The 144179-nt window shown below is 41.8% G+C and overlaps 1 protein-coding gene and 1 long non-coding RNA gene across 4 annotated transcripts; one reads left to right on the top strand and one right to left on the bottom strand.

Moving 5' to 3' along the window:
- Nucleotides 1-27762: 27762 nt before the first annotated feature.
- On the bottom strand, nt 27763-72185 carry LOC133652285 (uncharacterized). Its single transcript, XR_009826559.1, has 4 exons — nt 71728-72185; nt 70249-70304; nt 29011-29252; nt 27763-28913 (listed from the first exon to the last, which is right to left on the bottom strand). It is a non-coding gene; the product is annotated as an uncharacterized LOC133652285 (long non-coding RNA).
- On the top strand, nt 39014-41917 carry LOC133664869 (uncharacterized). 3 transcript variants are annotated; one of them, XM_062069890.1, is made up of 7 exons: nt 39014-39063; nt 39615-39711; nt 40171-40638; nt 40737-40840; nt 40911-41055; nt 41158-41284; nt 41550-41917. In XM_062069890.1, exons 3-7 carry the CDS (start codon nt 40537-40539, stop codon nt 41891-41893), a joined length of 822 nt encoding a protein of 273 aa, XP_061925874.1. In that variant the 5' UTR covers nt 39014-39063; nt 39615-39711; nt 40171-40536; the 3' UTR covers nt 41894-41917. The 3 variants fall into 3 exon arrangements, with proteins under 3 accessions (XP_061925874.1, XP_061926038.1, XP_061925954.1); XM_062070054.1 differs by lacking the exon at nt 39615-39711 and having other exon boundaries at nt 39042-39063; nt 40475-40638; XM_062069970.1 differs by lacking the exons at nt 39014-39063; nt 39615-39711 and having other exon boundaries at nt 40006-40638.
- Nucleotides 72186-144179: the final 71994 nt, after the last annotated feature.

Genomic DNA, 144179 nt, shown 5'->3' with positions numbered 1-144179 from the left:
TGACTAAAATGTTGTGGACTTTAGTCAACTAAAGCTAGACTAAAACTAAATTAATTTAGATGACTAAAATTTAACTAAAACTAAAAGCTATTTTCATCAAAAGACTATGACTAAAACTAAAAACTGCTGTCAAAATGAACACTGCTACTATTGAATAAGCACGTCAAGGTTGTAAGAGCGATGCAGAGAGTAAGCCCGTACGCAGCCTGTTTGAGCGCAAGACACGAAGAAAACAAACCCACACAATCGTGGCAATTTTTTGATGACGGCAAAATTATTGAGTTCATGTTCATTTATCCTTCGATTAACTGATTTATTGACTCGGTTAGGCCTCTCTGACAAATACTTTTTACCTTCAGTTGCATTTAGTCTTAACACTTTTCAAGTTTACTGCCAAGGTCTGAAACCTTTAGCTGCCATTGCTGCCAATATCAAACTTTAAAAGTGGGACTCTCTTTGTGTGTGTGTGTGTGTGTGTGTGTGTGTGTGTGTGTGTGTGTGTGTGTGTGTGTGTGTGTGTGTGTGTGTGTGTGTGTGTGTGTGTGTGTGTGTGTGTGTGTGTGTGTGTGTGTGCGTGTGTGTGTGTGTCAAGAGACTCAAGGGGGATTTAATGCTAGATAGTGAAGTTTCACACACACACACACACACTCACACACACGGTATCAGCCATCCCCTGCAGAGTGATATCTTCTTCTGCATCAGATTCCATGGCTGGATGGGCAGGAAGTCAGACACACACACACACACACACACACACACAAACACACGCGCGCACTAGTCTCATCTTCGATGTGAAATCCTGCAATACTCTGGGCCCCCTCAAAGATCCATTTCAGGAAATAAATGGCAGAGCTAAGTAGGAAGGACGACAATCGGGCAGGGAATCAGAACCTGAGTTAGTAGTTCAGTCACAGAACCTTTTCAAAACTGGACCTCCTTCTCTCGTCCCCTCTCTGCAATAGTTTGGAATACCCATTCTTGATTGGGTGTCATTCAGAGAGCTTTTTAGTGGCTTCAGTATGGATCAATCAAGCAATCAAAGTTTATTTATATAGCCCTTAATCACAGACGTCTCAAAGGGCTGCACAAGTCACAACGACATCTTCAGCTCAGATCCCACGTCAGGGCAAGAAAAAACTCAACCCAATGGGATACAATGAGAAACCTTGGAGGGGACCGCAGATGTGGGGACCCCCCTGGGCAACCGGTGCAATGGACGTTTAGTGGATCTAGTTAATAATGTGCAAGTCCAGTCCATAGTGGGGCCAGCAGGGGATCATCTTGAGTGGAGACAAGTCAGCAGCGCAGAGACATCGTCAACTGATGCACAGATGAGTGGTCCACCCCGGGTCCCGACTTTGAACAGCTAGCGCTGGTTTTAGGCCCTGTTTACATTAAGCCGGATAAGGTTATCCAGGGTAAATCACACCTAACCTTATCCGTGTCCACACACAACAATGCCACCGTTTAAGACCCCCTCCCCACTCTGTTTGCCGGTGCAACGCGACCTAGTACGGAAAATGCGCACGTCATAGTCACCTCCAGTGTTGCTTTGTGTGCAAGTTCTTAAATGTAACTTATCTGAACAATATCCAGTGTTGTGGTATTTCAATTAACTGGAATCCAGTGTGCTGTGGGGCCCTATTGTAGTGAATCACACCAGAGCTATCATAAATTAATCAAATCTTTATTAGACACGTAAACAATGTGATAAAGAACATTTTACATCAATCAAACTAGGGATCTAGATATCTGGTCAGGACACTCCTCACTCGTTTGCCTTCACCTTCATTGGCCATTCGTTTTTGGTGACTTCATATACTCTGGACCTAGACGTTGAGTCTGCGACATACATGGCGGACAATAACTGATGCCGTCTGCTTTGCCAGTCCAAAAGCATTCGCTGTTTTCCATAGTTAGTCTTCACTCGATGTCCAGGTAATACAAAGCACATGCTACCTTTTTTTATCACATCCGCGGGAGCCCGCATTCTCGTTGTCTCTCTTTCGACAAATGGACAAAGTTTTTCGCTAAGTAGAATCACAGCTGACCTGGACATTCGAAAGTTCTCTTGCCGTCTGAGAAGTGTTGTATCTGAAATAGCTTCAATTGCTTTCTCTTAAGGTATTCATGTGTGATTTCCACAAGCGTCTGTACATGTAGAGGAAGGAGAAACACGGGCATGTCTGGATGACTCGCCTTCATATTTTCAGTGGTTAGATGCGAGTTACGAAACTGCTTTATTATGAAGCTGGCTGTGGCATGTTCTTTCTGACGTCACTTCCTGTGTGAGGCGCGGTCTTTCTGGCGTCACTTCCTCTGCAAACTCACTTTGTAAACGATCAATGAGTCCATACAAAGTTAAGTGCCGGAGATTCAAGAAATACACGGCGCACTTACCCGTGTAAAAATGTGTCCGAGGAGAGAAACCTTAAACGCTGGTTTAGTGTGGCTGAAACGGGCCTTAGACTAAATAATTATTCGTTTAAAAGGTTAAACGACTTAGTGTAAACATAGCCTTAGATTTTGTCATCAAAGTGAGCAATGATGATTTGATCAGCATTGATTGCTTCATGACTTCTCTGAGCGCACTCAGTTTCTTAAAAAAGAAAAAAAAAAAGTCAGTCTCATATTCTTCATCCAGAAAAGCTCTCAGCCAAATGCTTTCCTTCCATTGACAGATTTGCAGAATTTGTTGTCTATTAAAGCTGATATCTATCCAGCCTCGTTAAGGCAAGCAAGATGAAGAAGTCAAACCATTCACCTCCAATTACTGTCATCCTGACAAAGAGCTCAACGCCATCTAATGAAGCTGACTGTGTGCCCTTCTAACAAGCTTAAATCAATTAAGACAAAACGATCAATTTACTGCAGTAATTAGTCCACACATTAGTCTCTATTACTTCCAAACACATTTATGCCGTGCTCGTCTCACTTTTTTTCTACTCCTCCAAGACGCCACCCTTCATCCTAGATGGGAAGTGTGCAATCAGCTAAATTGAATCTAATTAATAAAAATAATTAGACCGATTTAAAACAGTTAATTAGTGAGTTAATTAGAGAGGATGGCAGCAAGGTGAAGCGGTGCCCTATGAGTTGGGGGCTTTTATTAATGATAACAGGGATATAAATGTCTCCACACCGGGGATGCTTCACGCCTGACTGACGCCATAACCCAGAAAGTCTTCACCCGGGAGAGACTCAGGCAGCCACGACGCCCCACAAAGAAAGTAAAAGCACAACGTCCGTGTTTCCTGGAGAGGAAAAGCACGTTGCAAACGTGTCATTGAGACAAACGGAAAAACACGCAGACTCATTCACAATTGATGAGCTTGTTTCATTTGCATAACGACTTTATGGCAAGGAAGAAGAGCAGCAGGCACAATCTGACTTTGGCAATAAAATGTCTTCTCCTTTCAAAGTCATGTTTATTTCTCAGGAGAAGGACACATTTGTGTTTAGACGCTCACATGCGCGGCACAAAATATTGATAAAGCCAACTATTGCGATATTTAACATTAAGATGAATGTTTAATGCATTCTTTGTGTATTGTTTTTCAGAATGATTATTAAACCATAGCTAATATGAAATTATGGTAACACTTTAGTATGAGGAACATATTCACCATTAATTAGTTGCTTATTAACATGCAAATTAGTAACATGTTGGCTCTTAATTAGTCATTATTAGGTACTTATTAATGCCTTATTCTGCATGGCCTTACTATACAACCTGTAGGCCATTAACTAAGAGTCTTCCCTCAATAACCTCAGAATTATTACTTATTAGTAACCCTAACCCTTATATGTTCCCCTAGTGTCCAAATAACTTTAAATTAAGTCTTTGTTACCGAAATTATTTAACTGTTCTTCCTCTGTGCGTCGAGTTGCCGTTTTACAGCTATGTGGTGGGTGAAAAATGATGCTTGAGTCACAGAATTTTTAAATAACAAACAACATGACTACAGTAATAAGGCATGGCATGAGCAGTGACGTGAAACTGAAAATGTGCACAAGCATTGTTTAAAGGCCTACTGAAATGAAATGTTCTTATTTAAACGGGGATAGCAGGTCCATTCTGTGTCATACTTGATCATTTCGCGATATTGCCATATTTTTGCTGAAAGGATTTAGTAGAGAACATCGACGATAAAGTTCGCAACTTTTGGTCGCTGATAAAAAGCCTTGCCTGTACCGGAAGTAGCGTGACGTCACAAATTGTGGAGCGCCACACATCTGCACATTGTTTAAAATCATGGCCACCAGCAGCGAGAGCGATTTGGACCGAGAAAGCGACGATCACCCCATTAATTTGAGCGAGGATGAAAGATTTGTGGATAAGGAAAGTGAGAGTGAAGGATTAGAGGGCAGTAGAAGCGATTCAGATAGGGAAGATGCTGTGAGAGGCGGGTGGGACCGGATATTCAGCTGGGAATGACTAAAACAGTAAATAAACACAAGACATATATATACTCTGTTAGCCACAACACAACCAGGCTTATATTTAATATGCTACAAATTAATCAGCATAACAAACACCTCCCCCCTCCCGTCCATATAACCCGCCAATACAAATCAAACACCAACACAACACACTCAATCCCACAGCCCAAAGTACCGTTCACCGCCGTAAAGTTCATACAGCACATATATTTCCCCAAAGTTACGTACGTGACATGCACATAGCGGCACGCACGTACGGGCAAGCGATCAAATGTTTGGAAGCCAAAGCTGCGTGCTCACGGTAGCGCGTCTGCTATCCAACTCAAAGTCCTCCTGGTTGTGTTGCAGCCGGCCGCTAATACACCGCTTTCCACCTACTGCTTTCTTCTTTGCTGTCTTCATTGTTCATTAAACAAATTGCAAAGGATTCACCAACACAAATGTCCAGAATACTGTGGAATTTTGCGATGAAAACAGACGACTTAATAGCTGGCCACAATGGTGTCCCAATATGTCCGCTACAATCCGTGACGTCACGCGCAAACGTCATCATACCGAGATGTTTTCAGCAGAATATTTTGCGGGAAATTTAAAATTGCACTTTACTAATATAACCCGGCCGTATTGGCATGTGTTGCCATGTTAAGATTTCATCATTGATATATAAACTATCAGACTGCGTGGTCGGTAGTAGTGGGTTTCAGTAGACCTTTAAATCACAAGTCTCTTTGGCTTTTGCTGTGTGAATGGAACAAAGCTGGATAAGGATTTTGCAGTAAAGTTAAAGTTAAAGTCCCAACGATAGTCACACACACACTATGCTAGATCCACTCAACGTCCATTGCACCGGTTGCCCAGGGGGGGTCCCCACATCTGCAGTCCCCTTCAAGGTTTTTCATTGTCATCCCATTGGGTTGAGTTTTTTCTTGCCCTGATGTGGGATCTGTCGTTGTGGCTTGTGCAGCCCTTTGAGACACTCGTGATTTAGGGCTATATAAGTAAACTTTGATTGATTGATTGATAGGTGTGGTGAAATAGTCACTGCCGCTGTGTCCTTGGGCAAGATACTTTACCCACCTGCTCCCAGTGCCACCCACACTAGTTTAAATGTAGCTTAAATATGTACATAATGGGTTTCACTATGTAAAGCGCTTTCAGTCTCTTGAGAAAAGCGCTATATAAATATAATTAACTTGACTTTACTTTTTTATGCTTTGCAGCAACACCTGAATAATTACGACGGTCAGCTGGATTGAAAAAGTACCGATAGCAGTATCAATAGTCCAGAATTTTAACAGTCCGCTTGGACCAACTCAATTGGGAACTGGTACCTAAAAATACCGGTACTTGTTATGCATCCGTAGTCCTTGGTGTGATAAATATTAAGTTTGAAAATGGCACAGTATACTGTATATGTTTATGTTATCGTATCGCATTGTGAGGTACCCTGAACAATTCCAAGTGTCCTGTACACACAATGTGACAATAAAATAAGCATTAAACTTGAAATTAATTTTTAAGTTTAAACAAGACAAAAATGACGCAAAATTTTCCCATGTCTGCTAAACTTACACAATACTCTTAAGCTCAGAGTGCCTCACGAAAGCTCAGTTCAGCGAATATAAATGTATTAACTATGTGTTCTTTGCTTTGTATTTTGCTTTGCTAACTTACACTATGTTAGGAAAAGGACATGTCTTAATTCTTGTTGAGAGAACAGGAATGCCAGCATTGTGCGTATATTTGTCTGCAGATATTTCTACATTTTGAATGCAATGTCTTTTTTGTTTTCTTAATTTGGTTTTTGGAAAGTTCGGCTTCCTATTCAAGTTCCACCGGAGAAACGCCGAAGCGTTACCAGGCCAGCTGCGAGACATAATCCCCCCAGTGTGTCCTCGGTCTACCCTGGGCCGTCCTTCCGTCTGGGCATGCCCAGTAAACATGGTGTCATCAAGTTGTCCATCTTTTGTTAGAGCCCTACACTGTGTTTATACTATAAGCATTGTACTTATTACACACCAGCTGTTTGATTGTAAGGTGCATCTTAGTTGTAGTTTTTATTACCAAATTTGGAGGTAATAAAATCGTAATGTAAAATCGCTAAAGCTAATTGGTAGCATATATATGGAAATTCCATCTAAATTAGCATCAAGTTAGCACGTTTTGAGCTGAGTTGAGCCTAACTGTACTTTTGAGCGCCTTCTTCTTGTTTTGTTGACATTTCAACATTGTAACATTACCTAGAGCAGTATTTTTCAACCTTTTTTGAGCCAAGGCACATTTTTTGCGTAGAAAAAATCTGGAGGCACACCACCAGCAGAAATCATTAAAACACGAAACTCAGTTGACAGTAAAAAGTTGTTGTCGCAAATGTTGGATATGACTTTAAACCATAACCAACCAATATAGCTCTTGTCTCAAAGTAGGTGTATTGTCACGACCTGTCACATCATGCCGTGACTTATTTTGAGTTTTTGGCTGTTTTCCTGTGTGTAGTGTTTTAGTACTTGTCTTGCGCACCTATTTTGGTGGCTTTTTGTCTTTTTTTGGTATTTTCCTGTAGCAGTTTCATGTCTTCCTTTGAGCAATATTTCCCGCATCTACTTTGTTTTAGCAATCAAGAATATTTCAGTTGTTTTTTGTTCTTCTTTGTGGGGGAAATTGTTGATTGCCATGTCATGTTCGGATGTACATTGTGGACACCGTCTTTGCTCCACAGTAAGTCTTTGCTGTTGTCCAGCATTCTGTTTTTGTTTACTTTTTAGCCAGGTCAGTTTTAGTTTCGTTCTGCACAACCTTCTCTAAGCTTCAATGCCTTTCCTTACGGGCACTCACCTGTTGTTTATTTTTGGTTTAAGCATTAGACACCTTTTTACCTGCACACTGCCTCCCGCTGTTTCTGACATCTACAAAGCAATTAGCTACCAGCTGCCACCTACTGATATGGAAGAGTATTACACGGTTACTCTGCCGAGCTCTAGACAGCACCGACACCCAACAACAACACATCATTTGCAGACTATAATTACTGGTTTGCAAAAAATATTTTTAACCGAAATAGGTGAAATTAGATAATCTCCCACGGCACACCAGACTGTATCTCATGGCACACTAGTAGTCGAAAAACACTAACCTAGAGGCAGTCCGGTTAAATCCGCTCTGAGTGCCTGATTGCTTGTTTCCCCGCCATGTGCTTGAGCCACTGCAACTGGACGTTACGTGCAACAAAAGGTATTGAAATATGACACTGTCTGATTTTACGTGAATCGGTACCCGGTAGTACCGACAGACTTTGGTCATATTGTGTCACATTTTGTGTCAACATTGAGCCCAGTTTTGATGAAATAAACTTGTCAGGACCAGTTCCAGCTCACGAGGCTAGACAGAGTTTAATGCCTGCTGGCAGATTCTGGTGAATTATGACACGATACCTGCGAGACTTTGTGTCAGATGTTGTGTTGTGATGCCTTCAGGGACATCTTGAGGTCACATGTGAAACTACTGGTAGGGAAATAGAAATAGGAAAAAAATATGCCAAAGACCATCAGACGTCTTAGGAGTGACTGGAAAACAACGTGATGCTGACAGCCGTGTGATATCAGAGAAGCAGGACTCGCATTCATTTAAAATGATTTGTTTGACTTGTTTGTGCCGAGTTAAGTGGAGACAATTCATCATTTCATTTCGGCAGCCGACAAAGCACTTAGTGCAGCCCTGCAGATGACTTAGGGCATGCTCGCATTGGGCCGATCGTACCGTGCACAATGCCCACTTCACACCTAAAGTCCAACATGGTTCACTAATCTAAACGCACTGATCCACACTTAAGCATTTCTTTCGGCACGAGTGATAGAAGAAGACCACGCACAACGCATGCACTGTGGAGGGACATTAGCTGCTTTGTGTGCATCGTCGGACACATTTATATTATCTATATCAGGGGTGTCAAACATACGGCCCGCTAACAGGTTTTATCCGGCCCGCGGGATGAGTTTAAGTATAAAAATAAGCAGAACATTTTTGAATGAAACAAACAGCTGTTCTAAATGTGTCCACTGGGTGTCACAATAGCAATTCTTTGTATCTTTGTAGATGATGCTACATATGTAAAAAGAATAAACCACATGATGTCAGTGCACCAGTCAAGGAAAATTTGAAAACTACATAAATAACATCCTGTAATTTGATTTTGATATTTTTTTATCTTGATAGTTTGAAAATGAACACCAATGAGTTGACTAATGAACATTATCACATCATTTATTTAGAAAGTATAAATAACGACAAATAAAGATAGAATACTATTGAATACTATGGGACGGCGTGGCGAAGTTGGTAGAGTGGCCGTGCCAGCAATCGGAGGGTTGCTGGTTACTGGGGTTCAATCCCCACTTTCTACCATTCTAGTCACGTCCGTTGTGTCTTTGGGCAGGACACTTCACCCTTGCTCCTGATGGCTGCTGGTTAGCGCCTTGCATGGCAGCTCCCGCCATCAGTGTGTGAATGGGTGAATGTGGAAATACTGTCAAAGCGCTTTGAGTACCTTGAAGGTAGAAAAGCGCTATACAAGTATAACCCGTTTATCATTATTTATTATTAACCGCAACATGTAAGTGTAAAAAAACCCCAACAACATTATGATATGTACATTTTCAGGATGTGCTTGTTCTATTTTTACACAAAGAAAACAATCTGAAGTTGTCTTTATTTCTAAGATATTGTGCCGTGATTTTACCAGTCCGGCCCACTTGGGGATCTAAAATGGGTTTGACAACCCTGATCTACAAACCCCGCTTCCATATGAGTTGGGAAATTGTGTTAGATGTAAATATAAACGGAATACAATGATTTGCAAATCATTTTCAACCCATATTCAGTTGAATATGCTACAAAGACAACATATTTGATGTTCAAACTGATAAACATTTTTTTTTTTTTTAAATAATCATTAACTTTAGAATTTGATGCCAGCAACACGAGACAAAGAAGTTGGGAAAGGTGGCAATAAATACTGATAAAGTTGAGGAATGCTCATCAAACACTTATTTGGAACATCCCACAGGTGTGCAGGCTAATTGGGAACAGGTGGGTGCCATGATTGGGTATAAAAACAGCTTCCTAAAAATTGCTCAGTCTTTCACAAGAAAGGAAGGGGCGAGGTACACCCCTTTGTCCACAACTGCGTGAGCAAATAGTCAAACAGTTTAAGAACAACGTTTCTCAAAGTGCAATTGCAAGAAATTTAGGGATTTCAACATCTACGGTCCATAATATCATCAAAAGGTTCAGAGAATCTGGAGAAATCACTGCACGTAAGCGGCATGGCCGAAAACCAACATTGAACGACCGTGACCTTCGATCCCTCAGACGGCACTGTATCAAAAACCAACATCAATCTCTAAAGGATATCACCACATGGACTCAGGAACACTTCAGAAACCCACTGTCACTAAATACAGTTTGTCGCTACACCTGTAATTGCAAATTAAAGATCTACTATGCAAAGCGAAAGTCATTTATCAACAACATCCAGAAACGCCGCCGGCTTCTCTGGGCCCGAGATCATCTAAGATGGACTGATGCAAAGTGGAAAAGTGTTCTGTGGTCTGACGAGTCCACAATTCAAAATGTTTTTGGAAATATTCGACATTGTGTCATCTGGACCAATGGGGAAGCGAACCAACCAGACTGTTATCGACGCAAAGTTCAAAAGCCAGCATCTGTGATGATATGGGGGTGTATTAGTGCCCAATACATGGGTAACTTACACATCTGTGAAGGCACCATTAATGCTGAAAGGTACATACAGGTTTTGGAACAACATATACTGCCATCTAAGCGCCAATTTTTTTTTGTTAAAAGAAAAAGCCATGTAACACAGTGGTGAACATGCCCTTTCTCAACTACTTTGGCACTTGTTGCAGCCATGAAATTCTAAGTTAATCATTATTTGCAAAAAAAAAATAAAGTTTATGACTGAGTTTGAACATCAAATATCTTCTCTTTGTAGTGCATTCAATTGAATATGGGTTGAAAAGGATTTGCAAATCATTGTATTCCGTTTATATTTACATCTAACACAATTTCCCAACTCATATGGAAACGGTGTTTGTATATTGTATATTATCTATATTAGACAACCATCTCTCATCAAAGGTTATTTGTTATGATCTGTTGCCCGGATCATAGTTTGTTTACATTTTATGTCTCTGTGTCTCCTTGGTTGCCATGGTTATTTATTATTTTCACCTGCCTCTGATTAGTGTTCGGGACGCTCACGTGTTCCCGAGCACTAATCAGAGAGCTATTTAGTCCTGCCTTTTCCCGTCACTCAGTCTGGTGTTTTTGTTTGCTTTACACAACTGCTAACATAGGCAGCACGGTGGCAGAGGGGTTAGTACGTCTGCCTCACAATACGAAGGTCCTGAGTAGTCTTGGGTTCAATCCCGGGCTCGGGATCTTTCTGTGTGGAGTTTGCATGTTCTCCCCGTGACTGCGTGGGTTCCCTCCGGGTACTCCGGCTTCCTCCCACTTCCAAAGACATGCACCTGGGGATAGGTTGATTGGCAACACTAAATTGGCCCTAGTGTGTGAATGTGAGTGTGAATGTTGTCTATCTATCTGTGTTGGCCCTGCGATGAGGTGGCGACTTGTCCAGGATCCTTCCGCCCGATTGTAGCTGAGAAAGGCTCCAGTGCCCCCCGCGACCCCAAAAGGGAATAAGCGGTAGAAAAATGGATGGATGGAACTGCTAACATTGTTCCTTGTGTGTCCCGAGCTGAGCCTTTCCTTATGCGTTCCCTGTGTATAGCTATCCTGTTAGCTTCCCGTGTGCAGTCGGTACGCTCTCGCTCTCCTTGTGTTTTGCTTGTTTTGTTCATTCTGTATTTTGTATGATTTCTGCAAATAAATAATTGTCCTACCTGCGTGCTGTCTTCGGAGTTCCTGCATTATCGTCAGAAGAACAATCCGCGTATCACCATGCCTCCTCGACCCCGACATTGTTACATTATTATGGATAACTATACACAATTGTTTTTAAAGTCCTAATAGAAATAAAATACAAAGACTTAAAATAATCCAAAAGTCAATTTGGCTTGCTCACCTTTGACCAGTTAATTTTTGTCATTTAATTCATACGAAATTACCAGAATGACCTAAAATAAGAATGAAATTAATTTAGAGAATTTGCAGTGAAACCGTTCAAATTAAGTGATGGGAGAAACCAGTGAGTGACCAGCAGGGGACAGAATAGAGAGAGGGAATTATATCCCAAAGCATCATATGAATGTCCTAGTGTGAGTACGCCTTTTTTTCTATGCTAGCTTGGTCTCCCTGACACAAACAGGATGGATTAGTTAATTAAAATCATGCAGGTTGAGTCTGTCAAAGGCGAGTTGATTGAAATGATGGTTAGAGTATAAATGAATCTGACTGCGTCACCTCCTGCCTCCTGAGGATGATTGGATTGCGGTGCTTCAGCAATTAAAATTGTTTGGCTTTTTAGTGCCAGTGATTGTAACAGGGCCTAATAATGTCACAATCTTTCATTTGTGAAAGATAATGATACGTATTTCCCATCATCAATGTGTGTGTGTGTGTCTGTGTGCGTTTGTGTGTGTAGCCTGAGGTGTTGCTGCATGTGTAATCGCCCTGAGAAGGGAGATGTTTGAGTATACAGACACGAGGACACAACTCGGTTCTGCTCACGTCTGTAATGACTGCCAGGAATACATTAAATACCAAACATGTACAAGTACACAGTATTGCAACAAATATTCATAAAATGCACTCCGGTATTATTATACGAATATACATTCAAATAACAATCGAGTAGGTTTTCCTGTTCTTTGGACTAATAGACTTTCCCTTAGTGTAACAGTATTGGAAGATGTCTCGACAAGTAAATACAGAAGTTCACCCAATGCAGTAGGCATATACTGCTTTAGTAACTAAAGTCACTTATCCTTCCTTAATATTAAACACTGAACTAGTCCCAGAAACTGTAGTATATACACATTTCAGCAGAAATATATGCAGATTAATCGTTAACTACGCACCTTTCTATATACAGTTAGGTCCATAAATATTTTGACATTGACACCATTTTCGGTATTCCAGCTATGTACAACACCACAATGGATTTGAAATGACAAGGGAAATAATTGGTCTGCCATCCACCACACTTGTTTTCTGTGGTATTCCAGGTATTTTGGTGTTGCTGAGCTCACCAGTACATTCTCTCTTTTTAAGAATGTACCAAACAGTTGATTTGGCCACAACTAATGTTTCTGCTATCTATCTGATGGCTTTGTTTTGATTTTTCAGCCTAATGATGGCTTGCTTCACTGATAGTGACAGCTCTTTGGACTCTATATTGAGAGATGACCTCCCCAGATTCCAAATGAATATACCACACTTGAAATGAACTCTAGGCCTTTTATTTGCTCCTTGTAAATGAAATATTGAGGGAATAACACACACCTGGCCATGGAACAGCTGAGTAGCCAATTGTCCAATTACTTTTGGTCCCTTAAAAGGTGGAAGGCACATATAACATGTGTTGTAATTCCTACACAATTCACCTGATTTGGCTGTAAATACCCTCAAATTAAAGCTCAAAGTCTGCACTTAAAGAACGTCTTTATTGTTTCATTTCAAATCCATTATGGTGTTCTACAGAGCTGGAATACTGAAAATTGTGTCAATGTCAAAATATTTATGGACCTAACTGTATTTAACACAATTGATGCAGTTAGCATCAGCTTTGACATCGGCAGTGCAATTAGCTTTAGCATTAGCTTGATTATGTATAAAGCCTCGTCGACTGAAAAGACACACATCATAAAATGTCTTTGGAGTTGGGAGGAAGCCGGAGTACCCGGAGGGAACCCACACAGTCACGGGGAGAACCTGCAAACTCCACACAGAAAGATCCCGAGCCCGGGATTGAACCCAAGACTATTTAGGACCTTCGTATTGTGAGGCAGATTTTAAGATTGCAAATATAAAATTACATAGTAATACAACTCAAGAGCTTACTCTGCTACCTAGGCCCCGTTTATACTAAATCGGCTAAGGTTATCTAGGATAAATCCCACCTAACCTTATTCTTATCCACACACACACAATGGTCGTTTAAGACCCCCTCCCTCCCTCCGTCAGCCGGCGCAACGCGACCTAATACGCATGCGCGGAAAATGCGCACGTCATGTGCAAGGTCTTAAATTTAATAATAACAATATCCAGTGTTGTGGTATTTCCATTTACTGGAATCCAGTGTGCAGTGGGGCCCTATTGTAGTGAATCACACCTGAGCCATCATAAATTAATCAAACCTTTATTGGACACGAAAGTACACAATGTGACAAAGAACATTTTACATAAATCAATCTAGGGATCTAGATATCTGGTCAGGACACTCCTCACTCTTTTGCTTTCACCTTCATTGTCCATTAGATTTGGTGACTTTATATACTCTGGACCTAGACGTTGAGTCCGCGACATACATGGCGGACAATAATTGATACAGTCTGCTTTGCCAGTCCAAAAGCATTCACCGTTTTCCGTAGTCTTCACTCGACGGCCAGGTAATACCAAGTACACGCTACCTTTTTTATCACATCCACGGGAGCCCGCATTCTCGTTGACTCTCCTTCGACAAGTTTTACGGTAAGTAGAATCACAGCTGACCTGGACATTCGAAAGTTCTCTTGCCGTCTGATAAGTGTTGTATCCCAAATAGCTACGATCGCTTTTTGTGAGAAACACAGGCATGTCTGGATGACTCGCCTCCATATTTCCAGTGGTTAGCTCTGAGTTGCGAAACCGCTTTATTATGAAGCTGGCTGTGGCGCAGTCTTTCTGGCGTCACTTCCTCTCCGAACTCAGTTTGTAAACGATCAATGAGTCCATACAAAGCTAAGAGCCAGAGTTTCAAGAAATACACGGCGCACTTACCCATGTAAAAATGTGTCCGAGGAGGGGCACCTTAAACGCTGGTTTAGTGTGGCTGAAACGGGGCTTAGGCTAAATAGTTATTCAATTAAGGGGTTTTCCGGCTTAGTGTAGACATAGCCTTACAAACACTGTATTCTACTAGTGACTACATTTACATTCTGTCACACATGTGTGTAATGTGTTCTTATTGAGGAATTAAGCCAGGTAGAAAACCATGCACATGTAATCATCCCCTGCATAAACGTTTAAAACCTACAGACAAACATCCATTGTTCTCCTAACAAAGCACCAAATAAAATTGTTGCATATCGTTATGCTGAACCACCTGCCAGCATGTCGCAGACGAGTGAAAAATCCACTTTTTCACTCCCTGAAGGATGAGGCAAGGTGCTTCTAAAGTGTTTGTGTGTCCTTGTGTACGTAACCATGCTTCACAATGCAAGGACACACACACACACCTTCTCCGGTTGCCTTTCTCTCCACCAGAAGCAATACATTTACAAGTACTTGTTACGCTTTGTTGCTGAATATACGACAGAAGAATACTTGGAGGATACAAAAACTTTACCTTGTACTGACAAGTAATACATCATGGTCTAGTGTTTGATGATTGTACAGAACTGGACTGATCTGTGAAGTACAAACAGGTTAATGTCAATTTCTTTTTTATTGGTATAAAAGCGGGATGATGGAAAAAAAATACATATCCCTAAAGTTTCTTGAATCCTTGAACAAAGAAAAAAGTATGTGTAGAAGTTGCCCTCCAGTGGGTTCCTCGGACCACCACACACTGCCACGAGAGCCCGGATTTCTGGGTACAACACTGTTTTATTTGCACAAAGATTGCTCGGCTTTTGCTTTCCAGCAAAATGTCCTTATTTTCAGAGTCTGTGTCTCTCTCTCTATGGCTCCCACTCCAACTCCAACAACGTGTCTCGTTCCGGCTACTGCTAATAAAGGCCACAGGTGATTAGATAACAAGGACCACCTGGGCCATCTACTCACCTGTCTCTGTCTTCGAGGCCGGTCCTTGCACACCCCGTTCCGCGGCAGGCCAGCAGACCACGCCCCCCTCCACATACCTCCACCGCCAGACTCAAGCCGGGAATCCCCCCACCGTGTGGGAGCGGGAGAGGAAGTCAGCCACAGCTATGTGTGCCCCCAGTCTGTGGATCACTCTGAAATTGTAGGGTTGTAAAGCTAGATACCAACGGGTGATCCGCGCGTTGGCATTCTTCATGCGGTGGAGCCACTGGAGGGTTTTGTGGTCCGAGCAGAGGCTGAATGAGCTTCCCAGGAGGTAGTACCGGAGGCCACCGACCGCCCACCGGATGGCGAGGCACTCCCTCTCCACAGGGCTGTTCCTCGCCTCCTGATCACAGAGCGTCCTGCTGATGTACAAAATGGGGCGGTCGACGCCCCCCACCTGCTGGGACAAAACAGCTCCCAGCCCTCTGCCACAGGAGAGATAAATCAGGCATGTGCAGGACCGGCTCCTCGCAGAGGGCTTTCTTAACCCTCTCAAACGCCTGCTGGCACTGCTCCGTCCACTGGACCAGATCTGGAGCACCCTTTCGGGTGAGGTCAGTTAGTGGGCTGGTCAGGTCCGCGATCCGGGGGATAAACCTCCGGTAGTAACCTGCCAGTCCCAAAAACTGCCTCACCTCTTTTTTCGTCTTGGGGGTTGGGCAGGCCGCAATTGCCGCTGTTTTATCTACTTGCAGGCGCACCTGCCCTCCTCCCAAGTGGTACCCCAAATACTGTACTTCCCTCCGGCCAACCGCACACTGACGTCATCCAGATAGGCGGCCGCGTATGCAGCATGCGGGCGCAGCACCCGGCCCATGAGGCGCTAGAACGTGGAGGGCGCACCGAACAAGCCGAACGGAAGTGTCACGAATTGGTACAATCCTTCCGGAGTGGAAAATGCCGTTTTTTCTTTGGACTCGGGCGACAAAGGATTCTGCCAGTAGCCCTTGGTCGAATCCAGTGTCGTGAAAAAACGACCAGTGCCCAGCCGATCCAGGAGCTCGTCAATACGGGGCATTGGGTAGGCGTCAAAATGTGACACCTCATTTACCTTGCGGTAATCCACACAGAACCGCACAGACCCATCCTTCTTCCCTACTAGAATAATGGGGCTGCACCACGCACTATGTGACTCTTCTATTACCCCTAACTCCAGCATAGACTTTAATTCTTCCCGAACCACTTTGCGTTTGAGTTCGGGCAGCCTATAGGGCCGAGACCGCACCGTCACACCCAGTTTGGTCTCAATATGATGTTGGATGAGGTTCGTGCGGCCGGGTCGGGGGGAGAACACATCAGAAAAGCGGTGCTGCAGCCTGGCAACATCCGCTCTCTGTGCTAACGTGAGCTGATTGTCACAGAGGAGAAGGGAGGGCTGGGCGGAGCATGGGATCTCCGGCCCGAGCTCCTCCTTCTCCTCGACCGCCGTCACCATGGAAAGAGGCGGAGCCTGTTTCCATGCCTTCAGGAGGTTGAAGTGGTAAATTATGGTGTCTCTGCCCCGATCCCAACGCCGGACCTCATAGTCCACATAACTCACTCGCCGTGTGACCACAAAGGGTCCTTGCCACTTGGCGAGTAATTTGGAGCTGGGTGTCGGGAGTAAGCACTTTCTCTCCCAGTGAAAATTTCCTAAGCTGCGTCCCCCTGTTATACAAGCGCTGCTGACGTTCCTGGGCCCGGAGTAAATTATTGCGTGACAAGTACCCCACCATGTGGAGTTTTGCTCTCAGGTCCATAACGTATTGTATTTCATTTTTGCTGGGGCTCCCAGCTTTCCTTAATGAGGTCCAAAACCCTGTGCGGCTTCCTGCCGTATAATAATTCAAAGGGGGAAAAACCCCGTGGGGGGCCGGGGAACCTCCCGCATTGCAAACAGCAGGGGATCCAACCATTCATGCCAATTTGGTTTGTCCTCGTGCACAAATTTACAGATCATGGATTTCAAAGTCCTATTCAGCCGCTCCACCAACCCGTCGGTCTGAGGGTGGTAGACGCTGGTCCGAATGGATTTGATCCCCAATAATCCGTATAGCTCCCTTATCGTGCGTGACATAAAGGACGTGCCCTTGTCAGTCAGAATCTCTTTCGGGATTCCGACTCGGGAGATGACCTAAAACAGCGCTTGCGCTACACTCTTTGCAGAGATAACGAGTTGCGTAGACCACCAGGACTAGCGCAAAGGGATATCCCCGTGTACTTGGGTGAAATGGTCCGACGAGGTCCATGCTAATCCGCTCAAACGGGACCTCCATGAGTGGTAATGGGCGCAAAGGCGCCCTGGGGGTGGCAGCTGGATTGACCAGCTGGCATCCGGGCAGGCCGCGCACCAGTGGCGCACGTCTGCCCGGATGCCTGGCCAATAGAAACGGACCATTACCCGGTGGAGTGTCTTATCATACCCCATGTGTCCGGCCATGGAGTGAAAGTGTTTCTTCACCAACAACTGGGTGATCTCCTCTCCTGATTGAGTGTCACGACTCACTCTGTATAATCTATCTCTAATGACTGAAAAGTGAGGGAATACCTGCGCTGTTCCCGGGCGCACCAGCTGACCATCGATGGAAATCACCTGGTACCAGGCCGCGCGCAGTGTCATCCCGAGACTGCTCGAGGGGGGAATCCTCCGTGGGGTGTGAGTGGGTGGCTTCCCGTGAAGCCCCCGCCGGTTCCCCCTCGGCAGTGTCAGATGAATCCACGTTGCCCCTGAGAACTGCGCAGATATTCCCCTTTTCCACTGGTCGTGAACGCACCCCTACACACTTCGTCACTAAATTGTTAAACCCCGCCCAATTGGTACCCAGGATTAAGGGGTGCGTAAGGTGCGCACTTACAGCAACCTTGACACTATGCTTTTGTCCGCCGTATTGAATTTCCACCGGCACCACAGGGTATTCGTGCACATCCCCATGAACATATCTAATATTCACCCGTGCTGCCTGCCTCAAAGCCCCGGGTCGTACCAGGTTCTGGTGGATCATGGACTGCTCGCAGCCCGAATCCACCATCGCCCGGTGTGTACTCCCTTGTATCCTTACCGGCATACAGTATGTCTCACCCGGGCCGGGGGAGGGTGCCGGAGGGCCGGTAACCCAGATCACCTGCCTCACCTCCACGCATGGAGGTCCCTGATGCACGTGACCGGGCTGCCCATGCCTCCAGCACGCCTCCCCAGGCGTTTGAGGGGCCGTCTGCGCTGGAAGCACTGTATACTGTATCCGCAGCATCCGGGACCTGCAAGGCAGCACAAGAAACAGCGTCAGTTGCGCGGTCTGCGCGGTGCTGGTGCTGGGCGCTCAGCTGCCTCCATGGTCATCTCCCTTCGCGCCTCGCGGTGCACCGCCAGGTGGTCCTCGGTGAGCGTCACTGCTGCGGCCAGGTCTCGGTGCCGGTGGTAGTGGACTCAGGCCGCCATCCGCGCTGGGATCGCCTCCAGGAACTGCTCCATGACCAGCTGCTCCATCACCTGGACATCACCCTTGGCCGGCTGCAGCCAGCGCGTCGCCACATCCCAGAGCTGCTGTCCCAACATGAACGGGCGGTCCTCCGGCCCCAGGCGCATCATGCGGAACCGGCGTCGGTGGTCCTCTGCGGTGCAGCCGGTCCGGTCCAGCACCGCCCGCCTCAGGTCCGGGAAGCACACGCGGGAGGCCGCTGGCAGGCCAAGCACCGCTCGCTGTGCCTCCCCCGCCAGCAGCGGCAAGAGTTGCACTCCCCACTCCTCTTTCGGCCACGCGCATGCCTCTGCTGTGGCCACAAGAGTGTCTATGAAGGCATGGGGGTCCTCCTTTTCCCCCATGCGCTGCATGGAGACGGCCGCTGATGTTGGCGGTGCCGCTCCTCCCCGGTCTGCCATCGCCTGCAGGATTAGGCCTTGCTGGGCCACCTGCCTTTGGACCGCCTCCAGCTGTCGCTGACTGGCCGCCGTCACCTCCGCAAGAATGTCCACCAATGCTGCCAGGGGGTCGGCTTCCGTCTTCTCTAGTGGTCCGGTTTGTTGGGCGCCAAATTGTAGAGTTTGCCCTCTCGTGGGTTCCTCGGACCACCACACACTGCCACGAGAGCCCGGATATCTGGGTACAACACTGTTTTATTTGCACAAAGATTGCTCGGCTTTTGCTTTCCAGCAAAATGTCCTTATTTTCAGAGTCCGTGTCTCTCTCTCTCTCTGGCTCCCACTCCAACTCCAACAACGTGTCTCGTTCCGGCTGCTGCTAATAAAGGCGACAGGTGATTAGATAACAAGCACCACTTGGGCCATCTACTCACCTGTCGCTGTCTTCGAGGCCGGTCCTTGCACACCCCGTTCCGCGGCAGGCCCGCAGGCAACGCCCCTCTCCACATTATGTATTTCGTTTTCCTCTTTATCCTTGTTGGCAAACAATGAAAAGCAGAGCATTTTCCTTACTTTCTAAGCATTTTGGTTACCCTACCCATTAGCAGATTTCTGAAGAGTTTAGTAAATATTGAGATGGAACGAAGTTCTCTTACATACCAACGTTAGTATCCATATTAGTAGCTGTGATGGTATTATAAGCAAACTGAGATATTGAGGTAAGAACGAGGCCGTCGAGGCTTATTTATGGCAGCATAACTAAAAAGATGCCACTTATTTGGTGACAATGATATTTGCGCTTTTTATGACCGCCTTCAGAGAAGTTGTCTACGAAGCTGTAAATTTCACAAAATGACTTTGCAGTGAAGAGATAAGGCCTGCCCTGTGTGTGTCCGCTGTTTCAAGGGAATTAGATGACAAGCCCCAGACACAAGTGAGTGTGTGTGTGAGTGTGTGCGTGTGTGTGTGTGTGTGTGTGTGTGTGTGTGTGTGTGGGTGTGTTTGTGTGTGTGTGTGTGTGCGTGTGTGTGTGTCCTTGTATTTCTACCCTTCTTGAGACATCAACAAAGAAAAGTACCTTCCATATGAGGACCGGTGAACAAGTTAGGACATAAATCATGGTCCCAATACGGAAAACCATTGCATCTAATAGAGAATGTCTCATTTGCACCCCTGGTGGTGAAATCTATCAAAATTAGGGTGGTCCCAAAAAGGAGGGACTTTTCAAATTGACTGTCTGTCGGTTTTAAAAGTGCTCCCCCTTTGGCCAACATATGTAATAAAAAGTGTGTGGAAGAAATGAAATGCGCCCCTTTTGGCCAAAATTAATTTAAAAAAATAAATAAATATGTATATAGAGACATACTGTAATAACTTGAAGTAAATAATGAAGATTAAAAACCAATTACAAACAAAAAAATTCAAAAAAACTGCTTTTACTAAAAGCAGTCTTTTTCTCACAATGTGTCGACTTTTTTCTTATAAAATTAGGAACAATTTCTCATATTTTTCTGTTTCTGTAATATTGCAATATTTTCTCGTAAAATGGTTACTTTTTAATGTAAAATGATTACTTTTTAATGCAAAATGATTACTTTTTAATGCAAAATTATAACTTTTTAAGGCAAAATTGTGACATTTGTCATATAAAATTCAGACTTTTATCACAATATCGCCAATTTTGTTGGTTGTTCTTGTAAAATGGTGACCTTTTTTGAGTAAAATTATGATTTTGGTCATAATTCTGCCAAGTAAAATTCCGATGGTTATTATATAATTTGCCAAAATGTTAAAGTTTTCTTATAAAATTGTAACTTTTGTCGCGTAAATTACGACTCTTTTCAAAAAATTGCCAACATTTTTTCAGGCAGACAGTTTGGTTATGTTTTAGTTTTCCCTCTGTTTGTGTTTTATTTCCTGTCAGTGCTCTTATTTTTGTTCAGTTTCCTGCTTGCGCTGTTTCCCCTCAGCTGCGGCTGATTGGCACCTGGCCACATTTGGTGTCAATCAGTCGGCTGCTATTTATACCTGCCTTGCCCTCCAGTCAGTGCTGGAGTATTGTTTGCTAAATGCTGTGGACTGCTTGCTGTCTCCAGTTCTCCCTGTTTCTTGTATGCTGTGAGCTATTCCCTGGTTCCTGATTCCTGTTCCTGTTTGCTGTTTCCTGCCTCCTGGATCGTGTTTTACCAGCAGTTTTTAGACATTAAAACCATGTTTTCCTGCACCAAGCCTGCCATCTCTGCATCTTGGGTTTGTCATCCCCACTTCCTGACACATTTTAAGCTTTTCCTGTAAAATTGCGACTGTTCTTGAGTAAAATTCCAACATTTATCATAATATTGCACAAATGTTCAGGTTTTCTTGTATTTTAAAGTTGAGTAAAATTACGACTGTTATTATAATACTGACAAAATTCTAAGTTTTTCTTGTGAAATTGTGACCTTTTTCTTGTGAAATTATTTTTCACAACAACACTTTTTTATATTTGCATAGTATGTATATATTATCAACGATGTAAATACAAATATTTATATATCTAGAAAGTGTGGTCCTAAAGAGGTAGACATTTTTCTCAGGTCTCAAGAAGGTCACAAATACAAGAATGTGTGTGTGTGTGCGTGTGCGTGTTTGTGTGTGTCGGGAAAAGAAAGAGGACGCTCTCGGGCAGATTTTCCCCAATTCGTCACAGTGATTGTTCACATCTGTCTGCATCTAATCGGCGGAACACACAAAACAAGCGCATCGTTCCCTCTTTCTCCCTCCTCTTGTCACCGCCGCTGAATTAAACTCATTTCCGATTCTTTAAAATATACAGCAGCATTTTACGTCAGCAGAAAAACATTTAATGGTCATTGTTGTACTATATGGACTATAAGCGGCTTCTTTTCTTTCCTACGCTTTGAACCCTGCGGCTTATAAAACGGTGTGGCTAATTTATGGACTTTTCTTTGCTGAAAGCCTTAATGCAAGTAGTTTATAAAACAAAAAAAACAGCATATACATTGAAAAGGTGTTTTGTTTGTTCTATGGCGCCATCTTTTGGACGAGTTTGTTCACTACAAGTACTGCAGTGCTCTTCTGTTAGTAGCTTTGAACGGGAAGTACAATTGTCATTCAGTCTTCTCAGTCCTCCATAGCGGTTCTACACGAAAGGATCCTTCATTCATCATTCCAAGCAACGTTTGCAAGTTTTACAATATAACTAAAACAATTCTTACCTACCAAATCGTCCCATGTGTGATTTTTGTTTTCATGCAAATCTCCCAAATTTGAAGGTCTCAAGGTTTCCTTCTAAAATTTAGTGGATACTCGTGCACTCCATGGTCCGGAAAATAGGTCTGGTGAACTTATGAAAACTTTATTCAGTTTTCTTTTCTATCTTGGTTGAAAAACAAAAAAATATTAGTTTGCTTCCCTTCAAAAATTCCAGCTGATTCTGCAAGCTTGTTTACCGCTGAAATGTACCAAAGTGATATTAAAGTCCTTGTTAATCGACACGCCTGGTGAACATGGCTGCAAATGTCTTAATGGGGCTGAAATTAAGCTGTCAGTAAACAAGGCGAAGAGGAGGTGCATTGTCATGCCTGATGTGCAGCTCATGGAGCATTAAGAAAACATTACGCTGACATTTAAAATAAAAGTTAATAGATGCTATGAAGACGCTTTCCAATCATAATACTTCTCACTGTTTTTGTTGTTTAATCACCGTGGTCCAAAAAATGTCTCCGATTGTGGATTACTGTAATGGACTTGGATCATGTGATTAGCCGTCAAGGGGCCAGCTTCCTTTCAGCCTCATGTCAGCATTCAACCCCCCCCCCCCCCCCAAAGGAGGCCATGGAGAAAGTTAATCCGGAAAAGCACTAATCTCCTGCTGCCGCCTATTGTTCGCGTCTCTGATGGCTCCCGGGCTAAAAGCTGCTAATTGATGATGCCGGCTGGTCGTCAGCGGCCGATGCAGAAGTGACTGCGAAACAAATAAAGAGCAACTTGATCTTCCTTCCTAAAGTCTCCCATTTGAGCTATGATTGGAGCAGTTACCGTGTGGTAAATTCATGGCTGGTGAGGCACTGAAAAGTAGGCCCAGAGTATCTCAGGGCGTTTCGCCGCTCATCCAAGTAGGAGATAGAACGCCCTGAGATGACAACGACCTGGAGGAATGAGAACCTACATAAAGTATATGCCCAGAGTATTTTCTGCATCACCTTATGGATTTTTCATTTATTTATCATTATTTCTGCAATTACAAATAATAATAATTAGGGTTCCGACCTCGGATAAGCGGAAGAAAATGGATGGATGGAATAATTAGGGTTGCAGCGATTAATCAATTCGATTAGAAAGCTTTAATTTATATTCTGTTGCTTTGAATAATCGTTTAATGAGTGTCGCCAATAAAAATCTATAAAATCCAGAACCGCATGGTGTGCCTTAAATATATATAAAACATTTTTTAAAAATGCAGGTTTTGACAAGCAGCACAATCACTGTTTCGTTCAACTATTTTACCATAAATGCACTTTGAGGCTACAAAGTCTGTTTTGTCCAAATACTCGATTAATCAAACTGATCGATAGGTTGCTCGATTACCAAAATAATAAATAACTGCAGCTTCAATAATACTGTTACATAGATACAAGATTGTGCCAAACTACCCCCGTTTGTGACGGACTGCACATTCAGAGGTGTACAATTGAGGAGGCAGGAGTCAAAGATAAAGTGCATCAATCCTTTACTTTCCACTTAAACAGTTTACAATAGGAACATCTTAACAGCTCAACTAGTGACTTCCTTGTCCCCTTTAACCCGGAACCATAAATACCCTCCATCTTGGTGAATCTCTCTCTCTCTCTCTCTCTCTCTCTCTCTCTCTCTCTCTCTCTCTCTCTCTCTCTCTCTCTCTCTCTCTCTCTCTCTCTCTCTCTCTCTCTCTCTCTCTATATATATATATATATATATATATATATATATATATATATATATATATATATATATATATATATATATATATATATATATATATATATATATATATATATATATATATACCTATTGTGATCATTGCACAGGCCGCTCCAGAATTCACCAAGATTAACAGACATTTATACAAGGGCTGTGAATCTTTGGTTGTCCCACGATTCGATTCAATATCGATTCTTGGGGTCACAATTCGATTCAAAATCGTTTTGTTTGTTTTCAATTCAACACGATTCTCGATTCAAAAACGATATTTTCCCGATTCAAAACGATCCTCTATTCATTCAATACATAGGATTTCAGCAGGATCTACCCCAGTCTGCTGACATGCAAGCAGAGTAGTAGATTTTTGTAAGAAGCTTTTATAATTGTAAAGGACAATGTTTTATCAACTGATTGCAATAATGTAAATTTGTTTTAACTATTAAATGAACCAAAACTATGACTTATTTTATCTTTGTGAAAATATTGGACACAGTGTGTTGTCAAGCTTATGAGATGTGATGCAAGTGTAAGCCACTGTTACACTATTGTTAATGTTTTATTTTTTTTTTATAAATGTCTAATGATAATGTCAATGAGGGATTTTTAATCACTGCTATGTTGAAATTGTAACTAATATTGATACTGTTGTTGATAATATTCATTTTTGTTTCACTACTTTTGGTTTGTTCTGTGTCGTGTTTGTGTCTCTTCTCAATTGCTCTGTTTATTGCAGTTCTGAGTGTTTGGTTTTGGAATTGGATTGCATTGTATGGTATTGCTGTGTGTTGTTTTGTTGGATTGATTAATTAAAAAAATAAAATTAAATAAAAAAATAAAAAATAAAAATAAATAAATAATAAAATCGATTTTTTTTTAAATGAGAATCGATTCCGAATCGCACAACGTGAGAATCGCGATTCAAATTTGAATCGATTTTTTTCTCACACCCCTAATTTATACAACAATCTACACATACTGTATAACAGTCCCTGCTGTACTGGCTGGATTAAGCAGATTAAGAAAAAAAAAATATATATATATAATATTGGCTAGCATGTGAAATCTCAGATACAAGCAGTCCTGCAGTGTGTTTACTTATGCAAAGCTGGACAGCCTTTTAATATCTAAATGTCCTCCAAGAAGCACACGAGGTTGGTCTTTTCTTCTGTTTTAGTCAAGTCATTTACAAAAGGTAAACATGGTAGGCTATAGGCTACTAGGAGCTAGCAGATACACAACAGCTTAGCACACAAGCTGTACATTATTATTAGGTGTCCTTGATTGAACAATATTGCATTCTAAAACCTACATGTGTCAATATAAATGAGTTTCAACAGTTATATTTGCATATTACTTACAGAAAGGGCTGCAGCTGTTGATTATTTTAGTAATCAAGTAATGTATCGATTAGTTTGTTCAATTAATTGAATAGTTTTAGGGAAAGTAGTTGAAAAAACAATGTATTTTTTTGTCTTATAAATGCACATCATTGACAATTAAATTGCACTTTCAACAAGTGTGCTTTAATATAAATAAATAAAAGTAAAAATCTCCGCCAAACACCACCACACACATCAACACTCTCATGTGCGCTTTATTGCAGCGGCTGTGAAGAAACTGTGTTTGCATATATGAAGTTGTGGGCACTCCATGCAATCCGTTTGTTTTTATTATTATTATTATTTGTTTTATATTAGATGTTCTGATTAAACAATTAATCAAAGCAACATATTTTAAATTAAAACTTTTTTCTAATTGATTTAATCAGTGCAGCCCTACTTACAGACACAAACGTTTCCAAGCCAAAAGCTTATTAGAAAGTGTCCAGTAACAAATGTGTCTCCATTATTTAAAGGCCTACTGAAATGAAATGTTCTTATTCAAACGGGGATAGCAGATCCATTCTATGTGTCATACTTGATCATTTTGCGATATTGCCATATTTTTGCTGAAAGGATTTAGTAGAGAACATCGACGATAAAGTTCGCAACTTTTGGTCGCTGATAAAAAAAAAGCCTTGCCTGTACCGGAAGTAGCGTGACGTCACAGGTTGTAGAGCTCCTCACATCTGCACATTGTTTTCAATCATGGACGCCAGCAGCGAGAGCGATTCGGACAGAGAAAGCGACGTTTACCCCATTAATTTGAGCGAGGATGAAAGATTTGTGGATGAGGAAAGTGAGAGTGAAGGATTAGAGGGCAGTAGAAGCGATTCAGATAGGGAAGATGCTGTGAGAGGCGGGTGGGACCTGATATTCAGCTGGGAATGACTAAAACAGTAAATAAACACAAGACATATATATACTCTATTAGCCACAACACAACCAGGCTTATATTTAATATGCCACAAATTAATCCGCTTAACAAACACCTCCCCCCTCCTGTCCATATAACCCACCAATACAACTCAAACACCCGCACAACACACTCAATCCCACAGCTCAAAGTAACGTTCACCTCCACAAAGTTCATACAGCACATATATTTCCCCAAAGTTACGTACATGACATGCACATAGCGGCACGCACGTACGGGCAAGCGATCAAATGTTTGGAAGCCAAAGCTGTACTCACGGTAGCGCGTCTGCTATCCAACTCAAAGTCCTCCTGGTTGTGTTGCTGTAGCCAGCCGCTAATACACCGATCCCACCTACAGCTTTCTTCTTTGCTGTCTTCATTGTTGCACCAACACAGATGTCCAGAATACTGTGGAATTTTGCAATGAAAACAGACGACTTAATAGCTGGCCACAATGGTGTCCCAATATGTCCGAACAATCCGTGACATCACGCGCAAACGTCATCATACCGAGACGTTTTCAGCAGAATATTTCGCGGGAAATTTAAAATTGCACTTTACTAATCTAACCCGGCTGTATTGGCATGTGTTGCCATGTTTCATCATTGATAAATAAACTATCAGACTGCGTGGTCGGTAGTAGTGGGTTTCAGTAGGCCTTTAACTTAATGCATCATTAGTTTACCTTCATGAATTATTGTGACCACCAGGTGTCGCTAGACAAATTACCAATTTACTTCAAGACAGCATAAATCCATAATTAATAGTAAATAGGTGTTTTTCATACCTACCATTGTTCTCTAACGAATGTCACTTAATCAGACCTTTTCCAACATTACACATCACAAAATAATAAAATGTTGTATGATTCCTGATGATATTGTTTTGGATTGGTATCGGCGTGGGCCATTACTTCAATATCGGTGTGTATTAGAAATGAAAAAGTTGTACCAGGACACCCGTAGAGTGATAAGTACGTGTCCATGCACTAAAATAGTCTGATTTCTCGACTAGTCCGGCTCTAAGTGAGCTTCCTACAGCCCTTGGAAACATCCTAATCCGATAGTGATCGGTTTCTGAAAAGTGGGACTAATACACCTGGATTATGCGATTGGAAACCAGATCTCTCGAGGGGGTGTGTGTGCACCACATGTGCCAATCTCAAAGTGCAGGATTTAACCCTGATACAGATACCATTCAATCAAAACAGCAACAATTGTAATAAAGAGGAGACTGTTTATTTGCTTCACAAGTTAAAAGAACAGAACATTTTCAAATGCATTGATGGTAGAAAAAAATAAACACAGATTTAGTTAATAAGGCAACTAAGGACATGCTGAATGCCGGTTTAACTCTGACTCCCGAGCGAAATATGAAAGAGAATGAAGCACGTATTATAAATTACAAGGAGAATAGTAAAGCCTACACAAACCTCTTTACGCAGCATTTATAAACTGATTAACAATAACTCTGTATTCCGCACAACTGGCAAGATATAAGTATCAGTCGGGGCACGAAATGTATTTTTATTCGGATTTAAAACTTGTTCAATGAATCCACAGAGCGTTTGCCGCCTTATGAATGAACTCCAAGACATTCAAAAGCTTTGTTTTCATGATTCTCGGTCCAAAAATTCCTTTGAAAAAACTCTCTGCCAGCAGTCTTTCTTTACTTCGGACCTGCATCCGCTACTATACTTTCTTGGTAAAATCGTCATGTTCATAGTGCAATCCAAGATCATTTCTTGATGCTGTTTGCTATTTAACATCAGCATAGCCATTAGCAACGTAAAATTTCTGATCTGTGTCAATATTACAGCAAACATCACAACAGAGGCCACAGGCGCCTAGTGCAACATCATATGGGTCACCCGAAAAAAAAAAGAAAAAACTGCGCTAAAAGGAAATAAGCACCCCCCAGTGTACGGGAGGAACACTGCGTATGACCAAAAGTTGCATTAGAGAGTGTGCATGGACACTTGAACTAACACTTTGTAAAAATACAAAAAAAAAACCTCTTTGTTACGTACGGCGGGGGAAGAGGACGGCACGGCACAGGAAGTATTGCTCGACAGGAATTTATTGAGCTTGATGAGGTGTTGGAGTATGTATGCTACTATGTGTGTGCATGCAAGACTATGTAAAGGAATTAACAAGGTAATGTTACCAGGAGGTTGTTGTGAGTGTTGGTTGAAAAGGCAAACGAGTCCAAAGGGGCTGGGCAGAAGAAGGTCCGTGATCCAAGCGGGAGGTCCGTGAGGTTGAAGAGAGGCGTCCTAAGGTCCGTGTCCAAAGTGGGGGTCGAGGATCGAAGGATGCAGTCAGAGTCCAGAGGGGGATCCAGGGAAGTGAGGCGCACAGTTCACTTCCAAGGCAACGGAGGATAAACTGCGGGAACAAGGCAAACGACAAGGACAAGTGAGCACAAGGGGAAGAGGTACACGGAGAGCAAACACAGGAGAGGAGCCAGAGACGCGAAGCTTACTGTCAGACAGAGAACTACGTTCCAGCACTGGATCGTCGGCTGCGTTGGTCTTTATGCTGTCGAGCCTCATTAGATCCAGGTGCGCTGATGGTAGATTGCCAGATTGTCCTGTCTGAGCGGAACGAGCGTGTCCGGAGGCGCTCTCGGCGGAGCTTCTAGCTGTGCTTCTAGCTGTGCTTCTAGCTGTGCTTCTAGCTGTGCTTGCTGCGGAGGAAATGATGGTACGTGCATGCGCCGTAACACTATTTAAGAAATCAGACTGATTTAGTGCATGGAAATGCAGGGAGTGTTGTTTGTACCATTCTGACAACACATCATTAGTTTGGACAAACTTCAAATTGAAGTTGTTTCTTGATTGTTTTTTTAATCGTTAATCTCTTTGCAGCTTACTAACGAGACAAACAAATGTGATGCACATAGTCAAGAGGCCCGCAGCAACAAAGGTGCAACTCCCTCTAAGCAGCGAGTCATGGCTCCAAGCGTGGCCGTGTTTGGGATGTTGCCATGGCAGCAAAACACCTGCAAAGCAGCCCGGTCGGCCATGTGTGTGCAAGGCTGAGCGCTCGCTTATCTGTCAGCCTGCAGGACTGCCACAGCAACTGATAACACACGTTGCTCTGACATGCGGTCGTTTCCTAGAGGCTCTGCCTGAACACATGGCCTCGCCAGCTAACCTCCTCGCAATGGAATGTTCTAGGCATTGAAATTGAAAAGGGAGGCCTGTGTTAGAAGGCTTAACATATTTGGCACAAAATATATTGCAGCCTCTTGCGGTAACGATATATATCACCATATTTTATTTGGTATATAAATGATAATAGAAACATATGAAAATGGGTTATAAAAGCTCCTAAATTGGTCTCTGACATATTCAGTTACTTATTACATCATTTCCAGTTGCATTACATTCTCAAAACTAATATTAATCTACTTGCTAATATACTGTTAATATCTGTTTAATTTCTGTTGTAACATGGTTCTATCTACACTTCTGTTTAAATTCATAAGCACTTACTCTTCGGTTGTTTGGACACTTTACATGAGTTTTGGGCGATATTACAAAATTTGGGTATCTGTCCAATCATAGGCACCGATCTATATTTCTGCCAGTGGGTGCTCAGTGTGTGTGTATTAGTGTTGTCCCGATACCAATATTTTGGTACCGGTACTGGTACCAAAAGTATTTCGGTACTATTTGGTACTTTTCTAAATAAATGGGACCACAAAAAATTGCATTATTGGCTTTATTTTAACAAAAAAATCTTACGGTACATTAAATGTTTATTATTGCAATTTTGTCCTAAATAAAATAGTAAACATACATGACAACTTGTCTTTTAGTAGTAAATAAACAAAAACAAGCTTCTAATTTAGCTGCTGACGTATGCAGTAACATATTGTGTCATTTATCATTCTATTATTTTGTCAAAATTATTAAGGACAATTTGTGGAAAATGAATTATTAAAGGCCTACTGAAACCCACTGCGACCGACCACGCAGTCTGATAGTTTATATATCAATGATGAAATCTTAACATTGCAACACATGCCAATATGGCATGTGTTGCAACTTTATAAGAGTTAACTTATAAAGTGCAATTTTAAATTTCCCGGAAAATATCCGGCTGAAAACGTCTCGGTATGATGACGTTTGCGCATGACGTCACGGATTGTGCGGAAGTATTGGGACACCATTGTGTCCCAATACAAACAGTGTCTGTTTTCATCGCAAAATTCCACAGTATTCTGGACATCTGTGTTGGTGAATCTTTTGCAATTTGTTTAATGAACAATGGAGACAGCAAAGAAGAAAGCTGTAGGTGGGATCGGTGTATTAGCAGCTGGCTACAGCAACACAAACAGGAGGACTTTGAGTCGGATAGCAGATGCGCTATTCGACGCTAGCCGCCGACCGCACCGATGATCGTGGTGAAGTCCTTCGGCGCGCCGTCGATCGCTGGAACGCAGGTGAGCACGGGTGGTGATGAGCAGATGAGGGCTGGCGTAGGTGGATAGCTATTTTTTTTAGCATAGCTCTGTCGAGGTCCCGTAGCTAAGTTAGCTTCAATGACGTCGTTAGCAACAGCATTGCTAGGCTTCGCCAGGCGGGACAGCATTAACCGTGTTGTTACAGGTCCAGGGTTTGGTTCAAGGTCTCCTGATAATAGAAGTAATAGTAGTATTGTTGATCTTCTGTCTATCCTTCCAGTCAGGGGCTTATTTCTTCTGTTTCTATCCACAGTTAAGCTTGATGCTATCACGTTAGCTCTGTAGCTAAAGTGTTTCGCCGATGTATTGTCGTGGAGATAAAAGTCACTGTGAATGTCCATTTCGCGTTCTCGACTCTCATTTTCAAGAGGATATAGTATCTGAGGTGGTTTAAAATACAAATCCATGATCCACAATAGAAAAAGGAGAAAGTGTGGAATCCAATGAGCCCTTGTACCTAAGTTACGGTCAGAGCGAAAAAAGATACATCCTGGCGTCCTGCACTGCACTCTAATCCTTCACTCTCACTTTCCTCATCCACAAATCTTTCATCCTCGCTCAAATTAATGGGGTAATCGTCGCTTTCTCGGTCTGAATCGCTCTCGCTGCTGGTGGGAATGATTGTAAACAATGTGCAGATGTGAGGCGCTCCACAACCTGTGACGTCATGCTACTTCCGGTACAGGCAAGGCTTTTTTATCAGTGACCAAAAGTTGCAAACTTTATCGTCGATGTTCTCTACTAAATCTTTTCAGCAAAAATATGGCAATATCGCGAAATGATCAAGTATGACACATAGAATGGACCTGCTATCCCCGTTTAAATAAGAACATTTCATTTTAGTAGGCCTTTAATCTACTTGTTCATTTACTGTTAATATCTGCTTATTTTCTGTTTCAACATGTTCTATCAACACTTCTGTTAAACTGTAATAATCACTTCTTATTGTGTTGTTTGATACTTTACATTAGTTTTGGATGATACCACAAATTTGGGTATCAATCCGATACCAAGTCATTACAGGATCATACATTGGTCAAATTCAAAGTCCTCATGTGTCCAGGGACAGATTTCCTGAGTTTATAAACATGATATAAATAAATAAAAAAACTAAAGAAGATTTTGTGATGTTAAAAAACATTGATGTAATTATAGTAGTATCGACTAGATACGCTATTGTACGTGGTATCATTACAGTGGATGTTTGGTGTAGATCCACCAATGGCGTTTGTTTATATCGTAGCGTCCCGGAAGAGTTGGTCAAAATGTAATCAAACGCCATTGGTGGATCTACACCTAACATCCACTGTAATGATATCATGTGCGGGAGTGTATTGAGTCGATATTAGTATGTTTACGTCGATATTTTTTGGCATCACAACATCTTCTTTCGTTTTTAAAAAATATATATTATGTTTATAAACTCAGGAAACATGTCCCTGGACACATGAGGACTTTGAATATGACCAATGTCTGATCCTGTAACGACTTGGTATGGGATTGATACCCAAATTTCTGGTATTATCCAAAACTAATCCAAACAACATCCAAACAACAGAAGAATAAGTGATTATTACATTTTAACAGAAGTGTAAATAGAACATGTTAAAAGACAAAATAAGCAGATGTTAACAGTAAATGAACAAGTAGATTAATAATACATTTTCTACCACTTGTCCTTAATAATTTTGACAAAATAATAGAATATAAATGACACAATATGTTACTGCATATGTCAGTAGACTAATTAGGAGCTTTAGTTTGCTTACTTACTACTAAAAGACAAGTTGTCTTGTGTGTTCATTACATTATTTAAGGACAAACGTGCAATAAGAAACATATGTTTAATGTACTGTAAGATATATTTTTTGTTAAAATAAAGCCAATAATGCAATTTTTTGTGGTCCCCTTTATTTAGAAAAGTATCAAAGTATCAAAATATTTTTTGTACTGGTACCAGTACCAAAATATTGGTATCGGGACAACACTAGTAGCTTTTGAATGATACATGGGCTATGTACGGCTATTTACATAAGTTTATGAGCACTGTTTACATGCTATTGTATGGGCCGTGTTTGTATGTCTGAAAAGATGTTATGCAGCAAACATTTATGGAAGTGCAGTTAGTTAGTAGTGTTTATTTGACATATATTGTGTCTTTTTGTACAGTTTTACAAAAAAGAAAAAAACACGAAAACGAAATAAAAACAAGGAAAAGAGAAACAAAGAAAGAAATGAAAAATTAGACAAAAGGAAAGGGATTGTGCATTCTCTGTGAAAACCACTATAGCTTCTTAAAGATAAAAGGCCTGGACTCTTTCTTTACCTTCTTTTCCTTGTGATCTTCATGTTAACTATCTGTCAAATTGTTTACGTCACGGACACAGACACATAAGACGGAATAGGCAGTATTGGTCATACCAATGTTAAACCTCCAATATTTTAGGATCGTTGAATAAATAACATTTTTGATTGCTACTGTAATCTGACAAAAACACAGGATGGCAGTGTAAGAATATCAATTAATATTTAAATGTTTTCCTTATTACTAGGGGTGAAACAATTGATCGATATATTGTTTTATATTCCGCAATTTATACTCCTAAATTACAAGTGTATCGATCTCTGCTCAGCAAGTTTGTCTTCTGGAAGATAGGTATCAATTGAAGATCGTTTTAAAAGGGCATCGATCGATTTTATCGATACTAAAAAAAAAGGAAAACATTGGATTTAAGAACAGCAGACTTTATATAAAGTGTAGCACATTTAAAAATAAGGAAGTTAAACTTAGGTCTATTTTCCATCTGAGGCTTCATCAAAACAAAAATGACAGATAACTACGGTGGTCGAGAAAGGTCATAACAAACACAAACGCCACAAGACATTAGTTTAATATTTGTGATATGTGTGTGCCTTTTAGAGGTAGTGTCGTTTTGTTGAAACGTGTGTGAGAGCGGCAGAGTGAACGAGGTGGCGTGAGAGTTTGGGTTTCTGTGTGTTTTGGCAAACAGCAGCTCTTGTTATGTATTTTCACTCCCTCAGTTTGTTACCTCTTGTTAATAAAGCGTCAGATAGTGTATTTTTCAACTGTGTCTTTACTTCTCCACTGCCAGGCATTACAATATAACTACAACCAGTGTTGGGTTAGTTACTGAAAACCAGTAACTAGTTACAGTTACTAGTTACTTTATTTCAAAAGTAACTCAGTTACTAACTCAGTTACTTACACCAAAAAGTAATGCGTTACTGTGAAAAGTAACTATTTAGTTACTTCTTTTTTTAAAGCTCCCATTAATGCCCTTTTAGCCTTCATTTCAGTACTGTTATTGCACTGGAGAATAATACAATGTGTTGATCAACTTGACATGCATTTGCATCACTGAACTCTGCTAAGCAATGTGCTCTACATACAACACACAAAGACAAATATATGTTTCAAAGGGCCAACTTATTTCAGGCCAGAACAAATTGACAAAACTATTTTAAATAGCTGCAACATAACATACATAAGTAACAAACAGCATAATAACAACATAGCTGTAAACCAAATACGTACTTTAACTTTATTTTTACATACCAAAGCCTAACCAGGCATTTTTTCTCTCAAGGAATTCTGAAATAAAATCATGTCTGAAGCCCAGAACACTCTACACATTTCCCCAGTTTTAGTTTAGAGATAAGGAAAGATTGGCCTGGCCCACTAGGATCCCTCTTTATGTTTGTGAACTTTATTTTTTATACATTTAGAGTGATGTGATAATCAAACACTCTAGAATCAGTCAAAAAGTACTCTATTTATGTGGAGACTTCAATATTGATCTCTTGAACCCCAACAAGCAAAAGTCCATTAATGATTTCACAGATACAATGTATAGTATGAGTTTGTATCCTCAAATCACAAGGCCAACCAGAATTGCAAGTCACAGTGCTACACTTATTGACAATATATTCACTAATGTCTTTGATAATAATATAACAAGTGGACTGTTAACAACCGATATCAGCGACCATCTGCCAGTCTTTACTATTTATGATGGGAACTACAGGAAGAAGAACATTGACAAAAAGACATTTCAAAGACTATGTACAGAGGAAGGAATGATTTTCTTCAAGAAGGATCTGAGGAAACAAATTTGGGACAATGTATATAATGAAGATGATGTAGATGATGCATATGGGAATTTTGTCAACACCTTTCTAACACTCTATGATAAACATTGCCCATGGAAAGAACGTAGTAAGAAGCAAAAGAAAAACAACCAACCGTGGATGACAAAAGGACTGACAAATGCTTGTCACAAAAAAAACACATTGTGTCGAATATTTATAACACAAAGATCTATAGAGGCAGAAAATAAGTATAAGAAATATAAAAACAAGCTAATTGGTATACTACGAACATGTAAGAAGGAATACTACAGTCAATTATTAAACAAGAACAAAAACAACATGAGAGCAACATGGGGCATCCTAAATAGCATCATTAAAAATGGTGCTAAGAAAGATTACCCCCAGTACTTTCTAGATGGACATACAAAAAATGACAATATGAACCAAATAGCTGAACGTTTCAATGATTATTTTGTTAATATCGGAACAAATCTGGATCAAAGAATTCCAAATGCAGATGATGGGTCAGTTGAGGACTTGAGTGAGCTCATAGACAGAAATCCCAATTCCATGTTTCTTAAAAGTGTAACAAAAGAAGAAATAATCAAAATTGTAAAAAATTGTAAATACAAGACTTCAACTGACTGTCATGGAATAGATATGGTAACGATAAAAAAGGTTATAGAAGACATTTCAGAACCTCTGACATATATCACCAATGTATCATTTTTAACCGGAAAATTCCCAGACAAAATGAAAATTGCAAAAGTCGTACCAATCTATAAGAATAGAGACGTACACCAGTTTACTAACTACAGACCAGTTTCATTACTTCCACAATTCTCCAAAATCATGGAAAAATTATTCAATAGTCGATTAGATTTATTTATTAACAAAAGTGGGACGCTCGTGGAGAACCAATATGGATTTCGAGCAAATATCTCAACATCAATACCATTAATTAAAATAACAGAGGAAATTACCAATGCAATAGATGGTAAAGAATGTGCGGCAGCAGTATTCATGGACTTAACAAAAGCATTTGATACAATTAATCATGATATTTTAATACAAAAATTAGAACGATATGGCATCAGAGGTTTGGTATTGAACTGGGTAAGAAGCTATTTAACCAACAGGAAGCAATATGTGAAGATGGGTGAAAATATGTCAACACGGCTAGATATATCCTGTGGTGTGCCACCGGGATCAATACTGGGACCAAAATTGTTTAATCTTTATATAAACGACATTTGTAAAGTTACAAAGGACTTAAAGTTAGTTTTATTTGCAGATGATACAACTGCTTTCTGTTCAGGAGAGAACACACAGAAGATAATACAAATAATAACAGAAGAAATGAACAAATTTAAAAAGATGGTTTGACAAAAACAGACTATCTTTGAATCTCAGTAAAACTAAAATAATGCTATTTGGTAATAGTAGGAAAGAGCATCATACGCAAATACAAATAGACGGAGTAGACATCGAAAGGGTAAAAGAAACCAGATTTTTGGGAGTATTTATAGATGATAAAATGAACTGGAAATCTCATATACAAAACATACAATACAAGGTAGCAAAAAACATTTCAATAATGAATAAAACAAAACACGTCCTGGGCCAAAAATCACTTCATATTCTCTACTGCAGTGTTTTTCAACCTTTTTTGAGCCAAGGCACATTTTTTGCGTTGAAAAAATCTGGAGGCACACCACAAGCAGAAATCGTTAAAAAACGAAACTCAGTTGACAGTAAAAAGTTGTTGTCGCAATTGTCTGATATGAATTCAAACCATAACCAAGCATGCATCAATATAGCACTTGTCTCAAAGTAGGTGTACTGTTACGACCTGTCACATCACACCGTGACTTATATTGAGTTTTTCTGTGTTTTCCTGTGTGTGGTGTTTTAGTTCTTGTCTTGCGCTCCTATTTTGGTGTTGATTTTCAGGTCATGTACAGATGTACTTTGTGGACGCCATCTGCTCCACACGCTGTAAGTCTTTGCTGTCGTCCAGCATTCTGTTTGTGTTTACTTTGTAGCCAGTTCAGTTTTAGTTTCGTTCTGCATAGCCATCCCTAAGCTTCAATGCCTTTTCTTAGGGGCACTCACCTTTTGTTTACTTTTGGTTTAAGCATTAAATACCTTTTTACCTGCACACTGCCTCCCGCTGTTTCCGACATCTACAAAGCAATTAGCTACCGGCTGCCACCTACTGATATGGAAGAGTATTACACGGCTACTCTGCCGAGCTCTAGGCAGCACCGACACTCAACAACAACACATCATTTGCAGATTATAATTACTGGTTTGCAAAAAATATTTTTAACCTAAATAGGTGAAAATAGATAATCTCCCACGGCACACCAGACTGTATCTCACGGCACACTAGTGTGCCGCGGCACAGTGGTTGAAAAACACTGCTCTACTGCTCGCTAGTGTTACCATATCTGACTTATTGTGCAGAAATATGGGGAAATAACTACAAATGTGCGCTACATTCGTTAACCATGTTACAAAAAAGATCAGTTAGAATAATACATAATGTTGGATATAGAGAACATACAAACCCTTTATTTATTAAGTCAAAAATATTAAAGTTTGGTGATTTGGTAAAATTGCAAACAGCTAAAATGATGTACAAAGCAATCTATAACCTGCTACCAAAGAATGTACAACATTTCTTCTCAACTAAAGAGGAGAAATATAACCTTAGAGGAAAAAATAATTTAAAACATTTATATGCACGTACAACACTTAAAACTTTTAGCATAACAGTATGTGGAATTAAATTATGGAATGGATTAAGTAAAGAAGTTAAAAATTGTACTGACATGATCCAGTTTAAGAGGTTGTTTAAATTAATAGTGCTTACAAAGTACAAAGAAGAAGAATTATGAGAAAAACTTCCAACCTTATTGAAAATATTCTTCATCTCAGTATGTTAATAATGACTGAATTAATTAATTACATATTACAAACTGTTGTATATACTAATTCATAGATGTTATTTTATTATATAAAAAGGTCAGTAAATTATTTTATATAATTGTAAATGCTTTGAAGTGGGAAAGGGGTAGGATTAAATAAGCTTTGCTTCTTCCTACTCCTTTTCAGGCATGATGTAAATGAAATGATATGAAATTGTGTGATGTATTATGATGTAAATGTGTTCATGTTCAAAATAAACTAAAAGAAAGAAAGAAAGAAAGAAAGAAAGAAAGAAGTCTAGAATAAAGAGTATATAAGATAATTGACAGAGTGTGTGTACTATAATTCATAATAACATTGATTTTGATTCAATATTATGTTTTGAGCAATGACAGTTTGAAAGAAAGAAAAACAGCTTTGTTTTAGTCAACATTGCAACGTTTTCTAAATTATATTTCACCTTTAAGCTTTTTTATTTCACTTTTGTTATGTTTTTGTTTATTTTAATAGTGTTTTTAGAATGTGCTGTGGGCCTTTAAAACATTAGCTGTGGGCCGCAAATGGCCTCCGGGGCACACTTTTGACACCCCTGCTATAGATAATAAAACATTACATCTGATAAGTCTATCGATAAAAAGCTGAGCCTGGCGACGCATGCGTGTTAACAACTCTCTCGCTCTGTCTGTCTCCGCTCCTCCCTATGCCGTCAGATTAGTACCAAAAATCCGAGCGCATAAAAACTGTTATTGCGCGCCGCAGATTTTCCACTTCGTGCGCGCGCGCGACACCCTTTTGCGCGCGCGTGGTGCCTTTGTGCGCGCGCGCCGTCTCGGTCTGTGCGCTGTCATGTTTCATTTTGGTACTTTGGGGGCGGGCATGCTTAGACGGCCCCTTCTTTCTGATTGGCTCTGAGCATTTTTCATATGAGCCAATCAGAAGTATAGCAGGGCGGGTCATCGTCAATATGTATCAAGATTTACGGAGGAAGAAGTGGATCAAAAAATGTCGGCTGAAAAAGAGGTAAGTTGAGGGACACACTTATTTACATTATTGAACTGCTTTGGAGTGATTGTAAGGGTTTACTGACTTGTTAGAAGAATGGAGGCTCCACTGCTATCTTAGTTGAAAACATTAAATGCACTGCACATAAGTGTAATAAAAAAAGCACCTGGACTTGCTAGTTCACACAGCATCCCTGCTGTTAGACATTCATGTGTGTTGTTTCGCTTGTTGCATTATTACTTTTCTTCTCATCATAGTCCTAATACTTGTCAAGTATCCCGTTTTGGCCTGAAACATCCTGTATTTTACACCTCTTTCCTAGCCTGACTAGCCAGCCCATCTCTTTTGCATTCTGTTCGATTGCATTACGAAATTTGAATGTAAATGAAAAATCATGTAGGGCTGGTATGTTTTATTTATTTTATTTTATTAACACTGGTATGTTTTATTTGTTGACCTTCAAATTAAATGTGCTGTGACATGACATGTCATCGGTCTTACACATTTTGGTTATATACTGTACTTCTGTATTCTATAGTAACCAATTTGCATCTTCCTTTTCTAAACAGAAATTCTGGCAGGGATGGAGAGGAGGTTTTTTGAGAGGGGCATTGATGGCAAAGTACCAAAGTACTCAATGACCGAATTTGAAAAATACAACTTCAAGTAGGTTGTAAAAAAAAGGCAGATGAAGTGAAACTATAGCAATGCTTTTCTTTACACTCTCTCATGCACACATATACTCATGTTATGAGAAGCATATTGTTTCAAAAATATTAACATTAATTGTTGTTATTTTAAACATCTTTCAGATTACATTGCTCAAATTCAAAAACCACTTTACTACACAATTATTAGGCCCAATGTGCAGGATTATTCTATTAGTATTAGTTATTTTTATGTTTTATCATATTTTAGCTTATTTTTATGTTTCATCATATCTTAGTCATTTTTATATGGTCTTATTATATTTATATTTCAGTTTTTATTGTATTTTATTTTATAGTTTTTCATATTGTAGTTTATTTTTATGTTTGATTATATCTTATCTTATTTCATATTATTTTTGGACTTTTACCTGATGTGTATTTTAATTATTTTTAATCCATTTATTTTATCATCTAGTGTTTCCTCAAAGAGCCCTCTGGATCTCCACGTCCAGAAGATTCCTGTGATTGGCTCTTCTCGCTGGAGCCTCTGTATCCATGCATGTGCCATTGTCATTGTGTTGTTATTATTATTGTTGTTGTTGTTTGTTTATTTTTATGTATATGTTTGACTGTCTTCATGGGGTGTGGGTGTTATATCTCATTTTGTTTTTAACTATGTAAAGCACTTTGAGCTGCATTTTAAATGTATGAAAAGTGCTTTATAAATAAAAATGTATTATTATTAGTAATAGTATTTTTCTTTTGTTTTGGGATCACAGGACTATTGGAAAAATATTTGCTGTGAGTCTCGCACAAGGGTGGACCACCACCAAACTTTTTAATGCAGTGGTGTTACAGCTACATATCCACTGGTGAATTTGACCAGGGATCAATAACTGAAAAGGACGTTGTGGACCTGGAGCTCATGGAACTAATAAAAGAGGTAGCACATTTAATTGTGTGGGCACAATGTGTTTTGAATAATTTCATGTTTGGGTTTCATATGTTGTTTTGATTTCATTACTTGTGTACTTTTCAAAGATTGAGGCTGCTGACAGTGAACTCCTGATGGCATACACAGACAGGATTTTTTCATGTGGATACACAGGGCCTGTGTCCATTGAAAAAAAGGAAGACATTGTGCGGTAGGACATGTCCCTCAGTGTCACTTCAACTTTTGTTGCTAATGTAATTAATTCACTATTTTTGTTATAGCTCTTTAGTTCTACACTCTATAGTCAGGTTACTGCCCATGCTCCAACAAATCTCCTCTGGAATGAAACTGTATGACCTCCTCACCTTAGTCCAGCAGGAAAACGACATCTGCAGACAGCTTTTTGTTCCAGGATCTTTTTGCAAGGTAAACATTTCATAATGTCCATTAAAAAGTCATCTGCATTTAATAATTTACAGAATATCCACAATTAAACTGTCATGACTTTCTTCTTTTTATAAACTCAAGGTGGATGCTGATTTTCTTGTGCAGTCCCTATCCCCTGTCTTTAGTGAGATTGGCACAATGAGACATCAAAGAGAGTCCACAGTGGTCAACTTTCTCCAAGCCTTTGTACAGGCTATGGAGGATGAAGGTGAATATTTTCTTTTTAATTCAAATGTTGTTGCTTCACCTTCAAAACAATTACAAAGCACAGTTTGTTAGCAGTTAATTTGGTGGATTACATATATTTGTCCTATATAGTCCTTTACATAGCAGTCAACATCAACACTTTCATTATAATCATACTGCCTTTTAATGCTTAGACTGAAGTTTGTTTTGTATCATCAATGCCATCATAAAACTTCCTGTTTCAACATAAAAAGAACTAAACTAAAAACTTTCTATCACTTTTTCAGAAGAGGATGAACACAACTCAGAGACCAGAGAAGAAGATGAGGTCAACAAGGCTGAAAAACAAAACAATGAGACACATATTACTGTTGGAAAGTTCTGCCAGTGGCTCACAGGACAGTCTCATATTCCTTTAAGTTATGCAGAACGTAAACACTTTAAAATAGTCATGGAATTTGACCATGACTGTGAGGTTCGTCATGGTGCAAATCATACCATCTGCTATCCTGTGGTTAATGCATGTTCCTGCTCAGTTTCATTCCCAGTTGCACACCTGAGAACATATGCAGAGTTCAAAACAGTACTCTCTCAGGCCATTGTCAATGGCTTTGAATTTAGCCGGTATTAATAAATAAATAAATGATAAATGGGTTATACTTGTATAGTGCTTTTCTACTTTCAAGGTACTCAAAGCGCTTTGACAGTATTTCCCAGAGGTGGGACCAAGTCATTGCTTTGCAAGTCACAAGTAAGTCTCAAGTCTTTGCCCTCAAGTCTCGAGTCAAGTCCCGAGTCAAGACAGGCAAGTCCCGAGTCAAGTCCAAAGTCAAGACTGGAAAGTCTCAAGTCAAGTCACAAGTCCTGCATTTTGAGTTTCGAGTCCTTTCAAGTCCTTTTAACCACAGACTAATATTTTTACACAGATTGTGTATGCTTTTAAAACGTTGTATTTATTTATTAAAACAAGTGCATTTGAAATAGCAGGAAAAAAAATAGTACTGACATTGCAATTCATAATAGCACTATTAACCAGTCATTTTAATAGTGTAAACAAATTTAAACATTTAACTCATTCCTTTACAGAATAAACACATTTGCAAAAACAAGTGCAACTGTACTTATTTGTACAAAAGTGTTAACATTGTATGTCCATGGCATATTGCATTGTAACTAGTTGCACAGCAGTTTCTATTCTGTTCTTACCTTATCTCATTGATCTCATCTCATACTGTATGTGTGTTGATGTGTGCGTACACATGAAAAACATAACAAATACATGAACATAACAATGAACAGAGTTGTACTTTTTAGATGTCAGGGCCCTATGCAATATGTACACATATTCTTAATATAGTATACATTTTAACTGACCTTTATTTGACTATGTTTGTCTTTTTGTAGGTGGCTAAAATACGCGGTGCTGCTGACCGCCGTCTAACGTTACGTTATTGTGTGTGATACATTGACTAATGTAACGTTATTTGTAGGTACCTCATGCAACCCTGCTTAAAAAAAATCACTTGACAAAAGGTATGAATAAGGTAGCGAACTGCAGTGGACGCAACAGATTGCCGTGTTTGCAATGACGTTATAACCACAGACATCTTATAAGTAGACGCAGCATTAGCTGCTGTGACGCGAGCAAATTGCATCTTGAAGTGGTGATGAGGAGCCGGCGAGCAGCCTAAACTGACAGTTGACAGGTAGAAAACAAAGATGCCGGGCTGGTGTTCAGCGTTTTCCTGCTCAAATGAGCGGACTGTTGAAAATAGGAATCGGGGGATTACTTTTCACAAGTAAGATTTAACATTAATGTACTATTGGTTGTATTTTAAGAAAATAACATTACCACAGAGTTGAGAAGGAGCGATGAGAGCTGTGTGATGAAAACAGCGTAGATCTAATTTGATTGGCTGTTGTACTGAGAGCACACCAGCTGACAGGAACAACACGCTGATAGACACAGACGAAGAAAAGGAAAAATACGGAGCGGCGCGCTCCCAAATAACTTTTTAATCTTTGGGTTTTGGGGAAAGTAGCAAGTCATGTCAAGTCAAAAGGCTCAAGTCCAAGTGAAGTCACAAGTCATTGATGTTAAAGTCTAAGTCGAGTTGCAAGTCTCTTTACAATTTGTCAAGTCGAGTCCAAAGTCATCAAATTCATGACTCGAGTCTGACTCGAGTCCAAGTCATGTGACTCGAGTCCACACCTCTGGTATTTCCACATTCACCCATTCACACATACATTCACACACTGATGGCGGGAGCTGCCATGCAAAGCGCTAACCAGCAGGAGCAAGGGTGAAGTGTCTTGCCCAAGGACACAACGGACGTGACTAGGTGAGTTGTCTATTTCCTTGCAGTCAAGATGATTTCATCTTCAGTATTGGTCCAGTTCCTTTGTCTTTGATGTGAAATGTTTCTGTTTAGGAGTACTGTACAGAATGATTATAGATATGGTCAATTTTGGCCATTGTACATTTATTTTCATTATTGGTATTAGTAACATCGGCCTCTACGGCAAAGGGATCCTGGAGCTACCTCTCACTAGTCTAACTGAGGAATACAAGTGTTGTAAAGTTAGACTCCAGATGAAACTGAAGGACTCCAGAGACAAGACCATTAGCACTGTTGCACCGCCCCTAGTAAATGGGCGGAAGTGGACACCATCCGATGCGGTGCAGCAAGCTACAGCAGCCTTGAGGCACAGAGACATCGTGGGGAAGGTCCAACAGGGAAGAGGAGGCTTTGGCCTGACTGCAAGAGAACCATCCTGGAAAAATGCTACAACATCAGAGCGGAGGACGCTGGTGGTGGAGGAGGTGCGTCGCCAGGAGGAGGTCTTAAGGAGTGCGAAGGCTGTCTCTCTCGCCAAACAGGGGCAATGGATGCAGTGGGAAGGAGTGGAGAGGAGAAAGATAAGCTGGAAGGAGCTATGGCAGATGGACGCAAGTAAAATCAGCTTTATCATCAGAGCAACGTATGATGTGCTCCCATCACCAAAGAATCTCCATCAGTGGTATGGCGAGGATCCAATCTGTGCCCTCTGCCCAACTCCAGCAACCCTCAGACACATCATGACATGATGTAAGACGAGCCTCACGCAGGGGAGATACACCTGGCGACACAACCAGGTCCTCAAGAGCTTGGCATCAGCCCTGGAGAGCATGCGTGGTGCCGTCAACTCCTTGCCACCAAGAGTATCCAATCCCATGAAGACAACAATGTTTGTCCGAGAGGGCGGGAAAACACCCAAACAGCTTTCCACCAAACCAGAAGCAGGACACCTAAACAGGGCCCGCGACTGGAAGATGCTGGCAGACATCGGCAAGCAGCTGGTTTTCCCACCTGGGATTGCTTCTACCAACCTCAGGCCAGACTTGGTGCTCTGGTCCCTTTCGGTGAAGACTGCTTACGTCATAGAGCTCACAGTCCCATGGGAGAACTCTGTGGAGGAGGCCTATGAACGTAAGAAGCTGCGCTACTCAGAGCTAGCAGAAGAAGCGAGGCAGCGTGGCTGGAACACCAAAGTCTATCCAGTTGAAGTGGGATGCAGAGGATTTGTGGCGTCGTCTACCATCAGACTGCTGAGGGAACTCGGCAGCCACGGTCAGGCTCTGCGGAGGACCATCAGAGCAGTCTCAGAGACAGCCGAAAGAAGCAGCCAGTGGATTTGGTTCAAGCGGAAGGAACCCGGTTGGGCCCCAAAAACAGCAGTATAACAGGGTGAATTTCAGGAACAGTTGAGCACGGGACACAAGCTGAGGACTGATCATCCTTCGGCGGGCCACCTTTGTGGAGGGTGTATAGTGTTTGAAGGCCGAAACACCCAATGATGCAAGGGCACACTACTGAAGATGTGTCGCTTGTCCAATTGTCCTGGAATTTAACCCTGACCAAGTCTCATATCCCATACAACCCACAAGAACACCCCACCCCCCACACCCCCATGTTGTCTGTCTACCACTCTCAACAACAAAGACATCTCGAGTGAGTACTCTCCACATTTGGCACAAGGAACTGTTCAACATCTCGTCCCGTGTTTTTTGATTCTTGGTACCGTCCATCATAGAGTAAGGAGAACAAATCATTTATACACTGCTGATTTTGTAGTTTGAGGTCTGTTACTTATATTATTATTATTATTATTATTATTAATAATAATATCATTATAGGCACACTTCAATTGTAAGTGATAGAATCAAAAAAAAAAATCTGTAAAATCACTTTGTATGAATTTTTAAGTAATTAATGTGCATCTATTGCATGAAATCCATATGTTATACTTCAGAGAAGTAGAGGTAAAAAAGAGGAAAAAAAGACAAATTACCTGAAAATCATACAATGTCATTTTTTGTTTTGTTTTATATTTTACAGAATCGCCAGTCTATTAAATACTTGTTCTCCTTTGGCCGCTGGAGGTTAAAATGCGGGTCAATTCAGTAATTTTTTTGTAGTTCCGTATTTCTCATCTCTTGTGATGTATCATGTTGTATGCTTGCATGTTCGAAATAAACTCAAACTCAACTCAACTCTTTTGATATTGTATATATATATGGACAAATTGGGTTTATAGAATAGTAATCTATGGTTCAATGAAATTTCATGATTGGTTTACCAAAGAGGGAACCATCGGTCCATCACCCTACAGCGGCAATACAGCCATACCATCACCGTATGGCCTCCACATCAATTGTCAATGTCCCTATGGAGGCCATACTTCTAGCCTACCACCGTATGGCCTCAACATCAAAGGTCCATCTCCCTACAAAGGCCATGCATCCTGCCCATCACTGCATGACTTCAACACCGCGGGCCCATCACCAAATGTCTACAACACCTTTGGTCCTTCACCCGGCGTACACAAAGCTTGCCAGCTAGCTGGGTGAATCCACCTGACAATGAAAACCCAGCTTTCCTGGCACCGGACAGGAGAGATGCAGGCAACCCATCTGTCGAGGACACTATCACATATCGACCGCAGGCAGAAAAATCATGGATGCCATCTGATGGATGTAGGGAGGAGTTCAAAAAAATCCTGCGAGAAAAGCAATGATATTGAAGAAGTCCTATTGAAATTAGGCAAGTAATTCATGCTAATTTGTTCATAATTTAATTGTTTTGTTTACTTAAATTTGTGATTGGGCCTTGAACACATTCTTTTCTCATTCTGGTACTGTTTGTGCTATTTTTTCCCTTTCAGATCCGGGCCAAGTCAGAGTACGCCAAACTCTGCGACCTCGTTGGAGACGAATACAGCAACGGCCCTCCTCAACAATCGGGCCAGCAGGAGCTCTTTCCTGAGAGCGGCGTATTCATATCATCGTTCTGCCTTGCTGCCATGAGTCATGCTTCAAAGCCCAATTGTATGTGTTTATTCCACGCACTTTTTGACCACTTTTTTACAGTTGAGGAGTGTCAAAATGCTGTCCCTTTTGGTCGCCCTGGAAACAAACCTGCAGGAACAGGAAAGCGCATCCTTGACCGGAAAAAAGTTGAAGGAATCCTAAGTAAGTTTTCCCAAACTGAGGGTGTTTTCAGGCCAAAATTGTGTAACAATAGTTAAATAGAAGTTCAATATGAGAAAGTTTGATCCCTTATTGATTACAGCACACTAGAAGCATAACTGAATATTACATAATTACAGTTTGTGATTGGCCAAAAAATAGCTTTGTGATAAGCAATATAGTGTTATGTCCATCAACTTGAAGTGTGGTTGTGTGTATTAATGTACTGTATGTTCAGGGTTTTTGCAAGGCATTAAGTCATTAAATGGATTTTGCGTAAATTAAGGCCTTAAACAGCAATAAAAAGCATTAAATGCGTTGTCTAGAGGCATTTAAAAAATGTAATACAATTGTAGGACATGGCCGATAGTCAATACCGGTATGTCAAACGGTACATGAAAATTAACTTAAGAACGTTACGGTCATCGAAATTGCTACGTCTGTCTGTGTGTTTCTTTTTTTAGCTGTAGCTGTTAAACTGCATACAAGAAGTATTGTAAGGTGGGAACGCGACAAAAGCACTGCCTCAATACGGCAAAATGAAACTGCACTGGGGGCCTAAACTTTTCCATTCTTTGGTTATTGTAGGCGTGTAGTCCTTAACTGTGACACCATGTCAGGATAATGGGGAAGCTGAGCTTTTTTCATACACGACTCGTTTATTTCAATCACCTTCACTTCAACACATATGAGCTAACTTTGCTAACATTAGCAACTGTCGTGACGCAGGCGCCTCAAGTGATCTACGCTGGCCTAGGATGGACAAACAAGGCAATTTTCACAGCAGACCACAACTCTTTTATTCTCTGACATTCCCACAATAAATGAATACAAGACATGACACTCGATACATAACTTGCTATTTACTGTAAACATTTTAAACAACAGAGAGGGTGTAAAATACAATATATTCAATGACATTGCTTTTTTTTATGCATCTTATTGGCATTTTTCCAAATATCGTTCTGTATTTTTCTAAAATGTCTACGACCATGCAAAGTCAAAACACCAGATGCTACTCCAGAAAAATAAATAAATACAAATACATTCTCCAATTAAACAGCTTTGTAAGCCAATTCTAATACACTAGATAGTAACAGTTAATGTACACTTTTCAACTAATTAACTTGTCTAATGCTTACAACTGTGTGTATACAGATAATTGTAAGCTTTTGACTATATATAATAACTATATGCAGTTGCACATGGGCATTACATTTTTTTAAGTACCCAAAAAAATGGGATTAAAAAGCATTAAATTAGATTTGCATTATTATTATTATTGCATTGCATAGATTTGATACCTGTAGAAACTCGGATGTGGCAAAATTACGAATGCCTGATTATTATGTTCTTGCCTTACAGCGTATGTCCTGAGATGCGGTACCCTTCCTGATTGGGACAATATTGAGGAGGCCAAGCTCAAGAAAGCTTTGGTAAACAAATGTCGGGCCAGAGCAGGTTTTAAGTAGGCCCTTGTACCTGCCAAGTTCATTCTGGGGTAGGATGTTTCCTTTATAAACATGTTAATATTTTGGTCTGGGGTTGCACAGTATATATTGTATAAAATTGCCCTATGATGTAGCTTTTAGTACCACGTTATACTGTGACAATGCATATTGAGCTGTGCTGTGTCTCGCAAATTTGGCACCGATGCAACCTCACTAACAAGCTAGCGGCTAATATCCCTTCACAGTGCAAAGTTGTTTCCAAATAAAAAAATAATACAACTGGAAATGACGCAGTATGTTACTGCTTACATAATCAGGTATATTAGTAGCTTTTATAACCAATTTCAAAATGTTTAAATTCATTTATGTACCAAATGTTATATTGTTACCGCAGGAGGCTGTTCTATTGTTTACAACAGTGTTTCTTAATCACAGGGCTGGGGCCCACTGTTTGGCTGCGAGTACCCCTTGGGGGCCGCCAATAAATATCGGTTTCTTAGCTGTGGTCCGTCCATATGGGCCGCAATGGTACTCAGTTTTAACACACTTCAGTGTAAGATGGCTAATTCAGTGTTTGTATTTGAGTGGGCCCCACACCCCTCTGTAGTGGAAAAGTTGGTCGGGCCATGAGGTATAAAATGTTAAGTATCCCTGGTTTCCAATGTGTGATTATTTTTTTGTATGTAGACCAGTTCCAAACAGCACGGTTACTATTTTATAAATGGATTTCAGTTTTTGCTTGGAAAATTTAAAAAATGGAAAATTTTGTCATTTACTCACCCTCTTACTGAGATGAAGTCAGGTGGGTTTTTTTTAACTACGATACATGGTTTGCTCGACAAGGAGTTAAAAAAAAACTACACCTGACTTTTTCACAACAAAGTGAGTACTTAGGGTTAAATACATTTATATTTGTTTTATTTTTTGTATATTGTTTTCTATGTTGTGAATGTCAATATGTACATTATGTATAAACTACATTTAAATTGTTGTATTTAATCTATTTTTATATCTTATGTTTTGTATTTTTGTATAGCCAAATAAAGTGATACACCTTTCAATATTTGAGTATTTTTTTACAGTTATTTCTAATCAAGTCAGATAATTGCACTCTCAATTTGTTCTCATTATTCTCAAATTTGAGATTTGATGGCTTTGTTAAGACATTTAAGAGAAATAATCAAGACATTAAAGAGACATACATACAATCTCTTTTATTGCTCATACATCTCATTTATTTCTCTTTAATTCTCCTTCAAAATAAATGAGACATAATTGAGATCAGTGGCATACATATATGAGCTCTCCTCAGTGTATCCCACTTCTCAAATATTGCTCAAATGGTTGTCTCAACTCAACCTCCTTTGTCTCAGTGATGTCGTGTCTCTTTTTTGCTTATTTATTGCTCCTAAGGGTCCCTTAGGAGCAATAAAAGAGAAAAAATTGATCACAGAATTAGACAGAAATGAGAAGCTCAAAATGTTCTCAAGATACGAGATCAAGCAACAGATGAGCAAGCACATTTTTGCTATGGGTAACGGCGTTACAGTAACGCATTACTTTGTGACGCGTTAGTCCCAACACTGACTACAACACAAACATTTTCAGCTACAGCACAATTGCAAAAGCCACAACAAAGGACACAATAATACAGCCGCAGTACAACTTTAGGCCACAAATTACGCGACCAACACAACGGAAGTAACAGCAGAGCAAGTTACGGCGCGGAACCCAAAGAGAAGTAATTTCATCAGACACAAATAAATAGAAGTAATGGATCAAGAAGGCTATGGAAATTAGGAAGCGAGGGGCCAACACCATCAAAAGGGATGAGGGGGCATATATGCTTCCATGCACCTGGGGCGCTGTTCTTCATTACAAAACATCCATCCAGGTTTTACCGCTTGTCCCTCTCGGGGTCATTGGGGTGGCTGTAGCCTATCCCAGCTGCATTAGGGCGGAAGGCAGGGTACACCCGAGACAAGTCGCCACCTCATCGCAATCTTCGCCACCAAAACCATTGTAATCCATCCATCCATCCATTTTCTTTTTTTTTTTCTTTTTTTTTTTTTGGATTATTTTTGTCCTGTCCAGATTCTCAGGCAAATCATATAGTTGATGTAGATGCCCATGTCGGCTATTCAGATTTACTTTACAAAAGAGAAGTGTAGGATACTTCTCTTGTTGCCTTATTTGTATTTGACTTTATTAAATGTATTTATGTTATCATTTGGTGCAGCCGGGCCGGAGAAGGAGGGGATAGAAAGAGAAAAAAAGGAAGACAGAGGGTGAAATTGTGGGGACAAGAGGGGGATTAGCTAGAGAGACAAAAACAACAACAGCAAACACAACAATAACAATAACAACAACAATAGAGTAACATCAGCAAATACGACATGTACAAATATAATGGCTAAAAGCAAATAAGCAGTTAGCAAAAATAAAAAATAATACAGAAATGACAATGAGCATTATTACACTACAAATATAGCAATACAAATACCAATAGAAATAGCGCTATTGATAATGAACAATGCCAATCATTTACCTCTAATATCAATAATACCGTTGTTCAAATGCAACAGTACATATACGTAATGATAACTAGAGATACGAAAGAATGCAGAAAAATGGAGGGGAAGAAAGAGAAGCAACCTATATTAACTTTGTAGATTGTTATAGTAACAATACGTTAAGCTTTGTCAGTGTGCCATGTGTTACCCAGTTTACTCTAGGGCAACAACGTTAATATATGTTTGATGAAACGTGATTATGTGCATGAGTGTATGTATGTACATGTGTTTGTACAGTGAATGTATATGTACAGTATGTGTATGTTTGTACAGTGAGTGTGCGTGTGGATGTACGAACTTTGAGTATGTAGGTATGTACTGTATTTGCGTATGTATGTGGGAGCGTAGGTACCTACAGTATGTATGTATGTGAGTATATGTGTATTTGTATGTACACTATATTTGACTCCCAGTGTGTGTGGGAGCCAGAGTACGGCCCCAGCCACCCTAAGAGCCAAACCCCCAAACAGCTGGTGTGGTGCCCAGGGAACCAGGGACCACCGGCCCCACGCAGCCAGGCCGGCCAGCGACAGGAACTCCAGAGCCAGGCCCACCGTGCCGCCCGTAAGAGCCAGCAGCAGGCCGCAGACAGACGCACCCGGCAGAGGACAAGGCACGAGAGAAGCAGGGGAAAGCCAGACCTCAAGCCAGCGAGAGACCACACCCCACACGGGCAGAAAGGCGGGATGCCCCTTCTGGGGGGCCCAGATACTCCCCGTAACCGGACGGCAAGACCGACCCCGCCCCACCAGCAACCGGACCCCCACGAGCCAACCCCCACCCCCGGAGAGCGCGGCCCGCCACCAGCCACCCCACCCAAGTCGGCCGCCGCAGGACCGCCCAGCACAAGGCCTACGATACATACATATATATACATATACATACACACACATACACATATATACATATATATGCACATATATACATACACACATATATATATATATATATATATATATATATATATATATATATATATATATATATATATATATATATATATATACACATACATACATACACATACACACACTTATACATACATATACACACATATGCATATACACATCTATAAACACACACATACCTATACTCATACATGCACACACATATACACATACACATACATACCTACATTCATCCATCCACATGCACACACACACACTCATATATATACAACAACAAATCCATACACAGGCCGGCGGGACAGTGATCAAGTCCCGACACCCACAGGTCTGGCCGTGCACCACCGTCACCCAGGGACAACTCCCGACAAGCCCGCCCCATACGACGGCTTGGCGAAGGGCGGCGCGGCAGGGCGCAAGGGCACCCCAGGCCCACACCCGACAAGCCAACCAACACGACAATAAACAAGTATGAAGCATCCATCCATTTTCTACCGCTTGTCCCTTTTGAGGTCGCAGGGGGGTGCTGGGGCCTATCTCAGCTTGGCGGAAGGCAGGGTACACCCTGGACAAGTCGCCACCTCATCGCAGGGCCAACACAGATAGACAGACAACATTCACACTCACATTCACACACTAGGGCCAATTTAGTGTTGCTAATCAACTTATCCCCAGGTGCATGTCTTTGGAAGTGGGAGGAAGTCAGAGTACCTGTAGGGAACACACACATTCACAGGGAGAACATGCAAACTCCACACAGAAAAATCCCGAGCCCAGGATCGAACCCAGGACCTTCGTATTGTGAGGCACACGACCTAACCCCTGTACCACCGTGCTGCCCCAACTCTGTAATAATAAAACATTTTGATTTAATCAGAATCAGCTTTATTGGCCAAGTATGGTAAAAACACAAGGAATTAAACCAACGTTTAATTCCTTGTGTGTATGATGACGACCTCAACATGAGTTAATACATTCACAGTGACAGATTAGTTCCAGAGTTAATACACAGGGTTCACTGGATTGATAGCCAGAGGAAAGAAACTGTTCTTATGACTGGTTGTTATGGTGTTCTGTGATTTGTCACGCCTGCCGGAGGGGAGGACTTTGAACAGTTTTTGACCAGGGAGTGAGGGGTCTGCAGTGATGCTACCTGCCAGTTTCCTGACCCTGGACCGGTATGAGTCCTGGATGTGGGACAGGTCGACACCGATGATCTTATCTGCAGTATTAATTGCCCGTTGCAGTCTGTGCAGGCAGGGCAGAGACTGAGTGGCGGGGTGATGGTTGTGAAAACCTGCAATAGAAGCTGTTCATGTCCTCAGCCAGTCTATTGTTACCTGCAGGGGGGATGCTGGTTTCTTGTAGTTGGTGACCTCTCGCAGGCCATTCCAAACTGCTGAGGAGTCGTTGGCTGAGAAGTTACCCTGAACTCCATTGCCAATTTGTTTCCTGGCCTGCTTGAACAGGACCCAGTCCCTACTCCTGGTGGCGTCCTCCTAGGCCTGAGGTGTAAACAAGGGCTTGTGTTTGTTGTATGTGCAGAAGGTTCTGTTCCGCACACAAATGTCCTCACAGAAGCAGATGTATAATGTTACAGCGTCAGTGAGTTTGTCAACATGTTCTGATGCAACTTCAAAAACACGCCACGATCAAAGCAAGCCTGTAACTGCTGCCATGACTCATTTGACCATCTCTTCACAGTCCTTACTAGTTATAGCAGTTTTTAACTGCTGCCTGTAGGTTGGGATGAGGTAAATGAGACAGTGATCACAGAGTCTTAAAAGCTGCTAGGGCAACAGAGCGATAAGAGTCCTCTACTGTTGTGTAGCAGTGGTCAAGTGTGTGGGGCAACATGGGAAAGTAATCCCACGACCGTTAAATACTTCAAAACATCTGCCCCCAAAGCTTTATCCAAATTATATGCTTTATTATCAAAAATAGATAACACAATAGGTATCCCAACTTCCAAATGGCACTCAGACGTATCCACAAGCTGTGACCCAGAATTATGGAAACAAATATGCCTCAATACTTCTCGTTTGATTAACAATCCAAATTTACAACTGATTCAGCTCAAAATACTTCACAGAATACATTACACCGGTCTAAGAATATATGAAATGGGTTTAGCTGACTAACGTGCGTGTACACCGCTCACATAATAAGGTAGATAACTACTTACATTCAATGTGGTCCTGTGCTCCCGTGAATAACTTTTGGCGTGGAGTATGCGAAAACCTGTCATTCGCCTGAGAGATTCCTATACCCATCTCCCCCGCAGTCTGCCTGTTGGGTGATCTCTCCGCAACTGATCTTGATATAAACAGAACATATCTCCTTGTCAACGCATTAGGCATCGCCAAGAAAACTATTCTCATGAATTGGAAATAAAAAAATTATTTATGTATAAACCTTTACAAAAACCTTTTATTCGATTATGTAGTTATGGAAAGAATGTCTGCTGAATCAAAACAACAACTGACAGAATTCCGATCTCTTTGGGCACCGCTAATTAATTTCCTGACCTGACTCCCATGGGGGCCAGGGCTGTGGCTCTGCCCATAGGGTCTTTCTCTGTGGGTGGGAGGTCCTGGGGGCCGGGGGGGGGGGGGGCGATTGCCGCAGGGTCGGGTGGGCCTGGGGTGTGTTCCCTGGTTCCGGCCTGGCGGGCTGATCCTTGGTTGGTCTAGCGGTCGGGGGTGCATGGGGGAGCCTGGGCGGGGGTTGGGGTGCCCCGGTGTGCATCGCTGATCGCAGCACCAGGTCTGCTGAGGTGCCACGGCATTCCAGCTGTGGGCGCGGGGCTGAGCCCTTATGGCCTTTTGCTGGATGGGATGCCTGGTGGGGGGTGAGCGGGGAGGACCTGGACGTGCGGGATGGGTTGCGGGGTTTGGTGGCGCTGGGCACTGTTGGCGACTAGGCCTCTTGTTTGTTTATTTTTATTTATTTAATTTTCTTTTATATATTTTATATATATATATATATATATATATATATATATATATATATATATATATATATATATATATATATATATATATATATATATATATATATATATATATATATATATATATATATATATATATATTAGAGAGAGTGGGGTTAGCAGAGCGGATCTACGGGCATGCTTGGGGACGGTCGGATTGGTGGTGTCCCCTGCCTCTCCCGTGCTTTGTCCTCTGCCGGGCGCGTCTGTCTGCGGACTGCTGCTGGCTCTTCCGGGCGGCACGGTGGGCCGGGCTCTGGGGTTCCTGTCGCTGGCCGGCCTGGCTGTGTGGGGCCGGTGGTCCCTTGTTCCCTAGACGCCACACCTGCTGTTTGTTGGTTGGGCTCTCTGGGTGGCTGGGACCATAATCTTGCTCCCACACACTGGGAGTCAAATATATTGTACATTCAGATACACACATATATTTACATACACACCGTTATTCATACATACATACGTATCTACGCTCCCACATACATATACAAATACAGTTCAAACCTACATACTCAAAGATCGTACATCCACTCGCACATTCACTGTACAAACGTACATAAACACATACATGTACATATACATTCACTGTACAAACATACATATACACATACTGGACATATACATTTACTGTACAAACATACATATATACATACTGTACATGTACATATATACATACTGTACATATACATTCACTGTACAAACATACATATACACATACTGTACATATACAAGTACATATACATACATACACTCATGCATATAATCACGTTTCATCAAACATATATTAAGGTTGTTGCTCTAGGTGAAACTGACTAAAACATGGCACACTGACAAAGTGTAACCTAAAGTTACTATAACAATCTACAGGGGTATTACAGTTTGCATCTCTTTCTTCCCCTCCATTTATCTGCTTTCTTTTGTATTTAAAATGATCATTACATATATGTATTGTTGCATTTGAAACAATTGTATTGTTGATAATAGAGGCAATTATTGTTATTATTCTTTATCAATAGTGCTATTTCTATTGGTATTTATAATACTCCATTTGTAGTGCAATAGTGTTCGTTGTCATTTCTTTGGAATTAATATTTACTTCACAAACTGCTTCTTTGCTATCACTTTGTGTATCATATTTGTACATATCATATTTGCTGATGCTTTTCTGTTATTGTTGTGTTTGTTGTTTTTATTGTTGTTGTCTTATCCCCCTCTTGTCCCCGCAATTTCCCTCTCTGTCTTATTTTGTTTCTTTTTCTGTTTCCTCTTGCTTTGGTCCGACTGCGCCAAACATTAATATAAATCCATTCAATAAAGTCAAATACAAATAAGGCAACAAGAGAAGAGCACTTCTCTTTTGTAAAGTAAAATTGTACCGCCGATATGGGCATCTACATTAACAATATGATTTGCCTGAGAAGCTGGACAGGACAAAAAAAAAAAAAGTGTGTGGGGCGGTTAAATTAGCTCTGTTAATATCCCCTGGAATGATTAGCAGGGAGTCAGGGTTCTCTCCACATCTGCAACCTAGTTTGCCAGGTGCTGTAACGCTTCTGTTATGCAAGGCTGAGGCGAGATGCAAACACAGACCATAATACGCAGTGAATAAAAAGTTATGAAGTTTATAAGAAAAAAACTCTCCAGATGTGGGCATATTGTCTGCTTCAACAGCGGGACATCTGTGCACCAACCTTTGTTAAGAAGCATATTCCACCTCCCTATGTCTTCCCTGAAAGCTCTTTTACTTGATCCTCTCTGAAGAGCTGAAAGTCCGTAGGAATGTGTTCACTGAGCCAGGGTTTGGTAAAACACAGAGCGGCGGATCTGCAAAAATCCATGTTTCTGGTGTTTAGGAGCAGCAGTTCATCCATTTTAGTAGCTAGGGGGTGGACATTTGCCAGTTCAGTGCGTAATCCCTGCAGTCTCAGTTTACGAACGCACCTGCTTTTTTTCCCTGTCTCCGGCATCTCCAGCTGAGTCTATAGACAGTATAAATGTGAAAAGACTTCAGCAGAGGACTGCCCAATGTTTAATTGTTCTTCTCTGGTCAAAGAGACCAGAGGAGGGCAGCAGAATACTGAATAAGCCTGCTCAGTGGCCTTGTAGTTAGAGTGTCCGCCCTGAGAACGGTAGGTCATGAGTTTAAACCCCGACCGAGTCATACCAAAGACTATAAAAATGGTACCCATTACCTCCCTGCTTGGCACTCAGCATTAAGGGTTGGAATTGGGTTAAATCACCAAAATGATTCCCGAGCGTGGCCAACGCTGCTTCTCACTGCTCCCCTCATCTCCCATGGGGTGGAACAAGGGGATGGGTCAAATGCAGAGAGTACTTTCACCACACCTAGTGTGTGTGTGACTATCAGTGGTACTTTAACTTTAATTTAAATAAAGAAAAATGCAACAACTACTAGAGAGTGCAGTACTGTGGCAGCCATCCGCAGCGCCATCTTAATTAAAATAAATAAATAAAAGAATGAAAAATCATTGTAGTATTGACCATATACTGATACTATATTTGGTATCGTTACTACTAGAATGTGTCATCAACATGCCTTATCACGATCTGACGATAGTATTAAAAACTGTATCGTCATCCAAATGTACGTATATCATTTATATGGTCTATACCACCCAACACTAATTGGCACCAAGAACCCAAACCAAAGATTTAAAAAAAAGGTGGCCTTCAACATGGTGAAGACTGTGTGTGTCACTGTGAAATATTGCGGCCTGTCGTGATCTGACAGAGTTTTCAGCACAGAGCTTATCAGTGAGGCAGCATTTCTGGAGACACATGGATTTTATTACAAAGCATATATCACAGAGGCAGAGGCGTTACACTCCGTGTAGTAAATCCGCTCGCCAGCACAGAGACCAAACAAGCTGCCACACAGTGGACAAACGAGACGATGTGAGTCTTTTCCACCTTTGACTGGCCAGTTCACATGAGTTCACTTTGATGTCTTCACAACAACAACAAGATGGCCTCCTTGGTTTCTTTACACATAGAGACACAAGTGGAATGTCCAACAGTGTCAGGTAATGTCAATCATGTCTGAAGTTACGGGCTAGCAATGGAGGAACTAAAAGTTTCAATGCAGACCCAGTGGTTTTAACCTCATTATTTGTTTCCCTACATCGACATGAGGAACTGCACTTTAATTTAAGAGCATCATCACATTGGACATTTAGGCCATGCTGTGATCTTAGTCATATAATGACATCATCCTCGCTTGTCTATCAACGTTGATCTTTTTAGCCAGTACATGTCTTTGTTGTGGACAAAAGCGGATTCTTCAAGTTTTTTGGATACTGGTAAAATATCAGTGATCAGTGTCCATTGATCATCTCAGTAAAATTCCATATTTGAAGTATGTCTATCATTTTATTTGTTTTCTCCTTACCCCACAAACATTTATGACCACATTTGTGACCATGTTATGAAAATGTATTGCACTATTGCACTTTTTTGTTGCAGTTCATTTCAGTATTGTTATATTTTTGCATCCCCTGTCATCCGACCAGAATGTCATCAAAAAGCATTATTCACCGAAATTAACGGTTATAAAATACCTAAACTGCTTGTCCTGTTCCTTTTTAATCTTCTGTGCGCAATAATTTAATTCAGAAAATGTTGACTCTGATTGCACAAAATCCTTGAAATTGCCACAATTACACCAGTACTGTGACTGACTAAAGCTGAAGCCATGTTTACTTCTGTAAAAACTGCAGGGTGTGCGACGTCATGTTCGCATGCAAGTCAGATTGCATTCACATTAGAAATTGCATTATTTATTGTAATGTGAACGGCGACTGAAAAAATCGGATTTCACAAAAAATCAGGATTGGACCTTCGACACGGCAGTGTGTACGTAACCAATATTGTAGTCTAAAACAGCATATTTGTCAAAATAAACAGGTATCAAATAATTATATTTGCATATTACTTACACATACAAAGTCTCCAAGGCAGAAAATCAATCAATCAATCAATCAATCAATGTTTATTTATATAGCCCTAAATCACAAGTGTATCAAAGGGCTGCACAAGCCACAATGACATCCTCGGTACAGAGCCCACATAAGGGCAAGGAAAAACTCACCCCAGTGGGACGTCGATGTGAATGACTATGAGAAACCTTGGAGAGGACCGCATATGTGGGTAACCCCCCCCCCCCCCCCTCTAGGGGAGACCGAAAGCAATGGATGTCGAGTGGGTCTGACATAATATTGTGAAAGTCCAATCCATAATGGATCCAACATATCAGCGAAAGTCCAGTCCATAGCGGATCCAACATAATAGTGAGAGTCCAGTCCATAGTGGGGCCAGCAGGAAACCATCCCGAGCGGAGACGGGTCAGCAGCGCAGAGATGTCCCCAACCGATGCACAGGCGAGCGGTCCACCCCGGGTCCCGACTCTGTACAGCCAGCACTTCATCCATGGCCACCGGACCTGTGTAACTCCCCCTCCACAAGGGAGAAGGGGGCAGAGGAGAAAAGAAAAGAAACGGCAGATCAACTGGTCTAAAAGGGGGGTCTATTTAGGCTCATTTGTATACTCTAGCCTTTAAATAGACCCCCTTTTTGGACCAGTTGATCTGCCTGTTGTTTGTGCGTACGCACCAAACAAGAGTTCAGAGTATTCGGCCTTCTTGGATACCTTGCATGGGGTCCTGTATGGGACGCCGGCAGGGGATTCCATAGTCTTGCTGGGGGACTTCAACGCGCACAGTGATACTTGGACTGGCATGATTGGGAGGAACATTCTCCCTGATCCATACTTGCCAACCCTCCCGGATTTTCCGGGAGACTCCCGGAATCCAGCGCCTCTCCCGAAAACCTCCAGGAAGAAATTTTCTCCCGAAAATCTCCCGGAATTCAGCCGGAGCTGGAGGGGGCGTGGCCTCCAGCTCCGAACCTGAGTGGGTACAGCGGCGACAGTCTGTTTTCACGTCCGTTTTCCCACGATATAAACAGCGTGCCTGCCCAATCATGTTATAACTGTAGAATGATCGGGGCCAGTTTTTGGTTTCTTATGTGGGTTTATTGTTAGGCAGTTTCATTAACGTCCTCCTCCCAGCGCGGTAACAACACACAACAACAGCAGTCATGTTTTCGTCTACCGTAAAGCAGTTTGTCTGCCGTAAACAGCAATGTTGTGACACTCTTAAACAGGACAATACTGCCATCTACTGGATAGCATCCGGAACACTGAAATTCAAGTATTTCTTTTATTTATATGCATAATCAAATATATATATATATATATATATATATATATATATATATATATATATATATATATATATATATATATATATATATATATATATATATATATATATATATATATATATAGCTAGAATTCACTGAAAGTCAAGTATTTCATACATATATATATATATATATATATATGAAATATATATGAAATACTCAAGTTGGTGAATTCTAGCTGTAAATATACTCCTCCCCTCTTAACCACGCCCCCACCCCCAACCAAAATCCTGTCCATTTTCATGGACAGGATTTCTAGGCAGAGTCGTGGCCATGGCGTAGAGGGTATACATCTCGGGGGGCTAAAGGTTGCGTCACTGCTATTTGCAAATTATGGGGTCCTGATGGCACCTTCGGTTCGTGACCTTCAGCTCTCACTGGATCGGTTCACAGCCGAGTGTTCAGCGGCTGGAATGAGGATCGGCATCTCCAAATCTGAGGCCATGGTTCTCACTAGGAAACCGATGGTTTGTACAGTCCAGGTAGAGGACGAGACTCTGTCCCAGGTGGAGGAGTTTAAGTATCTCGGGGTCTTGTTCACGAGTGAGGGAAAGATGGAGAAGGAAATCAACCGGAGAATCGGAGCAGCTGGGGCAGTATTGCAGTCTCTCTGACGCACTGTTGTGACGAAACGAGAGCTGAGCCAAAAGGCAAAGCTCTCGGTCTATTGAGCTATCTACATTCCTACTCTCACCTATGGTCATGAAGTGTGGGTCATGACCGAAAGAATAAGATCGTGGGTACAAGCGGCCGAAATGAGTTTCCTCAGAAGGGTGGCTGGCATCTCCCTTAGAGATAGGGTGAGAAGTTCAGTCACCAGAGAGAGACTCGGAGTAGAGCCGCTGCTCCTTCGCTTGGAAAGGAGCCAGCTTAGGTGGTTCGGGCATCTCGTGCGGATGCCTCACGAGCGTCACCCAAGGGAGGTCCTCGTTGCACATCCCACTGGGAGGAGACCCAGCGGTAGGCCAAGGACCAGATGGGGGGAATTTACATCTCCTCTGGCCTGGGAATGCTTCAGGATTCCCCAGGAGGAAGTCGCTAATGTTGCTCTGTAGAGGGAAGTCTGGGGGTCTCTGCTGGAGCTGTTGTCCCCGCAACCCAATTCCGGATAAGCGGTTGAAGATGGATGGATGGATGGATGGATGAAGGATTTTTTTTTCAATGCATTCTAAATTTTAAATAAAAGTCCGCTTACAGTGGAGATTGGAGACAATTGGAGATCCACTATTCCGCCCATAAAATCCGATAAATAACCATTCAAAAAGTACCAACAATACTCCATTTACATTTTGTGACTTGAATATTGCTCCTCTCTGAGCTGCCACCTTACCGTGGTAGAGGAGTTTGTGTGTCCCAATGATCCTAGGAGCTATGTTGTCCGGGGGCTTCCATGCCCCCTGGTAAGGTCTCCCAAGACAAACAGGTCCTAGGTGAGGGATCAGACAGCTGAAGCTCGAAGACTTCTATGAAAATACAAGAACCGAGACTCAGATTTCCCTCGCCCGGACGCGGGTCACCGGGGCCCCCCTCTGGAGCCAGGCCCGGAGTTGGGGCATGATGGCGAGCACCTGGTGGCCGGGCATGTCCCCATGGGGCCCGGCCGGGCATAGCCCGAAGAGGCAACGTGGGTCCCCCCTCCAATGGGCTCACCACCCATAGCAGGGGCCATAGAGGTCGGGTGCAATGTGAGCTGGGCGGCAGCCAAAGGCAGGGCACTTGGCGGTCCGATCCTCGGCTACAGAAGCTAGCTCTTGGGACGTGGGACGTCACCTCGCTGGGGGGGAAGGAGCCTGAGCTAGTGCGCGAGGTGGAAAAGTTCCGGCTAGATATAGTCGGACTCACTTCGACGCACAGCAAGGGCTCTGGAACCAGTTCTCTTGAGAGGGGCTGGACTCTCTTCCACTCTGGCGTTGCCAGCAGTGAGAGGCGACAGGCTGGGGTGGCAATTCTTGTTTCCCCCCGGCTCAGAGCCTGAACGTTGGATTTCAACCCAGTGGACGAGAGGGTTGCTTCCCTCCGCCTTCGGGTGGGGGGGACGGGTCCTGACTGTTTGAGCTTACGCGCCAAACAGCAGCTCAGAGTACCCACCCTTTTTGGATTCGCTCGAGGGAGTACTTGAGAGTACTCCCCCGGGTGATTCCCTCGTTCTACTGGGGGACTTCAACGCTCATATTGGCAATGACAGTGAAACCTGGAGAGGCGTGATTGGGAAGAATGCCCGCCCGGATCTGAACCCGAGTGGTGTTTTGTTATTGGACTTTTGTGCCCGTCACGGATTGTCCATGACGAACACCATGTTCAAGCATAAGGGTGTCCATATGTGCACTTGGCACCAGGACACCCTAGGCCGCAGTTCCATGATCGACTTTGTAGTTGTGTCATCGGATTTGCGGCCTCATGTTTTGGACACTCGGGTGAAGAGAGGGGCGGAGCTTTCTACCGATCACCACCTGGTGGTGAGTTGGCTGCGATGGTGAGGGAGGATGCCGGACAGACCTGGCAGGCCCAAACGCATTGTGAGGGTTTGCTGAGAACGTCTGGCAGGGTCTCCTTTCAGAGAGCGTTTCAATTCCCACCTCCGGAAGAACTTTGATCATGTCACGATGGAGGTGCTGGACATTGAGTCCGAGTGGACCATGCTCCGCACCTCTATTGTCGAGGCGGCTGATTGGCGCTGTGGCCGCTAGGTAGCTGGTGCCTGTCGTGGCGGTAATCCTAGAACCCATTGATGGACACTGGCGGTGAGGGATGCTGTCAAGCTGAAGAAGGAGTCCTATCGGGTTCTATTGGCTCATAGGACTCCTGAGGCAGGTACCGACAGGCCAAGCGGTGTGCGGCTTCAGCGGTCGCAGAGTTCGGGGAAGCCATGGAAAACGACTTCCGGACGGCTTCGAAGCGATTCTGGACCAACGTCCGCCGCCTCAGGAAGGTGAAGCAGTGCACTATCAACACCGTGTATGGTGAGGATGGTGTTCTGCTGACCTCGACTGCAGATGTTTTGGATCAGTGGAGGGAATACTTCGAAGACCTCCTCAATCCCACCAACACCTCTTCGTATGAGGAAGCAGTGCCTGGGGTATCTGTGGTGGTCTCTCCTATTTCTGGGGCTGAGGTTGCTGAGGTAGTTAAAAAGCTCCTCGGTGGCAAGGCCCCGGGGTTAAATGAGACACGCCCCGAGTTCCTTAAGGCTCTGGATGCTGTAGGACTGTCTTGGTTGACAAAACTCTGCAGTATCGCATGGAGGGGGCGGTACCTCTGGATTGGCAGACTGGGGTGGTGGTTCCTCTCTTTAAAAAGGGGAACCGGAGGGTGTGTTCTAACTATCGTGGGATCACACTCCTCAGCCTTCCGGGTAAGGCCTATTCAGGTGTACTGGAGAGGAGGCTACGCCGAATAGTCGAACCTCGGATTCAGGAGGAACAATGTGGTTTTCATCCTGGTCGTAGAACTGTGGACCAGCTCTATACTCTCGGCAGGGTCCTTGAGAGTGCATGGGAGTTTTCCCAACCAGTCTACATGTGCTTTGTGGACTTAGAGAAGGCATTCGACCGTGTCCCTCGGGAAGTCCTGTGGGGAGTGCTCAGAGAGTATGGGGTATCGGACTGTCTGATTGTGGCGGTCCGCTCCCTGTACGACCAGTGTCAGAGCTTGGTCCGCATTGCCGGCAGTAAGTCGGACACGATTCCAGTGAGGGTTGGACTCCGCCAAGGCTGCCCTTTGTCACCGATTCTGTTCATAACTTTTATGGACCAAATTTCTAGGCGCAGTCAAGGCGTTGAGGGGATCTGGTTTGGTGGCTTCAGTATTAGGTCTCTGCTTTTTGCAGATGATGTGGTCCTGATGGCTTCATCTGGCCAGGATCTTCAGCTCTCACTGGATCGGTTTGCAGCTGAGTGTGAAGCGACTGGGATGAGAATCAGCACCTCAAAGTCCGAATCCATGGTTCTCACCCGGAAAAGGGTGGAGTGCCATCTCCGGGTTGCGGAGGAGACCCTACCCCAAGTGGAGGAGTTCAAGTACCTCGGAGTCTTGTTCAAGAGTGAGGGAAGAGTGGATCGTGAGATCAACAGGCGGATCGGTGCGGTGTCTTCAGTAATGCGGACGCTGTATCGATCGGTTGTGGTGAAGAAGGAGCTAAGCCAGAAGGCAAAGCTCTCAATTTACTGGTCGATCTACGTTCCCATGCTCACCTATGGTCATGAGCTTTGGGTTATGACCGAAAGGACAAGATCACGGGTACACACGGCCAAAATTAGTTTCCTCCGCCGGGTGGCGGGGCTCTCCCTTAGAGATAGGTTGAGAAGCTCTGCCATCCGGGGGGAGCTCAAAGTAAAGCCGCTGCTCCTCCACATCGAGAAGAGCCAGATGAGGTCGTTCGGGCATCTGGTCAGGATGCCACCCGAAAGCCTCCCTAGGGAGGTGTTTAGGGCACGTCCGACCGATAGGAGGCCACAGGGAAGACCCAGGACACGTTGGGAAGACTATGTGTCCCGGCTGGAACGCCTCGGGATCCCCCGGGAAGAGCTGGACGAAGTGGCTGGGGAGAGGGAAGTCTGGGCTTCCCTGCCTAGGCTGCTGCCCCCGCGACCCGACCTCGGATAAGCGGAAGAAGATGGATGGATGGATGGATGGATGGATGGATGGACTTGAATATTAATGATATTATTATTATAAGCGCTAACACAGACAAACTATTTTGAGCGGCGACGTGATCACTTTCGGTGTCCCTATGGTTACATCATCAAGTGGTCTGCTGCTTCTTCGCTTCCTTACTCCCTGTAAGTTTATTGTGGATCATAAATCTTCATGCATCATGCATCTCACCTAAAAAGTAAATGGGTGAAGATTTAATTCGACAAGTTGGGACACTTTGACAGCCATTTAAGACCTGGAACTGGCGAGAGCGACACGAAAAGTGCTTGTCCCCCACACCCCACTCCGTTTCTTCACGAGTATTATAAGACATTTTTCATCTCAATGGGAATATATGAACATCCTAGCAGTCAGCATCCTAATGACAGCAGACTTGCACAGTAAGTGACATTTTATTATATATGTTGGCTCTCATAAAGTCTGCAGTGAGCAGAAATCAGTGATGAAAAAAAAAAAGCAAACAAAATAATGTGCCGCGCATACTTAAAATGATTAAAATAGGTAAAGATTAAATGTTATTATAAATGTGCCTGTTACTAGATTACATATATACTTTCATCATGTATATAAAACTGCAATAGAGGTGTTTTTAGGGGCTCTATAGGCAGAATTGAACGGCTCCCATAGACTCCATTGTAAGCGGACTTTTGATGGAATTTATTTAATATTTAGAATGCATTAAAAATAAAATCCATCCGTCGTCATGTCTTTCATAATGATTGTGAACAAATTTCCAAAAAGAACGTGCAGTTCCCCTTTAAAAAAGAGAAGCGAATTTGATAAAGGAAAAGTTGAGAAAAAAAACAACCTGTGAAACACACCAAAACAATAACAGTGTACACAAATATGAATATTGGCAACGAAAAACATGTCATGATACAGAAAAATAGTCAGGCACCAAAAATATTAAATTTTTTCAATGTTTGTATTTATTTGTTTGTTTCGGTGCCAATGCAACTCTTTCTATAATGTCTTTTTTTTTCTCCATTAGCACAAATCTTACTGGGTGTGTTTTAGTTCCATATGTCTTGGGCTCGGGCAACATGGCGGAACAGGGGTTAGTGCATGTGCCTCACAAAACATCGATTCTGCGCTCGGGATCTTTCTGTGTGGAGTTTGCATGTTCTCCCTGTGACTACGTGGGTTCTCTCCAGCAGTGGCGTGAAAAGAAAAAAAAAAAAATTAAATTGTTATATGTATCCAGCAGTGGCGTGCGGTGAGGTTCATGTAAAGTGAGGCACTGACTTCATCACAGTCAGATTTACAAACATATGAACCCTAAAGAGTATCTTATTCACCATTTGATTGGCAGCAGTTAACAGGTTATGTTTAAAAGCTCATACCAGCATTCTTCCCTGCTTGGCACTCAGCATCAAGGGTTGGAATTGGGGTTAAATCACCAAAAATTATTCCCAGGCACGGCGCCACTGCTGCCCACTGCTCCCCTCACCTCCCAGGGGGTGAACAAGGGGATGGGTCAAATGCAGAGGACAAATTTCACCACACTTACACTGTAAAAAAAAGACATTTGAGAAAACGCAAATTTTCAAGGCAACATGATGCAACAAGATTTTTGCGTTTTCTCAACTTTTGACTACTGCTAACCAGACACTGTTTTGGTACACTGTAAAAAATAATTATAGTTTTTAAGTTAGTCAGACTCAGAAATAAGGTTTCACTATGTTTAACTACCAAAACAGTGTCTGGCCAGCAGTAGTCAAAAGTTGAGAAAACGCAAAAATCTTGTTGCATCATGTTGCCTTGAAAATTTGCGTTTTCTCAACTTTTTTTTTTTTTTACAGTGTATAGTGTGTGTGACAATCATTGGTACTTTAACTTTACACTTACAAACTGTAGCACACAAAAAAGCACATTTAAAAAAAAACAATGTTATTATGGTCTTACCTTTACTTATAAGTGCAGGAGCAGTGGTGTTCATGTTGGAAGAGTTGTGAATGAATGAAATATGAAATCCGCGCAGCAGTCTGCAGGTGTACCTAATGTTGTGTCCCTGTTCACGGCTCCTCCGGCGCGGCGCACGAGCATTGTTGTTTTTGCACTTTTTGGCTTCTTGTTAAGTGACTTTTTTTGGGTGGATTCGGTCTTGCACGTGGAGGGTTTGGGTGTGGGCTTTGGTTGGTGTGGCGCTCCCGTCGGGCGGTGCATTCTGCGGCGGAGGTGCTTGGCACCAGGAGGCGGGGTTATGAGACGAGCCTCCAGTTTTATGATCGCTCAGCACAAGAAATACGTTACACACATACAGTTGTTGACAAAATACACTGTACATTATATACCTCAGCTAACTAAACTATGGAAATGTATAATATAATTCATATAGCAATACAGTCTCACTGCACAGCAGGCCAGCAGTTAGCCAAGTCATTGCACACAATCCATGTTGAGGCACAAATCAGTGACGTGCCTCAACTGGCTGCTGATCACCGCACCGTCTCTTCTCAGTATTTGAACGGCAAATGTGAAAATAAAAATAAAAATAATCTAAAACTGGTGAAGTTAAATGGAAAATAACTTTAGTATAATCACTGGATACATATAACAATTTAATTAATTTTTTTTCTTTTTACTTTTTTTTCTTTCCATGATGGCAGGTGAGGCCGTGCCTCCCCTGCCTCTAGTGACTGCACGCCACTGGTATTCAGTGATTATACTAAAGTTATTTTCCATTTAACTTCACCAGTTTTAGATTATTTTTATTTTTATTTTCACATTTGCCGTTCAAATACTGAGAAGAGACGGTCAGCAGCCAGTTGAGGCACTTGTGCCTAACCATGGATTGCGACTCGGCTAACTGCTGGCCTGCTGTGCAGTGACACCATATTGCTATATGAATTATATTATACATTTTCATAGTTTAGTTAGCTGAGGTATGTAATGTACAGTGTATTTTGTCAACAACTGTATGTGTGTAACGTATTTTTAGTGCTGAGCGATCATAAATCTGCTGCGGAGACACACTGTGTGAGGCTCGTATCATAACCCCGCCTCCTGGTGCCAAGCCTCCGCCTCAGAATGCACCGCCCGACGGGAGCGCCGCGGCCACACCAACCAAAGCCCACACCCAAACCCTCCACGTGCAAGACCGAATCCACCCAAAAAAAGTCACTTAACAAGAAGCCAAAAAGTGCAAAAACAACAATGCTCGCGCTGCAGGAGCCGCGAACGACCGCAGGGACACAACATTAGGTACACCTGCACTGCAGGTATATGTTTTTAAATTTGACTGTGATGATGCAGTCGTGCCTCACCAGACATTAACCTCACCGCACGCCACTGCTCTCCAGGTACTCCGGCTTCCTCCCACCTCCAAAGACATGCACCTGGGGATGATTGGCAACACAAAATTTGAATGTGAGTGTGAATGTTGTCTGTCTATCTGTGTTGGCCCTGCCATGAGGTGGCGACTTGTCCAGGGTGTACACCGCCTTCCCCCCAAATGCAGCAAGAATAGGCTCCAGCACACCTCGCCACCCCAAGGGGGACAAGCGGTAGAAAATGGATGAATGGATGGACATCTTGGGCTCTACTTCGTGAACTTTGTGGCCACTAGACGTCATCAAAAAACATATTACCACTTGACTTCAAAATACTTGTAAACAGCATAAATCCATTCCATACTGTTAATAATAAAAGAGTGTGGAGAATGCATATATTTTTAAGGGTTATTTCTTTTTTCATAGTCATGTTTCAAGCAGCTAATATTTTCCCATGTGTACACTTTGTGCTTGTATCTTATGTCCGCTAGTAAACACTGTGCCTTACCTTGAAGGCGCTGGAATGTTGAGAGTATAATGTACTCCCTTTGTATCTTATCTGTCTCGAACAAAAAGACTGTTTTCCTTTGTGGGGAGGAGGGGCTGTTTTCGCTCTACATAAGCTGACTCTTTCTGTTTGACTTTAGACCGCTTCTTGATGCCGCTATTAACGCACTGTGAGACTGGTCTCCTAAAGCTTCAGTAAAACTTGATAATATTCTTATTCTGTCTTGATGGTCCTTCTTACTGAACATTTATGTCATCCGAAAGAACTTGGGATTGACCAGTGTGTTTTATTCCCTGAGAGGAAGACTGGTCTGACGCAACAAGAGTTAGAGTGTTTAATACCTACCATTGTTTTCTGTTTGACTAATTTCACCTGATCAAAACTTTTCTAACATTCCTTACAACAAAATAATATAAATATGTTTGATTCCTGCTGTTATCGCATCGGATCAATACAGTTAATGTTCAAGGCTCCAACATGGGAAGTGAAAAAGTTGTATCGGTACACCCTTAATGCCTACTTCATATTTATGTTGGGTGCATGTTCCAGTGTACATGTTCTTATCACCTGATGTGGTTGACAGAAGCATATACCAGGGGTCTAAATCTGGGTTTATTAAAACCGGAAAATGACATTTATTGGAATATGCAATACGTCTTGTCTCAAAAGTTTTTACAATATTTACTATAATTTTGACCTGCTCAGTGGCCTTGTGGTTAGAGTGTCCGCCCTGAGATCGGTAGGTCGTGAGTTTAAACCCCAGCCGAGTCATACTAAAGACTATAAAAATGGGACCCATTACCTCCCTGCTTGGCACTAAGCATCAAGGGTTGGAATTGGGGGTTAAATCACCAAAATGATTCCCGAGCCCGGCCAACGCTGCTGCTCACTGCTCCCCTCACCTCCCAGGGGGTGGAACAAGGGGATGGGTCAAATGCAGAGGATAATTTCACCACACCTAGTGTGTGTGTGTAACTATCATTGGTACTTTAACTTCATAATCTTCAAAAAGGGACAAGCGGTAGAATGGATAGAAGGATGGACTATAGTTTGCATTTAAGTCCTATCATCTTTAAGCGATGCAATGACATTGTCGCCATTGTTTAGCTTTTTGCGGGAACAAAGTAAAAAAATTGCGAGTTTGATAGCATCCTCGCCTCGTCCTCCTTTTCCTGCCTTGAGCCATGTCCACGTCCCGCCTGACAATCTGTCCTCCTCAACTCACTGCAGCATTCTGAAAACACTACAGCTGATCAGGAGGGGGCAATCATGAGTCACCTGAGCAGCTCTGTGTGTGTGTGTGTGTGTGTGTGTGTGTGTGTGTGTGTGTGTGTGTGTGTGTGTGTGTGTGTGTGTGTGTGTGTGTGTGTGTGTGTGTGTGTGTGTGTGTGTGTGTGTGTGTGTGTGTGTGTGCGTGCGTGTGTGTGCGTGTATGTACGTGCAGGATGTGTGACTAATGCGTTTGCAGTTGGGATTAACTTTTACACCCTGAGCATCATTCTCCTGAAACCTCTTGATACAATGTGCTTCTCAACACACACACACACACACACACACACACACACACACACACACACACACACACACACACACACACACACACACACACACACACGCACACACACACTTGCACACACACTTGCACACACACTTGCACACACAGAATGCAAATGGTTGACTTCAAAAATAGCAAATGTTTACTATGATGAAAGGTTTGGCTTATATTCTCCTCTAAGAGGATGTGAGCCAAGACCGGGATGTGCCAGCGATGTCTTTGTGTGCGAATGTGTGTGTGTGTGCATGTGTGTGTGTGTTTACGTGCATGAATGTAAATTTGGCGCTTTTGTACCTTGGTTCTTGGTTGGCGTGCCATCAAAGGCGGGCGTGTAATCCAGGTCTGTGTCGCTGGCACAACAAAGAAAAGTGTGCATGTGAAACATGTTGTTCTTCCTCTTTTTTTAAGATTGAGACGTCAGTTGCAGAACAATTTTTGACATTCTTTAATATTTTTGCGTTTCTCCAGTGTGAGCTTAGTTCACCTTTTAAAACCAACCAGTACAGGGGTGAGCATGCTTGCATCTATGTTGCCACGGTAACTTCTGCACAATGTTTGTAACTATATTGTTACGTACGGCGGGGGAAGGAGATGACACCATAGCAAGGACCAGTTCAATAGGTTTATTGATACTGATGAATAGTTGGGGTGTGTACATACTTGCCTTCCCTCTTGATTTTCCCGGGAGACTCCCGAATGTCAGTGCCCCTCCCAAAAATCTCCCGGGGCAACCATTTTCCCAAATTTCTCCAGATTTCCACCCGGACAACAATATTGGGGGCGTGCCTTAAAGGCACTGCCTTTGCGTCCTCTCTCACCTGAAAAGGAGACTATTACATATGTCTCCGTTATCCATAAGTTTATCTATAACCCATAAAGTAGACAGGCACTGAGCTATTTCTCAGCGTGTGTTTATTCCAGCCGGTACATTAATACACTGACACACAACATCCGGATTCCCATCATGCATTGTTTCAAAACTACGGCAAGTAGTTATGTCCAAAAACATAACAGAGACGAAGCAGAAGAACGAAGAAGAAACATGGCGACGACGAGTAAGAAGAAGAAGTATGCTTGCAAATTCCAAAATGATTGTAAAAAATAATTTCAGTTAATACAGGACAGCTCGAAGGGGAAGGGGTATGCCGCCTGCAAATTTTGTAGATCAGACTCCTCCATTGAACACGGTGGCCGAACGGATATATTCATTCATGAACGGATTATATATATATATATATATATATATATATATATATATATATATATATATATATATATATATATATATATATATATAAAATAAATACTTATATACTCTCCCGAATTCGGAGGTCTCAAGGTTGGCAAGTATGGGTGTGTATGCTACTCTACGTGAAGGGTGCAAGACGATGTGTGTCATGATCCTTGGTCCGGATCATGTTTTATTTAGTTATGTTCTGTTAGTTTTGGACTCCCATAGTTCCTGTTTTGTGCACTTCGGGGGTTTGTTTTGGTTACCATGGGTACTAATTGGTTTCCCCTGCCTCTGATTAGTGTTAGGCACGTTCATCTGCTGTTAAACACTAATCAGAGAGCTATTTATTCACGCCACACTCTGTCTGGTTTCATTGTTTGCGGTATGCAACAAGTTACGTTGGTTTATTCCTGGTCTCGATTCCAGATCCTGTGCTAAGTTGTTGCCCTAGCTTCCTGTGCGATCGGCACTCTTTTCTTTTTTTGTTTTGCCTGTATTTTGGTAGTTGGATGAATTATGAAGAATAAATCAAGTCCTACCTTCACGCTTTCGTCCGGAGTTGTCTGTTTTGCATCCTGGGAGAACAAACCTCACAGTGAGCTGTGACCCCGATCGTGACAGATTGAAGCCAGCTCCCAGTCCTTCCGCAGCTGACTTCGAGGAGATGGAGACGCGCCAGCGAAGATGGAAGCCATCCAGAAAGGCTTCGCCTTGTCGTCAGGACGCGTCGTTCCCCCAAACTCCTCCTCCGGACAGCAGGGAGGGAACTGAGGGAACTCTCTTGAAGGAATCAATAAAGTACTATCTAGAACGCCACAAGCAACACTGCATTTCTCGCCGCCGAAGTTTGGTAATCCAATCCACCACTTCGCCAAACATTTCACTGCATTGGTGGTCGAGCGAATGCACTCTAGCTCCGATGGTGTCACTGAACCGGCGCGCGGCAATGACATCACTCCGCCGGCGTCATCAAAGGAAGTCACGAAACAGGATGTTCTTTTTTTGCCTTTTGTCTCCCTTGCTCAACCAAACAAATACTTTATTTCAAGAATAAAGCATTATCAGAACATTTTTTTGAACATTAGGTCTAGTCAGTCCCAGTTACCCAAGACTCTAGCCCCGCCCACATCACAGACTTTTTCCTCTGGTCCTCCCAAACAACCTCAGATGGGGGATGGGAAAATACATTTTGGACAATTTAAAGGGGATGAGTCTACACCCCTCCTGACCTCACTCCACCCACCTCTAAAGACTGTTCCAGACCGCAATGAGCGCATCTGGTGTCCGCTTTTTGAGGGGGGGGGGCTGGTGCCGGGAGCTGTGCTAGTGGGGTGGCTCAGCTGCGCCCAGCCAGGAAGCAACCTCCAGCCCGGCCACCACCACCAGTCCTTCGGCATGCCAAGCCGCAACCCCCAGCTAGGCCACCTCCGCCAAGCTCATGGCTAACATCATCTCCAGTGGGCCAGCAGACGCCACCACCCTCTCCGGTGGGCCTGCAGACGCCACCATCATCTCCGGTGGGCCTGCAGACGCCATCCTCTCCAGCATCTGAACCTGCTGTTCCTCAGCTAGCTCCTGTTCCTGCTCCTCAGCTAGCTCCTGTTCCTGCTCCTCGGCTAGCTCCTGTTGCTGCTCCTCGGCTAGCACCTGTTCCTGCTCCTGCTCTTCGGCTACCACCTGGTCCTACTCCTGCTCCTCGGCTAGCACCTGGTCCTGTTCCTGCTCCTCGGCTAGCACCTGTCGCTGCACCAGTCGCTGCACCACGGCTAGCACCAGTCGCTGCACCACGGCTAGCACCTGTTGCTGCACCACGGCTAGCACCAGTCGCTGCTTCCACGCCCGCCTCGACGACATTCCCTGCTTCCACGCCCGCCTCGACGACATCTGCTGCTTCCACGCCCGCCTCGACGACGTCCGCTGCTTCAACGCTGCCTCGACAACGTCCGCTGCTTCAACGCCTGCCTCGACGACGACGAGCCCACCTCCCCGTGGGCTACGGATGTATCCGTTCCCTGGTCGCCCGCCTCGCCAAGTGCACCCACCTCCCCGTCGGCCACGGATGTGGCCGTTCCCGGGTCGCCCACCTGGCCTGCTGCAGCGACGTTGCACTCGCCGCCGCCACTTGACTTGTCCTCGGTGGATTTGGGGACACTTGACCGTGCGACCCACCACCAAGTCCTCCCTCCGGCCTCCCGTGACTCTTGACCCTGCTTGTTTTTTTTTGTTTTTTGGACATCTGTAATCTGTCCTTAAGGACAGTATAGTTATGTTCTGTTAGTTTTGGACTCCCTGAGTTTCTGATTTGTGCACTTCGGGGGTTTATTTTGGTTACCATGGGTACTAATTGGTTTCACCTGCCTCTGATTAGTGTTTGGCACATTCACCTGCTGTTGAGCACTAATCAGAGAGCTATTTATTCACGTTGCTCGCCACACTCGGTCTGGCTTCATTGTTTGCGGTATGCAACAAGTTACGTTGGTTTATTCCTTGTCTCGATTCCTGATTCCTGTGCTAAGTTGTTGCCCTAGCTTCCCGTGCGATCGGCACGCTTTTCTTTTGTTGTTTTGCCTGTATTTTGGTAGTTGGATGATTTATGAAGAATAAATCAAGTCTTACCTTCACGCTTTCATCCGGAGTTGTCAGTTTTGCATCCCTGGAGAACAAACCTTGCAGTGAGCTGCGACCCCGATCGTGACAGATGTGTAGAATTAACAATGTAAATGTTACTAGAGTTTGTTGTAAGTGCGTGTTGGATGAATCCTTCGTCAGACCAAAGGGTTAAGGCAAGAAGGCAGTCCGTAGGCAAGCGAGAGTTCGGGGGCTGGAGGGAGGCGATGAGGTCCGTGTCCAAGCGGGGGTTGAGGATCGAGGGAGGCAGTCCAGAATCCGGTGAGAAGTCGAGGCACACATCTTGATCACGGGAAACAGAGGGAACACTGCGGGGCACACAGAGGACATAAGACACGGGCACAGGGAAAGCACAGAGATAGCGAGTACGCAGAGGGAGGCCAGAGACGGGATGCTTACTACGGAGAGTGAACTACGTTCCGGCACTGGATCTTTGGGTCCGCTGGTCTTTATTCCTTCTGCCCTCATCTGACCCAGGTGCTTTGATTGCTGACTGCCTGTATCCGTGCAGGCACATGGCCGCGATACGGGAAGAGCGAGCAGGGGCGTGTCCCGGCGCGTTTTTAGCGGAGGTGCCGGCTGTGCTTTCAGCAGATGACATGCAGGATTGCGCATGGGCCGTGACAAATATATACATGCTATATAATCATGGGACCAGCAGCAGTGCTCAGTTCCAACACCATATTCTTAAAGGGGACTGATGATTTGATCTACATTTAAAACACTTCATTGTGGTCTGGATCAGGGGTTCTTCTTTTCCACTACAAAAGGGCCCGACCCACTCCAATATTAACACTGAATTCATCATCTTACACCAAACCTAAACAACTGGCGGCCCGCGGGACACATCTGGCCCGCCAAAGCTTTTCATCAATCAATCAATCAATCAATGTTTATTTATATAGCCCTAAATCACAAGTGTCTCAAAGGGCTGCACAAGCCTCAACGACATCCTCGGTACAGAGCCCACATACGGGCAAGGAAATACTCACCCCAGTGGGACGTCGATGTGAATGACTATGAGAAACCTTGGAGAGGACCGCATATGTGGGATGTCGAGTGGGTCTGACATAATATTGTGACAGTCCAGTCCACAGTGGATCCAACACATCAGCGAGAGTCCAGTCCATAGTGGGGCCAGCAGGAAACCGTCCCGAGTGGAGACGGGTCAGCAGCGCAGAGATGTCCCCAACCGATGCACAGGCTAGCGGTCCACCCCGGGTCCCGACTCTGGACAACCAGCACTTCATCCATGGTCACCTTTTCATATGGCTCGCTAATAATCACCCAACTAGGCTTGACGAAACCATTCAAACTAGGATTAATCATGAATGCAGTACTCCTGCCATCCAGCAGGAGGAAACAGCGAAGCATATGTATCACAATGAAGAAACAGTGGGTTGAGTACCAGAAAACTACTCATTCAACCCTGAAAAAAAATAAAAATAAATTGCAAAAATCTGACTCTTAACAATGACTGGACAACAGAGTATGAACATTCAGCCCGAGCAAGTGAGTCATTGTTTTCTGGCGGACCTTTTTTTTTGTTGTTGTTCTTTTTTTTGTCCTTTCCACTCACTCAGGCAAAAATCATATTGTTGATGTAGATGCCCATATCTGCTGTACAGATATATTTTACAAAAGAGAAGTGGTAGAAAATGGATGGATGGCTGGATGGTCTACTGATTATAAGGTTATCTGTATTTCATGTATGCAAACATATTTTAACACAACCGATTTTGACATTGGCAAACAAAATGCTTGGTCATGTTTCCTCGTTGAGCCTGTGGATTAATTTGAGCAGTGCTGCCACCTAACTGGAGGCTAGTGTTGTAACGATACCAATATTTTGGTACCGGTACTAAAATTATTTTGATACTTTTCGGTACATTTGTAAATAAAGGGTACCACAAAAAGATTGCATTATTGGCTTTATTTGAACAAAAAATCTTAGGTTACATAAAACATATGTTTCTTATTGCAGTTAAGCAGTGAACATACAAGACAACTTGTCTTTTAGTAGTAAGTAAACAAACAAAGGCTCCTAATTAGTCTGCTGACATATGCGGTAACATATTGTGTCATTTTCCATTCTATTATTTTGTCAACATTATAAAGGACAATCTGTAAAAATGTATTATAAAACTATGGAATAAACTGGACTTACAACACAAGCAATGCCAAACTATTAATCGATTTAAACTATTATACAAACATGGGGTCTGGTTCAAATATAGAGATGAGGGTCTTTAATTTGACCTGCTGTTGTACTCTGTCTCAAAGTGTTAACATGTGCTCAATGTTTCCTTACCATTATTGCTATGTTGTCTATTACCATTATTGCTATGTTGTCTATTACCATTGTTGGCATTTTGTCCATTACCATTGTTGGTATATTCATTATTCCTACATTGTTGATACAATTTATTGTTACAGTGTAATAATTATTGTTACCTGTGGTAATGCCACTATGATACAACATATGTATTATAATCTTTGAACAAAGTAACAGTGAACTCATGTGAATAATCACTGAATGGAGAACTGGGGGCGCGATTCAAAAAATTATCTTCTTCCCACTCCCTTTCAGGCAAAACTGGACAATCATGCATTACATACTATACATTACCTTTTGCACTATATTAATTTATATTATTATGTGTTGTCAACTTTGTACTTTTTTATGTCATTGCCTGAAATAAATAAATAAATGAATGAAAAAATGAATGAATTATTAATCTACTTGTTCATTTACAGTTAATATCTGCTTATTTTCTCTTTTAACATGTTCTATCTACATTTCTGTTAAAATGTAATCATCACTTATTCTTCTGTTGTGTTATACTTTACATTAGTTTTGGATGATACCACAAATTTAGGTATCAATCCGATACCAAGTCGTTACAGGATCATACTGTCACGACGCAGACTCGAACCCGTGTTGCTCCTGCAACTGAGTGTCAAGATTCCTCCTCTGGCTGCTTGCCCGGACACGCCCCTGCTCGTGCTGGGAGCAGCACGCCCACACAGCGACAAGGCTGCAAACAATCACTCTTCAGCACACCTGCACTTGACGAGAGGGAGCAGCATAAAAGACCAGTAAAGCCAGGAGACCTTCGCCAGAACGTAGCCAATCTTCCCTAAGTAAGCATCACGTCTGGCACCCCTCCCTTGTTCCTTGCTCGCCTTCTTGTGCTCTCCCTCGATTCCGATTTGATGTCTTTTGTGTTTTCCACAGTGTCTTTGATCGTGTCTTGCCTCACGACCTCCTCCCGGATCTTTACTTGCCTTCCCCGATCCTCGACCACTGCTTGGACCCTGACATCGTGACCTCTCTCCAGCCCCCGACTGCTTGCCTTCCTGCTGACTGCCTCTTCGCCTTCCCCCTTGGATTTGACGAAAGATACATCCAACACGCACCGACAACATCCTCTGGTAAATTCCACATTGTTAATTCCACACATCGTCCGCATTCATTCACTAGTGGTAGCATACACACCCCACACATTCATCAAAGGTTTCAATAAACCTTCTAAACCGCAGTTCTGCCCTGGTGTTGCCTCCTTCCCTTTGCCTAGTACACAACACATACATTGGTCATATTCAAAGTCCTCATGTGTCCAGGGACATATTTCCTGAGTTTATAAAGGTCATATAAATTAAAAACAAAAACAAAAGAAGATGTTGTGATGCCAAAAAATATTGACGTAAACATAGTAGTATCGACTAGATACCTGCCTGTACTTGGTATCATTACAGTGGATGTTAGGTGTCGATCCACCAATGACGTTTGTTTACATTGGGACGCCGGTGAGCTACGGTGTGTAGTGATGCATGTTTAGCTATTCCTCGTCCTGCAGGGGTGATACTTGTAAGAAACTTACTTTATTTGTCGCCATGGAGGCGAGGATTAGTGATTTAGAAGTCGCTAAAACACTGCCGACGGCGGATGGACGTTAGCCGCTAGCTAGCTAGCCATGTTTTAAAGCACATCTTCCTGAGGGCGTTTCAGTGTTATAACTTCACCTTTATCATTAGTTTTTAAGCCAAAATGCGTCCGTTCTCCCTTTTCTGTCTACACACTGTGTCTGCTTGTAAGTACTCTGTGATTGTGTGCTACGGAACATGCTCCTCTGCTAGCAAAACCAGCAATGTCACAACGTTAATTCGATGCTGGCGCGGGGTGGTGGTGGTGGGGGACCGGTACGTTTCAGAGACGGGATAGTACCGAATATGATTCATTAGTATCGCGGTACTATACTAATACCGTACAACCCTACTGGAGGCATAAGTATTTTTTAAGAATGAAAAAAGATGCTATTACTGGAAGTCCTCTGACCCACTATTTGAGAAGTACTGCACTAAAGCTATGCTTATATTTACTTTATTGTTATTTGTGTTAAGAACTGATGGTGTTTCTATTCTTTTATTTACAGAATTCAGTCTAGCTCTGTGAAGCTGACTTTTATTCCAGTCTTGAATCCTTCTTTTAGCACACTTCATCGTGCACTTTGTTGCTCCCCAGTGTTCAGCTAATAGATGATCTTGACCCATTAGGTCTGAGTGCACACGGGACCTGGTGAGAAATACCCAGAATTCTCCTTCCTGCTCCACTTTTTAACTGCGTTCTTATTTCCAATCAGTCTGTGGGTATCGCGCACACATCGGCCTTCGCCCCACAGCGGTATAAGATGAGAGCGACACAGGTGGAGAGAGAGAGCGAGAGAGCGATGATATAATCAAATCTACGCAAACTCATTAGCGAAGGTCTCCTGAAGGGCCGAAGGTGGGCGCGTCTTCCTCAGCGAGCCATCCATTATGCTGAGTGTGATGTATTGCTCTCGCTTAACGCAAACTGGTAGCGTTTTCTAGCGTCCCACGCTGACCTGCAGATCACAGCTATTTGTTAGAAGACAACGTGATTAGAGAGCCAGGAAACTCTTCATCTCTCACGACTCTGCTTTGGAGTCAGAAATAAGAAAACGTGAACATTTAAATTATTCTTATTTCAATTTAATCTATAATTTATATTTAAAACAATGTTTTTACTCACACGCCATATGATTGATAAATTAGCGCCCCCTACTATTGTCAGAACAAATGACAGGAATTTAATTACACAATTAGAATGGCAGGTTGTAAATGGAGGGTTTCCTGGTTTGATCCCAACCTGCTCATGCTGAGTTTTTGTAAATTGGTGAATGTAATAACGGGTGTACTGAATTTTACATATAAAACCCAGATATGTAAAAACCTAATCAGGTATAGCGACATTCTATATACAAACCCCGTTTCCATATGAGTTGGGAAATTGTGTTAGATGTAAATATAAACGGAATACAATGATTTGCAAATCATTTTCAACCCATATTCAGTTGAATATGCTACAAAGACAACATATTTGATGTTCAAACTGTTAAACTTTTTTTTTTTTGGGAAGTTTTTTGAAATATTTTTTAGAAGGCCAATTAACATTTTTTCCTGCTCTAACTATAAACATATTCAATTTATTAATCATAAAATCCTACTTTTCAGAAATTAGTTTACCACAGTTAGGCTGATAAATGAAGGACAATTGTATAAATATAGTGTAAGTACAAAAGTGTGCAAATCCTGACACAACAATACTAGAGTTGTCCTGATACAAATATGTTGGTACCGGTACCAAAATGTATTTCGATACTTTTCTAAACAAAGGGGACCACAAAAAGTGCATTATTGGCTTTATTTTAACAAAAAATCTTAGGGTACATTAAACATGTGTTTCTTATTGCAAGTTTGTCCTTAAATAAAATAGTGAACATACAAGACAACTTGTCTTTTAGTAGTAAGTAAGCAAACAAAGGCCCATAATTTAGCTGCTGACATATGCAGTAACATATTGTGTCATTTATCATTCTATTATTTTGTCAAAACTATGAGGGACAAACTGTAAAAATGGATTATTAATCTATTTGTTCATTTACTGTTAATATCTGCTTACTTTCTCTTTTAACATGTTCTATCTACACTTCTGTTCAAATGTAATAATCACTTATTCTTCTGTTGTTTGATACTTTACATTAGTTTTGGATGATACCACAAATGTGGGTATCAATCCGATACCAAGTAGTTACAGGATCATATATTGGTCATATGCGGCTGGACTTTAGCCGCTAGCTAGCTAGCCATGTCTTAAAGCACCTCTTCCTGAGGGCGTTTCAGTGTTATAACTTCACTTTTATCTTTAGTTTTTAAGCCAAAATGTGTCCGTTCTCCCTTTTCTGTCTAAACTCTGTGTCTGCTTGTGAGTACTCTGTGATTGTGCGTTGCTGAACATGCTCGTCTGCACGTAAACCAGTAATGTCACGATGTGACGATGACGGGGGGGTTTGGACCTGTACTTTTTAGAGGCGGTATAGTACTGAATATGAATCATTAGTATCGCACTACTATACTAATACCGTTATATCGTACAACACTAAACAATACACACCAGGGCTACTAGACGGCGATATGTTTTTAATGTAATGCTTCTTCTTTGTCTGACTAGTTAACGTGATATCTTGTAAACGGTTTTTAACGGAAGCATTAAACACTTAAAACTAAGAGAGCCACGCATGCCAGGTTAGGTTAAATACAGCTTAAAACAATAGGAATGTTTTTGGGTCAGCCTGGCGTCCAGACGCTGCACTTGAGCAACATTAGCAGTGAAGTAATGGCGGCGGGCTCACTTTAAGGCTTAGCGCGGCCTTTTTAAGTGCTTAGCCTAAGCTCCTTTGTGGCGGGACAAAAAAGGAGAAAGCTCGGCCCGGAGAGCGGGAAGTGACACCAATAGACGGACAATGGCCACACGCTTAACAGATTAGATGCTCACCAGCTTTTTGGACGTCGTGTAAACAAAGCTTAGCTAAGGATTTTCACTTTTGCGCCGTATCTCTTTCCACCCTGGATTCTCCGGCTTTTGTTGGCGCAATTATCCACTTTGTGCTGCTCTTAATGCCCGCCTCTGTTTTCTTTTTAAGCGATGAGCTCTTTAAGTGGGCGAGTAAGCCACCGTCACGCAGGGATTGTTCATGTAAATGTCAGGGTCCCCTGTGGAGGGGTCGCGCCTCTTCCTTCGCTCAGAGAGGCACCGGGAAAAAGAGCTGCTATTGTTTTGTGCTGACGAGTGCTAAAAAATAAACCGAGGATGAAAGTCTAGCAATGAGTCATCACTTTCTTAAGACATGTTTTTTGTGTTGTTGTTGTTTGGCCAAGGAGGGAAAAAGTCTCTTTTTTTCATTAAAGTCACAACTCAACTTTGGTTTGTGGTGTTTCAGCTGCTGCTGTCAGCGTATTTGAATTATCTTGTGAACGCTGACTGACTCCAACATTCATCTTATTTCATGTCACGTCATAAACAAATCATTCACTTTTCAGCCTGGGTTGTGTTTCAATTCGCATACTTAAGTACTGAAATTCACAATTGTACGGCAACATACAGTACCCAGATGTTGCACTTGACATATTCGCCTTGTATGCGAATCCACACCCTACGGAATAAGCACTGTGGAGAATGTGTACACTTTTAAGTGTTCTTTCTTTATCCATAGTCATGTTTAAAGCAGCTAATATGTTCCCATGTGTACACTTTGTGCTTTTTCCTTATGTTCGTTAGTAAACTCTGTGTTTCACCTTGAAGGCGCTGGAATGTCTTTTGGGAGTATAATATACTCCCTTTTTGTGGAGGAGGCCTTAGAACAAAAATGCTATATTTCTTTCTGGGCGGGAGGGGCTGTTTTCGTACTAAATAAGCTGACTCTTTCCGTTTGATTTTTAGACCGCTTCTTGATGCTGCTATTACCGCATTGTAAGGGCTGGTCTCCTAAAGCTTTAGTAAAACTTGATAGTATTGCTATTCTGTCATGGTGGTCCTTCTTACTCAATATATATGTAATCCGAAAGAATTTGGGATGGACCAGTGTGTTTTATTCCCTGAGAGGAAGACCGGTCAGACGCAACAATACACAGTGTACTTATTGAAGAATAGGTACGGAATAGAAATGTAACAATTAACGGTATTAATGATAGATTCAAGACAGCTAGTATTGTTTCAGATTAAAATTATTTTAAAACCGGGATTGAAAACCACATTTCAATAAACTCATGAACCGGTGATTATGCTAATTTGTCGGAGAAGTTAATTATATATATATTGCGCTTTTCTCTAAAGACTCAAAGCACTTTACATTGTGAAACCCATTATCTACATCTTTAAGTTACATTTAAACCAGTGTGGGTGGCACAGGGAGCTGGGTAGAGTGTCTTGCCCAAGGACACAATGGCAGTGACTAGGATGGCGGAAGCAGAAATAAATAAATGATAAATGGGTTATACTTGTATAGCGCTTTTCTACCTTCAAGGTACTCAAAGCGCTTTGACAGTATTTCCACATTCACCCATTCACACACACATTCACACACTGATGGCGGGAGCTGCCATGCAAGGCGCCAACCAGCAGCCATCAGGAGCAAGGGTGAAGTGTCTTGCCCAAGGACACAACGGACGTGACTAGGATGGTAGAAGGTGGGAATTGAACCCCAGTAACCAGCGACACTCCAATTGCTGACACGGCCACTCTACCAACTTCGCCACGCCGTCCCTAGATCAAACCTAGAACCCCTCAAGTTGCTGGCACGGCCGCTCTACCAACCGAGCCACGCCATCTACAGAGAAGCACACTAGTGTGTTAATCGCTATTGAGCTTAAATGCTAACGTGAATACACGACACACTAAATCTTTTGTGAATTAAGACGGAAGATATGTGAACACTCAAATAGGGACGGCGTGGCGAAGTTGGTAGAGTGGCTGTGCCAGCAATCGGAGTGTTGCTGGTTACTGGGGTTGAATTCCCACCTTCTACCTTCCTAGTCACGTCCGTTGTGTCCTTGGGCAAGACACTTCACCCTTTGCCTCTGATGGCTGCTGGTTAGCGCCTTGCATGGCAGCTCCCGCCATCAGTGTGTGAATGTGTGTGTGAATGGGTGAATGTGGAAATACTGTCAAAGCGCTTTGAGTACCTTGAAGGTAGAAAAGCGCTATACAAGTACAACCCATTTATTATTTATTTATTTATAAATAACAACGTCTCTTAAAGGAGACCTATTATTAGTTTATTATTATTTCTTCGGTCAATCGTCAACAAAATAAACAAACAGTTGTACATTCATAGATTGAATATGAAAATGTTGCGGACCGAAAGGGTTTAGGCTGAAGTTGAACACTTATTGCGCCTAACCCTATAAACAATGTCAAAGTACAAGATGAACTTCCGAAAATTATGAAGTGTCCTTTGTACAAAATGAAAAAACAACTGTGTTTACCTACTGGTTGTCAGGCTTGTCACTGACAGTTTGGTTATGTTTTTTTTTTCCTTTGTGTTTGTGTTTTATTTTCTGTCAGCACTCTTATTTTGGTTCCAGTTCCTGCACGTCTCCCTGAGCGCTAGTTTCCCTCACCTGTCCCTGATTGGCAGCCTGGCACACCTGGTGGCAATTGCCAATCATGCATATTTATACCTGCCTCGCCCTCCAGTCAGTGCTGGAGGATTGTATGCTGTAGATTGTTTGCTGTCCCCAGTTTTCCCTGAATCCTGAATCCTGAATCCTGAATCCTGAATCCTGTTCTCTGCTTTCCTAGTATCCTGTATCCTGTCTCCTGGTTCGTGTTTTCCCTGCATTTTTAACATTAAAATCATGTTTTCCTGCATCAAGCCTGCCATCTCTTCATCTTGGGGTTTGTCACCAACACTTCCTGAATTTGGAATTTGTGTTTTTGGCAGCTGCAAAATTCCTGAAAATTCGAAATAATCCATGGAAGCATGGAAGACAAATGTATAAAACAGTCTGGCCTTCCTTTATAGTACCTACAAACAAGACGTTTGGAATTCGCCCCATTTGTGACGTTTTCCCCTTTTGGTGATGCCAACGGATATCTTTATATACAGTTAAGTGTTACCCGAAGACCTCCATTCATCTGCCATTTTAGTCAATAGGTTCATTATTTTTCTCTGTCCTTTTGTTGTGGGGGAGACTGGCTCATACATGCACATGGATTCTCGCTAGGTGTGTAACAGTATCGTAGATACCGCTGTATTGCGGTTTCAAAGTCTTCACAATAATGCAATGACACGTGACCGTATCAAACAAAAACTTTGTGTGTAGTTTTTTTTACTGGCGCTTTGTCGTTGGCTAGGTCTGAAAATAAACAAAATCTCCCAGAATCCTCTGCGGATCACGGGGTCGACAAGGTGGGGCCGTGGAACGCCGCAAACAGGAAGTAAAGTGTTCATAGTACACAAACAAACCCTGGCGAAAGCATAACCTCTTTGGCAGAGATAAGAAAATCTGCATTCTGCATGGCAAATCACTTTTGTCTCAAGCCTGATCCAGCCTGTCACGTCGCATTGCAATAACGGAAATCACCCCAAAAAAAATGTACCCCGCGGGAAATAGGAGTCTTCTAAAAAACTACTCGATGAATACTCAATCAATACTCAATCCAAATCAGTCAATTTTTCAACGCTTGTCATTTTTGATGTAGCCATATCCAGCTACACTCGGGCGGAATGCAGGGTACACCTTGGACAAGTCACCCACTCATAAACTGTCAACCAGAAAACATATTGGAAGCCAGCAAAGCCAAACATCTGTTTGTGAGTTATTTACATTATTAAAAGTTACCATACTTTCTGGACTATAAGGTGCACCAAGTTATAAGGCGCACTGCTGCTGAGCGAGTCTATTCAGGACTTTTTTCATACAAAAGGTGCACCGGATTATAGGGCGCATTAAAAAGGTCATACTATGATTTTTTTCTAAATGTGAAACACTTCCTTGAGGTCTACATAACATGTAATGGTGGTTCTTTGGTCAAAATGTTGCATAGATTATGTTTTACAGATCATCTTCAAGCCACTTTCTGACAGTCGCTTCTGGATGCGCCGTTTTGTGGCCTATTTACGTGCCTCCACTTTGACAGTGTCCCGTCAGTCATGTTTTTAGTTTTTAGCGCTTTCCATATGGAGTCTATAAATTAGAGTTAGAGTTAGAGTTTGAGTTTATTTCGAACATGCAAGCATACAACATGATACATCACAATTTCCAGTTTCTCTTTTCAACATGTTCGAAAAGGAGTAGGAAGAAGCAGAGCTTTTTTAATCCTACCCCTTTTCTTTACATAACAGTTGCTGAAACTTTTTTTATTCACTTCCTGTTCTCAATTTATTCACAATAAACTCCATAGGTAATCACAATAAAAATAAATAAATAAATAATAGTAAGAATTTAATAATAATAATTGGTGAAGAAAGTCATATTTCATATGATGAGATAAGTAAGATTACTTTAAGAATGAATGAATGAATGGATGAAATAAATTGAAAATGTTTGTCATGGTTCTTCTTCTTTGTACTTTGTAAACACTTTAAGTTTGAAGAGTTTCTTGAAGTGGATCATATTAGTACATTGTTTGATTGCTTTGCTTAATCCATTCCATAATTTAATTCCACATACTGATATACTGAAGGTCTTAAGTGTTGTACGTGCGTACAAATGTTTTAAATTACATTTTTCTCTAAGATTATATTTCTCCTCTTTTGTTGAGAAGAATTGTTGTATATTCTTGGGTAGCAGGTTATAGTTTGCTTTGTGCATAATTTTAGCTGTTTGCAAATTCACTATGTCGTGGAATTTCAGTATCTTTGATTCAATAAATAAAGGATTTGTATGTTCTCTATATCCAACATTATGTATTATTCTAACTGATCTTTTTTGTAACACCGTTAATGAATGAAGTGTACTTTTGTAATTATTTCCCCATATTTCTACACAGTAGCTCAGATATGGTAACACTAGTGAGCAGTATAGACTATGAAGTGATTTTTTGTCTAGAACATGTTTTGCTTTATTCATTATTGACGTGTTTCTTGCTACTTTATGTTGTATATTTTTTACGTGAGATTTCCAGTTCAATTTATCATCAATCATTATACCTAGAAATTTGGTTTCATTTACTCTTTCAATTTCTATTCCGTCTATTTGTATTTGTGTTTGACTTTCTCTTCTACTGTTACCAAATAGCATTATTTTAGTTTTACTAAGATTCAACGGTAGTCTGTTTTTGTCAAACCATCTTTTTAATTTGTTAATTTCTTCTGTTATTATTTGTATTATCTCCTTTGTGTTCTCTCCTGAACAAAACGCTGTTGTATCATCTGCAAATAATACTAACTTTAAATCTTTTGTAACTTTACAAATGTCATTTATATAGAGATTGAATAATTTAGGTCCTAATATTGATCCCTGAGGTACACCACAGGATATATTTAGCGTTGTAGACATGTGTTCGCCTAGCTTCACGTATTGTTTCCTATTCGTTAGATAACTTCTTATCCAGTTTAAGACTAACCCTCTGATGCCATATCGTTCTAGTTTTTTTATTAAAATATTGTGATTAATTGTGTCAAATGCTTTAGTTAGATCCATAAAAACTGCTGCTGCACATTTTTTACTGTCTATTGCATTGGTAATTTCTTCTGTAATTTCAATTAAAGCCATTGAAGTTGAGACATTAGCTCTGTATCCATATTGGTTCTCTTCGAGTATTCTATTTTTATTTATGAAACTCTCTAATCTGTTATTAAACAGTTTTTCAATGATTTTAGAAAATTGTGGAAGTAAAGAAACAGGTCTATAATTTGTAAATTGTTGTTCATCTCCAGTCTTATAAATTGGTGCAACTTTAGCTATATCCATTTTGTTTGGGAATGTACCTGTTTGAAATGATAGGTTACTAATATACATTAATGGTCCTGAGATCTCTTCTATAACCTTTTTTATCGTTTCCATATCAATTCCATTACAATCAGTTGAAGTCTTAGATTTACATTTTTTCACGATTGTAACTATTTCCTCCTGTTATTTACATTATTAAAAGAAACTTTCCACTACTTTATATTAGAACAATACGCTACTTTCAATTACAACGGGTAACCGTGAGAATAAGGGATGTAACGGTATTAAAATTGCATTAAGGCCACGGTACAATCCATCTATCCATTGTAGCGGTGTGGCGTGCAAGGACGGGAGTGGAAGAAGTGTCAAAAGCTGGAACTAACTGTTTTCAAACTGTTGTTGACTTTACTTAAATCAACAACGGAGCAGCATCTCCTCATCTGTGGCTCACTAGTGCAATAACAACGCCGGAAATGTGTCCCGCGAAAAAACAGTTCAACCGGAACTCTCTCATAACTAAAGTTCCGTGGGTGAATTATGTAAACTCACTACACTGATAGTTTTTAAAGCTTCCATAGCTAGATATAAGTTAAAACTTTCCACTACTTTATATTAGAAATGGCAACAGCGGAGGATAAATGCCCCATAACAAGAAGATAGAGAAAATGAAGAAGCTTATCGACTATTACTATCACGGAATGCAGTGGCTCAAATTTTCGGGACTTATGCAGATCTCAAATACACATCAATACATACCAGAAGGTAAGAAAAGTTGTTTTTGCAAAATATTGTGAAACAACGCCAGATAATATGTCTGCTAATGGGTGCCATTTTGCGGTCCTTATACACACACCATGGTAATACTTGTATCTCTGACTACAGTAGCCGTAATGGGCCGACAATCCATCAAGCGGTGCGGCTTCAAAGTCATACTAAAGCATTTTGACAGATTGTTGAGTGCCGTGTGTGGAGTTCTTTATTTTCAATGGAACATTTAAAGTTTTGGTGTTGTTTACTGATGTCATATTGCAGTCTACACCTATCTCTTATATGTGACTACCATCTACTGGTCACACTTATCACTACACCATGTACCAAATACAATTACCTCGAGGTCGGTAAGCACAACCAGAATTATTCCGTACATTAGGCGCACCGGGTTACAAGGCGCACTGTCGATTTTTGAGAAAATGAAAGGCCCTAAAGTCTGAAAAATACGGTATATTCTTAGTCAACTTTTTGAGAAACAGCATTTTCCAAACTGATAAACATGTCCACTGTAGAGGACACATCTTCTCAGAAAGTAACAGCCGAGCCGCTGCTGCCCACTGCTCCCCAAGGGGATGGGTCAAATGCAGAGGACAAATTTCACCACACCTAGTGTGTGTGTGACAATCATTGGTACTTTAACTTTAACGAAAGACCCCAAAGTGAACATTGTTGTTTTACACTGAATGTTTACATTGTCACTTGAAAGACACTCAACTGTAGTTTGTTTATAATATTTGCTTGAAACAGTGGATGTTCCAGCACATTTATTTGCATTTCAAAATACATGTTTGTAGTAATAAATATGATTGGAACATTTGAGCATTATACCTGTGTTTGATTACAGAAAATGTGTTTATTCTGTATTATTTCTATTTTTAAGTCTTATTTTTTTTGGACATATTTCACAATAATATTGTACCGTGGGGGCAGCACGGTGGAAGAAGGGTTAGTGCGTCTGTCTCACAATACGAAGGTCCTGGGTTCGATCCTGCGCTCAGGATCTTTCTGTGTGGAGTTTGCATGTTCTCCCTGTGACTGCGTGGGTTCCCTCCGGGTACTCCGGCTTCCTCCCACCTCCAAAGACATGCACCTGGGGATAGGTTGATTGGCAACATTAAATTGGCCCCTTTCGCCCGAATGCAGCTGAGATAGGCTCCAGCGACCCCGAACGGGACAAGCGGTAGAAAATGGATGGATGGATTGTACTGTGGCCTTAATACGATTGTAATATCGTTACATCCCTTATTCTCACTGTTACTCGTTGTAATTGGAAGTAGCGTATTGTTCTAATTTATAGACTCTATATGGAAAGCGCTAAAAACTAAAAACATGGCTGCCGGGGTGGAGACGTTGTCAAAGTGGAGGCACATAAATAGGACCACCCACAAAATGGCGCATCCTGAAGAGACGGTCAGAAAGCAGCTTGAAGACATACTTGCCGACCTTGAGACCTTCGAACTCGGGAGATTGGGGGGGGGGGGGGGGGGGGGTGTTGAGGTGGGCCGGGGTTTGCTGGTAGAGGGGGTGTATATTGTAGCCCGGAAGAGTTAGCGATGCAAGGGATTCTGGGTATTTGTTCTGTTTTGTTTATGTTGTGTTACGGTGCGGATGTTCTCCTGAAATGTGTTTGTCTTTCTTGTTTGGTGTGGGTTCACAGTGTGGCGCATATTTGTAACAGTGTTAAAGTAAATTCAGGAGAATGGTCGCCTCGGGAGATTTTCGGGAGGGACACTGAAATTTGGGAGTCTCACGGAAAAATCGGGAGGGTTGGCAAGTATGCTTGAAGATGGTCTGTAAAACTCTATATGTGCATCATTTTGGCTAATGCACCTCCATTACATGTCATTTAGACCACTGGGAAGTGTTTTAAATGTAGAAAAAAATCATAATATGACCCCTTTAAGATACCAAACCAAAGTTTAATGTTTCTTCTACCAATGATTTTGTGTGTCTGTTTATGTATTTATTTTTTTAAACATAGAACTTGGTATAGGTTGATTGGCAACACTAAATTGGCCCTAGTGTGTGAATGTGAGTGTGAATGTTGTCTGTCTATCTGTGTTGGCCCTGCGATGAGGTGGCGACTTGTCCAGGGTGTACCCAGCCTTACGCCCGAATGCAGCTGAGATGGGATCCAGCACCCATCGCAACCTCAAAAGGGACAAGCGGTAGTAAATGGATGGATGGTGGATAGAACTTGGTAAAAAGATTTGAGTGTGTGTGTCAGTACTTTTTGAGCAAATTCAACAATATCGTGATAACACTGATATAAAATATAGCAAATATAAAGTACACTTGGGTTCACTTACTTCAGTTACACTCACTATTTGTCATTCAGGCCTGCTGAATATTCTGTCTAATGTTTTGAAGACACCGTTGTGTGTTTTGGCTATTTCTAATCACTCTTGTAATATTAAATAATGATGACTCTGTATAACCCCAAAGTCAAGCTCCCTTCCATTGGTACAAATGTCAAGTTCTTAGAAAGGGGGACCTAGCCTCAGATATTATTATTTTAAAATTTTAGTTAGCTACACATGCTATAATTTTAATTAGTTACACATCCTTTTGACACAAATTCCCCTCATCGAACAATGGAACCACTGAAGCTCCCGGAATTCTTGGACTAACCTACATCTTCATGAACTGTCCTTTTACTTGGACTCGCCCCCAACTTTGTGGACTCTCTAACCTAGTGGATTTATTTGCTCTTTGAGCATAAGAAGATTGAAGTATTATTGATGGAGACACATTTTTTTGCATTGACTTGTTTGCAGAGACACCAACATTTCCCTACGCAATTGACAGAAGTGAGGCCAACGCTATAATTTTTTACCTGTGACCTGTTTTAATAACTACTTGGGAAATTTTCCAGACGACTTGGCCTCTGACTGTTCAACAAAAGAATGCAGGTAGAGTCTAACAATGTGATAACTGTGATCATAGTGCTTGCCTCCAAAGGACTGGACTTTCTCGTTATCATGAATAATTTACAATTACTGTACCCTTTTGGCATCCATTGCAGCCGGTCACCCAGGAAGGCGTCCCCACATCTGTGGCTCCTGCCCAAGGTTTCTGTGTTTTCCCATTTTGGATTTTTTGTTTTTCCTTACCCTGATGTGGGTTCAGAGCCAGACCAGTTATGTCATTGTGGTTTGTGCAGCCCTTCGAGGCACCTTTGATTAAGGGCTACATAAATAAAATTTAACTGATTGATTGATCAACCGTGATATGAAATTGTTAGATACAGAGTAAGCAAATTGAAACACAACCAAGTTGTATGCGTCTGTGTCATGTTGATGTGCACTCTATGCATGCTCGCACCCTCCTACATAGATTGATGTGCACCTCCAAAAAAATCTAACCTTGTCTTGCAGAATCGTAAACCAATTGCTTGTGGTCTACATAAGATGTAATAATGGTTCTTTGATTAAAAAAAAAAAATGCATAGATTTTGTTTTACAGACCTATTTTCAAGGCAGTTGTTTTCTCCCTTTTAAAATGGTTTGTTTTGAGAGGCAGAGTTGTTGGATGCAAATGCACCTCTCCTCACCATGCCACCTTCATGCTCAGTAAGCATTTGCCTCCGCCCGGCTGAAATGTTTTGTAGTTATTTTAGCTTTCTTGCTTTTATTGTGCGCTATGGACATCAGTGACCGCCACAAGCCAACTGTGTTGAGTGACTTTTATTACAACACAACATCTCAGATGATATAGCAAGATCAGGAGATGGAACGAAGTCCGCCTACAGTACAGGTCTGGAACTATACACTGACTAAGGTTAAACTTCTACACAATCTGTAACTTTCTAACGCTATATGCTGGACGTATACATAAAATAAAAGGCTTTTCTATTCTACATCAGGTAAACAACTCAGACTCCAACTGCTTCGAGTTGTAAACAATAAAGGCTACGCTATGTGCAACATTGCGAACGTAATAACGGATTATATAACTCACTCGTCCACTTCCAAACACAGTACAAACTGATCCAATTTAAAAGTAGCTTTAGGAAAATCAATATTTATTTTGCCGAAAGACGGTGGTGACGGTGATTGTCTTACATTATAAGGCTAAGATGGCTATACAACAAACTGAGCTAACATTGTTAACATATCCTTCACACATTTCTAACCTACTCGTATTACGTACCATTTCATTGTCTCCTCCATTGCCATAAATAGTAGTCACCAAGCCCGCCATAAAAAGTAGTTTATTGGAAAACCCATTTTCGTACTGGTGCAGGTTTCTGAAGCAGGACTCTTTGAAATGCTCTTTACACTCAAAAAGAGATGTATTCCAATTTCAATCAATCAATGTTTATTCATATAGCCCTAAATCACAAGTGTCTCAAAGGGCTGTACAAGCCACAACGACATCCTCGGTACAGAGCCCACATACGGGCAAGGAAAAACTCACCCCAGTGGGACGTCGGTGAATGACTATGAGAAACCTTGGAGAGGACCGCATATGTGGGTAACCCCCCCCCCCCCCCCTCTAGGGGGGAGGGGGGGGGGATTTGAAGGTGCATTGCCACAAATCACAAATCACAAATCATAAAAGTTCATCACCAAAATAATTATTGAGCGCGGCCACCGCTGCTGCTCACTGCTCCCCTCACCTCCCAGGGGGTGGAACAAGGGGATGGTTTAAATGCAGAGGGTAATTTCACCACACCTAGTATGGTATTTTAACTTTTTAACTTTTTAAAAATATCATGAGAATTTTGTCGTTAGGAGTCCTACAAATGCTCGAACATTGAATAAAATCAAATGAATAAAATAAATAATGATTTTCCTAAAGCTACTTTTAAATAATTATATTTATTTATTTTTCATTTATTTATTTTTTCCTAATACGGCGTCGCTGTTGTGGCTGCTGTGGGCAGGAGCTCTGTGTTCTTGTGTCATCCTTTTGCGTTCCTGGTGTTTCCCTCTTGTTTTCATGTGGTTTTTTCTTTGCCTTTTGGTTCGGGACCCTTTGGGACTGCGACAAGGGGTGGCACTTTCGTGACTTCTGCGGTGCTTTTTTGTGAACTTCTGGATCTGCCTTTTGGCCATGGAGACCAGCTGCTGGGTCTCTGCCACACCAGAGTCCGTTTGGAGAGACTGGAGGAGATGTAGATGAAGATACAGGGCTGCGGAGCTGGCGCTGAGCGCCGGGACGGACAAGCTTCACAGTGTCTTGGCTGATGAGCGGGTATCGGACACCTCGGTTTCCTTAGACGCATCCTCGCTCATCCATGCGGACTGGACACTGGCCAAGAGTTGGTGGGAGGCCAAGGATGGGGTCGGCTCTCTTAGTTGCTTTGTTGGGTCTGCTCCTGTCTCTGGCCATGCTCCCCCCACCCCCGCAGACGATGGCGTGGAACACCGCAGAGGCCACCACAGTGTTGTTGGTTTTTTTTTTGTTGTTTTTTTTTAACTTTTGTGGCTGTGTAGAAATGGCTGGTTGCATCAGCTCTGCTCTTTAAATGTCTTTAATGTCCTTTGTGTTCTTTGATGTTTTCCTCTTACACACATATATGTGTGTGCTATAGCTATGAGGTTTTTTTCCCCTTGGCCTCAGTCTGGACCCCCTCTCCAGGGGCCCAGGCTTAGACTGAATATATATATATATATATATATATATATATATATATATATATATATATATATATATATATATATATATATATATATATATATATATATATATATATATATATATATATATATTTATATTTTTTCAAAGGGAAGACGGGGTGAATACTCAGAAACATAAACCAGGCTTCAGTCTGCAAAATATTACAAACGTTTCAAACGTTTGTGGAAACTATAAAGTGTGATAACTTCAATGTATCATTTGTATTTTGACAACTTGCCATGTCTCTGAAACCACCAAATATTTGTTCGGTCAAACTTGTGTAATGAAGGCCAACTGGCAAGAGATAAACACAGCAAATAGAGAAGAAGAATGTAGACAGGAAGTTGACTGACATTCAACGCTTTTATGACTCCAGCATGACGTTATACACCTTTATGTGTCATCAAAGTTAATCCATCAAACATGGCTTCACTTCTTTCTACACTTGTTAAACACCCTTTTCTCATTTCAAGAAGAGAGCTTGCGGAACAATGTGACCAAGAGAAAAGTCTCCAGATGCTTTGCTGTCATGTGGGATAACGTTGTCATGGCTCACATCCGCTCGTTTAAACACAGCAGGGAATTAATGGATTAAAAAAAACCAGAGGGATTACACCATTTAGTCTGACTCGGACATGACCTCATTCAGGAGCTCCACAAGGTTCTCTGGAACTTAGAAGCATTGAAAAATATACTGTACATAACGCTAACACATGAACTACTTATTACATAAATACTATAAATGTAGACGGATATTTGGATACTTGGGTAGATGATTGATGAAACAGAATCCTCGATAAGATGGATGAATGATTGATGGATAGACCGATGAATAGAGAGATGGATTGATTGGATGGATAGATAGATGACTGATTGGTAAATAGATGGATGGATGAATTGCTGGATGAATCGACGGATGATGGCTGTATCAGTTGAATGTATAATAAATGGCACTTTTGTAGGACTTCCGGTCCCGGTTCGCCGTGAGTGACTGCTCGCTGTTGCGAAAAAGCTAAGTATCATTCTATCTGTGTGCTTTTAATTGTTTTGCAGCTTACTTTACTACTTCCCAAACATATTTAGTAGTCCTATTTAAATTGCAAATCACCCGATCTCTGTCTCACCACCCCTCTCTCAGCTAGCTAGCTGCTAAGCTAACAAAGCTAGCGCGGAGAAAGGCGGTGTCGGTCGGTAGGAATCTGCTCCCACACACCGTGACCACCACTTCCCAGACAACAGCAGGAACTTCATTCGGTGACAGAAAATACTGTGAGTATGGCTTCCTGCGCTTCGTGCACCTTACTCATGGATAGGCTGGCTCTGCTAGAGGGCCGTGTCCGCCAGTTAGAGCAGAGTAATCTCGTAACTTTAGATGTTGCGGATACATCTGCTAGCGTTAGCTGTAGCGAGCTAACTAGCCCAGTTTATATTAGTCCTAAGCGGCCTATAAGCTACGGTGTACCGGTTGAGACGCATAATAGATTTAGCCCTTTAGCTAGTCCTACACCCCAGTCTACCGGGCACCACACCTTAGTCATAGGGGACTCCATCACCCGAAACATAAAGCTTAGCAAACCAGCCACAATTAAGTGTGTTCCCGGGGCCAGAGCACCTGACATTGAAGCTAATCTTAGGGAGCTAACTCTCAACAGGCCTAGTAAACACGTACGACAGGCTAATCGCACCACTAGTTGTGCGAATATACAGGTAGTTGTACACGTCGGCTCCAATGACACTAGGATGAGACAGTCAGAGATTACAAAGAGAAACATAGCCAGGACTTGTGATCTCGCTAGAAAGATGTCCAGGCATCGAGTAATTGTCTGCGGCCCCCTGCCTGCGAGAGGCAATGATGAGAGGTATAGCAGATTAGTCTCGCTTAACAAGTGGCTGCCTAGCTTCTGTAGACAACAGGGACTAGCGTTTATTGATAATTGGTCCTATTTCTGGGGCAAACCAGGCTTGCTGATGAGAGACGGCCTTCACTCTAACCAGGAAGGCACCATCATCCTGCCTATGAACATAGACTACTGTTTGAGTCACACTTGAGCAAGCCCGATCACAGACAGTTACAGAGTCTGCTAGCCTGGGTGAGGCGTCAATTAAGCTAGAACTAGCCAGCGCCAGGCTGGATAATCCCTGCACACATAGCAATTCTCTTAGAATAATACACAACTCACATAATGTTTTTTCTGTTGTGACTGTGTCAGACGTAGACATACATTCTACTGAGGTGGCAAATTATGATGCGTTCAGTTTATCGCAGCACCAAGCAAACAATCTGAAAATTCCCGTCATATCAATTCCTAGATATGGTCGAAACTATTTAAAGTACACTACGCATAATAAACGCAACATTATTAATATTGCTACCACGGATAATTTCAACAAAAACTTGTCAAAACAGCCCAATACCTATAATATAATATGGGCTTTTTAAACATAAGATCATTGTCTCCCAAAACATTATTTGTTAATGAGGTCATTAGAGACAACAATCTTAACGTCATTGGTCTTAGCGAAACCTGGCTCAAACCAGACAATTTTTTTGCGCTAAATAAGGGATCTCCTCCTAACTATACGAATGCACATATTGCCCGTCCCCTTAAAAGGGGTGGGAGGGGCGCACTAATATACAAACCCTGTTTCCATATGCGTTGGGAAATTGTGTTAGATGTTAATATAAACGGTGGAATTCTTTCCCATTCTTGCTTGATGTACAGCTTAAGTGGTTCAACAGTCCGGGGGTCTCCGCTGTGGTATTTTAGGCTTCATAATGCGCCACACATTTTCAATGGGAGACAGGTCTGGACTACAGGCAGGCCAGTCTAGTACCTGCACTCTTTTACTATGAAGCCACGTTGATGTAACACGTGGCTTGGCATTGTCTTGCTGAAATAAGCAGGGGCGTCCATGGTAACGTTACTTGGATGGCAACATATGTTGCTCCAAAACCTGTATGTACCTTTCAGCATTAATGGTGCCTTCACAGATGTGTAAGTTACCCATGTCTTGGGCACTAATACACCCCAATACTATCACAGATGCTGGCTTTTCAACTTTGCGCCTATAACAATCCGGATGGTTCTTTTCCTCTTTGGTCCGGAGGACACGACGTCCACAGTTTCCAAAAACAATTTGAAATGTGGACTCGTCAGACCACAGAACACTTTTCCACTTTGTATCAGTCCATCTTAGATGAGCTCAGGCCCAGCGAAGCCGAAGGCGTTCCTGGGTGTTGTTGATAAACGGTTTTCGCCTTGCATAGGAGAGTTTTAACTTGCACTTACAGATGTAGCGACCAACTGTAGTTACTGACAGTGGGTTTCTGAAGTGTTCCTGAGCCCTCGTGGTGATATTCTTTACACACTGATGTCGCTTGTTGATGCAGTACAGCCTAAAGAAACGAAGGTCACGGGCTTAGCTGCTTACGTGCAGTGATTTCTCCAGATTCTCTGAACCCTTTGATGATAATACAGACCGTAGATGGTGAAATCCCTGAATTCCTTGCAATAGCTGGTTGAGAAAGGTTTTTCTTAAACTGTTCAACAATTTGCTCACGCATTTGTTGACAAAGTGGTGACCCTCGCCCCATCCTTGTTTGTGAATGACTGAGCATTTCATGGAATCTACTTTTATACCCAATAATGGCACCCACCTGTTCCCAATTTGCCTGTTCACCTGTGGGATGTTCCAAATAAGTGTTTGATGAGCATTCCTCAACTTTATCAGTATTTATTGCCACCTTTCCCAACTTCTTTGTCACGTGTTGCTGGCATCAAATTCTAAAGTTAATGATTATTTGCACAACATTTTTTTTTTATCAGTTTGAACATCAAATATGTTGTCTTTGTAGCATATTCAACTGAATATGGGTTGAAAAAGATTTGCAAATCATTGGATTCCGTTTATATTTACATCTAACACAATTTCCCAACTCATATGGAAACAGGGTTTGTACAATGAAAACTTTAACCTTACCCCTAACACAAGTAACAAATATAAATCGTTTGAGGTGCTTGCTTAGAGATCTGTCAAACCGCAGCCTCTCGACCTGGCTGTTATCTACCGCCCCCAGGGCCCTGTTCAGACTTTATCAGTGAATTCTCAGAGTTTGTTGCTGATCTAGTGATGCACGCCGACAATATAATCATAATGGGGGACTTTGATATTCATATAAATACCCCATCGGACCCTCCGTGCGTGGCGCTCCAAACTATAATTGATAGCTGTGGTCTTACACAAATAATAAATGAACCCACGCATCCCAACAATAATACGATAGATTTAGTGCTTGTCAGGGGTGTCACCACCTCCAAAGTTATGATACTCCCGTATACTAAAGTAATGTCCGATCATTACCTTATAAAATTTAAAGTTCTGACTCATTGTCAACAAGCAAATAGTAATAATGACTGCTATAGCAGTTGCAATATTAATGCTGCCACAACGATGACTCTTGCTGGCCTACTGCCTTCGGTAGTGGCACCATTCCCAAATTATGTGGGCTCTATTGATAACCTCACTAACAACTTTGACGACGCCCTGCACAAAACCATTGATAATATAGCACCACTAAAGCTAAAAATGGCCCCTAAAAGGCGTACCCCATGGTTTTCAGAAGAAACTAGAGCTCATAAATTATCATGTAGAAAGCTGGAACGCAAATAGCGTGCGACTAAACTTGAGGTTTTCCATCAAGCATGGAGTGATAGTTTAATAACTTATAAACACATGCTTACCTTAGCTAAAGCTGAATATTACTCAAATCTCATCCGCCTCAACAAAAACGATCCTAAATTTTTGTTTAGTACAGTAGTATTGCTAACCCAACAAGGGACTCCTCCCAGTGGCTCCACCCGCTCGGCAGATGACTTTATGAATTTATTTAAAAAGAAAATTGAACTCATTAGAAAGGAGATTAAAGACAACGCATCGCAGCTACAACTGGGTTATATTAACACAGATACGACTGTATATACGACGGATACTGCCTTCCAAAATAGTCTCTCTCTTTTTGATGAAATAACATTAGAGGAATTATTACGGCGTGTAAGTGGGATAAAACAAACAACATGTTTACTTGACCCACTTCCTGGGAAACTTATGAAGGAGCTTTTTGTATAATTAGATCCATCAGTGCTAAATATTATAAACATATCACTTTCCTCTGGCACTGTTCCCCTAGCATTCAAAAAAGTTGTTATTCATCCTCTGCTCAAAAGACCTAACCTCGATCCTGACCTCATGGTAAACTACCGGCCAGTGTCCCACCTTCCGTTTATCTCGAAAAATCCTCGAAAAAATTGTTGCACAGCAGCTAAATGAACACTTAGTGTCTAACAATCTCTGTGAGCCTTTTCAATCCGGTTTCAGGGCAAATCACTCTACGGAGACAGCCCTCGCAAAAATGACTAATGATCTATTGCTAACGATGGATTCTGATGCGTCATCTATGTTGCTACTTCTTGATCTTAGCGCTGCTTTCGATACCGTCGATCATAATATTTTATTAGAGTGTATTAAAACACGTATTGGTCTGTCAGACTTAGCCTTGTCTTAGTCTAACTCTTATCTTACTGACAGGATGCAGTGCGTCTCCCATAACAATGTGACATCAGACTATGTTAAGGTAACGTGCGCAGTTCCCCAGGGTTCGGTTCTTGGCCCTGCACTCTGTAGTATTTACATGCTGCCGCTAGGCGACATCAAACGCAAATACGGTGTTAGCTTTCACTGTTATGCTGATGACACCCAACTTTACATGCCCCTAAAGCTGATCAACACGCCGGATTGTAGTCAGCTGGAGGCGTGTCTTAATGAAATTAAACAATGGATGTCCGCTAACTTTTTGCAACTCAACGCCAAGAAAACGGAAATGCTGATTATCGGTCCTGCTAGACACCGACATATGTCCTGCTAGACACCGACATATGTTTAATAATACCACCACATTTGACAACCAAACAATTACACAAGGCGACTCGGTAAAGAATCTGGGTATTATCTTCGACCCAACTCTCTCGTTCGAGTCACACATTAAGAGTGTGACTAAAACGGCCTTCTTTCATCTACGTAATATCGCTAAAATGTGTTCCATTTTGTCCACTTGCGATGTTGAGATCATTATTCATGCGTTCGTTACTCATGCATTCGTTAAGTCTCGTCTCGATTACTGTAACGTATTATTTTCGGGTCTCCCTATGTCTGGTATTAAAATATTACAGTTGGTACAAAATGCGGCTGCTAGACTTTTGACAAGAACAAGAAAGTTTGATCATATTATGCCTATACTGGCTCACCTGCACTAGCTTCCTGTGCACTTAAGATGTAACTTTAAGGTTTTACTACTTACGTATAAAATACTACACGGTCTAGCCCCAGCCTATCTTGCCGATTGTATTGTACCATATGTCCCGGCAAGAAATCTGCGTTCAAAGAACTCCAGCTTATTAGTGATTCCCAGAGACCAAAAAAAATCTGCGGACTATAGAGCGTTTCCTATAATGCTACCTCATTAGAAGTATTTAAGTCCCATCTTAAAACTCATTTGTATACTCTAGCCTTTAAATAGACCCCCCTTTTTAGACCAGTTGATCTGAGGTTTCTTTTCTTTTCTCCTCTGCCCCCGTCTCTCTTGTGGAGGGGGGAGACACAGGTCCGGTGGCCATGGATGAAGTGCTGGCTGTCCAGAGTCGGGACCCGGGGTGGACCGATCACCTGTGCATTGGTTGGGGACATATCTGCGCTGCTGACCTTTCTCCGCTCGGGATGGTTTCCTGCTGGCCCCAATATGGGCAGGACTCTCACTATTATGTTAGATCCACTATGGATTGGACTCTCACTAATATGTTAGATCCACTATGGACTGGACTTTCGCAATATTATGTCAGACCCACTCGACATCCATTGCTTTCGGTCTCCCCTAAAGGGGGGGGGGGGGGGTTTACCCACATATGCAGTCCTCTCCAAGGTTTCTCATAGTCATTCACATCGACGTCCCACTGGGGTGAGTTTTCCTTGCCCTTATGGGGGCTCTGTACCGAGGATGTCGTTGTGGCTTGTGCAGCCCTTTGAGACACTTGTGACTCTCCAACGTCCGCTCACTTGCCAACAAGATGGACGAGCTAGCGTTGCTGATGAGAAGAAACAAGGACTTTTCCTCATCTTGTGTTTTGTGCTTCACAGGGAAGTGGCGGAGCGCGAGTGTCCCGGACAGCGCGGTTCAACTGGAGGGCTTTCATCTTCTCCGCGCGGACTGAGACGTGGGGATCTCCGGCAAAAAAATAGGCGGTGGAGTCTGCTTTTTCATCAACAGCAACTTGTGTACAGACGTGACGGTGATATCCCAACACTCCTCTCCTGCTCTGGAATATATTTTCATTCACTGTAAGCCTTTTACTCACCGCGTGAGATTGTTTCAGTCATACTGGTGGCTGTCTACATACCGCCCGGCGCGGACGTGCTTGACGCTCAGCGCACGCTTGCAGGCCAGATCTTACATGTGGAATGGTCTTTTCCGGACTCTTGTTATCGTACTTGGTGACTTTAACAAGGTAAAATTGAGCCAGGAATTACCAAAGTATAGGCAGTTTATTAAATGCCCGACCAGAGAGGAGAACACTTTGGATCACTGTTACACCACAATAAGCAAGGCATATCATGCAGTCCCGCACGCTGCTCTCGGACTATCAGATCACGTGATGGTGCACTTAATCCCTTCATACAGACAGAGACTGAAACTGGCTAAACCTGTTATGAAGACCATTAAGTGTTTCACCGCCGAGGCTGTGGAGGAGCTGCGTGCATGTTTGGAGACGACAGACTGGGAGGCAATTGGAGCGGCCACGGACAATCTGGACGAGTATACGGACACTGTGACCTCATACATTCAGTTCAATGAGGCGCGCATCATTCCAACGCGCACCAGGGCATGTTATAACGACAAGCCCTGGTTCACACCCAAGCTCCGACAGCTGTGCAGAAGAAGGAGGCTGCGTGGAGAAGCGGGGACCGGAGTACCTACAGAGAAGCAATGTACCACTTCAACAGGGAAGTGGAGAAAGCTAAATCTGTGTACTCTAACCGTCTACAGGAACAGTTCCGCTCCAATGATTCTGCGGCCGTTTGGAGAGGGCTAAGGGCCCTTACGAACTATAAGCCCAAAACCCACCAGGCCCTGAATGACCGGACTCTCGCTCAGGGCCTCAACATACATTACTGTTGTCATGAACGGCCTCCAGCTCATAAAAGCTCTGCTCCCCCCACCATCACCCTCCCCACCAACGCCAGCACTTCATTAAAGGATTTAAAGGACTCCAAGGACATCACAGGACTCCAAGAACATCACAGGACTTTAAAGGACCTCTTCATCCGAGAGGAGGACGTACGCCGGCAGTTCTTGAAGCTGAATATGCGGAAGGCCCTCGGGCCGGATGGTGTCTCCCCCTCCACTCTCAGAAAATGTGCGGATCAGCTGGCTCCTGTCTTCACTGACATTTTTAACACCACTCTGGAGCTATGCCACGTGCCAACCTGCTTTAAGACCTCCACCATTGTCCCTGTCCCCAAGAAAGCATGGTTCACAGGACTTACTGACTACAGGCCGGTTGCGCTGACGTCTGTGGTCATGAAGTCCTATGAGCGCTTGGTCCTGCCCCACCTCAAGGACATCACCGCCCCCCTCCTGGACCCACTGCAGTTCGCCTACAGAGCCAACAAGTCTGTGAAAGATGCAGTGAACCTGGCCCTCCACTTCATCCTGGAGCATCTGGACTCCCCAGGAACCTACGCTAGGATCCTGTTTGTGGACTTCAGCACTGCCTTCAACACCATCCTCCCTGGACTGCTACGAGACAAGCTCTACCAGCTCAGCGTGCCCGACTCCCTCTGCAGTTGGATCAATGACTTCCTGACAGACCGAAGACAGCACGTGCGGCTGGGGAAGATTGTCTCGGACAGTCGAACCACGAACACTGGTACTCCTCAGGACTGTGTACTTCCCCCCTGTCTCTTCTCCCTGTATACAAACTGCTGCACCTCCAGTCACCAGTCCGTAAATCTGCTCAAGTTTGCGGATGACACTACCCTCATCGGGCTCATCTTGGATGGCGATGAGACCGCCTACAGGAGAGAGGTGGACCGGCTGACGTCCTTGTGCAGCCTCAACAACCTGGAGCTAAACGCCCAGAAAACAGTGGAGATGATCATGGACTTCAGGAAAGTCACAGCCCAACTATCCCCCCTCAACCTGATTGACTCTCCCACCCCCGTCTCCATTGTGGACTCCTTCCGTTTCTTGGGCACCACCATCACCCAGGACCTCAAGTGGGAGCCGACCATCAGCTCCCTCATCAAGAAGGCCTAGCAGAGGATGTACTTCCTGCGGCAGCTGAGGAAACTTAAGGTGCCGACCAAGATGCTGGTGCAGTTTTACTCAGCCATCATCGAGTCCTTCCTCACCTCCTCCATCATCGTGTGGTTCCCCGGCGCCACAGTCCAAGATAAGCATCGACTGCAGCGCATCGTACGTGCTGCTGAGAAGGTGATTGGCTGCAAGCTCTCATCCCTCCAGGACCAGGAGGCATGTGGGTCGGATCACAGCTGACTCTTCTCACCCTGGACAACAACTATTCTCCCCTCTCCCCTCAGGCAGGAGACTACGGTCCATCCAGACCCACACCTCCCGCCAACTGAACAGTTTTTTCCCCTCGGCCATCAGGCACATGAGCAATAACAAGATATAATAACTCAGTTACAGCTCTTTTTATTACCAAATATGTGTTATAAGTGTTTTATGTTGCACGATTGCACCAAGAAAAATTCCTAGTTTGTGAACCTGTTCTCAAACAATGGCAATAAAAACTATTCTGATTCTGATTCTGATTCTGATTTAGGGCTATATAAATTAACATTGATTGATTGATTGATAGTTTATCAAACGGATAAATGAATGAGTCGACTGCATGGATGAATGGACTGATCGCTTTGGACAAATGGATGAATGGATAGATTGGCAGTTCAATAGCTGGATAGACAAATACATTGGATGGATGCATCAATTGGATAAATAGGCGAATGGATAGACAGACGGATGGATGGATAGGCGAATGCTAATGATGGGTCAATTTGATAGATAGGTGGATGGATAGATGCGTGATGGATGGATAAATGGATGGATGGAACAATCACTATGTGAACAGATGGATGGAAGAATGGATGGACTGATCCATTTGGACAAATGGATGAATGGATAGATTGGCAAATCAATAGAATGTTAGACAAATGCATAGGATGGATGGATCAAATGGAAAGATATGTGGATGGATGGATGGATGGACAGATGATGAATTCAATCCAACCCAATCCCCTTTATTTATATAGCACTATTAAGAACAAAACTGTCTCAAGAGGGCTGCGCATAAAAAAGAAACAATGCAAGTAATCAAATTACAAGCATTTAAAATGAAACAAGTAAACAATAAACAAACAAATAGTAATAATAATAATAGAATAAAATAATAAAATACATCAATAAAATAGAATAACACAATAAAAGACAGAGAGGACCACAAGACTCACGCCGATTTAAAAGCCAGAGAATAAAAGTGGGTTTTAAGACAAGACTTAAAACATTCAACGGTGGGGGCCATTCTGACATGAGGGGGCAGAACATTCCAAAGTTTAGGGCCAACAACAGTTTTAAGCCTCGTTTTAGGCCCCACAAGTTGGAACTCACCTTCGGACCTCAACGCGGATGAGGTCCGTGATGGACTTTGGGGCCAGTCCATTCAAAGCTGTGACGTTTTACTGGGAGAATTAGACGACAGAAACAATGACTTCGTTTAGCTGTCAGCGTGTTTATTGACAGCTGGATATGTGAGTGAGATGTGTAATTAAACCAAAGAGATGTAGTGTGACTAAATGTGAGACTTATCTGAGCGTGGTTCTTAGAGGATGTTGAGGGTGCGTGTTGATCCAGGTGGAAGTCTAAATAAGGGCAAGGCAGGCTCGAGTGTTGGAGGACAGGCGGGTAGTCGAGGGCAGGAGCGCGGCGTCGTTGTCAGTGGGCAGGCGTGAGGTCGAAAATCCAGGAAGGCAAGGGGGAATCCACGGGAAGGTCCAAGGTGACAAGGCACACAGCTTGACAAGGAAGGATGACGGGGAGCTGGAGAAGACACAACACAAGCGACAATGAGCACGGCGGGGAGGAAGCACAGGGAGAGAAAATGCACAAATGGATGAGCGAGGAACGTGTGGGCTTACTGTACTGGGTACGAGAAGCTACGTTCTGGCGTCGGATCTCTGGTTGCGTTGGCTCTTGAAGGCAGATCGCTCATCACGGGCAGGTGTGTGGATTACGGATTGGTTGCAGGCGCGAGGAGGTGCGCCAGCAGCGGAGAGAGTGCGTCTGTGGGCGTAGCTCGTGGCGCCCCCGTCAGGACGCACAGCAGGAAGAGCACCAGCAGGAGTGTGATCCATAACAAAAGCTTTAAAAACACACAGTAAAATTTTAAAATCAATTCTAAAACGATGGATAGATTGGCTAATCAATAGATGGGTAGACAAATGCATTGGATAGACAGGCGGATGGATGGATGGATTGATTGATCGATTTGGACAAATATATGAATGGATTGATTGGCGAAGGGATGGATACACAAATGCACTGGATGGAAGATAGACAGATAGAGCTCTTCCTACTTCCTTTACACTCCTTCCCACTTTCTAATTCGTAAGTAATCACATATTCTGAAAGCATTGAGGACTTCACGCTGAATTAGTCAGTTAATTACACTTTGACACACACTTACACACTTACACATCCACACACACACACAAACACATGCGCACGCTCACACGCACACGCACACACACACACACACACACACACACACGTCTGAATCAACAAACACGCTGACATGATGGCGGCTAACGAGGGAGATGCATCAGAGGCTAACGAGGAGCCAAGCACTGACAACATGTTGTAGTTTAACGACGTCTGCTAATCAGCAGCGATATGTGCACACACACACACACACACACACACACACACACACACACACACACACACACACACACACACACACACACACACACACACACGTGCAGAGACTTGATGGTATATTATTTTGATTCATCAGCATTATCTATTCAGCGAGGGAAGTGCAGGTGTTGATCATATAGTAATATTGCATTTTATTTTTAATGAGTTTATTTTGACATCAGCATATTTTCTTGCATTCTTATTTTTAAAGAAAATACTGAAGTTTGATTTTACTTAATGTATGACTTAATGTATCACTGCTGGACTCTAGAAAGAGGTTACGCAGCCTCCGTAGCAGAACCTCCAGGTTCAGTAACAGCTTCTTCCCTCAGGCCATAAGACTCTTGAACGCATCATAATAATCCCCTCAATTCCCCCCCAAAATGGATTAACTCGCTGGAATATAAAGACAATATAACATACTTCCATAAATGTGGATGCATATGCAATAAGTGCAATATATTTATCTGTACAGTAATCTATTTATTTATATATGCACCTTATTGCTCTTTTATCCTGCACAACAATGAGCTAATGCAACAAAAAGTTGTTCTTATCTGTACTGTAAAGTTCAAATTTGAATGACAATAAAGGGAAGTCTAAGTCTAAGTAAGTAAATGACTTATTTGAAGTGAGACAGAATACAACACTTATTAAAACTTTCACCAGTTCAGTACTTCTCAATTATTTTCTGTTACACCCGCTCTACAAAGAAGAAAATGTGTTGCACCCCTCCTCTCCACCGCCACTATAAATAGTATCATAAGTACACCTCTGCATAACATTGTAGATCTATTAACAGAAAAGAAAACAAAACACCGGTCTTACCTCATCTCCCTCAGTAATCACAGTGAAGCTAAGTTCTACACCCTTCGTCATTTTCTAATACAGCAAAATAACATGTTCCCCAAGGCTATACGTGCCCCTCAGTCGCCGCACTGTGGCCCCCCGGGGGGCCCGCCACACTATTTGAGAATGACTGCACTACTTCAACTTGAATGAATGCTAGTGAGGGGTGAAGTGTGATGTTTGTGCACCTACATGTGTGTGCACCAGTGGGTGTGTGTGCACAAGTGTGTCTGTTGTGTCCATGTGTGTGTGTGTGTGTGTGTGTGTGTGTGTGTGTGTGTGTGTGTGTGTGTGTGTGTGTTCGTGTGCATGTGTGTGTGTGCATGACAATGACATATGTTGGCATGAGCGATCTGTGTTGAGTTAGAAAGCACTATCTCCTCAGTACAGCTGGATGGAGTACAGATTGGACCACAAGCTATAAATACTTCCTCTAAGACGTTGAAACACACACACACACACACACACACACACCATAAATACACCTTGACGCTGAGCTCAAACCGCTCTGCCATACTTGATTAAACAGGAAATAAATCGTTGGGCGAAGCTTTTTACACATACACACTTGTGAAGCATAAACAAACACACACACACACACACACACACACACACACACACACACACACACACACATGAGTGATAGAGGAGAGAAGGTTCTTTAGCGGCGGGTAAATTTAAATACTCGAAGGGAATTAGAAACAAGTCAGCCAGCATCGCTGTTGTATATTTTGTTTCTGCTTTTCTAGAATTTATTTCCAGCATTAGTAAGTCAGTATGAGTTTCTTTTTGGTGAAGATGAGGAATGCAGTTGCATCATTGTGACTACCCGGTGTGACGGATGCACAGAAACATTAAACATAGACAACCACATTTTCTCAGTCTTAACTTTTGCCATTTCCACTATGCTCAATGCATCGTCACATTGTCCACTCATCCATCCATTTTCTTCCTCTTATCTTAAATCAGGTAACAGGGGCAGCAGCCTAAGCAGATAAGCCCAGACTTCCCTCTCCCAAGCTATTGTGTCCGACTCATTCTAGGGATCCCAAGGCATTCCCAGGCCAGCTGGGAGACACAGTGCCCCCAACGTGTCCTGGGTGTTTTCCTCGTGGCCTCCTTCCTGTCGTACGTGCCCTAAACACCTCTCCAAGGAGGCGTTCAGATACTCGAACCATCGTATCTGGCTCCTCTCAATGTGGCGTAGCAGTGGCTTTAATCTGAGCTCCTACCGAATGACAGAGCTTCTCACCCTATCTATAAGGGAGAGCCCCGGTACCCAACCGAGGAAACTCAATTCAGCCGCTTTTACCCATGATCTTGTCATTTTGGTCATAACCCAAAGCTCATGACCATAGGTGAGGATAGGAATGTACAGTAGATCGACTGGTAAATTTACCACGACAGACCGATGACACTGGTCATACAGGGGGTGGACCGCACCATATTCTCTCATTACTCTCCACAGGACATCCAGAGGGACACAGTGGAATGCCTTCTCCAGGTCCCCAAAACACATGTAGACTGGTTGGGCAAACTCCCATGCATTCTCAAGGATCCTACCGAGCGCATAGAGCTGGTCCAGAGTTCCACAACCAGGACAAAAACCACACTGCTCCTCCTGAATTTGAGGTCGGACTATCCAGCGTAGCCTCCTCTCCAGTACACCTGAATAGACCTTACTGGAAAGACAGAGTAGTGTGATCTCGCGATACTTGGAACACCACTTCCGGTTCCCTTTATTAAATGAAGGGAACCACCACCCCAGTCTGCCAATCCAAAGGCATTGCCTCCGATATCCACGCAATGCTGCAGAGTCCTGTCAAGCAAGACTGCCCCACAGCATACAAACCGTTAAGGAACTCCAGGCTGATCTCATCCACCTCCGGGGCCCTGCCAATGAGGAGCTTCTTAAAAACCTAGGCAACCTCAGCCCAATAAATGGGAGAGCCCACAACAGATTCCCCAGGCACTACTTCTTCATTGAAATACATTTAGCTGTCATTGAGGAGGTCTTCAAAGTATTATTTTCACTGATCCACAACATCCCCAATCGAGGTCAGCAACACACCGTCCCTACCATACACAGCGTTGACAGTGCACTGCTCTCCCTCCCGAAGTGGTGGATGCTGGTCTGGAATCTCTTGGCAGTTGAATTCTGTACAAAAAGATGTTGAAGCACAGTGATTTTAAATAATTGATACTTTGGCTAATCATATTACAGTATCTGTAAAGTATTAGCCCACATTTCATGTTATGTTTGTACAAAGCCAGCTCGACAGTGTATGTAGTTGCATGACATGCTGCATGTATTATGATCAATATTATAGTGACTTACTCGATGGACATATGTCTGTTTGGTCCAGCTGGCAACAATTTTTTCCAGTTGATTTTGGGTAGGTGGAAATTTTTTTTTGACCACTGCAGGGTTTGTTAGCAAAAACAGTTCAACGTTCACTGTGACGCAGTTTCTTTGATCAATGTCTTCTTCGCCAGATACAAAGAGCCTTTCCATCGATAATTACATTGTGTGCCTCTCTGTGCAGCAGAAGCACTCAATTACGGTCCTGCCTCTCTCGGCTTCTGTTCGCTGCATTGATTAATCTTTTCTTCGTGCTCGCTAAGCTTCTACAACTAGCATTGATATTCAGCCTCAAAAAGATATGGCTGTGAATCCACATTTGTTAAAAATTAGCCATCTTTGTCGTCTACTACGAAGTCTGCCATGATTAGAAGACACACACCTTTTTTGCTAGAAGTCGAAAGTGTGTTGCTATGGTCACTGAAATAAATGCACAGAGGAAATAAGTTCCGGTAACGCTTAAAAATATGGTAAATATGGTTCATATTACGTATTGTTATGAACGTGTCTGTTACCACATTTTATATATACTTACAGCGTGCATATAAAACATTGTTGGTGTTACGTCTTCGACGCATGGTTGCAATTGACGTGTTTCTTCCAAGGCAGAAGACAAGCAGGCGGAGGGTGCAGGTAAGAATAAAGTATTTTTAATAAATTAAAGGCAAGACAAAAATACAAAACTGAGGACGCTAGCAAGCGTGGAGCAGAACAAAACCAAATGTCACCAAAGGTGAAAAAACGAGAAAAGCTAGACTGTGTAAAATTAGCTACAGTGAGGAGGAAAAACATAAGACGTAAATGTTGCCTACAGCAAACATTGACCCAGCCACTACTGCTGGGTGACCGCACACTATAAAGGGGAGTGATTAACCAAAACACCTGTTGGGAACACTAATTGCTAAACTAAGAGAGGTGAGGAGAATCAGTGCCCATGGAAACCAACAGTAAACAGGGAAAGAGGGTGCACCCAGGAAACAGACTAACACAGAAACATTACCAAAAACATACATCATGCCATCATCCGGGTAACGGATCATGACAGTTGGAGGGTTTTGATGCTGTTTTAGAGGGCTTTGAAGGCTACAATAGTGACTCCCATTAGCGGCATCTTGCAAGTGTTTTTTTTGTTATTATTTTTTGGTCTTCAGAATCCTAAAAAAAAAAAAACATGTGTTCTTGTCTTCCATAAGGATTGTAAATGATAAACAAAACTCCAAAAAGGTGCAGTTCTCTTTTAAAGATTTGATTGTGCAGAACCATCTCCGTTTAATTTTTGCAGAACATGTTTTGCAAAATATTAGTGAAATCTCTTCTTCTGACATGCTAAAGAAAGCCCACACCTGTGAAAGCTGTGCCATTAAATTATCTTTGCACACAAAGGCCAAGCCAGCAGTATCATATCATCACAAATATGCGACCATACTGTAGGGCAGGGGGTCTTAACATTTTTGATATTACGGGCAAACTTTTCCACTATAGAGTGGCTCACTCAGACATTAAAAATTAGTTAGTAATCTTACTCTTGATTTTAAACATATACAATAATTATATATCACCTACTTACAGTTTACAACCTTGTCAAATCATATGATACCATGTGTTAATCACTAAGACTATTTATTTAACACATTAACCTTGTGCTTCGGTCAAGCTGATTTGAAAAATAAGTACTAACCAAGTATACGGCATAAGAAGAAACCCTCAAAAGCTGACGAAAGAAAATACATACATTTAGGTTAGAATATGGTCAAAATAAAGAAACTAAATTAATAATGAATATGTTTATCTAAATGGTCAATACAATTAAAATACAAATGGAAAATACAGCTTCCCTATGAGGTGCTGTTAGGGACATTATTCAGAGTTGCCTTTTACATACACTACTGAAATGCTCTTACATAAACAACTGAAATGTTTTTCTCTCACACACTACTGAAACACTCTCACACACACTACTGAAACACTCTCACACACACTACTGAAATACTCTCATACGCACTACTGAAAACCTCTCACCCATACAACTGAAATACTTTCACACGCACAACTGAAATCCTTTCACACACACAACTGAACTTTTTTTCTCTCAAACACACTATTGAAATACTCTCACACACATCTGTGTCTGCAGCTGTCAGAAGTACATAGTCTGTAACAGGTGTGACGTCATCTGAGCGTGCCAATGCGCGTGCCGGTCATCCATCCCTCCGTTTGTGCGTCCCCAGTGGCGTGACCAGTGTTCTGAAAATTACTTTTATAGAGTAATTAATCATGGTTACTAGTTAATTTACCAAAAAAGTAATTTAATTACTCTTTAATGAAGGTAATTAATTACTGGGTAAAGTAATTTATACGTTACTTAGAAACGAAAAAAACTTCTAATATCTGACATATGCCTTTGGGAGATGTTTAATATAAGAGCACAGTGTGCTGAGGCTGTGCTTTTAAAAGGCGGGGCCTGTTGCCGAGTGACGTATTTTTTGTCTCTAGCAGTTAGCAGCGCATTTTGTCAGCTCTGATGCCAGCTCTTTTGAATCTTTTCACCGGATTGTGTTACCTATGGTTCATAAATAGATTGGAAGTGCTACGGTGACTGTCATATGTTCTTGTCAACAAACGGGGTATATTTTGGATGGCAAGTTTGTCACCTCAATCATTGATTTGTTGTATAATATTCCCATTGTGTACGAGTGCGTATGTTGTCGTCTGCTATCAAGTTCATTTTAGTGTGGTGCTGCTTGTTGCTTTCACTAATAAAAATATATTTCCTGCATTGAATGAACTTGCTGCACTTATGACGCTCTCGTTGTTGACATAAAACCACATCAAAAGTTACATCAAGCTATCGCTAACGGCGTTGTAACGGACCTAAAATTTAATTAGATTACTCGTTAGTAGTAAAAGTAACTAGGCGTGACGTCATCGATTTCCGACGGCTTCGAACTCTGCCCGCGCTGAATGATGGGCCAAACGATGCAAAGTGGGCATTTATCTTAACATAACTGGGCTCTGGTAGGGGTAGTGAGGTAAGGGCAGCGAAAAAGCGGTCCGCATGAGAAAAACGCCAAGGCCGACTTCTGGGTGCGCCGAGCACCGGCTATTTTCTCGTCCTCCTAGGAGTGATGCCAGCTGTCGGCATCCACTATTTTCGCCATTGAGAAAGTTCCATGCTTCCAACGCCTCGGAATAGAAAAGTTCCTCATCCGCCTTGTACTCCACGCAAAACAACAGTGGATGTGTGTCAGCTCTCAATCCCTGGAAAATCTTCCTTTTTTCACCATTCTGAAGAAACTATGCTTCAGGCGGGTATATTCTGTCATGATGTGGTCGCATGTTTGCGAGGGTCGTGTCTTCCACGATGCGAAAAGACAGAAAGCGGCAGCAGCAGGCTTTTAATTCCAAAGAGGCAAAGATACAAAACTTGAATGCTGCTAGCAACGCGCGGAAACATACCATATTTTCCGGACCATAGGGCGCACCGGATTATAAGGCGCACTGCCGATGAATGGTCTATTTTCGATCTTTTTTCATATATAAGGCGCACCGGATTATAGGGCGCATTAAAGGAGTCTTATTATTTATTTATTTTTTCCAAATGGAAAACACTTCCTTGTGGTCTACATAACATGTAATGGTGAGTAATAATAATAACTTCTGCGGAGGTCATGTGACCCGTGATAGTCGTGGCCTTTCCAGGTGAGACGACGACTCGTGAGGTCCTTTGTGCGATCGCGTAAGCTTACTGCATTAAAACAACACGCACGCACGCACGCAAACACACACACACACACACACACACACACACACACACACACAGAGACACACACACACTGTATATGCTGTATGGTTATGTGTTTAGTCCGAAAATCTCATCTCCTCTCAATCAATAGTCCATTTAGCAGCAGCGACTCTCTCCATCTTCACCCCATGACCCCTACACCATCACCATCACACCTTGCCTTTCCTTGCCATTTTCTATTTCTCATCTATTTTTCTTTAAATACCCTTCCTTACCATCTCCTTCCTTTTTGATAGTGGCGTCCAAACTTTTTGCAATATTGAAAGAATGTGCTCAGGGTCAATCTGATACATTTTGTAGATCAATATACAGTATGCTGAACTACCTGAACAAACATCCACATCCCAGCTTTTTGCTATTGGTGACTAAGCTAATTGTATCCACTATGTTGTTAGAATTTCCCATTTAAAAAAAATTAAACAACAAAAATGATATACAGATAAACAGTATTTTTTGTGATTGAGTGATTGGAGCACTACTTGTTGGTCACAAAAAACATTAATGAAGTTTGGTTGTTTATGAATTTATTATGAGTCTACTGAAAATGTGACCAAATTGTGACATATTGCTGGGTATTGTGGCCAAACAGCTCAATTTTTGTTTCATCTGACACCACATGGACAAAGATAAGACCTTCTGGAGGAAAGTTCTGTGGTCAGATGAAACAAAAATTTAGCTGTTTGGCCACAATACCCAGCAATATGTTTTGAGGAGAAAATGTGATGCCTTTAATCTCAGGAACAACATCCCTACCGTCAAGCATGGTGGTGGTAGTATTATGCTATGGGCCTGTTTTGCTGCCAATGGAACTGGTGCTTTACAGAGAGTAAATGGGACAATGAAAAAGGAGGATTACTTCCAAATTCTTCAGGACAACCTAAAATCATCAGCCCGGAGGTTGGGTCTTGGGTGCAGTTGGCTGTTCCAACAGGACAATGACCCCAAACACACGTCAAAAGTGGTACAGGAATGGCTAAATCAGGCTAGAATTAAGGTTTTAGAATGGCCTTCCCAAAGTCCTGACTTAAACGTGTGGACAATGCTGAAGAAACAAGTCCATGTCAGAAAACCAACACATTTAGCTAAACTGCACCAATTTTGTCAAGAGTAGTGGTTAAAAATTCAAGCAGAAGCTTGTGGATGGCTACCAAAAGTGACTTATTGCAGTGAAACTTGCCAAGGGACATGTAACCAAATATTAATATTGCTGTATGTATACTTTTGACCCAGCAGATTTGGTCACATTTTCAGTAGACCCATAATACATTCACAAAAGAATCAAACTTCATGAATGTTTTTTGTGACCAACAAGTGAAGTGAAGTGAATTATATTTATATAGCGCTTTTCTCTAGTGACTCAAAGCGCTTTACATTGTGAAACCCAATATCTAAGTTATTGGTTTTTTTTTTAAACCAGTGCGGGTGGCACTGGGAGCAGGTGGGTAAAGTGTCTTGCTCAAGGACACAACGGCAGTGACTAGGTTGGCAGAAGCGGGGATCGAACCTCAAGTTGCTGGCACGGCCACTCTACCAACCGAGCTATACCGCCTTATTACTTAGCACAGAGGAGGGGAAACACAGAGAGAGGGAATGCACATAGAGAGAGCTAGAGACGTGTAGGCTTACAGTACTGGGACAGGTAGCTACGTTCTGGCACTGGAATGCAGGACACGTTGGCTTATGAAGGGAGTGGAGTCTTCATCAGTGTCAGGTGTGCTGATTTCAGATTGCCCCCCTCATCGTAGAAGCTGCCGACCCCTGATACATCTTATTATTATTAATCATACATATTTTTTAAACATGTCATGGTAAAAAAAAAAAAACGAGCAACAGGCCAAAAATGGCCCAGAGGCTGCACTTTGGACACCTGCCCTGATATATTATGTCCTATTTTAATATTCTCCTATCCTTCCGGTCCTTTTCATTCCTTTTTTTTTTTTGCTTGAATGTTCCATTTTTCAGCTCCCTCTCTCCATGGAGGAGACACTTACCTCTTCCTGGCCTCCCTGAAGACAAGCTCCTTTGTGCAGCAGCTGAGCATCTTTGTCCTCTGCAGAGCCAAAAGCATTTATCCATGGCTGGAGGCGGGAGAAGCAAAATGCCTGAATCACATTGTGCCGTTAATTTAATTAGCTCTTAATTGACATTTTAAATGCCTCCATTTAAATGAGCTGGAAGTCGGAATAACTGCGGGATTGATTGTATCTCAGGCGGGCGGCGAGGGAAAGAGAATGGGGGCATTTGAAAAGGAGCAGAGTAGAGATGATGCAAGGATGCTGTGAGGATGAAGAGAAGGTCTTATCTTCTCCTCTGCAGATGCTGTTGAGGTCAAAGTTCAACAGAAGTAAACACCGCTGGGATTTGACTCTGATCGCTGAAAAATAATCTTAGCGTTTCTTTCTGTTTGCCAAGCTAGCTAAAATGTTTGTATTAAGTTAGTTTAGTGAAGGGAATAACATGACTATTTGTTGTAGGGACGTTCCGATTAGGGATTCATGCTGTCGATACCGATCATTCTTGAGTGAGATTGGCCAATACCGATCAGATGTTTTAACTGTAAATTGTTCAACATATTTATGGTGATTGCTATTGACAGTTTGAAAATATCAACACAATATTTCTTGGATTTACATGATATCACGCCCGGCTCATTAAAAATGCGTAGTGATCAAGCCAATGTCTGTTTTTTCGAAGAAAAATGCTCAATGCCTGCATTGGGCCCCACTCAGCAATAAGTTCCTAACTTTTCCTCTTATCTTTCTTCCTAAGTGATTTGCTAAGAGGAGTCCATTCAAATTCATGACGTATTCTTAAGTGGCCAGATTGTTCCCACCTGCTGTTCTTAAGTTGCTGAAAGCCAAATGGTTAGCGTGTCTATCATAATTTGCATATAAACACGCCCTTATTTCCCCAATATGCATATGTAAACGCCCTTAATTCCGTAATTTGCATAGGTAAACACCCTTAATTCCCCATATAAGGGGACAATTACGGCGGAAAAGCCGAACATCAAACACGCGGAGAAAACACAAACAGATTACAGAAGAGAAATTCGTATTATCCCGCGGGGGAAATACATAATGTCAAAGTGTAAGTTTAAGAAAGGGGGGGACTGCTGAAGTAGCCTAGAGCGTTCAAATAAATGTGTCACTTCAGGCAAATAGTGAAATATGCACTCCCTCCCCAGTTAGATCTGCGGCATCTTGCAGCAGCAGCAAAAGCATTGCCATTGTGTGCGTGCGTGCGTGTGTGCGTGCATGCGTGCGTACGTGTGCATGTGTGCGTGCATGTGTGCGTACGTGTGTGCGTGTGTGTGTGCGCACGTGCACTTACACAGTATTTTGAAATGTCTATATATTGCTAATGTTGCTATATGTCTGTCTGTCTGTCTTATCTATATCTATCTATCTATCTATCTATCTATCTATCTATCTATCTATCTATCTATCTATCTATCTATCTATGTATCTATATCTATATATATATATATATATATATATATATATATATATATATATATGTACAGGAAGGTCAGTTTTGTAGCTTCTGTAACGAGCTAAACTGTTTTCAGATGTGTGAATATGATTGCACAAGGGTTTTCTAATCATCAATTAGCCTTCTGAGCCAATGAGCAAACACATTGTACCATTAGAACACTGGAGTGATAGTTGCTGGAAATGGGCCTCTATACACCTATGTAGATATTGCACCAAAAACCAGACATTTGCAGCTAGAATAGTCATTTACCACATTAGCAATGTATAGAGTGTACTTCTTTAAAGTTAAGACTAGTTTAAAGTTATCTTCATTGAAAAATAAGGACATTTTAATGTGACCCCAAACTTTTGAACGGTAGTGTATACATATATATATATATATATATATATATATATATATATATATATATATATATATATCTATATCTATCTCTATTAATCTATCTATCTATGTATCTATGATATTAATGTAACTTTAGACAATAGAAGTAAGAGAACTTGTCACAATTAAGAACAAATAGGCCACCCTAAGAGTGCTCTGGAGCACTCGTAGATTTTGTTCTTACCTACGAACAAATCCCAGCTATGAAAACATTGGTGAATACAAAAATCTCCTTAAAAACTTCGTAAGTGGGCCGAAGAAGAAAATGTGTTCTTAAGAACAGTTGCTGAATGGGGCCCATTGTTTTCAGCGGTACAAAACATTCAAATCGCAAAAAGGCTAAACGTTTCTTCGGAGTTCACAGGAGGCAGAAAATGTATTCACATGTAATTCAGCAACAGTAAACTAGCTGTCATGTCTTAATATAATATGCATTAATTTGAAAATATAAACTAGTGAAAATCTGACTGTACAATAGTTTGTCATCAAGCTAATTTGGCTTTTGACGTACTCACAACTTTCGCAACGAACTTTGCTTCATTGTCAAACAGATGAGCATCAGAGTTGTATTTGTTTTTCAACCGTCATAACAACATGCATGCTGAAATGATGCTCATTTCAATGTTTGTCACTGTTCGGTTTTGTTTGTCCTGTATTCAGTGTGTTGCAGGTTCTGGATCAGGGGTGTCAAACTAGGTTTAGATCGGGGGCCACATGGAGAAAAATCTACTCCCAAGTCGGCCGGACTGGTAAAATCACGGCACGATAACTTAAAATTAATGACAACTTCAGATAGTTTTTTTTGTTTAAAAATAAAAATTGTACAAATTATCATAATGTGTTTTTTTTTTACAATTACCTTTTGCAGTTAATAGTATATATACTTTATTTGTCGTTATTTATATTTTCTAAATAAATTATGTGATAATGTTCATCAGTCATTGGTGTTAATTTTCAATCTATCAAGATAAAAAAATTATATCAAAATCAATTTACAGGATGTTATTTATGTAGTTTGCTCATTTTCCTCGACTGATTTACTAGCATCATGTGGTTAATTCTGTACATATATAGCATCATCTACAAATATACAAAGAATTGCTATTGCGACATCTAGTGGACACATTTAGAACAGCAGTTTCTTTCATTCAAAAATTTCAGGTACATTTTTATACTTAGCAAACTCATCCCGCGGGCCGGATAAAACCTGTTCGCTGGCCTGATCCGGCCATCAGGCCGTATAATTGACACCCCTGTTCTAGATGCTTCTAAATGTTATGTATTACACAACATCACCTTAAATAATTAGCTGCTAGCTAGTCAACTAGGGAACTCAAAATAAATACAATATTAACCAAGAGAGCATCAGCGTTCGTGATCACCATTAAAAGGCATTAATTGACTATGGCAACCACGTACTTTTTAAAGAAAATTGGCCGATACTGATCAATAGCCGATCAAGCTGTAATTTGTTGTTAATGTGGTTTCATTGAATTGATGGTATTTGCATGTATATTAGGGTTGTCAAAAATAAGTTAACTCATGTGATTAATCACAAAAAATACATTGCATTAATCATGGTAAACAGATTTGTCACACATTTCCTTTAAAAAAATGTTGATGCTCCTTTACCTTAACCTGTGGATGGTTGTGTAAAAGGTGGAGCAGGTTTTTATACGGTCAGTGATCAGGTCTATGGATATAGTGCATCCGAAAAGTATTCAAAGCGCTTCACTTTTTTTTTTTCTTCCACATTTTGCTATGTTACAGTTTTATTCCCAAATGGAATAGTCATTTTTGTCCGTCATAATGACAATTAGAATATATATATACATTGTGTTCTAAATGCATATGTATTCCATTCATCTATCCATTTTCTACAGCTTGTCCCTCTCGGCGTGGCAGGGGTGCTGGAGCCTATCCTAGCTGCATTTCGGCAGAAGGCGGTGTACACCATAGACCGGGGGTCAGCAACACGCGGCTCTCGAGCCACATGTGGCTCTTTATCGCCGTCCTAGTGGCTCCCTGGAGCATTTTTATGAAAGGATTGAAAATGGAAAAAGATGGGGGTAAAATAATTGTTTTGTTTTAGTATGTTTTTTGTTTAAGGACAAACATGACACAAACCTTCCCAATTGTTTTAACCCAATGCGGGCCCCGAGTCAAAACGTTTTGGGACCCCTGGTCTAGTGTCCGCTCTGCAGTGCTCTGTTAATTGTGTGCTGAGTGTGTTTTATTCTAGCATCATACTGTGTGTTTTTGTGATTTTGAGCCGGTGCCATTGCATCATACTGTATGTTTGTAAATCTGACTTGTGAGTCAGTGACTTAGCATCATGCTGTATGTTTGTAAATCTGACTAGTGCATACTTGCCAACCCTCCCGTTTTTAGCGGGAGAATCCCGATATTCAGCGCCTCTCCCGACAACCTCCCGACAGAGATTTTCTCCCGACAAACTCTCGGTATTCAGCCGGCCAGCTCGCCCCCAAAAAAAAAAGTCTGCCGCAGCTGCGATTGGACCTGACCAGCCTCCGGGTACAAGTACTGGAGTACCAATTGCTTGTCAGGGAAGATCTTCCCCAGGAAGCAAGGATTGACCGGTTTTGGGCCATGCTAGGGAGAGATGGAAGATTCCACACTCTCGTGCATTTGATGAAAGCACTTTTGTGCGTGCCACACAGCAATGCATCATCAGAGAGGGTGTTCAGCATGGTTAGAAAAATAGTGACAGAGAATAGAAAGAGGATGGACAATTCAACCCTTAACAAAGCATTGTACTTTCAAGTACAACAATGAGTAGATGAGTGTTGTGTGTGTGTGTGTGTGTGTGTGTATATATGTGTAAATAAATGAACACTAAAATTCAAGTATTTGATTTATTTATAAAATGTATTAATAAAATAAATATATATATATATATATATATATATATATATATATATATATATATATATATATATATATATATATATATATATATAGCTAGAATTCACTGAAAGTCAAGTATTTATATATATATATATACATATATATATATATATACATATATATACATATATATATATATATATATATATATATATATATATATATATATATATATATATATATATATATATATATATATATATATATATATATACAAAATACTTGAGTTGGTGAATTCTAGCTGTAAATATACTCTCCTCTTAACCACGCCCCCGCCCCAACCACGCCCCCCCCGGCCAAGGTCCCACCCCCCACCTCCCGATATTGGAAGTCTCAAGGTTGGCAAATATGGACTAGTGGGTCAGTGCCTTCCCAACCTCAAACCTCACTGCACGTCACTGCCACTTACAGCCTTATGTAAATCCGTGCGTAGGCACACCTTTACTTTTACTCACTTTATGAATTGACCCACTAACATGTCTGCTTGCGCTGAAAAAAGAAAGGTTGATGCATAATTCAGAGTTTTGAACAAAACATAAGTGTTTATCAGGTTGCTGTTAGCCTATGAACTTTCGCAGACCGGCACTCGTCTCCTTATTATTTTAAAAGTCAGGACACAAAGTCACGGGATGGCATCTTTCTACTACTATGGAACAGTTTGCCGGAGGACCTCAGTGCTGCAGAGAACATTCATGATCTAATATTTATGAATTTTATTGTATATTGTATTGTATTGTATAGGGGACGGCGTGGCGGAGTTGGTAGAGTGGCCGTGTCAGCAATCGGAGGGTTGCTGGTTACTGGGGTTCAACCCCCACCTTCTACCATCCTAGTCACGTTCGTTGTGTCCTTGGGCAAGACACTTCACCCTTGCTCCTGATGGGTGCTGGTTAGCGCCTTGCATGGCAGCTCCCGCCATCAGTGTATGAATGTGTGTGTGAATGGGTGAATGTGGAAATACTGTCAAAGCGCTTTGAGTACCTTGAAGGTAGAAAAGCGCTATAAGGGACGGCGTGGCGAAGTTGGTAGAGTGGCTGTACCAGCAATCGGAGTGTTGCTGGTTACTGGGGTTCAATTCCCACCTTCTACCTTCCTAGTCACGTCCGTTGTGTCCTTGGGCAAGACACTTCACCCTTTGCCTCTGATGGCTGCTGGTTAGCGCCTTGCATGGCAGCTCCCGCCATCAGTGTGTGAATGTGTGTGTGAATGGGTAAATGTGGAAATACTGTCAAAGCGCTTTGAGTACCTTGAAGGTAGAAAAGCGCTATACAAGTATAACCCATTTATCATTTATACAAGTATAACCCATTTATCATTTATTTATTTATCTTATTCGTATTTTACCTATTTACTTTAATAGTTTTGCTAGTTAGTATTTAGTAATATTTACTTATTATATATTTACTGTCCATATATTTTTATCTTCATATTGTTTTACTTGTATTTTATCCTTTATTCCTACTCATAGTTCTTAGTATTTTACATGTTTTATTATTTTTACTTCCTAGCATTTCTCAGAGGCGCCCTCTGCATCTGGGATTATGTATATTGTCCATGGCTGTGGGGGGGGGCTTTGTGTCAGCGTCCTGGTGGCCGTGGTCTGGTGACCACCTGGTGCAGATGGCTCCTGTGATAGTGTTTTTTTTCACTGAGCCCCTCTGTACTCAGCCATGCATTCTTTCGTGTGTGCATGTGTGTGTGTCTGTGATGATAAGGGATGTGGGCCATCGGGGTATTGTTTACTTTGTGTTTAATTTCTTTTATGTATTAAAAGCACTTTATAAATAAAGTTTGATTATTTGATTGATTGAGATGCCCGATATTTACGTTATATCTGATATCTGATATTGTCCACTAGGAGTTGTGACTGTACTATGGAGAAGGATAAGTATGGTGTGGCTATGTGTTGACTATGTGTTGTGTTTAACTGAGTGTTACCGGGAGTTGTTGAAGGTCGAGATCCGGGAAGGCAGCCAGGGAGCCAGAGGGAATTCGGGGAGACGAGATACACAACTCGAAACCAGGAAATGGGGGAACGCTGCGGGATGACGACACAGGGCACAAGACGATGAGCACAGAGGAGGGGAAACACAGAGAGAGCGAATGCACACAGGGAGAGAGCAGGAGACGTGTAGGCTTACAGTACTGAGACAGGTAGCTAGGTTCTGGCACTGGAACGCAGGACGCGCTGGCTTATGTAGGGAGTTAAGTCCTCATCAGCGTCAGGTGTGTTGATTTCAGATTGCCTGCAGCTGTGCAAAGGGAAACGCCCTTGGGCGTGTCCAGAGGCGCGCTCACAGGAGCGCACAGATGAATGAGAAGCGGCAGGAGCCAAAGTCGTAACAGGAGTGCTAAAAAAAGAGAATCAGAAACCCAATTCCTATTTGTTCCGATTCTTAATCAATTCATAACTTAAAAAATACGTGTTTTTTTTTGGTTTTGTTTTTTATATTTTTATATACCAAATAATATATTGCCAGAATTGGTTTGAATCGAGAATCGTGTTGAATGGAGAATCAATTCTGAATGGAATCATCATTCCAAGAATCAAATTGAATCATGAGTTATTGTAAGATTCACATCCCTATTGTCCAGCACCTCATTTTCAATACTCATATCAAGTGTTTTTGATGCATGTAGCAGCTATTTTTCTAGCAAAATCAGACTGCAATGTGGGTGTGTGCGATATAGGCGATTTATGATATACATTATATACATTTGGCCGATAATAGATATTTTGATGCTATCGTCATATTGTGATAATGCATATTGAAAACACATTTTAAGATAAGATAGATTTACAGTAGCTGTGTCCTGCAAATTTCATCCTTAATGCATTGTGGCGTCCTGTCTGGCGGGCTAGTTGCTAACTAATCTTTGACTCCATGGGGGCAAATATCTTACCAGTATCCCTCGAGGGTCAGGAATAGTTTAAATATATATATATATATATATATATATATATATATATATATATATATATATATATATATATATATATATATATATATATATATATATATATATATATATATATATATATATATTATTCTATTTAAGTAAACAATCAAGATAAAATGGACTCAATCTCTGTTAGCAAAAATTACATTTCAATAAATATTGAACAGATTCAACTGCAGTATCTTAACGTAAATGACCGCCATAACCACAACACCAGGGGGAGCTCCTCTAACCACGTTAAACCCAGATTCCGATCTAACAAAAGTCTTAACTCATTCTCTTTCTATGCCACATCAATGTGGAATGCGCTCCCAACAGGTGTAAAAAAAAGGGCATCTCTATCCTCCTTCAAAACCGCACTAAAAGTACACCTCCAGGCAACTTCAACCCTAAACTAACACCCTCCCCGGATTGTTAATAATCAAATGTAAATAATCAAATGTAGATACATTTTCTTATGCTTTCTGAACTCTCTCTCTCTCTCTCTCTTACTCTCTCTCTCTCTCTCTCTCTCTTACTCTCTCTCTCTCTCTCTCTCTCTCTCTCTCTCTCTCTCTCTCTCTCTCTCTCTCTCTCTCTCTCTCTCTATGTCCACTACTTGCTGTACATAGCTTACCAAGTCAGACCTACACTGTTTCAATGTTCATTTCTCTGATGATACAATTGTTGATGACTGAAGTGATGATAACAAAATACAAGTGTTCACAAAGTACACAGAACAAGAATTATGATGAACATGTCGAACCCTTTATTTGTATTCTTTTATTTTCTATTTTTTTTATTAAGACAAAGATTATTAGGGACCGAGTCCCTTTGGGACAGAGGACCCTATTGAATTTCTAGCGTTTTATTCTTTATTATTATTATTATTCTTTATTATTATACCGCCGCCTCTTTGAGCTGTAATTTGACCACCTTAACATGCTTCAAAACTCTCCAAATTGGACACACACATCAGGTCTGGCGAAAATTGCCATCTAATCAAAAAAACAAACCCCAAAACTCAAAATTGCGCTCTAGCGCCCCCTAGGAAGAAAACACAGACACAACTGCCTTCAACTCCCATTAGGAATATCGTAGAGACATGAAACAAAAACCTCTATGTAGGTCTCACTTAGACCTATATTTCATTCACTGACAACCCCCAGCAAAAATCAACAGGAAGTTTGCAATTCCCCCTTCAAAACAAAAGTTTAGTTTATTGTTATACCGCCGCCTCTTTGAGCTGTAATTTGACCCCCTTAACATGCTGCAAAACTCACCATATTTGACACACACATCAGGACTGGCGAAAATTGCCATCTAATCAAAAAACCTAACCCCAAAACTCCAAATTGCGCTCTAGCGCCCCCTAGGAAGAAAACACAGACAAAACTGCCTGTAACTCCCACTAGGAATATCGTAGAGACATGAAACAAAAACCTCTATGTAGGTCTCACTTAGACCTATATTTCATTCACTGACACCCCCAGCAAAAATTAACAGGAAGTTTGTAATTCCCCCTTCAAAACAAAAGTGGAGTAAAACATGACACCTTTTTTCAAACATTATCTCCTCTGAGCACGTTTGTCGTGTCGGCTTCACATTCGCTCAGGAGCGAGATTGAACCCTTCTGATTATAAGTTGATGAAAGAGTTTTAGCTACTGCTACAGTTTTGATTTTATCAGCCTTCAAAGAACCACTGCGCTGAAAAACATTTCAAAGATGGCCGCCGTGCGCTGACAAAGCAAGCGAGACGTTTTTTTTCCGTTTTTTTCCTACCCCAGGCGGTAGGGCGCACGCAGCAACATTCGTGAGGGAGGGGCTGTGATTATCTATACCAAGATGGCTGCCAGGTGCGGTAGCTAAACCGGTATGTTTTAAAGTTGTCGTTTGCCTGCATATCCTAAAAACAACCGTCCAATATTTTACAACTAATTGTAAACTTATAGGTGCCGACCATCAGGGCCGAGTTGCGACGAGAGAGTGTGTCGATGTTAAGATATTACGCCGAGTTGGTAAGTGAATCTGTTTGCTAATAGTAGCTACTAGCCGTACCCATGTATTTTCAATGGGCGGTTAGCATCGGGTTTTAATCCCGTTTCCTCCTATGTTTCTGCTCCGATTGAATTTCTTTTTATGTCGAGTCTTTATTTTGGGTACTTACATATGGTGACTGACTGTTGTGGCGTTTTAAGGCCATCTGCAATTTTTATGCTACGGTAAAGACAATGAATGAACACTGGCGCTGCTGCGCGGTTACACCCGTCATAGTGACGACTTGACGGATATGAATTGCCTTTTTGTTTTTGGTGCTTTATTGTTTATTCTGGGACTGGACAATGCAGCTAGATGTTGGGAAACGGCCAGCGAATAATATATTTTGGGGGGTATGTGTTTGTTTGTCTCGTGTGCTTTGGTGTGAATGGTGTGTCTGTGGGTTTATTAGAGGGGTTTTTGGTTTTATCAGAAATAGCAGGTGATGCTGCATTTTTTTAGTTACAAGATTTTCATGTTTATGCAACTTGTGGTATTAAGAGATTCAATGAAATATATAACGCTTTTACTCAGGTCATATGGTTTATAGGAACGATACTGAGGTTGGAATTATTAGTTATAATTGCAATGGTCTTGCAGACAACAGAAAAAGAAAACTTATATTTATGTGGCTGAAGGAAAAAATGCAAGATATTTTTTGTCTTCAAGAAATGCATTCAACACATTTAGTTTTAGAAAAATAGAGAAACGAAGGGGATGGTCCAATTTTCTTTTCACATGGTCACAGATATTCAAACGGTGTTATGATTTTGATAAAATAACCTTTTATTGTTCTATTTAACTCTATGGAAAAAGATACACAAGGACGCTGGTTAATATTAAATATGATTATTCAGGGTCAAAAGATGTGTGTTTTGAATCTGTATGGGCCAAATGTTGATGCAATACCCTATAATGACAATGTGAAATGGAATACATTCATTTTTTGTCCTCAAAATTCTACACACAATACCCTATAATGACAATGTGAAATGGAATCTATTCATTTCTGTCCTCTAAATTCTACACACAATACCCTATAATGACAATGTGAAATGGAATAATTTCATGTTTGTTCTCTAAATGCTATACACAATTCCCTATAATGACAATGTGAAATGGAATCTATTCATTTCTGTCCTGAAAAATCTACACACAATACCCTTTAATGATAATGTGAAATGGATTTTTTTTTATTTTTTGTCCTCAAAATTCTATACACAATACTTTATAATGACAATGTGAAATGGAATAAATTCATTTCTGTCCTCAAAATTATACACACAATACCCTATAATGACAATGTGAAATTGAATAAATTCCTTTTCGTCCTCAAAATTCTACACACAATACCCTATAACAGGGGTGGGCAATTAATTTTTACCGGGGGCCGCATGAGCAACCCGAGCACTGCTGAAGGGCCACATCGACAATATTTCAATTACATTTTGCTCAATATTATTTTTGATGTATACCGTAAGATAAATAATAATAATAATAATAATAATAATAATAATAATAATAATAATAATATTAATTAATAATAATAGTAATACTTCAACATAGTGTGTTAACAGCATTCCATGACTAATATAAATAAATTAACATTAATAATAAATGACAGTAAAATAAGCACACGTATGACTGAGGAGTCATAGTGTAACTTTGTGTGGTGTTTGAGTTGTCCGACTTTTTGTGTGGCCATAAACGCACCAGTGGTTTAGTGCTATGCGTGTTGGTGACAGATGACAAGTTGGTTTTGGCCTGGTTTGTACGGCAGAAAATTACTAGTTTTTCGAGATAGAATTGTTTTACTCATGTTTTTGGTGTGGTTTTGTCCGAATATAAACAGTTTTGCTCAATAAAGTGATCGATATAATTCCTGTCCTCGAAGCATCTCGATAGACGTTACAATAACTGAACGGTGTTCAATTGAACGGTGTTGACGAACACCGTTAGGGCCGCTTGTTGTCACTGTCACTCAAAGTTGCATTGCAAAATTACACAGAATAAATGTGTTTATTTTGTTTAGAATTCAGATGCGATTTGATTTGGTGTGCGGCATATATTTGCTGCGCGCAGCGAACGCTTGAGCAGTGCGCAATTGCGCAGGCACGCACCTTAGAGGGAACGTTGCTTGGCAGTCCATGTCTTGTTGAAAACATGCCATTCTTCATCAACTTTTCTCTTTTTAGCGTCTCGGGTGTAAACCGTGCATCACTTGTCGCTGCATGTGCACCTTCACTCGCAGGTTACACACGGACACACGCCCATAAATAATACTTTTCAAAATAAAAGCAGCACAGTTGTATTGCGCGCGCGACATAGATGTTTTTTCAACTTTATAATTTGTGATTGCAGCTGTTCACATTCACTCACAATCACGCACACGCATACGTCCACACGGAAGTAATACAAATAACGATTTTCAAAACAAAAGCAGCACCGTTGTATTGCACACTCGACATAGATACTTTTTAAAATGTATTTTGTAATTTATAATTGGCCTCACGCGGGCTGGACAGGGACGCACAGAGGGCCGGATGCGGCCCACGGGCCGCAGAATGCCCAGGTCTGCCCTATAATGACCATGTGCAATTGAATAAATTCCTTTTCGTCCTCCAAATTCTACACACAATACCCTATAATGACAATGTGAAATGGAATACATTCATTTTTGTCCTCAAAATTCTACACATAATACCCTATAATGACTATGTGAAATCGAATAAATTCCTTTTCGTCCTCAATATTCTAAACAGAATACCTTATAATGACAATGTGAAATGGAATGAATTCCTTTTCGTCCTCAAAATTCTAAAGGGTGAATGGGTAAAGGCAGGAAGCACCAGCGTGACCTTACTATGCAGAGAAGGTAGGTAATGTGCAGGTACAGATATGTTGTATGGGTGACAGAAAGAAGCACCAGTGTGACCCCAGGATGCAGGGAAGGTAGGCAATGTGCAGGTGTAAGATATGTTGAATGGGTAAAGGCAGGAAACACCAGCTAGACTCCAGGATACAGAGAAGGTAGGTCATGTGCAGGTAAAGATATGTTGAATGGGTAAAGGCAGAAAGCACCAGCATGACCACACTATGCAGAGAAGGTAGGTAATGTGCAGGTAAAGATATGTTGAATGGGTAAAGGCAGGAAGCACCATTGTGACCCCAGGATGCAGAGAAGATAGGTCATGAGCAGGTAAAGATATGTTAAATGGGTGAAAGCAGGAAACATCAGCGTAAATACCCGGTACCGGCCATCGCTGCTTGCAGCTTTAATTTATGTATTTAAAATGTGTTTACTTACTATGGTATATTATTTATTTGTTCACTGTTATGTTACAGAGAACAAGGAAATAGGATAAAATTGCTAAGGTATGAAAAGGGGTAGGATTAAATAAGCTCAGCTTCTTCCTACTCCTTTTCGGACGTGCTGTAATGAAACAACTGGAAATATGTGATGGATTACATTGTATCGTATGCATGTTCTAAATCAGGGGTCACCAACCTTTTTGAAACCAAGAGCTACTTCTTGGGTACTGATTAATGCGAAGGGCTACCAGTTTGATACACACTTAAATAAATTGCCAGAAATAGCCAATTTGCTCAATTTACCTTTAACGTTATAATTAATAATTAATGATATTTACACTTAATTGAACGGTTTAAAAGAGGAGAAAACACACAAAAAATTCAATTTCGACTCTTTAAAATTCAAAATTCAACCGAAAAAAAGAAGAGAAAAACTTAAAAAAAGAATTTATGGAAAATTATTAGTAATTTTTCCTGATTAAGATTAATTTTAGAATTTTGATGACATGTTTTAAATAGGTTAAAATCCAATCTACACTTTGTTAGAATATATAACAAATTGGACCAAGCTATATTTCTAACAAAGACAAATCATTATTTCTTCTAGAATTTCCAGAACAAAAATTTTAAAAGAAATTCAAAAGACTTTGAAATAAGATTTAAATTTGATTCGACAGATTTTCTAGATTTGACAGAATAATTTTTTTGAATTTTAATCATAATAAGTTTTAAGAAATATTTCACAAATATTTTTCGTCGAAAAAACAGAAGCTAAAATGAAGAATTAAATTAAAATGTATTTATTATTCTTTACAAAAAAAAAAAAAAAAAAATACTTGAACATTGATTTAAATTGTCAGGAAAGAAGAGGAAGGAATTTAAAAGGTAAAAGGTATATGTGTATAAAAATCCTAAAATCATTTTTAAGGTTGTATTTTTTTCTCTAAAATTGTCTTTCTGAAAGTTATAAGAAGCAAATTAAAAAAAATAATGAATTTATTTAAACAAGTGAAGACCAAGTCTTTAAAATATTTTCTTGGATTTTCAAATTCTATTTGAGTTTTGTCTCTCTTAGAATTAAAAATGTTGGGCAAAGCGAGACCAGCTTGTTAGTAAATAAATAAAATTTAAAAAAATAGAGGCAGCTCACTGGTAAGTGCTGCTATTTGAGCTATTTTTAGAACAGGCCGGCGGGCTACTCATCTGGTCCTTACGGGCTACCTGGTGCCCGCGGGCACCGCGTTGGTGACCCCTGTTCTAAATAAACTGAAACTGAACTGAACTGCTTTTGTATGTGTGCACGCACTGCCTGCGCATACGTGTTGACGAGACCGGAAGAGTGACTGCCATAAACACTAATCATTTTATTTGGACCGGTAAAACAGTTTATTACATAAACTTTGTAATTTAGAAACAAATGTGTTCTGTTAAACCACTAATGGTAACATTGGGGCGGCATGGCGTAGTGGGTAGAGCGCCCGTGTCAGAAACCTGAGGGTTGCAGGTTCGCTCCCCGCCTCTTACCATTCCGTTGTGTCCTTGGGCAGGACACTTCACCCTTGCCCCCGGTGCCGCTCACACTGGTGAATGAATGTTGAATGAATGATAGGTGGTGGTCGGAGGGGCCATAGGCGCAAATTGGCAGCCACGCTTCCGTCAGTCTACCCCAGGGCAGCTGTGGCTATGAAAGTAGCTTACCACCACCAGGTGTGAATGAATGATGGGTTTTTAACATGTAAAGCAACTTTGGGTACTTAGAAAAGCGCTATATAAATCCCAGTTATTATTATTATAATTATTATAAGATAGCCGCTGGTGTTCCTGTTATATTTTTTTGCTTTGAGAAATATTAAATAGTAAATGGGTTATACTTGTATAGCACTTTTCTGCCTGACAGGCACTCAAAGCACTTTGAAACTAGTTCCACATTCACCCATTCACACACTGTTGGCGTGAGCTGTCATGCAAGGCCCTAAGTGTCTTGCCCAAAGACAAAAAGGACATAACTGTAGGATGGCAGAAGCCGGGATCGAAACTTGAACCCTCAAGTTGCTGGAACGGCCGCTCTACCACCTGAGCCACGCTGTCCCTTGTGATATAAATATAAACAGCACCTTTAATTGATTTACTGACTATCGGCCCAGGCCTAGCTGTGTAGTGGAGTTACGCCACACCCACAGTTATGCGACACTGCCACGCTTCCATTATCATTTGTTTATGAGCGAGGGCCAACCGGAAGCGCTAGTTTGTGACAGACTTCCATGAATAAATAAATATATGAAAACACTGGATAATTTTTTTAAGATAGTAGGCTTTCTTTGTGTTCATGCACTAATTAACGCGGCTCGCCGAGGAGCAAATGTTATGCAGTGTTTGTTGCTGGCGATACTAAAAAAAACAGGTATTAATGTGGTTTTTTTGCGCATTTGTATGGACTTAGTATCTGATGTGTATTTCTGGTCTTGTCATCCTCGTCCGGACAGAAGGATGTCACAACAATGCGGCTGGATCAAAAGAGATGTCGGAGACGCTTTGCTGAACAAAAAGTTGCTTTATTATAAGCGAGCGTCATTTATACAGGTCTGCAGATCCCGGGGGAATCTAAGTAAAAAAAATGAAGGACTCCTAAACTGGAGAAGCCAAACCACCAGTCTTATATTCCTACCTCCTGTCTGTGTGTGTGCGCTGGGTCAGGAGAGCACATCCTGACCATAAAATGAGATATTTGTGTGTAAGTGTCTAGAAAATAACTGCTTTAAGTCATAACTTAAATGTTGGTGTTGAGCTAGACAGGTAGTCTCCTCTCAAGGATATGGTTATCAATTTTGCATTCCGAAGTCCGAATTAGCGCCTCTTTCTTACGAGAAGTCTTCCAATCCACCTGCGAATATCACACTAAGGGGCCTTATCTATTTATGTGCTCAAACTGAAATACGTCTGTTTACTTAAACTTGGAGGTTTGCAACATTCATCATATGTAGAACATTATTAGAGTTAACTAATTCACTTCATATCAAAGTATAGTTACTTTTGACAACTGTATTTGCTACTGTAAAGAAGCACAACAAACTGGTCAAATTACCTTATGTTATGGGATTTTTGAAATTATTGATTGTACAGAAAGTGAAATGATCGTTTAAATGCGATAATTGTCGTATTTTATCAATATTGGTCACACATTACAGCAGTCGAGTAGGAGCTCGAAGAAAAACATCCCGACTGTCACAATAAAAGCGCTGCGATACTGGGTTTTGTATTTTTTGATTGTTGGTCTCAAAGTATCGATACTTTTAGCAAGCATAGTTGAAACATGCATTTGTGAATCTTTTTCACAGTGCTGTGCTAAACCAAGTACTGCTGCTGCTTTACAAGACCTGTGTTAATGTGTCTCGCCATGGTGGACTGTAAGAATCCTAGGGAAAATTTGCAGGAAGGAGTTAAGAATATGTTTGTGGTAAAATCTTATATGAAGCGCCCTGTGATGAATTAACCAACACTATAAATTAGGTTCTTAAGGTAAAAAAGCATCCGCGTAAAGGGAGGTGCGGCCGTGACATGGAAGCTGAAAAGTATGTCCTGGCTGAGGACTTTGTAGCTCACAATCATCTCTAATCCACTTTAGTGGAGAAGAACTAAAACAATGAATCGACTGGACCAATATGATTAGCGTGTCAGACTGTGCCGAGTGACAAAGTCAGATTGAAACGGAATTACAATGATTAGTATGATTGTCGGCGCATTGGCGAGAGGGAACAAGTAATTGCAGTGGGACTGGTTACCGTGGCGACGAGGAAGCAATTTGTGGCGCTCGCTCCGAGGACACGCAGGAGCAAGTCTGACCTTAGAATGTCAAACGTTCGATAACTTTCTGCATGACTGGCATATTATGGAAGTTTAGTCGGTCGATATTTTAAGTGGCTGTACCGAAATTTAACTCTTGAAAACAATTTTTATTGGGTAATTGTTGGCAGTCAGTCACCATGTGTCGGTCCAATCATGTGTTCCAGTGCCAGGGCCGGCCTGTGGCATAAACGCTCAATGTGGATGTTTAGGGCCACGACCCCTGAGGGGTTGGGGGAGATTATGGATTAAGATTTTTGTCTTTCATTTAAATCTGTCAGTTATAAAAAATGACATCATATAGGTTAACAGAAAAAAAAAATTGTCGTCAAAGTTCAATAAGAATGTTGTTTGACTCAAATTAGGAAAGTGTAACATTACCCATGCACTTGCAAAAATGCAAAATGGTTCATTCCACAATCAGACAGTCCGATACCCCATACTCCCTGAGCACCCCCCTCCTTCTCCAAGTCCACAAAGCACATGTAGACTGGTTGGGCAAACTCCCATGCACCCTCAAGGACCCTGCCGAGAGTATAGAGCTGGTCTACCGTTCCACGACAAGGACGAAAACCACACTGTTCATCCTAAATCCAAGGTTCGACTATCCGGCGTAGCCTCCTCTCCAGTACACCTGAATAGACCTTACCGGGAAGGCTGACGAGTGTGATCCGACGATAGTTGGAACACACCCTCCGGTTCCCCTTCTTAAAGAGAGGAAACACCACCCCGGTCTGCCAATCCAGAGGTACCGCCCCCGATGTCCACGCAATGTTGCAGAGTCTTGTCAACCAAGACAGCCCCACAGCATCCAGAGCCTTAAGGGACTCCGGGCGATCGGTAGAAAGCTCTGCCCCTCTCTTCACCCGAGTGTCCAAAACATGAGACCGCAAATCCGATGACACAACTACAAAGTCGATCATGAAACTACGGCTGCGGGTGTTCTGGTGCCAAGTGCACATATGGACACCCTTATGTTTGAACATTGTGTTTGTTATGGAAAATCTGTGACGAGCACAAAAGTCCAATAACAAAACACCACTCTATTCAGATCCGGGCGGCCATTCTTCCCAATCACGCCTCTTCAGGTTTCACTGTCGTTGCTAACATGAGCGTTGAAGACCCACAGCAGAACAAGGGAATCACCCGAGGTAGCACTCTCCAGTACTCCCTCAAGGGAATCCAAAAAGAGTGGGTACTCTGAGATGCAGTTTGGACAACAGTCAGGACCCGTCCCCACACCCGAAGGCGGAGGGAAGCTACCCTCTCGTCTACTGGGTTAAAGTCCAACGTGTAGGCTTTTAACCGGGGGGCAACAAGAATTACTACCCCAGCTCGCAGCCTCTCACTGCATGGCAATGCCAGAGTGGAAGAGAGTCCAGCCCCTCTCGAGAGAACTGGTTCCAGAGCCCTTGCTGTGCGTCGAAGTGAGTCCGACTATATTTAACCGGAACTTCTCCACCTCGCGCACCAGCTCTGGCTCCTTCCCTCTCAGTGAGTTGACGTTCCACGTCTCAAGAGCTAGCTTATGTAGCCGAGGATCGGGCCGCCAAGTGCCTTGACTTTGGCTTCCGTCCAGCTTACATTGCACCCGACTTCTATGGCCCCTCCCATGAGTGGTGAGCCCATTGGAGGGGGGGACCCACGTTGCCTCTTCGGGCTGTGCCCCACCGTGCCCAATGGGGACAGGCCCGGCCACCAGGCACTCGCCATCATGCCTCACCTTTGGGCCTGGCTCCAGAGGGGAGCCCCGGTGACCCGCACTGGGCGGGAGAAATCTAGGTCCTCGATTTTTTCTTTTCATAAAGGTTTCACATCTTTTTTTATTCCTTCAACACATTTAGTCGTCTTATCAAACTTACAAAGCACCCACTCTCTGTTTCACTGCCTCACTTTCAGCTAGCTAGCTGCTAAGATAGCGAAGCTAAGCTAGTCCCGGTCCGAAGCTACCGCACTGTTCACTGTTCAAAAGCTAAGTGCTATCTTTCTTTCTATATGCTTCAAATTGTTTTACAGCTTTCTTTATTTCTTCTCCAAAATATTTAGTAGCCTTATCAAACTTACAAGGCGACTGCCCCCTCACGCTGCTCCTGCTGTTCGCCGTTCAAAGCTAAGTGCTACCTTTGTATTTGTGTGCTTCTAATAGTCTTAACAAACTTACAAAGCACCCACTATTTGTTTTACTGTTTCACTTTCAGCTAGCTAGCAGTTAAGCTAGCAAAGCTAAGCTAGTCCCGGTCTGAAACTACAGCAAGCGCTCGACTTGGCGAAAGAAACAATGGGAGAATGGCTCCCTGTTCTTCGTGCACCTTTCTCATGGATAGGTTGGCTCTACTAGAGGACCGTTTCCGCCAGTTAGAGCAGAGTAATTTTGTAACTTTAGACGCCGCCGACACATTTGCTAGTATTAGCTGTAGCGAGCTGACTAGCCAAGCTTGTAGCAGCCCGAAGCGCCCTACAAACCATTATGGACCGGTTGAGACGCATAGTAGATTTAGTCCTTTAGCTAATCCCACACCTTAGTCTACCAGACACCACATCTTAGTCATAGGGGACTCCCTAACCCGGAACATTCAGCTTAGTAAACCAGCCATAATTAAGTGTATTCCCGGGGCCCGAGCACTTGACATTGAAGCTAGTCCTAGGGAGCTGACAAGCCTAGTAAACACGTACGACGGCTAATCGTACCACTAGCTATGCAAACATAGTTGAACACGTCGGATTTGTAATCTTGCTAGAAAGATGTCTCGGCATCGAGTACTTGTCTCTGGCCTCCTGCCTGCAAGAGGCAAGGATGAGAGGTATAGCAGATTAGTCTCGCTTAACAAGTGGCTGTCTAGTTTTCACAGAGAACAGGGACTAACATTTATTGATAATTGGCCCAAAAAGGCGCCATCACTCTTGCTTTAAATATAGATTACTGTTTGAGTCACACTTGACTAACTACACTAGAGCAAGCTCAGACACAGGCAACTACAGTGCCTGTTAGCCCGGGTGAGGAGTCAGTTAAGCTAGAACTAACCAACGCCAGGCTGGAAAATTCCTGCACACAGAGTATTTCTCTTAGAATAATACATAACTCACATAAAGTTTTTTTCTGTAGTGACTGTGCCAGAGGTGGACATGTATTCTACTGAGGTGAAAAATTCTGAAGCGTTAAATCTATCGCAGCACGAAGCAAATAATCTCAAAATACCCACCATATCAATTCCTAGATGAGATCGAAATTATTTAAGGCACACTACGCAAAATAGACGTAACGTTATTAATGTCAGAATTAATACAGATACTGATACTGATACCGTTAATGAAAATGCCTCAAAACAGCCCACCACCTATAATATGGGCTTGTTAAACATTAGATCACTGTCTCCCAAAGCATTATTAGTTATTAGTCATTATGGTCTTACACAAATAATAAATGAAAACGGTAATATGATAGATCTAGTCCTTGTCCGGTGTGTCACCACCTCCAATGTTATGGTACTCCTGTACACTAAAGTAATGTCCGATCACTACCTTATAAAATTTTAAGTTCTGACTCATTGTCAACAAGCTACTAATAATCACTGCTTTAGCAGCCGCAACAACAATGCTATCACAACTACGACACTTGCTGGCCTACTGCCTTCGGTAATGGCACTGTTCCCAATTTATGTGGGCTCTATCGATAACCTCACCAACAACTTTAGCGATGCCCATTGATAGTATAGCACCGCTAAAGCAAAAAAAGGCCCCTAAAAGGCGTACCCCCTGGTTCACAGAAGAAACCAGAGCTCTTAACTATCATGTATAGAGCTGGAACGCAAATGACGTGCGACTAAACTTGAGGTTTTCCATCAACAATGGAGTGATAGTTTAATAATTTATAAACACACGCTTACCTTAGCTAAAACTAATTACTACTCCAATCTCATCCACCTCAATAAAAACAATCCTAAATATTTGTGTAATACAGTAGCATAGCTAACCCAACAAGGCACTTCTCCCAGTAGCTCCACCCACTTGGCTGATGACTTTATGTAATTCTTTCCTAAGAAAATTTAACTCAATAGAAAGGAGATTAAAGATAAAGCGTCCCAGCTCCAACCGGGTTATATTAACGCTGTTACGGATATTGCCCTCCAAAATATTATCTCTGTTTTTGAAGAAATAACATTAGAGGAACTCCTGCAACTCGTAAAAGGGACAAAACAAACAACATGTTTACTTGACCCACTTCATGAGAAACTTATCAAAGAGCTGTTTGTAATATTAGGATCATCAGTGCTCCCCATTAGAATTCATGTGCCCCGTGTATATGCGTATGCGTATGATTCCAAGGAATACGCAAATGCTTTTGAACTAACTTTCGCGGGAGTACAATATTTACACAAAATAACGCTCTGTTTGTTGTATTTTGACATTCAACATATACGTTTCACATTAAAAACAATCAAATGTATGATGTATTAGGTTTTAGTTTCATGTGAAAATGTTGAAAATCGTCTCATCTACTTACAATTTGTAAGTTAGCTGCATAAAAGCCTTTTCAAACGTATAGTTACATTGGCAATGGTTTAATTCATTTCGAACATGTAAACAGATTCAGTGTGATACATCATATAATAATTGCATTTGTTCTTTTATTTGTTCTCTTCCTGTTCTGATCTTGGAATTGTAACAACGTTTACACCAATGAATAAAACAGTTATCGTAATAGCCTGTCATGATTCACATATGAGATAAATAATATCTCATTTTCTACAAAGTTCAATATTTATCCAGAGTCACCTTGTACTTTGTAAACACTTGTAGTTTGAACAGCCTCTTAAACTGGATCATATTGGTCATATTATAATTTTATTACCTATTATTATACCCCCAATTTTTTTGTGCGTTCTCTCCTGATCAAAATGCATTTGTGTCGTCCACAAACAATACAAACTTTAAGTCTTTTGTTACTTTACAAATGTCGTTTGTATATAGATTTAATATTTGTTGGTATCAGTATTGATCCTTGCGGTACACCACAAAATATGTTTAGTTCTCTTGACGTTTGTTCACCTAACTTCACATATTGCATCCTCTTGGTTAAATAGCTATTACCAAGTTCAATACCAATCCTCTTGTGCTATATTGTTCTAGTTTGTTGATTTAGATATTATCATTATTTGTTAATTAAAAGCTTTAGTTTGATCCATTGCGTTTTATACTAGTCATTTGTTATATAGCTGCATAATAGCCTTGTCGAACATCTACCTAAATGACTATCTCCTTAGACACTTATTATATTTAGCTGCATAGTTAGATGGAATCCACTCTATAGTAACATATCCTATAAGTTTAAGCACAATATTTGTATGCATGTAATTTGTATACTAAAATGTGCAACGTAGTTAACAAATGTATTTTTTTCATCTTCACTGCAATTTTTCTGTGTGTAACTTAATGAAAGTCACACAATTATGTTAAGTAGATTGTCTGGTAATCACTACAACACAATCACTATGTTTCCATGCACTAAATTAGTCTGATTTCTCAAAATATATATTTGTTTTGTATTTTCACACTTACGTGTCCAAGTGTCTCTAATGTGACTATTGGTCATACGTCATATGCCTCCCGTACACTGGGATGAATTAATTCCTTTTTCGGTTGACCTATGACGTCACACTAGCCATCTGCAGATCCTTACAACTTGTTTAAAGTGATGTCCGCTGTAATATTGGCACATATTAGAAATATTATGCCTCCAATGGCTATGTTGATGGCAGACAGCATCAATAAATTATCTTGGATTGCGCTACGAACATGATGCAACTACCAAGAATGTATCGGGGTGAATGCTGGGGTGAAGCAAAGAAAGCCCGCCAACAGAGTTTTTTCGAATGAAATATTGGACGAAAAATCATGGAAACAAAAATTTTTAATGTCTTAGAGTTCTTTCAAAAGGCTCTGTGGATTCATGGAGGGAGATTTGAATCTGTTTGTGCGCCGACTGATAATGTTCCAGATAAAGCTTGCTATTGTTCTGGACTATCTTGCCAGTTGGGTGAAATACAAAGTTATTGTTGATCAGTTTGGCGTGCACAAATGCAACGTGAAGAGGTTTGTGTGCGCTTTATTATTCGCCTTGTAATATATTTACTTTCTTCATTATCTTTTGATCTTATTTCGTTTGGGTGTCCGAATTAAGCCGGCATTCTTCTTAAATAATAAATCTCTTCTCTTCTTAAATAAATCTTTGCTTCTTTTTTTCTTCCATCGATGCACTTCAAAATGTTCTTTTAATTTGTGAAGCAAATAAAGAAGTCTCACCTTCATTAAAATTGTTGCTACATTTTATTGATTGGTATCTGCTTCCGGGTTTGTATCACGTACCACGTGGAGACTGCCGCATGCGCGACACGAAGGGTCCACTCTGGCTGCACACACCCCCTCGCATAATCCGGGTGTGTTCCGACTTTTCAAAAAACGAACACAATCGGATTAATTTGTTTCCATGGGCTGTAGGAGGGTTATTTAGAGCCAAACTATTTGAGAAATCGGATTAATTTAGGGCATGGACACGTACTGAATGGGTTTGAGCCATGCTTTCTTCTGTCTCACACCAGATTGCTCTCCAGCATGTACGTTAAAAAAAAAAATAAAATGGATTGCCTTTATTGTCATTATTCGTCAGCACAATATTCACTATATTGCCCAAAGTATTTGGCCACCCATCCAAATGATCAGAACCAGGTGTCCTAATCACTTGGCCTGGCCACAGTTGTATAAAACCAAGCACTTAGGCATGGAGACTGTTTCTACAAACATTTGTGAAAGAATGGGCCGCTCTCAGGAGCTCAGTGATTTCCAGCGTGGAACTGTCATAGGATGCCACCTGTGCAGCAAATCCAGTCGTGAAATGTCCTCGCTCCTAAATATTCCAAAGTCAACTGTCAGCTTTATTATAAGAAAATGGAAGAGTTTGAGAACAACAGCAACTCAGCCACCAAGTGGTAGGCCACGTAAACTGACAAAGAGGGGTCAGTGGATGCTGAAGCGCATAGTGCAAAGACTTTCTGCACAGTCAGTTGCTACGGAGCTCCAAACTTCATGTGACCTTCCAATTAGCCCACGTACAGTACGCAGAGAGCTTCATGGAACGGAATGGCATCCAAGCCATACATCACCAAGTCCAATGCAAAGAGTCGGATGCAGTGGTGTAAAGCACGTCGCCACTGGACGCGTTCTCTGGAGTGATGAATCACACTTTTCCATCTGGCAATCTGATGGTCCAGTCTGAGTTTGGAGGTTGCCAGGAGAACGGTACATTTCAGACTGCATTGTGCCGAGTGTGAAATTTGGTGGAGGAGGAATTATGGTGTGGGGTTGGCCCCTTAGTTACAGTGAAAGGAACTTTGAATGCTCCAGGATACCAAAACATTTTGGATAATTCCATGCTCCCATCCTTGGAAACAGTTAGGGCCTCTTCCTCTTCTAACATGACTGTGCACCAGTGCACAAAGCAAGGTCCATAAAGACGTGGATGACAGAGTCTGGTTGATTGATTGATTGATTGAGACTTTTATTAGTAGGTTGCACAGTGAAGTACATATTCCGTACAATTGACCACTAAATGGTAACACCCGAATAAGTGTTTGAACTTGTTTAAGTCGGGGTCCACTTAAATTGATTCATGATACAGATATATACTATCATCATAATACAGTCATCACACAAGATAATCACATTGAATTATTTACATTATTTACAATCAGGGGTGTGGAGGGGGGGGGGAGGATATGGACATCAAGTAGTGGACATAGAGAGAGAGAGAGAGAGAGAGAAGAGAGAGAGAGAGAGAGAGAGAGAGAGAGAGAGAGAGAGAGAGAGAGAGAGAGAGAGAGAGAGAGAGAGATCAGAAGGCATAAGAAAAAGAAAAAGTATCTGCATTTGATTGTTTACATTTGATTATTAGCAATCCGGGGAGGGTGTTAGTTTAGGGTTGTAGCTCCCTGGAGATGAACTTTTATTGCGGTTTTGAAGGAGGATAGAGATGCCCTTTCTTTTATACCTGTTGGGAGCGCATTCCACTTTCATGTGGCATAGAAAGAGAATGAGTTAAGACCTTTGTTAGTTCGGAATCTGGGTTTAACGTGGTTAGTGGAGCACCCCCTGGTGTTGTGGTTATGGCGGTCATTTACGTTAAGGAAGTAGTTTGACATGTACTTCGGTATCAGGGAGGTGTAGCGGATTTTATAGACTAGGCTCAGTGCAAGTTGTTTAACTCTGTCCTCCACCTTGAGCCAGCCCACTTTAGAGAAGTGGGTAGGAGTGAGGTGGGATCTGGGGTGGAAGTCTAGAAGTAACCTGACTAGCTTGTTCTGAGATGTTTGGAGTTTAGATTTGAGGGTTTTGGAGGTGCTAGGGTACCAGGAGGTGCATGCGTAATCGAAAAAGGGTTGAACGAGAGTTCCCGCCAGAATCCTCAAGGTGCTTTTGTTGACCAGAGAGGAAATTCTGTAGAGAAATCTCGTTCGTTGGTTAACCTTTTTGATTACCTTGGTTGCCATTTTATCACAGGAAAGGTTAGCCTCTAGAATGGAACCTAGGTAGGTGACCTCATCTTTCCTGGTGATGACACTGTCACCTACTTTTATGGTGACGTCATTGACTCTCTTAAGTTTGATGTGGGACCCAAACAGGATGGATTCTGTTTTACCCAAGTGTATGGAAAGCTTGTTGTCAGCGAGCCAGGTGCAAATTCTGCAGAGTTCAGCACTGAGGATTTTCTCCACCTGTGACTTGTCCTTGCCGGATACCAGCAGGGCAGAGTCATCCGCAAACAAAAACAATTCACAGTCGCATGCCGATGACATGTCGTTTATGTATATTAGGAACAGTAAAGGTCCCAATATACTGCCTTGGGGGACTCCACAGCTCACCGAGAGGGGAGGGGGGGGTGGGGGGGGAGACACGGTGCCGTTCACCTCTACCACCTGCTCCCTCCCCTCCAAGTAAGACTGCATCCAGCTCCAAGAGGTTTTGTTAAATCCGATTGCTCTGAGCTTATCCAACAGTATAGCGTGGTTAACGGTGTCAAAGGCCTTCTGAAGGTCCAGCATGACCATGCCGCAGTATTTGCCCGCGTCCACCTCATGTTTGATGTGGTCGGTCAGATAGAGAAGGCATGTGTCAGTGGAGTGGTTAGTTCTGAAGCCGGATTGGAATTTGTACATGAGTTTATTAGTGGCAAGGTAACTATCGACCTGTTCATAAACTATTTTCTCCATTACTTTCGAAATGGAGCTGAGAATGGAAACAGGTCGGTAGTTGCCAGGTTCCAATTTGCGTCCTTTTTTAAAGAGGGGAGTTACTCTTGCTATCTTAAAATCTTTTGGTACTTGGCCTTGTGTAATTGATAGGTTTATTATGTGCGTGATGATCGGGGCAATGATGGAGGCAGAGTCCCTGAGGAATCTGGAGGGAATATTATCAAGGCCGGTGGCCTTGTTAGGGTGGAGCGCGCTCAATTTTTTAAACACCTCATCAGCTGTGACCATTTCTAATTTGAAATCATCGTTGGATACTCCTAGCTTTCTGTAGAAGGCTTTAATGTGTTCTACACCAAAGCGACCAGAGTGGTGGGACAGCTTGTTGACAAGAGTTGCGGCTATGCTGGTGAAAAAGGCGTTAAGTCTGCTAGCTACCTCCATTTCTGTCTGTAATGAGGGAGTCACCCTCCTTGATGCTGATGTTGGTGAGTCTTGTTTTAAGTTTCTGGCTGCAACCAGGAAGCTGGTTGTTGAGAATTTTCCAGAGCTCACGTGGCTTATTCGTGTTTTCCTCTATTTTGTCGTTAATGTAATTTTTTTTTTAAGGATTTAGTCAGGTTGGTTGACTTATTTCTTAATTTATTGCATTGCTTTTTGAGAGTTGAAAGGAGTAATTTGAGGTTGATATTATTGGGTTGTTTATCTACTTCTGTTTTACATTTTTGGTATTCAGAGTATTTCCTGTCTCTGTCTTTTATGGCAGCTAATAGGTCCGGATTCATCCATGGTTCCGAGCGGGCTTTGATCCTGACTGTTTTCACGGGAGCCATGTCATTTAGTATCTTTAGGAACGCCGTTTTGAAGCGATCCCAAGCGACACCGACCAGGTTGCTCGCGAGCACAGGGGACCAGTCCCACTCATCTAATTTTAAATTGAAATTGTCATTGGAGTATTTTTTGAGGCATCTGGATTGGGCTGTTATGTGGCCATTGGCTTTAGGTTGAGCTATTTTACGGGTGCAGAAGGTTAGATAGTGGTCGCTAAGACCACAGATCATGACCCCACTATTTTTTATTTTAGGCCGGTCTGAAGTGAGAATGAGATCTATGGTTGATTGGGTGGAATCACACACCCTTGTGGGTAGCGCTATTAGCTGGGAAAGACCGTGCAGATTACAAAACTTGCTGAAGGATCTGAAGACAGGCGCATCTTTGCGTTGAATATCTGTGTTCAGATCCCCAGTTATAATTTTCTCCATGTTGTCTGTCCCCGCCAAGCATTCTTCCAAAGCCCCATAGAAATCACTCTGATTAGGGGGTCTATGAACAGTCCCTATTAGTACCGGCTTAGCATTTTTAAATTTGATTTCCGCCCACACAGATTCCAGGTCATTGTGGTTAAGATCAGTGCGAGTTATGTATTTAATATCCTGGTGAATATACATACAAACGCCCCCACCGTGTTTATTCCTATCCTTTCTGATAACCGAAAAGTTTTGTATTTCTATCTCTGAGTCAGAAATACTTTGATCAAATTTGGTTTCAGAGAAACACAAGATTTTTACCTTCGTGTTGAGGAACATTTCTCTGATTTGGTCGAGTTTGGCTCCAGAGAGGCTGTTCACATTAAGGTGGATGATGTGTAGTCCACTGGAACCAAAAAGAGCATCAGAGTCCGCTGTGTTGTGGTACTGACCAGACAAATTGTTGGTTATTATTGCTGTTGCAGTTGAAGAGCAAGGAGAGAGAGGAGAGAGAGGCATATTGATCGTCCTCCAGGTGAAGGGGAGGGAGAGAAAGGGGGAGGGGAGGGAGAGGGAGGCCAGGTAGGGTTGCTGGGGGATGGGTTGGGTTTCCTTTTGGCGGGATTTTTTGAAGACAAAGAGAAGAGAATAACGAAAATGTTTGTGTAAAGGCGCCTCTAAATCCTGTGTATGCCGCGTCCTCGGCCGTCCGGGACCGCGGAGAGGTCGCGTGGACCCCCGCCATCCCGTGCAGTTCCCCGCAATCACCGATGTCTGGGTCGCCGTCCACCGCAGCCGCCGCGTCGTTCACCGCCGCTGAGTCGCTGCCTTCTCTGATGACCGGGTCGTCCTCCACCGCCGCCGCCGAGCCTCCGACCGTGTCGATGAACGGGGCGAAGTCCTCCGCCGAGCCGCCGACCGCTGGAGCACAGGTGAGCTTGAGCTGAGATGAGCCGGTAGCCGAGTTAGCTTCGATGGCGACGCTAGCAGTAGCATTGCTAGTCTTCGCCAGTCGGGACAACATTAACCGTGTTGTTGCAGGTCCAGGGTTGAGTTCAGTGTCTCCTGATAGTAGAAGTAATAGTAGTATTATTGACTTTCTGTCTATCCTTCCAGTCAGGGGCATGTTTCTTCTGCCTCGATGTGCAGACAAGCACGATGCTAACACGTTAGCTCCAACGCCAAGGTGCTTCGCCGATGTATTGTCGTGGAGATAAAAGTCACTGTGTATGTCCATTTCGCGTTTTCGACTCTCATTTTCAAGAGGGTAGAGTATCCGAGGAGGTTTAAAATATAAATCCGTGATCCACAGTAGAAAAAGGAGGAAGTGTGGGATAATCCGAGCAGTTGTTTGGATTCCCGATCGGCGTCGTAATTCAGCTGCTGGTGTGGATTAACTCGACTGGCCTGCACAGAGTCCTGACCTGAACCCGATAGAACACGTTTGGGATGAATTAGAACGGAGACTGAGAGCCAGGCCTTCTCGACCAACATCAGTGTGTGACCTTACCAATGTGCTTTTGGAAAAATGGTTAAAAATTCTTATAAACACACTCCGCAACCAGAAGAGTTGAAGCTGTAATAGCTGCAAAAGGTGAACTGACATCATATTGAACCCTATGGGTTGGGAATGGGATGGCACTTCAAGTTCATATGTGAGTCAAGGCAGGTGGCCAAATACTTTTGGCAATATAGTGTATGTCAGCACAATGTACTTGGAGCATCACCAATATCAGTGCAAACAAGAAAAAATAGGTGTTTAAGAAAATATGCAACAAATGAGAAATATATGCAACATAAACAGAAATAATAGTTACGTGGAGGTTAAATATGGTGAATATGAGTAATAAATATGAATATATAAATATATTACATATGCACATGGTATATTTCATCTGAGACACAAAATGTAATAAGATAGAGGTTCAGTATGGTGACCATATGCATAATAATAATACTACAAGTAATAGTAACATTAGACAATGGTGATAGAAAAAAAACAACCTTTCTCATCGTCTCAAATCTTTAAAAACACTTGTTGCAACTACAGCACTGAGATGATGGACAGGATTATGTTAAAACAAGTTTGCATTACTCAAATTCAAAATAATGAAGAATACAGTGAGACAGCGATAAAGGAACAAATGATAATTTACTATGGATGGGCAAATTGCCTTCTCTTTCCCAACAAGCACATGAATATACTGTATGCGTCCATAACCTATAGACATATAGACACAGAAGAAAATACATGTAAAACGTTTTAAAAGATGGTTATGAAATAAAAAACCATTACTTAATCTGACAGCCAATTTGTGCCCTCAAGTGTCCGAAAGGATGTGTTGTACAATTTAAAAGGGCCGAAAACAGCTTCCACAAATGTTTGGTCGAAAAGAGCAGACAACGAAAACAGCAAATTTTCGACAAATGAGGATTCACAACCTTATCTTTCTGAAGCTGAAATACTGAGGATGAACTGCTGCTTCTAGAAGTTGGCACAAAGGAAGGGTGAGACGTTAGATTACACGGAAAAGAGCCAAAAGAGTAGCTTCTACAGCTACTACTGATACATGCCGATGTGTTACTACTCTAGAAAAATAGTTCCTTAGCATTCGCTCTTGCAATACCAATGTTGCTACAGCTTGGTTATTATACAGGTTACAGAACATAAATTAAGTATTGTTGATGTTTTTTTAATGCATTTTTAAAGTGATTTAGCTGCATTGCTA

The sequence above is a fragment of the Entelurus aequoreus genome, linkage group LG01, assembly GCF_033978785.1.
Source record: "Entelurus aequoreus isolate RoL-2023_Sb linkage group LG01, RoL_Eaeq_v1.1, whole genome shotgun sequence".
In the NCBI taxonomy this organism is placed as follows: Eukaryota; Metazoa; Chordata; class Actinopteri; order Syngnathiformes; family Syngnathidae; genus Entelurus; species Entelurus aequoreus.
This window is presented reverse-complemented; position numbering and strand designations above follow the sequence as displayed.

Excerpts from the sequence above, each read along its gene's own strand:
- LOC133664869 (XM_062069890.1), top strand. The coding sequence starts at position 40,537 with ATGCAGTGGTGTTACAGCTACATATCCACTGGTGAATTTGACCAGGGA. Across the intron at positions 40,639-40,736 it reads TCATGGAACTAATAAAAGAG|ATTGAGGCTGCTGACAGTGA; the intron begins GTAGCACATTTA and ends TACTTTTCAAAG. Across the intron at positions 41,056-41,157 it reads TTCCAGGATCTTTTTGCAAG|GTGGATGCTGATTTTCTTGT; the intron begins GTAAACATTTCA and ends TATAAACTCAAG.